This window comes from Lycium barbarum, chromosome 8 (assembly GCF_019175385.1).
Source record: "Lycium barbarum isolate Lr01 chromosome 8, ASM1917538v2, whole genome shotgun sequence".
Lineage (NCBI taxonomy): Eukaryota > Viridiplantae > Streptophyta > Magnoliopsida > Solanales > Solanaceae > Lycium > Lycium barbarum.
Window position 1 is genome coordinate 119,364,519 of NC_083344.1, and position 122,501 is coordinate 119,487,019.

The following is a 122,501-nucleotide window of genomic DNA, read 5'->3' on the forward strand; positions in this document are numbered from 1 at the left end:
AAGATGTTTAACATACTTAGATTCAGCACAAATTTGACATTTTGATTGATTGCATTCAAGCTTAGGCAATACTTCCAAACTAATCATTTTACGCAAGGTTTTATAATTGACCTGTCTTAAACATGAATGCCATAAATCATTTGACTCAAGTAAGTAAGATGAAGATGAAATCCAATTATTATCAACGCCCATTACATTCATATTGAAAAGGCCCCCTGTAAGGTAGCCTTTTCCTATGTACATCTCGTTCTTACTTACTACAACTTTATCTGAAACATAAATACACTTAAAACTGTTCTTCAGTAGAAGTTCGGTAGAGACTAAGTTTTTTCCTAATTTGAAGAACATGACAGAAGTTATTGAGAGTCACCACCTTGTCAGAGGTCATCTTCAGAAATATCTTTCCATAACCTTCAAGCTTGGCCGTTGCAGAATTTTCCATAAAAATGGTCTTGTCGGGTCCCGCGGGAGCATATGAAGTAAATGCTTCTCTAACAGCACAAATATGGCGAGTGGCGATAGAACCATAAAAATAGCCGTCTTTGTTGTTGCCTTGTTTTCTTCGTCAATTCCCAATCGAACGATGTGATTTTCCAGCGTCATCTCCTTTCGTTTTGTTTCAAATAATTTTTGAAGTCCTTCCCTAAAGGAAGTAGCTTCTCTATTACTGCCGCAACTTGAAATGCGCCACTATTCACCAAACCTTCAGCAAGGGGATAGTGGATGATAACCTGCAACTCTTGAACTTGAGTAACAACAGACTTGCCATCTACCATTTTGTAGTCCAGGAACTTGGCAGCTATGAACTTCTTCAATCCGGCATCCTCATTTTTACATTTCTTTTTCAACCAATCCCATAGTTCTTTCGAAGTTCCCACATTACTATAGACGTTGTAAAGATCATCTTCCAGTCCGCTAAGTATTTAGTTCTTACACAAAAAGTCTGAGTGCTTCCAAGCCTTGATCATAATGAAACATTCATTTTCAGGAGTTGATTTAGGTAGAACCAGAGCGTCCTCCTTAATTAATAAACTTTTGCAAGCTTAAATTAGCTAAATAAAAGAACATCTTTTGTTGCCATCATTTGAAATCAATCCTGGTGAACTTTTCTGGTTTCTTTGCCGGTGCAACACGACTGGAGGAAGCAACATTGCTTGTAGAGCCAACCTCGGGGGTTGGTGTGGCAGTAGCATTCAGATTTGGAGTTTGGTCTCCCATTTCTTTCTATTGACAAACACAAACAGATTTAACAAAATCGGTGAAGGTTTTATATCATCAAACCGAAAGCCAAACGTTAATAAATCAGTGAAATTTTTATATCTTCGAACTGAAAGCTAAACGTTAATTACTCGATGAAGTTTTTATATATTCAAATCGAGTGGACAAATGAGTAGAAAGTTACGAAAATTTTAATCTCAAAAGCGGAGTAGAAAATCTAAAGATTTTAGTCTCCAACGCGGGGAGTAGAAAACCACAAAGGTTTTAATCTCCAAAATAGAACAAAGATGAACACAACAATATTTATAAATTAAATTCCTTAAGCTTGTTAGTAAACTGTGTTCAAAGTAGTAATTTACTAAAACCAGTTTCTGTTTTGAAGAAATAAAAAAAGTTAAAGACAGAAATTAGAAAATATTTGAGACCACAGAATTCACTATGTGTCCTTAAGAAATTTAATCCACTCACTGTACCTAAGGTTATGAATTACTTCCTTCCTGGATAAAACAGACATATCTATCGCAGAAGTAGTGGTACCTCAAACATCTACGACTTCGTCGAACTCAAACTGGGCAAGAAATCACCCAAGGACTCAATATAATTTTGTTTGTAGAATGCGAAAAAAATTCAATGTAGAAAATGAGGCATTGCCTCTGTTTATATAGCCACTGTTCTGGGTGGAGATACCTTTTTAGAACAGGTATGGTGCCTGTTCGTAAAGGCCTTGCCTTTTCAGAAAAAATAAAAATGACCGTTGGGAATTCTTTATTCCGCGAAATTAATATTTTTAGCGGAAATTAATATCAGAAATGGAAAAAAAAATTGGTCTAAAAAATTTGTCAATCAAACCATTTGACCAAATTCGAAGCTGAAGTTGAAGCCGAGCCGAGCGACGACGGCGTGAGGGGAGACCCTCTTCTCAACTTTTTAAGAGCTAGAAGGAGTGTTTCTCTATATAAGCACATAACAAATGCTTTCCCTCACCTATGCGAGACAAAGTGTATTTACAAAAAGTGCATTTGCACTCATTTCCATTCATTTCTCATTCACACCACTTTAATTTAAAGCTCAACCACTTAATGGGGGTCTTTAATCCCAACACTACTGCCAAAGCTCTTGCTAGCAGAATTGCGAGTAAGTGAAGAATATTTTAGAGTTGATTACTTATAATTATACATGATGGACCAAAATGTTTTTACTAAATTAAATACATTTGAACAATTCAAAATGTATGAAATTGTTTTTACATTCGACTTAGCAGTTAAAAAGTTGAATAATGAGACAATCAGAATTTAAAAAGAAAAAACGGGGTGAAGCTATTTTTCACTTAAAAATAGATTTAATTATTCAAAATATGTGAAATTACTTCAGCCATGCATTCTACTTAGTGATAGAAATTGAGATGGAAAGATGACAAGAATCAGGAAAAAAAATAAAGACATTACGTTAACCTTTGAATACACGTTCCTTGATGTTGTTGATTAAGAATGTACTATTGAGTTTGTTTTCTTCCTTGGAAATTCAACATTTGCATGGAATTTCAAGAAACAACTAACTGTTATTTTATCAGCTTGCGAAGCGAATCGTGTAGCAGTTGCTTCTTGTATTTGTCGTATAATTTTTCTTAGGTTTGTTGAATTAATTTCATCAAAGAAGATGTAACAAAGATTTATGTTAATAACAAAATACAATTGCATTATATTAGCCAAGAACTCATCATTTCATGAAAGGAGAAATCACATTGATACAAATAAAATTTCATTAGAGATTGCATATTTAAGAATTGGAGGTTGAGTTCGTACATAAAATTACAAGACCAAATTGTGGATTATTTTCACCAATTGTTGAAGAATAGTACTAATTTTTAGAAGCTCCGAATGTATGTTTCTTGGTGTGACAAATCAAATTTGGGAGCCGGGTGTTAAGACATTAACCTTTTTTTTCTTTTTTTTCTTTTTAAATTCACGAACTAGATAATTAAAGGGAATTTTACATAAATGACTAACATTTAGGGGTTTTAAATTGGATATAGCTACATTTTAGCTAATTACATTTCGTATCTACAGTGCGCGCTATAGTAGTTTGCTACAGTAGATTGTATTAAAAAATCGGAGTGTATTCAAAATTCGGTTGAGTCATATTTCGCTGTATTCAATTTAAATTTCGTTGTATTCAACTAAGTTGTATTTAAGTCAGATGTATTCAATTAAGTTGTATTCAACTCAACTTTATTCATTTGTAGCTATTTTTACACTATATTCACTTTATTATATTTATAACCGATTGTATACAAAAAAAGTATCCTTCAAAATACACCCCAAAACACAGAATTTTGCACTAAAAAAAATTAACGAATACACTAAAAAATTGAATACAAGAAATAAATTTCACTCTATTCATTTGTATACACTTCAAAATTCACTATATTCATTTGTATACAAGAAATAAAATTAACGAATACACTCAAAACTGAATACAAGAAATAAAATTCTGGCCAGATCTGATTGTTTCCATCCAGATATGACCGCTGCGGAGTTTTAAGTCGTCGTCGTCAGAAGAGAGAGAGACGACGAACAACAACAACAACCACGGCCAACAGCAACAACATAGAACTCAACAACAACAAAGTTAGCGTAGATTGATCATCTGTTGAAGATACAAAAATCAACACAGATCCATACAAATCCGAGAATAAGATCTTCAAATCAAACTGTAAATACAACTTAACAGTAGCAGCGGTGGATGCGTGAGTTTAGAATTTTAGAGAGAGAAATAGAGGGAGATGAGAGAAGGAAGAGAGAGAGAGAGAGAGAGAGAGAGAGTCATTTGATTGAGCTCCGGTAGAGCTCCGCCGGAAAAGATGACCAGTGGCGGCTCAAAACGTTAGAGAGAGAGAAGACGACGTGAGAGAGAGAGAGTGGAGGAGAACGTTAGAGAAAGGAGGAGAAGGAGGAAGTAGCTAATAAGTGTCATTAACATACAACTTTTAGCTATGAGGAGTAATTAATGTAAACTATAGCTACTAAATATAATTACCTACACTAGTTTGCCACACCATGTAGATTTCCCATTATTAAATGTATTATTTGGTTCGGCGGATGTATTATTGTTGTATTATCTTGTTCATGTACTTGTAAAAGGAGAAAGTCTGAAAGCAAATTGAGGCTAGTCTTTTATTTATTTATTTATTTAATTCATGAACTAGTCTTCTTTTTCGTCTGTATAGAAGTGAATTATTGTTAATTAAGATGAAATGGACGGCGGTTTGCGGTGGTGGTGGTTATGAAAGCTTGTGGTGGTGCTTTGAAGGTGGAATAAATGTATAGCTGGTGTATGTTTAGTGTGTATATCTGGTATATGGTTATCACTATATATCCTATGTATCACACTGTATATACAATTGACATTCACACAACATACAAGTACGTACGACGACATGCAACTGTGTATACCACAATATATTGTGTGTATGTTAATGTATATCACCATATTCCTGTGTATGTCACATGTATACATTGTCATGCAATGATATACAATGAAGAGAAGAAGTTATGGAAGCCATAGGAGAGAACTCCGACGAAAAAGAGAACTCCGGTGAGAAGAAAAAAAAGTAACAAAACAAAGTCACAAACATGAGGCTATGATAAAAGGAATCATTATGAAGAAGTCTCAAATATTAATTCAAACACAATACTCATATTTGGGCCAGAGGCCTAATAGTACACTGACTTGATCACAAACTAACAAACACACAACAATATTTAATTTATTACAAAACTCAGTAACTAAGAACTAATTAAGTACAGATAGGATTAACATAATCTGCCTTGCCCCTGAGATTCCTCTTCTTTTTAACATCATTTCGTCGAGCTAGCCCGATAAGTGACTCTAAAGGGAATTGAAAATGCCAAAGGATAGAAGTTGCCCTTTCCAACCAGAAAACTAAACCACCACACCAAGAGAATTACTCAATGGCCATTTCCTTACTGTGAATTGTAATAATTCCAAGAAGGCACCATCTCCGGTGAATTAACGACTAGAACCACCTTTCCGCAGCCACCCTTTTGCCCTCAAAGTTGGTGGCAAAAGGGTGGCTTGCCCACTAGGAAAATCATGCAAAGGAAGCCTCACGTGAAAGGGGAGAGAGAGTTTGTTTGAGAAGGCTTGGCTTAGTGTTTATAAGGGTGGCCTCTTGGTTCCTTTGTCCTTGATCATGATGGCAATAAAAGAATAGTTTATGTCTTGCACTTGCAAATAAGAGATATACTCAGAATTTTGAATTTAAATGTTCTAAATTCTAAAAAAAAAAAAAGTATATTGCTTTCTAGATAAACTAATGCCGTAGTATAAGATTTTAGCTAAAGTTATTGAATTATGCCTAATCCGTAGTTAGAACTTTAGTTTTGTCTCTACTGACATGGTGATAAATTTTCTAAACGAACAAATTAAGTTAGTCTATAGCATCAAATGGTTCTTCATATTAAGTCTTGTACAATCTGTATATAACTAATTGAGGTGTACCTATAATTATTTACATTAATAGTGTGTGAATTCATCATGAAGTGATAAGTATTCCTTCACCTTTAATTAGATGCCTCAAATTCAAACCTAAAAATGAATTCACCTTTAATAGGAAAACGTTTTACCTCGCAAAATGAGGTTTTTCAGCGTGAATAATCGAGGCCCAAAGAGACATTGAGAAACCAAATGAAAGAGTGAGGTGACTTGGGCACGTAGTGTATTGTCACTTTTGGGTAAAGTATGACCAAAAAAGTAAGTAGGAAAAGAGAGTGAAATGGAATATTGGGATTGGAGGGGATCTTCCAAGGGATATGCCATTGGCGCCTCCACTGTTCCACATCACATTCTCATTTCTATTATACTTTCATTATTCTTTTAGCCCTTATTATTTAAATTGTCGTCACACTTAACTTTTTATAGCTAGTTTATTTATTTATTTTTTATTTAATACTTTCTCCATTTTTACTTGTCCTCTATAATAAAAATAGATGTTCATTTTTATTTGTCCAGTTTAGAAATCATGACATGATTTAGCATTTAGTACTATTTGCTATAATCACTTCTAATCAATGCATTTTCCAAAATATTGCACTTATTATATTCAAAAGGTAATGTAGTAAAATTATTATTCAATTTTTAGCTCCTTAATAGGCGTGTCAAATTAACACATCACAAGTAAAAATGGACGGAGGGAGTACACTAGTAAGAGCCTTATTTTATAGTACTAATTAATTTTAGAGGGCGAAACCATCATTCACGTGGCATAATTTAGAAGAATAATAACAAATAAAAACCAATATGTGCTTTTTTCTTGCAAATATTTTTTGAAATATTTTCCAAAACCATGTTTATGAGGTGGCAACTTAGAATAATCAATTATAACCCGAAGTTTAAGGTATTAGATCATGGGTTTTTTATGCATATTTAATTAAATCTTGCCACATTTAGCCTTAATGGAAAAGTAGGATGTACATAGAATTTAGATAAAAACAAATTAAGTGGCACGTCTTGAATTTAACTTGTAGTGCTTTTTCATTTCTTTGTTGATTTTCTAATTAGCAAGCAACTCAGCCTAACCTAACATGTTGTGTTGCATTAATTTTTCGGTTTAATTATTCTATTTTCATAAAGGCAAAGTAAGATGGGGAAATATGCTGCATGCACTGCCGACCTCCCCAGAATATATTTCTAATTCAAATTGTGTTTGAGAAAATCTTTGTATCAAAGCTTTTTGAGCATATAGTATATTACCTGATCCTGATGCCAAACAAAAAGCACTTTCTCATATATATATATATATATATATATATATATATATATATATATACACTTTGTTTTGTACTTGCGCCTAAATCATGGCATAAACAAACAGCAAACATATATTCAGCAATCAGCACCTTCAAAGGCATATTTAGTCATTTCTGTTATCTTTTTCTCGAATAATTTTCATGATCTCCTTTTTGCTCTCCCTTATTCTTGTGGGGCCAATAATGTTTTAACGCATATGATGCGATTTTTGTAAATGTTAAAAAGAAAAAGAAAAAGATTTTTATAAAAAAATTGAAAATGGAAAACTTATATGAAACTCTAAAGGAAATATAAAATAAATAAAAATCAGATTTTTAATAAAAGCCATTTTTAACAGATTTCTTTTTAGAAAAATCAAATTTTCAAATTGTATTTAAAAAATTTGCCACGTAGGCACCACATAGAATAAGTTAAATGTCATGTGGCGTCCATGTTACCCAATTCCAACGACTAGACTTGTTTATGTGGAAATATGTTAGAAATGAGGGGTATTTTTGAAACTTTACTAACGGTAGGGGTATATTTGGCCCCAACTTGTAACTGAAGGGGTATATTTGGCCCCAACTTGTAACGGAAGGGGTATATTTGGCCCCAACTTGTAACGGAAGGGGTATATTTGGCCCCAACTTGTAACGGAAGGGGTATATTTGACTACTTTGGCTAACAGAGGGCAAAGTTAGTTAATAAACTAAAGTAGAGGGGTATATTTGACCCTCTTCCCATAAAAGTATCTAGTCATTACTATAGGTGTGCATGACAAAATCAGGAAATCACCAAATTTAAATTATAGAGCAAGAACTTATTAAATAAAGCTGGTAAAATAGTCCGCGCTCCGCGCAGTCATAAAAAAAAATGTACATTCACTTCATTTTTAAAAAATATTGCGATTTATCTCGCATCTAAAATTTACTAATTCTCACAAGTAAAAAATACAAAAATAACTATTTGAAACTCCATATTTAAAAATAATAATAAAAAAAAGTATGTTGTTTCTCTCACAATTAATTCTTTGGCGCTAAAAAAAAAATTAGGTCTGTAACTTTCTCTTATTTTAAGATGTCACAAAAACATTTTAAAAAAGAAAGTTGCTACAACTTCATTCGCAAAATACTGTTTCAAACTCGTAAGATATTTAACATTTATGACACTACTAATTTTTTGGGAGTATCACCGAGAAGCCGTAAATGATTGCCTAAAATTGTAGTACTTACAAAAAAAATCATCCGTGGTCGGAGACTTGTATGTCTCAATTAGAAGATTGAAATTTGATATATCTAAATGCTTGATTTGACTTAATCTGTTTCTCAAAAGTTTGTTTCTTCTAATTAATGTTGTCAGGAACTATGAAAAATAAATATATTTCATTTTTTATATTGACTATACTGATTATTGTTAGTAGCAGATTTTTTTCTTTTTCTTTATCTTCCCCCCCCCCCCCCCCCCCGGGGGCCCAAACCACCCTTTTTTTTCTTTTTTGGTTCTCTGTTCTTACCTTGTTTTTCTTACTCCCTTTTCTGTTCTCTCTCACCCTAACTCCAAAAAGAATTGAGCCATCATTGCCCAAATTTTAGCAGGAAGAGAAACATAGTATATTATCATAGCATAAAAAATAAAAATAAAAATAAAAGATAAGTTTTCGAGAATTCAATTAATTTTGGTGTTTCTATTATTACATGTAACAATTCCAAGTGCGAACCCAAATATTTGTGCAGAATCTAATGTTACTGCATTGCCACTGCTTCTGCCTCCACTGCAATCTCTTCCGCCCATTTCGTGACCACACCATCATTTCATCTTTATTAAAGACTTAAAGTCATTGTTAATCAATTACATGTTTTCCTCAATCCTCCTCGGATGACGAAGACCTTTTTGTAGTTTAGCCTGATCACGACAAAAATCTCTATCAATAATTTCAAATGAAAAATATGAGAGAAAGTTCTTTAACTCTTATTTATTGCATTCAATACAATTCTCATAATTGAAGTTGAGAAATGGAATAAAAACGTTACTCTTCCATTATCTGTTATTCTTATCGGTGAAGAGAGGCTGAATCTTCATTCCTTAATTTAATACTCCTTCTTTGCCTTATTTAGTACTGGTTTATTACATTCAATTCAGTGTTGAAACTGAAATTGAGAATTGGAAAGGCAGAATTCAACTTGTGGGGTAGATGGATCCATAGGGTTGCAAATGAGTCATAAAAATATCTAATAATTGAATATAAAAAAAATTAATGTCATTGGTGATCAATAAGAGGTGTAATCTCAATTATCCACCATAATTATATCATATTAATAGTATATAGTCCATCTTAAACAAACTCTCTACCTTTCATGGTAGGGTTAAAGTCTGCGTACATTTTACCCTTCTCGTAGCCCACTTGTGAGATTATACTGAGTTTGTTATTGTTATTATAGTAGAAGATTAATGAATTTCTATGCTCTTAGTGCATTGACAAAATATTCCAAAAGATCGTATAAAATATCTTAATTTTGCTTATAAATATGATTAAAAATTCCCTCGCCACCACAAAACCAAAAAGAAGGTAAAAACTTGTCTGACATGATAAGCTTGTTTATCAAGATTTCATTAATCTTCTCCTAATTCTCATGATAATTCAATAAAACTTAATTGCTTATATCAGATATTTCAACAAAAACTTAATTAAAATGGATGTCACAAAAAGTTGACGAACAAAAAAAACAGAGGAAAATTAGCCATCACTCGAAACCAAAGAGAAATACATATGCAACTCATTAACCATGTTATTCAAGCTCAACTTAACTTCTGCAAACTTCTTGCACGACTTTTTCTATATAGATTCTTAGCTAGCACTGCACATTATATGGAATTGTTCGTCTCAGAGACCAATTTATTTTTGTGAAAGTTGCATCTTTATATACTCCATTAAAGAACGATGCTACATTATAATATATTAAGCAAAATAGTATTACGGCATAGAAAGAATGAATGATCATACGTTCATGAATGAGAGATGTCACAAAATATTCTGCCTCCACTGCAGAGACTAAATCAGAAACTCAATTAATATTCAGTACAATTCAAGTCATTCCAAAATCAGTTTAAACTCGAGAAATAAAAAGGGTAAAAAATAAAAGGCAAAAAACATAGAGTGAACTACACAAAACAAAAACTTTGAAAACTTACAACTTTAGATTTCCTCTTTTCCTTCCAACTATGACTGCAAAAACTCACGTTTAGAGTTCCTCTATAAAAAGGATTGTTTGAAGGGATTCTTCAGTGCCATATTCTTTTTAACTGAAATGATAATGGTGGTCTTAAAGGTTGTTAAAGATAGGAAAACACAATCAAATGGTAGTTAATATTGAGCAATTATTTTAAGAAGAGACTTTTCAATATTTTTTAATAGCACATAGGTGAAGAAAAATAGGAAAAATGTCAAAAAATTGAGAAAAAAAAAGACAAAATACCATTGGAGGCCAAGAGAAGGGTCACATCACCTTTTCTATGTAATATATATTGATGATTGATAGATTTAGTAACATAAGATGAAATGAAAAGGAACATATATTTGAGTACTTATAAAAATGAGTACTGAGTGTATTTTAATTTGGATTTTATTACAAACAAACTTAATTTAGCATTAAGGGGATGTTAGTGGGCTGGTTTGGTGTTAATTGGGGTTGCTACGTGGTCTGGCAGGTTCAGAATTAATTGATTCCATTTGATTTTTACATTTAATTGGACTGTTATTGATAATACATTAATTAGTAGTAGAAATTAACCCCTAAAAATCCAAAAGAAATGAGGAAAATGTCAAAAAAAGGAGAAAAAAGATAAATACCAATGGAGGCCATAGAGAGGTGCCACATCACCTTGTCTACGTCTACCTTTATATTATATTAGTTTTCGTACCCGCGCGATGCACGAATAAAATTAAAGAATATTAATTACTCTATTAAATTGTGATTTGACTTGTTTAACATATTTGATCATATTGCTTTAACAAACCTCTAACATATTAATTTCAATGTGATGTATCTACCAACTTGAACACTGAATTGACAACCTTAGCTAATAGAAAATGGCTTTAATCGAACTCCTCATCTATGTGGAGAACAATTCACGCCATTACGATGAACATCGTCTAAGCTGCAACATGTTTTAGCGTTTCATTGGTAAAATAGGCAATGAATGTTTATGAGGTAACGAATTCAGTGTTCAAGTTATTCTTTATAAATAAACCTATCATGTAAAATCAAACGAACCACATCATTCTCTGAACCAATTTGCTTCTTAATGTAAGTGAGAACCAATTTTCACATACAAATAAAGGTATCTTTTATTAAGAACAAATATATTACCTTCCTAGGTTCACCATTTGTAACTTTCACATTCAAGCCAAAAAAAAAAAAAAAAAGGATCTGAAAGGTTCCGAAATTAGATAAGAGATAAAAATTATGTCAGAAAAATTTAATTTTTTTAAAAAACAAACAAATCCTAATAAACTTAAGCAAGATCCATCTTGTATTTCTTAATATCCATTCCCATACTCTCTAAAATAATCATATTCTCTATTCCATTAGCACTCCTTCCATTTTGTTATTAATTCTGTACATTGACCTCGTGTGGTACTATTTTTCTGAAAATTTACAACCTAACAATGATGAAAACTTTAATTTATCAACTTACCCGTTATTAAATCTCTTAGTGCTTTGCACATCAATTATATTTTTGTCTATATAAATAAATTAACCAAACTTACCAACTTTAAACACTATGAATAATTCAAACCATTTCTGACAAATAATTTTAATCCGCCAAACAAAAATTGTGAATTCAACGTTCAACCGCCATTAGCTCTTACTTTGAATTAGCGATGTCCTTGAGAAAACGTCTCATCAATATGTGTGGTCGCGTACTCTATCAAAACCTGATGTTAAAAGGATAAAAATGAAAAAGATCAAGAAAGTCAATCATCTTTATATAATTCTTATGCAAAAGAACATATAATCAAGAAACTACACATGTGACACAAATTCAACACTGAAAATTTTAAGCAATGTATGTTTGGAGAATTTGTTGATGGCAGAAAGATAAGGATTCCGGACATTTATCACTCTTTGCTTAATAATTGCACAAATATAAATATACCATAATTATGTATCATTATTTATTGATATCTATTATTTCATACCTTATTTATGTGCTCATCTTCCTCGTAACTTCCTCTCAAATCTCTGAGTCCAAATCTCTGTTAATTAACTTCCCCTTATATCTCTTTTAGTTTTACGATTTGATTATTACTAACTGATTACTTAATTACTTTCACAAATGTCGGGAACATTTTCTGGACTCATATAAAGCACTGGTTGATTTTTCCTGATAGTGAATATTGGTTTCCTAATATAGATTGCTTGAAATTATTATATTATTTTCGGAAAAGGGTCAAATATACCCCTGAACTTTGGGAAATAGTTCATCAATAGCCTTCGTTATACTATTGGGTCAATTATACCCTTATCATTATACTTTGGGTTCAAATATACCCTTCTTTTATATTTTAAGTCCAAATATACTTGTTCTCCGTTAAAATTATCCAAGGTGGACATTAGATATGACGTGACACTAACAACTCGGTGAGGTGGACATCACATGGCATGCCACCTCTCCAGTGAGAGTCATTACTCTCTGGTAACTCCATGACCCTGCAAAGAAAAACATCTTTATACCACCTAAATGAGGTTAGGGTCTTACATCTAAGATTTTGAAGCATGGTACGAATAGATTCATTATTATCCGTCCATCGTCCTGAAAAATGTTCAACAATATTAATAACTAGTGTATAAACTATATTAGCAACAGGTGCGTTATTATTCCCTTCTTGCTTAACTGCGATTAAAATAGAATTACGCTGTGTTGGGGTCAAATAATTATCCCACCAACCTTTTAATTGGCCAGTGAAACCAGCTATAATCATATTTGCAATAACTCTTTCATCATTTTTATGAATTTTGCAGATAGTGTTGTACATCAACATCCTATGAATAGTACAATAAATCTAACGTTCACTATAACCGTCAATATTCAATTCATATATTTCCCTACCACTATAACTGTTGGAAATAACATGTTCATGCTCCTCTAATAAAACATCTTGAGGAGTTGGGCGAGGGTAATAATACATCCTCTGAGTAGGCTTAACAGCATAATATTCATCAATTTTATTAATATTTGATGCTATGCAAGCCTTATAATCAATATCAGATAAATATCCATCATCCTCTGCTATTAAAGGACTGAGTTTTGAACCTTTAAACTTTTCATCTAAAAGTTTCTAAATCTGATAAAGGTTTTAATTTAAAATCATGAATCTCAGGAGGAGGCTGTATACTTGGAGTAGCAACAACTTCCTTTTGTTTTTCTTTATCAGAAGTAGAAGTCTTATTAAGACAAGTTAAAATCTTATCAACTTTTTCATGAAGTGAAAATATTTGTTCACCCAAAATATTCATATAAATATTAGAATAGTTTTGCTATCTAACTATATTATTAATATATTTAGTTATGACAAGTAAATTATCACTTTCAATTAATTTTGAAAAAGCTGCAAAATGCAAAATTTTATCATCTTTGCCTATTTGAAAAGATTGTTGTGGAGGAAATACAGTATGAACGACTTCTCCACTAAATAATTTATAATCTCTTTCTAGAACAGAAATATAATTAGCAAGATATTTTGCCATAAACCAAGGCACAAAATATATAATCTTATTTGCTTTGGAGAGATCTTTATAAAATTCTTCTTGGAAAATTATTGTTTCCTCAGGTTTAAAATTGTCAAAAAAAACATTTTCTAAATGATATCCATTTAGGAGTATAAAACTCTTTGCTGATCTTTAATCTTGCGGGTGATCCCCGACTAAAATCAATTTTTTAGACTTGATACATTAAACATCTGGAAAATCCATATCCGACTCAGTCAATTCTGGGTCTTTAATACCAGTTACAATATTATCCTGGTTAATTTTAAATTACAAATTCTATTAGAATTAGTATCTCTTATTTGAGAAGTAGACGCTCTAGATGGAGACTGCACAATATAATTAACAGGGGATATATAAGATCGACAGGAAGACATAGATCTGGGTAAACTAGAACGAACACTATTATGGTCATTATCTTCTAATGCAGGTGTAGGTTCATGAAATCTCAATTTTATTGTCCCATCTGGGATCTGTTCAATTTCAGTAAAAACATTTGGAGGAGGTGTTGCTCCTTCAATGACCCACTCCTTAGGGAAATCTATTTTATCCCACTTGATAGGTCTTCGAGCCATAATTTTGGATTTACCAAAATTAGTTTCTATAAAAATAGTTTCATTTTTGAAATCCATGATTTTACACATAGGATTCATATTATAAAATGGTTTATAATATATTCTATAACAGATGCATATTACCTCTATACCTGACATATTATCATAACTATGCAATTTGATACTTAATATTAAAGCATCTAAAGAATTGTCATCTTGCAAGAATACCTGCAAGTCAGGATAAGCATTAAAATAAACTGGACCATAAGCTAAACTTGTTTGGACCGTCCCTATGAGGGATTTCTTCCAATTTCTATTTCTTCCATCCCTTAAAGCCGCTATAAAGCTTTCTGGTAAACCTCTTAAGGTTAAAGGTTTGAATGCAACCTGTACTAACCCAATATGTATAAATCTATGGGTTACCCTATAAGGGGCAAGATCACTGTCATATAATAGTCTAAAAGTAGCATTATCATTATCTACAGTCATGGTTTCTTCAGTAGTTTTAACTACTTGTTTGAGACCTAATTTCTCAAAAGTACCCATCTGATATATTAATCTAGGTTATATTTTAGGAATCGTCCATTTATTAAGGAGATCAAGTTCTTGAGGAGTATCATATTCCTCTTTCTTACTATTTTTAACAGTTCTTTTTCTATTTATAAAATTCATGATATGAAATCGTTGAATTACATCACCTATCACTACTAAAATAACCATGGCTCTGATACCATTTCGACAGCAGGATCGCGCCGCCGCATGATGCAATCTAGGTAACAACAGTTTTACTAGGTTACTAACCCTGGCGTTGGGGTTATTTCTACCAAAACAAGTCCAACAAACGCCCTAAACTCCATCCCTCGGCTAAGCGGTCTAACAACAGGACCACCGCCTGGTCATGAATAGTCCGTCCGGGTCAGTCTCTACCTAACCTTGAACATCATGTTTTAGCTTCGACCATGATGCATTAAAGATTTATTACCATGATCTCAGTAGTCTAGTTTGACGTAATTCAACGGAGTATTTAGCCTCTAAAGCTAAACATTGACTGAATTAAAATAAAATTAACAAAAATAAAAATAAAAATTTATACCTTAAGGATGAAGGTTGTGCTCAGCACAGAGGATTTATACAAACAAACTTTTATTTAAGAGAGAAGATTTTTTTCAAGGGAGAGTGGTAGAAGACTTGTGCTTGGGGGATCCAAGACTTGCCTCTAAACTTAGAAGAATGATCCTTATATAACAGATCAATTTTACTAAACAACAAAATAAAAAGTAATGGCCGACAACATTATGACCAGATAAAAAGAAAAAGCGAAAAGTAAAAAGCAAAAGTGGCCGAAAGTGACCAAAGTGGAAAACATAATTATTACAATACAAATAATTAAAGTTGTTTTATAAAAGCAGATTCCTTCTTTATTAAAGTAGCTGCCTAGTGGCGGGTCCCACCAATCATGTCATTGGTGACTTGCCCTTATTTTATGCAGAGCTGGAAGATTCTTCCGTCTGGTCCATGAATTGGGCCAAGTATTGATCCAAATCCTTGGTATTATCTGGATTTTGAGATTCTCCTGTTAAGACTTGAATATTATGATCTTCTTCTTCTTCTTCATTATCAGTGGTATGTGATGTGCCGTGAAATTACGAGATATTCGATGTTAATTTCTTAAGCTTTTGTAACTCTTCAAGCACTTTTGGGGTTACTTTTCGTGTATTTATGTCGTTTTGTAAGATAAGATGTCCGGAGAGCATAACAGAGCAAAATAGAGCAAAATAAGCCAAAATAGAATAAGCGTGACCTGCGAGTCGTAGGTCACACATGCGAGCCGCATGTTCTGCAACAAGTTTCTACAGAGATTTTGAAAATTTGAAGAAATTGGATGCAGCATCTGCGAGCATCACTTGTGAGATACAGGTACCACCTACGAGACGCATCCATGACCGCATGTGCTACAAGTCATCTCTGTACATTGCAAGACCTGCGAGAGTTTTGTACAACCTGCAAATCGCAGGTTGAACATGCGATACAACCTGCGAGATGCATGTTGTGCACGTAGGGTATTTTTGTCCAGATTTTGTTCCCGTTTTGGCACTTCTATAAATAGAATGCTAGGGTTTTTAAAACTCATCTTTGGCCATTTCATACAAGTTTTGGAGACTAGGTTCCTACACCACACTTTGGGTTGAAGATTTGAAGATTTGGTTGAGCATTTCTTAAACCTTGAATTCATTTCTTCAATTCCTTGCTTTGTATTGTATATCTAAGTGTGTAGTATTTATTTTCTTCACTTGAATCTTATTTATGAAAATATTCTATGATTAAAGCGTTGGATGAAACTCTTGTTTTGTTTATGTATTGCATGATTTTATTGCTATTGAAGTGGGTCTTTGTTGATTTAATTAATTTTGTTCTTTAATGTTTCTTAAGGGATTAGCTAACCCTAAGACTCGCCCATTTACTTTGATTGAGCTCAAAAGAGAAAATCTAGGTTGGCAAAGATTAATTAACAAGAATTTGGGTCATTACCCATCTAATAACTTGAGCTAGGAATAAGAAATTTACTTGAGATTCAATTGGTTGTGCTTGATATCACACTCTAAGGCTTGGAAAAAGCTTAGAGTGAAATTCATTGATTTGGTTGGAAGACTTTCAATAAGATTTTAGAAACCATTATCTATTAACATAAACCCGCTCTTAGTTGTAAAATCATAAACTACATTGGGTCGTTACTTGAGAGTTCCTTGCATCCATGTTTGTGGCCATTAATCATTTTATTCGCTTTCTAGGTTAGTTTACATTTCCGCATTAGTTATAATTTTCTCAAAAAACCAAAATATTATCTATCGTTTGGCTTAGCTTGGTAAGTGAAAATTCCTTACTTTCTTAATCGCCTAGTATATTGTTCCCTGTGAGATCGACCCCGACTCATAGTTGGATAAATTATATTACATACGACCGTGTACACTTTCTCTTTGAGGAGTGGATTTGGACGTTATCAATTTTGGCACCATTGTTGGAGAACAATTTGGCGTATTTGGGTTAGTTTGGGATTTTAGCTTACTTTCTTTGGTCCAAACTTGTGAATATTTGTGAAAATGTGTTTGTGATTTTTTTTTGTGTATTTTATGTTTAGTTTTTATTTTATTTTTACTTTTGTCTCTATGGCATCTTGGAATGAAAATGGGTTTGATGGTTGCAATCCATATTTTGATGACCCATGTCCATATTGTGGAGGACCCCACTTTTTGTAAGATTGTGAAAATGCTCCCGGGAGAGAGATGTGTGTACCGTCTCAATCCTATGATGGGAATATTAATAATATATGTGGTGGATATTGGGGTGATTGTCTCAATTATTTTGCTTCCCCTCCCCCAAGTTGTTCTAACGAAAATGCTAGTTGTGCTTTTGAACAATGACATGTCAAGTGAAGGACAAAGTGCCGGATTTGAAGGCATCATGGAAATGCTCCAAACATACTTAGATCAAGAAGCTAAAATAGAGGAAGAGCGAAAGCTCGTCCAATAATCCATTTTAGAAAATGGAGAAGCTATGAAAAGAATGAATGATTCATTTGAGGATGTCAATTCCTCAATTGTCATCGAAGTGTCTACTCCTCAAAATGAATTGATTGAAGAAGAGATTTCAAATTTGAAAGAGGAGCCCGATAATTCTTGTGACCACAACGAAAGTTGTGAAAGTGAGGAAGTGGTTCAACTTGAAGAAGAGCAAAATATTGATGAAGAAATCTCCAATTCTCAAAAAGAAGAAGTTGAGGAAATTTTGAAAAGCATAATGGGGAGGAATAAAAATTATCGGCAAGTCTTGACCAAATTGTGGGAAGAAGTTCAACATGGAGATGATGAAACTATCCAAAAGGTATATCTCACCATGGATGGATTCTTACAAGAGTTGAACGACTCTCACAATGAAGAAAAACTTGACATGATGGAAATTTTCAGCCAATATTGGGTAATGAATCAAGCTCAACAACTTGAAGCCTATGGGGATCACCGTGAAGGCATTTCACGGATGATGGAAGAATTTCTAAAAATGCATGTTGAGCAAAGTCAAGAAGTGGAGCTACTTGAAATTGCTATCCAAAAATTGGAGGCTGAATTGAATGCAAAGATTGAGGCATGTGATGCTCAATATCAAACGGCCATGGATTGTAGTTTTGAGTTGGTTTCCAATGAAGAAGAGGTCAAGATTGATTTTCATGAGCTAATGGTAAATTGTCAGTCTACCAACCCAAAAATAGTGAATGATGCCGAAGTTAAAGAAATGATACTAGAGTTGCATAAAAAAGTTCATAAAATAATTTTTGAAGACTCTAGTTCATTTTTGGGTGAGGATGTCAAAATTCATGAAAATTTAGAATTTGAGCGCGTTGGACCTCATTCTAGCCATTTTTCAACGTTGTGCTTGGTGAATGAAATGGAAGTTGAACCAACCAAGCCCATGGAGAATTTTGAAGATGAAGATCAAAACGTTTTCATTTTGAAGCTTGCTATGCTAAGAAGACAAAATGGCATGCCTCACTTATAGGCCAAGAAGTGCAAAATACGACACCCGAGAGTTGGCCTCTTTGCTTTTCTACCACCGCCCCAGGAGCGTCATCATAATCTTGATTCAAAGTTGGGGCAAAAATTCATATCCTCCAAGTAGAGGGAAAAATGGTAAAGGTAACCTTCATGCCGCGACGTTAACTTAAGCGCTTGGTGGGGGGCAACCCATTGTTTTCAAAATTTTAACTCATTTTTGAAATTTTTTTTGAATAGTTTATTTTTTTGTTTTTGACTAATCTGCAAATTTTTAGAATTTTTTGAATTGTTTTGAGCAGGTCGGGTTTTCAAAGCAGCCATAAACTAATAGCTGCTGCTAAAATATAGTTCCAGTTGCCCCAAAAAAATATATCAGGTGACATCACCTGCGATTCGCAGGTCATCCCTGCGAGTCGCAGGTGCTGACAGTAAAAAAAAATCAGGTGACATCACCTGCGAATCCCAGGTCATGCCTGCGAGTCGCAAGTACTATTCGCAGGTCCTTTCAGTAAAAACAAATTATTGCCCTCAAACTATTTTATGTCTTGTTTTGATTATGTGCAACGAGGACACTGCAATGTTTGTAGTTGGGGGTGGCATGTGGTAGCACATTATATTTTGGAACTTGCTCAAATTTTTGAAAATTTCGTTCTTTTGGCATGTTGTCGATTAGTCACTCTTATTATTTTATTTTCTTTCTTAGCTTCTTTCATTAGTCTTTGTAGTTTAGGTGTAGGTGCTCCTTTGAGGAAAAAAATGGAAACTCTTGACTTGTTTGGTACTAGTAGAGTTAGTCTCTTGCATGTGAAATGTTGAAATGCGAATACCCTCCAAATTTTTTGTGAAAGTTAAAAAGCAAGGTGCATAGGAAAGAATGACCTTTGTGACAATTTTTTGCTCATTTGGTGACTCTTTACCTACTAGGTAGGTTTACTTTGGAGTGTGAGATATTGCTCTAGTTGTTCTTGCTTAGGAAGTGAAATTGCTCCATCTTGACTAGTTCATATGCCATGTGTGGTGAGTGTTTGTTGAACAATTCTTATGCTTACTTTTATAATCTAGAACTTGTCCGGTTAGTCTTTCAATGCTAATTTTGATTATGTTGTTTGGAGAGATAACCTTGGGCTATCTTTGTGATTTTTGAAAAGCCTCTATAGCCTTTCTAGCCTGTCATTGCATAAATAATATCACTAGTAACCCCATTTGAGCCTATGACATTTTCTTTGATTATCACATTACAAGCCTTTAATCTTCTTGATGAAACACTCTCTTTTGAACCTTTCCCTCCTTGAACGTTAAATTGTGAATTTGAGGCCAAAAGCCTAAGTTGGGGGTGTTAGTATTGCTTGAGAAGTGGTGAAGATTGATGTTGTGGAAAAGTCAAAAGAAATGAAGAAAATTTGAAAAATACAAAAAGGTTGCAAACTTTTGGTGCAAAAAAATGTATCTTTGTAAAAAAAAAAATAGAAATCAAGAAAATGGTTGCACAAAAAAAGTGGAATAATTGGGGAAACTGGTATGCAAAGAAAGGAGTGATGCTTTGAAATGAAGAGGAAACTAGGCGAAAGGTTTTGTGTAGTGTTTAAGGAGGGCGTAGTCACTTGTATCCCAAATACCTATCCTACCCTTCCCTAAGCCTACATTACAAGCTTAAAAAGTCTCTATGTGAGCTCCAACCGAATGTTCTTGAGTTAGTGATGATTGAAAATAAGGGCAAGCTTATGGTGTGATATTTGTTAGCACTAGAATTTCTTTGTTGAGTGTTAGTGACTTTGTGTATATGTCCCTTGTGTTGTTGTTGTGAATATAGTGATTTTGGGACTTTCTTTCTTGTGAGGGCATATGGATTACGATAGATTGGCGATGTTGAAAAATTCCATGTTGAGTCAAATGAGCATATCTAGTAAGCTAGTGGTTTTGAGTCACTTATTGAGGCTTGGGTGTTGTCGCTTGATTGTTTTGAAACTCCATTGCATTCTTGAAATTGTATTTTGAAATGAGGCAGTTATTTGGTTGAAGTTTCACATGCTTGTAGTCTAATTATTTGTACCAATCAAAGTCGTATTTTTGTGCTTAAAGTGGATCCTCATTGAGATTTTGGTTTTGATTTGCTTGAGGACAAGCAAAGACTTTAAGTTGGGGGTGTTGACGTGCTGTGAACTTACGGGATATTCGATGCTAATTTCTCAAGCTTTTGTAACTCTTCAAGCACTTTTGGTGTTACTTTTCGTGTATTTATGTTTTTTTGTAGGATAAGATGTCCGGAGAGCATAACAGAGCAAAATGGATCAAAATGGAGCAAAATAGAGCAAAACAAGCCAAAATAGAATAAGCGTGACCTGCGAGCCGCAGGTCACACATGCGAGCCGCATGTTCTGCAGCAAGTTTGTATAGAGATTTTGGAAATTTGAAGAAATTGGATGCAGCATCTGCGAGCATCACCTGCGAGACGCATCCATGACCGCATGTGCTGCAAGTCATCTCTGTACATTGCAAGACCTGCGAGAGTTTTGTACAACCTGCGAATTGCATGTTGAACATGCGATACAACCTGCGAGACGCATATTGTGCACGCGGGGTATTTTTGTCCAGATTTTGTTCCCGTTTTGGCACTTCTATAAATAGAATGCTAGGGTTTTAAAAACTCATCTTTGGCCATTTCATACAAGTTTTGGAGACTAGGTTCCTACACCACACTTGAAGATTTGAAGATTTGGTTGATCATTTCTTAAACCTTTAATTCATTTCTTCAATTCCTTGCTTTGTATTGTATATCTAAGTGTGTAATATTTATTTTCTTCGCTTGAATCTTGTTTATGGAAATATTCTATGATTAAAGTGTTGGATGAAACTCTTGTTTTGCTTATGTATTGCATAATTTTATTGCTATTGAAGTGGGTCTTTGTTGATTTAATTAATCTTGTTCTTTAATGTTTCTTAAGGGATTAGCTAACTCTAAGACTCGCACATTTACTTTGATTGAGCTCGGAAGAGGAAATCTAGGTTCGGAAAGATTAATTAACAAGAATTTGGGTCGTCGTCGTCGTCGTCATCATCATCATCATCATCATCATCATCATCATCATCACCATCATCACCATCTTCACCATCAGCATCATCACCATCTTCACCATCAGCATCATCACCATCACTATCATCATCATCATTATTAGGGTCTAATGCAAGGTTGCCCTAGTTGGCATGGTTGACACTCATTATCCGAGCTAGTCAAGATATAACTCTCTTCACCTAATACCCGAATATCTTCATCTGAAGAGGGGTTGGACAAACTATCATTCTCTTTACCAGAATCATCCTCTGGTTCTAGGTCTGAGTTTAATAAAATCTTATATAACGATTCTCTAAGGTCATTATTTATGTTAAGGGCTTTAATCTTTTCCTTAACCTTACAATTTTTATAAAAAATGACCTACTCTGCCACATTTATAACAGGCTTTTGGATTTTTGGATTTAATAAAATCCATTCTCTCCTTGAAGGTCCTTTTGCGCCTAGCTTTTTTCTGCAAGCGCTTTTCCTTCCATTGTTGGAAGTCTCTATATTTTTTCTTATGCCTATGAGGCTTTTTAGAAGACTATGGAATGTCCAATCCAAACAGACCACAAAACTCTCCTAATTGTTGTCTTTCATTAAGACCGTGGCGCTTGATCTGCTGATTGAGCCTAATTTCATTACATAAGGCTAATCCTTCCTGCATACAAGTACCAATTAAATTTCCATAAGTATAAGTATCATAATTAATACTTCTATCCCCTTTCCTAAGAGCTTTTCTAACCCTTTCTGCAAAAAGAGGAGGGAGTCCATCTATAAATTTGGAATTCCAATGAGAGTCATTACTCTCTGGTAATTCCATGACCCTCCAAAGAAAAACATCTTTATACCACCTAAATGAGGTTAGGGTCTTACATCTAAGGTTTTGAAGCATGGTACGAATAGACTCACTATTATCGGACCATCTTCTTGAAAAATGTTCAACAATACTTAAAACCAGTGTATAAACTGCATTAGCTACAGGTGCATCATTACCAGGCTCCTGTTTAACAGCGCTTAGAATTGAATAACGCTGTGTAGCTGTAAGATAATTATCCCACCAACCTTTTAATTGGCTAGTGAAACCAGCTATAATCATATCTGCAATAACTCTTTCAGTGTTTTTATGAACCTTGCAGATAGTGTTGTACATTAACATTCTATAAATAGTATAATAAATTTGACGTTCAGTATAGCTGTCAATATTCCATTCATATATTTCCTTACCACTATAACTGTTGGAAATAACATGTTCATGTTCCTCTAATAAAACATCTTGATGGTCGAGGATAATAGTACATCCTCTAGGTAGGCTTAACAGCATAATATTCATCAATATTTTTAATATCTGATGCTATGCGAGCCTTATAATTAACATCAGACAAATATTCATCATCCTCTGCTATTAAAGGACAGAGTTTTAAACCTTTAACTTTTCATCTAAAAGTTTTTCTAAATCTGATAAAGGTTTTAATTTAAAATTATGGATCTCAGGAGGAGGTTGTATACTTGGAGTAACAACAACTTCCTTCTGTTTCTCCTTATCAGAAGTAGATGCCTTATTAAGACAAGCTAAAATATTCGTTCACCCAAAATATTCATATAAATATTGGAATAATTCTGCTGTCTAACCATATTATTAATATATTTGGTCATGACAGGAAAATTATCGCTTTCAATCAATTTTGAAAAAGCTGCAAAGTGTAAATATTTCCCTATTTGAAAAGATTGTTATGGTGGAAATACAGTATGAACAGTTTCCCCACTAGCTAATTTATAATCTCTTTCTAGCACAGAAATATAATTAGCTAGATACTTTGTTGTAAACCAAGGCACAAAAGATATAATCTTATTTGCTTTGGAAAGATCTTTATAAAATTCTTCTTGGAAAACTATAGTTTCCTCTGGTTTCCAAAAGACATCGCACCGCCGCATGATGTCATCTAGGTAACATTTTAAACCAGAGGAAACTATAGTTTTCCAAGAAGAATTTTATAAAGATCTTTCCAAATCAAATATGATTATATCTTTTGTGCCTTGGTTTACGGCAAAGTATCTAGCTAATTATATTTCTGTGCTAGAAAGAGATTATAAATTAGCTAGTGGGGAAACTGTTCATACTGTATTTCCACCACAGCAATCTTTTCAAATAGGGAAATATTTACACTTTGCAGCTTTTTCAAAATTGATTGAAAGTGATAATTTGCCTATCATGACCATATATATTAATAATATGGTTAGACAGAAGAATTATTCCAATATTTATATGAATATTTTGGGTGAACAAATATTTTCACTCCATGAAAAGTTAATAAACTTTCAACTTGCATTAATAAGTCATGGAATTATATATATATATATACCAGAGAGTAATGACTCTCATTGGAAGTCTAAATTTATAAATGGACTCCCAACCCTTTTGGCAGAAAGAGTTAGAAAAGCTCTTCGGAAAGGGGATAGAAGTATTAATTATGATTCTTATACTTATGAAAATTTAATTGTTACTTGTATGCAGGAAGGATTAGCCTTATGTAATGAAATTAGGCTCAATCAACAAATCAAGCGCCACGGTCTTAATGAAAGACAACAATTAGGAGAATTTTGTGGACAGTTTGGATTAGATGTTCCACAATCTTCTAAAAAGCCTCATAGGCATAATAAAAAAGTATAGGGACTTCCAATAATGGAAGAAAAAGCGCTTACAGAAAAATGCTAGGCGCAAAAAGACTTTCAAGGAAAGAAAGGATTTTATAAAATCCAAAAATCCAAAAGCCTGTTATAAGTGTGGCAGAGTAGGTCATTTTTATAAGAATTGTAAGGTTAAGAAGACGATAAAAGCCCTTAACATAGATGATGACCTTAAAGAATCTTTATACAAGATTTTGTTAAATTGAGACCCAGAACCAGAGGATGATTCTGGCAAAGAGAATGATAGTTCCTCCAACCCTTCTTCAGAAGAAGATATTAGGGTATTAGATGAATAGAGTTATATCGCCACCAGATCGGATGACGAGTGTCAACCGTGCCAGCTAGGGTAACCTTGTGTTAAACCCAAGGAAGACGATGAGTTTTATAAACTTGTTTCCCAATTTAGCGAAAATAGTCTTCATGTTTTGGATGGTAAAAACCTCTTTGACCTCCTTAAGCATATTAAGGATCCCAATCTTAGGTCCCCAATTAAAGACCAAATAGGTTCAAAACAGCAGCCCCAAGAAGAACCAACTGTTGTAGAAATTAGAGAACCTACAGGACCTTATACTATGGCTGGAGTCAAAAAGCTCCTCCAAGAACGCCGGAACATTATAAGCGCACCGGCAACTAGAGAGGTTCATAACCGTAAGCAAGAAATTTTCACTCTTAGGAGACACCAGACCACTTTAGATCATAAGGTCTCACAACTTGAGGAAAAAGGAAAACAAATAATAGAAACTCCAGTCTATAATACTGTAGAAGATCTACCAGTTAATAACGCTGTAGAAACTGTTACTACGGAGGAAGGAGAAAGTAGTGGTAATCCCAGTTCCAGTTTTTTGACAAAATTGGACATTGTTACTTATTTCAAATTTTTTATAAAAATTACTCTTCTAATTGATTACAATTTCAAAAAAGAGTTTACTGCTCTAGTTGATAGTGGAACTGATTTAAGTTGTATTCAAGAAGGATTAATTCCTTCAAAATATTTTCATAAAACTACTCATAGTTTACGGTCTGCTAGTGGCCAAAAAATGAGTATTAATTATAAATTACCCAAAGCTTATATTTGCCAAGACAAAGTTTGCATTCCTGAAAGCTTTGTATCGGTGAAAAATATTTCAAACCAAGTTATTTTGAGAACTTCATTCATCCATAAATTATTTCATATTCAATGGATAGATGATAAAGGTTTTATAGGAACCTATGAAGAGAAACCGATTAAGTTCCAGTTTATAACTGAATCTTTTTCAAGGATTTTAAATGAAATCAAAGGCAGATTGATGAATAAACATCAACAAATTAATCTTCTTAAACAAGAAATTTATACTCTTCAAATTGAAGATATTTTACAAAATCTTAAATTACGGGAAAAAATTGAATTCATAAAAAATCAATTATATCTACAGATTTGTAATGATCATCCTAATGCTTTTTGGGACAGGAAAAGACATATTGTCACTCTTCCATATGAAGAATCTTTTTCTGAAGATAATATTCCTACTAAAGCAAGATCATGTTAAATGAATTCCGAATATTTGGAATTACGCAAAAATGAGATTTCTACTCTTTTACAAAGGGGTCTTATAAGATCTTCGAAATCTCCATGGTCATGCACAACTTTTTATGTTAATAAACATGCTGAACAGGAACGAGGTGTTCCAAGATTAGTGATAAATTATAAACCTCTTAATAAAGTTTTTAAATGGATTAGATATCTTATTCCTAATAAAAAAAAGATTTAATAGATCGCCTTCATAATGCGATTATATTTTCTAAATTTGATTTAAAATCAGGTTATTGGCAAATCCAAATAGCCGAAGCAGATAAATATAAAATTGCTTTTAATGTCCCAATTGGACAATTTGAATAGAATGTCATGCCTTTTGGACTGAAGAATGTCCCTTGAGAATTTCAAAAAATTATGAATGATATTTTTATGGCTTATAGCAATTTTATCATTGCTTATATCGACGGTATTTTAGTATTTTCAAATACTATTGAAATGCATTTTAAACATCTTGATATATTCAAGAAAATTATTATTCAAAATGGTTTAGTTATATCTAAGCCAAAAATGTCACTTTTTCAAACAAAAGTCAGATTTTTAGGTCATAATATCAAAAAGGGAAAAATTATTCCTATTAATAGAAGTATAGAATTTGCTGCTAAATTCCCTGATATTATTACTGATAAAACTCATCTTCAAAGATTTCTTGGAAGTTTAAATTGTATTTCACCATTTTATAAAGGTTTGGCCCAAGATACATCTATTTTATATGATAGATTAAAAAAGATTTCAAAACTTTGGACTGATGCTCATACGCAAGCAGTTCAAAAAATAAAGGGAAAAGTTAATAATCTTCCTTGTCTTACTTTAGCCAATCCTAACTGGCAAAAAATTGTAGAAATTGATGCCTCTGATATTGGCTATGGAGGAATACTTAAACAACTTTCTCCAAATGATAAACAAGAATATTTAGTCCAGTTTTATTCTGGAAAATGGAATAATAGTCACAAGAATTATGCTACTGTAGCAAAAGAAATTCTTGCTATAGTAAAATGTGTTCTTAAATTCCAAGGTGATTTATACAATCAAAAGTTTTTAATAAAAACTGACTGTCAAGCAGCTAAATTTATGTTTAATAAAGATTGCAAACATAATGTTTCTAAACAAATGTTTGCCAGATGGCTAGCTCTTTTAGCACCATTTGATTTTGAAATTCATTATAAAAAGGGAACGGATAATAGTCTCCCTTATTTTCTCACTAGAGAATATTTAAGTTTATAACTGTCATTTTCTCATTTGCAGGATGAGACCCACATTGACACTCCCTCTAATAGAGGAAGGGGAAGAGGACAAAAAGGAACAAGCAGAGACACTGTTCTTGCCCGAATGAGTAACAAAAGGCTAATAGCCGATAATATTGCAGAAACTTCTGGTAATACCCAGAAGCAAATCACATATGTTGAGTATCTTGCTTTTATAGAAGCACATAAAAAAGGGGATAATATGCCTCTATCATACTCCAGTGCTCTCGTACTTGATGATAATGGAGACACTGATTCATATGAAGAGTTAATAATTCTCCTTGAGAATGATAATCTCCAATGGAAAGATGAACCTTGGAAAATAATGCAAAGGTATTTTGATACAGTGTCATACGCTATTCCGACTTATAAATATCGGATGAATTATGAAATGATCCTTTCATATACAGGATCAGCTGAATTCCAGCATTTCTATCCAGCTAATACCAAAAAAATTTATAACTTTTCAAAGATCGTTATAAAAAAGATCTTTTCTCCAAATGAATGAGGAATAAGTCCATTAAAGGATAGGGATTATATCCACCCAGAACAAAAAGTCTCAGTTAAATTTAATTATTGGGATTATGTTGAGAGCTTTAATAAATCTTTTTTATATGAGAATGATAATAAGAAACATTCATGGTTTATAAAAATTTGTGCCAATGTTTATAAATAGGGCATTCAGAATTGGTTTTGTCAATGGTGGATCCATTATGGTCCAACCATAAAAAAATATCCAGAACCCTTCAAAATTTTATATACTGAATGGGTTGATGTTTCTCCAAAGATAATAGATTTGGAAAATAATATTACATTCTCTGAAGAAATTTCTAATATGTATTTCTTCATTGAATTCTCTATCCCTTGGATCATGAAATGGTCAGTTGAAGTGAGTTATGTTATACCCCGTATATTTATACGCCGAATTAGTCGCTAGCAAATCGACTCAAGTTAAAGACAGGATCATTTTCGGACATGAAATAGAAATCTTTAATTTTCAATTTTAATTAGTACATAAATTGTATATAAATTTTATTTAGTGTAAAAATATTATTGGAGATTGGGGACCTATTAATTGTGATTATATTATTAAGTAAGGATTAATGATTTATTAAAAATTAATTTAATTTAATTGTGGGCCCCACCCGTGTTATTTAAAAAAAAAAAAAAAAAAGCAAATCAGCAAATTTGGTGAGTCATGGTGGTGGACAAGGACATGTTTCCTAAGGGCAAAGAGCATATGACTATTTATTAGACATGACTCAAATCAGCCAAATCAATTCCATTGAATTAAGAAAAGAAGAGCAATATATTGCCATGGCATTCACGGCCACGGAAACTCATGGAAGGCTCTCGGCCAGCTTGGTTTTGAAGGAAAAATATTCGTGTGGCAAATTTTGGTTAGGTTTCAAGTGATTTACAAGTTCGAGGAGGTGATAGCAACGTTGGATATTGAATCGGGGAAGGAGAAATTGCGAAATTGGAGCAATTAAGAGTAGAAATTCCTCCGAGAAAATTAAGGTAAGATTTTCCTATTTTATGGTGTGGTTGTGTTAATAGTATTGCAATGGAATTATTAGAATTGGATTGGACGAAATTGGAATTAAGAAAATGCATGAAATCGGTGTTATAGGAAATTCTGGGTTGAAATGGATTAAGAGAAGTTGTTGGATTGTTAGAATTGTTATTGGCTGAATTGTGAGAATTTTATGTATATATCGTTGTTGTTGGTATTTCGGTGTTGACAGGAGGATAATTGAAAATTCGGATTAGGCGAATATATAGGGGAAATGCTGTCTGATTATCGTTAAACCCTTAAATAATGAAAAACCCTTATCGAGAAAGTATAAGTTAAAGAATAAGTGCTAAAAGCGATGGGCTACGGATTTATGAACTAGAAAGTATAGTTACTAACGATTACGTTACTCTTATATTAAATAGGCTAAAAGAGCGACAAGGCGAACAGATTGCGAATAGTCGTTAACAGGTATGTAAGGTTAACCCTTCTTTATCTTGGCATGTCTTAGATGTAAGTGATGAATGATATGAACTTTGGGGTAACTCTATTCATAGGTTCCGAATGTGATTCATGATTCTTGTGCTATTCATTCTATATGTTCTCCATATAATTCCATTCTTAGACGAGTAAGGTCTAAATGTTTCTTGTGATGGTTTATTGATATTGTACTCCTATTCTGTTCCGAAGGGAACACCCATAAGGTGCCAGTTGAGTTGTGTATATGGTTTTACTAATGATTTCGAGGAAATTAGTTTTATACTAAAGGAAACATAAAGTTAGACTTTCAAAACCACTCCGAAAGGGGTGCGAGATTTTACTGTTTAGATTTTCAAAACCACTCCGAAGGGGGTGCGAGATTTTACTATTTAGATTTTTAGAAACCACTCCGAAGGGGGTGCGAGATTTTACTATTTAAATTTTCAAAACCACTCCGAAGGGGGTGCGAGGTTTTACTCTTTCATTTCATTTATGACTTGTGTTTACATTCCATAGCATTATTATTATTGAGCCGGAAGCGGCTGCCCGAAGGGGCCATCATTATTATTGAGCCGGAAGCGGCTGCCCGAAGGGGCCATCATCATTATTAAGCCGGAAGCGGCTGCCCGAAGGGGCTATCATTATTAAGCCGGAAGCGGCTGCCCGAACGGGCCATCATTATTATTAAGCCGGAAGCGGCTGCCCGAAGGAGCCATCATTATTATGCCGGAAGCGGCCGTCCGAAGGGACTATTATGATACTAGCCGGAAGCGGCTGTCCGAAGGGACTATTGTGATACTAGCCGGAAGCGGCTGTCCGAAGGGACCATTTTGTTAAAATGTCGGAAGCAGCATGTGTGTTAGATTGCATTATTTACTTAAAGACTGTTTTGAGACTTCATGAGACTGTTTTGAGACTTCATGTGCACATTTATGTTTCTTCCAGCGAATGCTGTAGGTATTGAGTTAGATTATGATTTCTTCTCTCCTAAATCAAATTATGATTATGATTTGTTACCACCTTACATACTCAGTACATTGTCCGTACTGACGTCCTTTTGCTTGGGGATGCTGCGTTCATGCCCGCAGCCCCAGATTGTTTGGCAGGTTAAGTGTATAGCTAGAATGCTTGGACGCCAGCTGGGATTGGCAAGTTCCACCTCATTCTGGAGCTGTGCTGAGTCATGTCTAGATATGCGTGATTATGGGTATGTCAGGGCCCTGTCTTGACTCATAATGTTCAGTTCACTTCTTAGAGACTTCTGCAGACAGTGTCATGTGGTATGTTTGTCGAGATGTCGACAAAATGATGTCAGTTGAATCATTTGTAGATTTTAAAAGAGAATGTATTTTAGATGATTTTAATTAGTTTAAAGTACTTAATTGATTGAAAGTTTTCATAATCATTATAAAGATAATGATTTCTATTTGGAAAAGTTCCATGTTTTTAAAAGTTTTTGAAATGACAGGTTTTGATAGAGCGAATGTCTAAGGGTTCGCTCGACTCTGATGAGAGTCGGGTGCCCGTCATGCCCTACCATTGCTAGGGTGTGACAAAGTGGTATCAGAGCAGTTCGTCCTAGGGGTTGTCTGCAAAAAATTAATTAATTAATTTTTTGAAAAAAAAATAACCAAAAAAATGGGGTAGTGGACAGTCACATTTGTGCAAAAAAAAAAAAAAAAAGTGTGTAATATTTTTTTTCCGAAATCCGCTACCATTACAAAACAATGATGGATAGAATAATAATATATTTAACAATATAATAAAAAATTCGTAGTGAAATACCTAGATTGAAGGTTGTTTTTAGTTTTTGAAGTCGAGTTTTACACCGCTTTATTCCGAACAAAGCTTTGAAACTTGTTCCTTGCCTTGAATATACCAAGAGTGTTGAATTTTGGGTTAAAAAAATTGGGTTAAAAAAATAACACGAAAATGTTTTTTTAATGTGGGGACCACTGGAAAGTCGTTGTTGATCGTGTTGTTTTTTAAAAATGGTGGGGGGATCGATCAGTGGGGAAGAAGGGGACCCCTTTTTTTATTCTCCTATTGCGCACTAATTTAGTGCGCGAAAGGTATTTCTGTAACTTCTTTTTAAGGAGTTATTTTGATACCTCCTGTCACTTTTTGGGTCATTTAAGTTGCGGACTCGTAAAACATTATGGACAAATCTATATATTGCGGTATATCGAAAGAATTACAAATTTTCGATCTTTACTTAGTGAGGAACGAAAACGGGCTCATGCTACCTATGGATCGGAGTCAATAAATCGAACAAAGGATGGATTGTGCATGCAATGATCATAGATGATTCACCTAATTTTCTTTTTATTATTGTGATATGCCATTCACCTATTCTGGAACTTACAAACCAACCGAAGAATATAGATTCATAAATGGATTCACACACACACACATATATAGCCAATTAGCAATTTCAGTTATGCTCGTGATTCTTCATACCGATAGATAAAATGCTCCAGTTATCCATTCTCATATGAGACTGAAACTGGCGTTTGGTCTGTTTTACAATTGCAAATTCAAATATTTATCAAACATCTTAATCGTAGAAGGACGTTTGTCCTAGCTACTCGAAATTATCGTGATGTGACCATTCATTACTTTTGAAATTCAAGAATGGCAAAGAAGTGATCAGTGTAAAAACCCCGGCAGTCGGCGAAACCGGCTAGTTGGCCGAGCTGCCGGTATTCCTCCTCAGTCCGGTGCCTACCTTTGGCACGGTAAATTGTCATGACAAATATGTCACCTTCAAGAAGAGCTCGAGTTCTCTTGCTATCATTAGTATGGTGAGGCAATACTGGTTCACAAGCAATCAATTTCCCCTTTTCTGGGAGAGCATTGTAGCAACTCTTCATTATTTGCACGCATTCATCATCGGTCCACGTTGTTATCACCCACTGCATATCACAATTTTTTAAGGGGTGTTACGTATGGGTGTGTTTAGTACGAACAATTTATGTAAGTGACATTTTACGTTTATTGTCTCCTCCTTATCCCCAACGCTCCCATCCACATAGTATTTGCTTAAATTATATATAAATGCGTTTGTGATAATATATTTTATTTACTTACCGAATACCAGAAAATAAATAAGATATCATTTTTTTTTTTAGAACAACATTTTCTAAAAGAATACTTTTTTGTGAAAAACATTATCGTTTGAACCAAACAAACCCCATATGAAAAATCTGACAGGATGGTGATTAGACAGGCGTGGTCTACAATTCGAAAACCCAATGCCAAAATTGTACGTCCATCATCAGTGTTCAAAATGATGAAGCAACGAATTTAGGTGGACCCTAACAAAATACATTATGATCATGTACGTACTATTTGAAAGCAACAACTCATTTACCTCTTTCACGTGGTTGATCGATATCTAGGTCAATAATATAGTAGTACAGTAATTACTAGAACAGGAAAACAAACATTCTAAGTATGCTTTTGGCCCCAGATTTCAAATATTTTTCATTTTCTTTAGAATTTGTGGAGTTGAAATTGAAGATGAATTAGTTGTGTTTGGTTATACTTGTTGCAAAGTATATTTGGAACGATGCACAAGTTTAAATGTACTGATACAACTTCAAAAATGAAAATGAGTTGAAAACAGTTAGGAGTATAAGTTATTTTCCAAAATTGGAAGTATAACTTCAAGTTGGATTTGAAATTTTTACGGTCAAACACTGATTTTCAAATATAGTGAAATATTATTCCGGAAGAACGTGATTAATTTTTATGGCTAAACAGGTCCTAAATATTTCAAAGCAAGACAAGCCGAAGGAGTAGAAAAAACACCATGATAAATAGTATTGTACATGTGCATGGATAACGAGTGAACACTGAGCAGGAATAAGTGATTTTTTTCAAGAAATAACTAGCAAATCAGCAGAGCACTAGAGCTTGAAATTTCTATTAAGAACTTATCTTTCCTAGTGCATTTAATTAGTACTACTATATTTGGGAAATAAAATTCGGTAGGGGAAACAATTTTATTTCCTGAACCATATATTTCAATATCTCTATCTTCTGTTAAGAGTTCTTTCCTTTGTCTTACCAACTCTGATAACCTAACCTAATGGTCAATACTCAATTTTAAGTTGAAACAAACTATAGTTCACAATTACTCAGATTTTTAAAGAAAAAGAAAAGCACCTTCATGAAAATAGCATCGCCCTTTGGTATGTATTTGAACATGTCACCACCAATGTGCTTTATACCTGCACGCCAAAACTTATCATATTTAGGATTTAGCCTCATATTATGATTCAAGACATGAAAAAGATTCAAAGGTAACCAAAAAGTCGTAGTCACACACTCACACTCGTCCCAATTTTCCTGTTTGTCAATTAAAGGTGACAAAAAAAATCTGGAGTACGATTCCACAAAAATAAAATCATATTGATGGAAAAGAAAGATGAATGGTAAAGACCTATCTACATTTGGTGACCCCACTTAATCATTTTCGCTTAACCTCGTGATATTTTTTGGCTAGAGATTTATCCGTTTTCTCTCAGGTACATTTCTGACTTAATTAAGCAAAATTATCATAACCTATTGTGTTAAAACATCAAACATTTTGAAACAATCCGATTTGCCAAAACGACTAATATTTGTGACTTGAGGAAGTACATTTTAGATGACACTTTTTTCATTCTATTTTAAAAGAATTGACATCTATTTTTTTTTATATTAAGAAACTCCCCAATTTTAACATTCCTATTTTTAGTCTTGACATGTTCTTCCAAGAATTAAATGGTATGTTCATAACTTTGTTTTTAACTCTTCTTTCTTATCTTCCTATTTCCTCAGGTAAGCTTCATGCGATTAAGATAAGAGGGAAAGACCTCATTTTTAGATTCATATCCAGTTATTTTATTCCTGCTTCGATGATTCAATTCGATAATAATTCAATTTTCATACTCGATCTCAATATATAAATAAAACCATATTACTTACGAGGAATTTGGGGGGCTTTTTCAACAACCTCAGGCAAATCAAAGTTGATTCCTAGTTGAATACTGGAGTGTTTCTCTAAAATCATCTTCAAGCAATCTCCACCACTTCCCCCAACGTCAACAAGCGTTTTCACCCCTTGAAATCCATCATATCCCTCTAAAATAGCTTTCATGAATGGCACGGAAACCCCAGACATTGCATTTAACATAAGGCTATTCATCTCCGAGTTTTTTCCGTAGTAATCGTAAGCTGGCTCGCCATTTGCCTTCACAAATGGCTCGGTCGATGAATCATTGACGGCCTCATGAACCATCGTCCACGCCCTCATTAACGCGTCCTGGTGGTGCTGGAGCACGTACGAGCCATAGGATAGGCCATTCTCGTCCGTTACTAGGGTTTTGCCCACCTCAGTCAACGAATATCTGTAAACAATATTAATAACTACGCCTGATCAGTTTCAAATAAGTTGGAATCGGCTACATGAATTCTCACTGAACAGTTTCCTGACTGAGATACTCATTGCAACATAAGATCAATTATATTGCTGAAGCACATTGGATTTTAGAAGTACGGAGAGTTCTAAGATCTTGACTATTTGCTATAGAATTAAGCTGAACACTAACTATGGAGCACCTTTTTAGATTTTTTTTTTTTTTTTTTTTTTTTTTGTGTGTGTGTGAAAACTGACTTCTATTATACCAAATACGTTTCTACTTTTGGATTTCGTTAGCAAGTGCCCAACACATATAAATACCTAGCGTGTGGACCAGAAGCACCACATGTATTAAGGCAAAAATTGAACCTCATACTAGAAATTCGGCTTGAATTTCCTCGATTAATTACCTAAGAAGAAGAAGATCGATAGGCTCTGACTAGTTAAACCAAAGTCGCCTAGAGCGGAAATGTTGTTTTGGTAGCTTAATTAGATGTGAGTTTAACGTTAACGGTGTATTTTATACAATTAAATCACTTAAAATTGATCGTGTATAAAAATATTCTTAGGTTCTTGGTTAATACTCCCGACACACATCTTGTGAATTTGACCTGTCCTTAGCGATATCTGCCTTTAACACTCATATTTGCTCCATCATTTAAGATATTAGGAATTTTCCCAAGCAATTGGAAGAGAAGAGAGTAGAATCAACCGTGGCGGATCTAGAACAGACACAAGAAGTTCGATCAAAAAATAAAAATTGACATATGTGAAAAGCAAAACCATCCCTACTCATTTTAAATCTTAAATTTGCCTCTCATAAAACGTCATCCAAAACAAAATGCTTAATTCTATGATAAATTAGTGTTAGCCTGCAAAAAAGGTTAAAAATACCTTCTTTGAGAGCCATCATCAACTACGTGCTCCTCGAACACACCATAGCTCGTGAGCATGCGTAGAATTCGCTGAAGGTTGTCAGCGTCTCTGCCCCCTTCAGGGGGGCGGATTTTCGCGAGAATTTCAGCGGGAGAGAGTGGGATGTTTGATGCACCTTGCCAAATAGCATCAGCAACCTTGAGTTTAACAACGGCATTAAGGGACATAGGTACGCTTATCATGTTAGCTAATTCCATTATAGCTAACCTTGCATTATTGTTGTTGTTGTTGCTAGTTTCCCCATTTGCATTCTCCATGGTTTCTACACTTTGCTGCTTTGTTTTGGAAACTATAGGTTCTATCTTTCAATTTGCGGATATCATGTGTTTACGGTTGGAAGCTATTGGCTAGTGTTGGCCACTTTTATTGGGGTTAGTTGGGGCTTGTAAGTGTAACTTTGATGGCAACCTGTCCTTCAAATGTTCAATTTCCATTACTATTTTTTTTACTTGTTATGGTAAAGTCAGTTGCGTGTGTCTTGACTAATTCAACCCTAATTCCATAGTATTTCAACGTCTCATAAAAAATAAAATTGACTAGTACTTTTGGTGGAATTTGAACCCGAGACGTCATGATTCACAACCCACTTTATTCATCACTATATCACATCCTTGAGCTTTGAGTACTTTACTAATTATTACTCCCTCCGTTTCACTTGATGTGACATAATTCGACATAGGAGGATCAAATTATTTAATTCTCGGTGTAAATTCGAACATAAAATGTTTAAGTCTTTTTAAATAAAATTTACATATATAAAAGTACTACTTATAAGTTACAAATTTAATTCATAATAGTTAAAAAGTATTTTAGAAAATTGTGGCAAAAAAAAAAATCTTTCGACATAGTAATTAATTGTGTGACGTAAAGTGCAATGTAGTAGCCTTCACTTGTACATTTTACGTATACGTTATAACTTTTGTGTTCTTCTTTTTGTGATGACAACTTTAGGATGACTGATTGAGAGAGACGTTAGGCTAGGCCAAGGCGAAGAAGTAAATAAGACAGTCAAAATCTTTCGTCTTTGGCTTTGAAAAATTTTCCACCAATGGAAGGAGAAAATAAGTGGTGTCCAACCATAAAAGATAAAGCTCCAACTCTACTTTCCTATAACATTAGTTTGGTTAAGCAAAGATTCTTTTATTTTGTTCTCGTATTATTAGTAAAAATGGATAGAATAAGGAACACAACTGTGCTCAACAGTTTCATTTTTACTCGAGCTGAAACTATTTTTTTTTTTTTAAATTAGTCATGCACCTTGAGAAAGCTCACACGATGAAAGAGAACATCATATTGGGCGAAGCTTCAGGTGTTTTCTTCTGATCAATCACAACTGGTGAACAAAGCTCCACTCCTTTTATCTCTATTAGTTCAACATGAATTCACCAAGTCACACATGACACGTGTACCAAAAAAGAAAGAAGAACAGAAAGAAAAAGCATAATACATTGATAACCCCTAAACTTGTCACCAAGTTTCATTTAGACATTCGAACTAAAGGTTGTTTCAATTGAGCACCTGAACACATAGTAAAGTGTTTCTATTAGCACTTTCGATTCAAATTTAGAAAAAACTTTTGTGCGTATTCACAAGCGTCCATTATGCATATAAGTTAAACACCTAAAATATGTCACCTCCTTTGATTATGTGCATTTGCCTGAATAAGTCGTAAAACCTCAGGCCTATTTCAGTTAAGGCTAATGTGAGATAATATATTTTATGTGGTTAACTTAACTATCTAATAGATGTTTGAGAATATTTATAAAAGTTTTTAAAATATTTGAATCGAAAATGTGTAATTGAAATGTTTTTTTATGTGTTAATGTGTTCAATTGAAACAAGTCTTAGTTCAAGTATTTAATTGAAATATGTTGGAAAGTTTAAGGGCCATCTATGAATTCAGCCAAAAGAAAAATAACTTAGCTTTATAGGGTGTTACGTAGATATATTGCAAGGCATCATTACAAGTGTTTTTGCATTTTAGCAGGCAAAAATTGGATCAGGAAGAGGTCCAATTAAAACTGAGCTTCAGTAATGATCCACAGTAGGCCACGTATAACAAAAGAAACAACTTTGAGTCGGCGGCATAGAACCCAAATAAGATTGTCAAAAACAATCTAAGATCAGATTTCGCGAAAGTTTTACCTTACAAGTCAAAATTTAATTATACCTTAAGTCAAATTATGCCTTATAAGATAAAATTTAATTATGCTTCTGCCTTATATGCCTTATAAGGCATAAACTTTGTCTAAATTATGCCTTAAAGATATAACTTTTGCGAAAATCCAGAATCTCAAAATATTCCCGGCTACTTTTTTAGGCGAAGTACAAAAAGTAAATACCAAATTAAACACCACCCCAAAATGGGGACAATCGTGCGCATTGGCCAAAATCAAGAGGACCCGTTAAGCCCAAGCCCAATAGAGGCCACACAATCCCCCCTCTCACAGCCATGGCAGCTCGCTTTACGAGGTCGATCGGACCTTTATCGTCGTCCGCCACACATAAATGGACGGCCTGGATTGAAACTATCAGCCATGGCGTATTCAAGCGACGATGGGCTTCTTCTACTACTCCTCCAGAGAGTCAGTTTCCTAAGAGTAATAATAAGAAAATGAGTGATCGTCTCTCTGGTGTTATTGACGCCGTCAATGACCGTAACCTTCCTCCTGAACTTCGTGGTCAACGTGACGCCGTTAGGTCATTTCTCACATCCTCACATATTCTTTCTACCTAGAAATATATTGGAGACGGTAAAATTTGGCTAGTTCTGCAATCGTCAGTTATACAATTAGTGGTCAGTTTTGTAATAGAGATGTTACACACAGTAAGCATGTTAGTTAGAAAAGTTAGTGAGGTCGGTGGAAGATGTGTGTGTGTGTGTGTATCTAACTTAGATAATCTAAGGTAGCTCAAGCTGAAGATTGTTGTACAGTACAACTCGTTTGTGTCGTAATTAAAATCCTCTTCCACCTATTATTTGAGAATAATGATATAATGTGTTATTGTTTACAAATCAATTGCTCAAACTAGTACAAAAATTTACTATTGCTATGATTAAGTACTTGGCTCGATAGATCACATATTCCTAGCAATGCTTAGTTCATAATGTATTCAGAATGTTCATGTTCCTAATTCATCTCAACATGATGAAACTGTAATGCCAATATTTTTTTGTTAGTAATTTACGATATGGAAAATTTCGGTTTATACATGACTTGAGAAATTTTTATATTTTTCGTTTGATAGACGGTACGGTTAGGAGGCCTATCTCTAGCAAACTGCGTTCTTTATTGGATAATGAGTTGTGAACTTGTTCCAGTAAAGTAATCTATGTTTAAAGTGAGATTGCTAAGACTCTTTGAGTGTAATACTAATATCTTGAGTGTCCTAGAAAATTTATTGCATATCTTCCATAACCAAAGGGACCAACTTTTGGAGTTGGTGTTTGAATAAATACATAATGCATCGAATTGTTATTGCTGCGCTGATATGCATTGCTGCTACAGGGCTCCTAGCTTGGTGTTTCCGAATCACAAAAGACCTAGGTTGTGACATGAATCCAGATTGTCATAAATCTGAAGAAGTGTTTACCATATGCAGCTTGGTGTCAGAAGAATGGGTATCTTACTCTGGTTTTGCAATGAGCTATAGTTTAGGGCAGGCTGCATTATGTCAGAAAAATGTTCTTTGAATTCATGAAATGTGTTGCATAATTCTATAGCTTTCACTTAGTTACTATTGCTGGGTTTGGCTGGACCAATGATGAATAGTAGGATTCTGATTTATCCTGGATATTAAGAAAACAATCTTAGTGTTTTTGCAAATTTCGTAATGGAATGCTGGCTTTTAATCTTGTATGGAATATGATCAGGTCAGAAACTGACATTATCAATGTTGTTGAACAACGAATATGGCATTCCATGGAAGAAGGGCAATTTGAGAACTTGCCAGGGAAGGGAAAACCCTTGGACCTCAGTACTAATCCTCATGCTGATCCAGCTGAAGATACCTTGTATCGGATTCTCTCCAGAAATAGATGTGCACCTGAGTGGGTTGAATTGAACAAAGAGATAAGAAACAAAGTAGCTGAGTGGAGGTCAGCACTTAAAAAGGCATGGACACGCAGTGGCTCTGTCGGTGATTCTGAATGGATCGAGGCATCCGAGTCTTTAAAGCTGCAGATCCGGGATATCAATAACAAGGTGAGCAGAGTGAGGAACTGATTTACTTTCCAATTACCTATTAGGTTGTCTTTTTCCCGCTGTTCCGTGTATGGTGAACTGCTACTGCTTTACGCCATAGTTATTATTGTTAAAGTAATATTCTTTATTTTCTGCGTGCACATACATGGACCTGGATTTTCCGTATTTGATGCTATTTCAGGTTTTATGCTCTGCTATGTGAGATGGTTGAACTAGGCGACTAGTATGAAAACTTTGAAAGCTTTGAATGACTAAGCTCTTAAAAGATTCACAACAGCCATGCTTTTAGAAAAAGAACTCTCTGCAGCTATTTCTTTATAAATTTTTGGTTGGGAACAATATGGTTTTGATTTTGGTTGAGGGATTTCTAAATATTTTGGGTTTGATTTTTGGAGAACAATGTACTAATTTGGATTTAGCTTGGGAATAATTGGGTTTGCAAATCAGTCGTACACTAAAGCCTAAAACTTTATTAGTCACTTTGATATAGGTGAAACTGAATAGATCAGTACTGTCTAGACATCTTTATTTGTTTCTAAACTTTTTCATTCGAATAGGAAAAAGGAGAAAGGATTTTGAAGGCAAAAACAATTGTTTGGTAACTACTGACAGTGCCCCTTTGTTTTTAGCCAATAGCTGGTCCTTTGGCTGTTCTTTGTCATGGTTTTGTTTCTGAAAACCAACTTGTGTTGGTTTTTGGAGGAAATGTTTGGTAACTACTGACAGTGGCCCTTTGTTTTTAGCCAATAGCTGGTCCTTTGGCTGTTCTTTGTCATGGTTTTGTTTCTGAAAACCAACTTGTGTTGGTTTTTGGAGGAAATGTTTTTCAAATTGGTCTGGAAATATGTTCAGCTGGCACACGTTAGAATTATTGAGATCGAGCACAGTATTGAGATTTAGCATTGTAAATTAGATCCATGATACATGAAGAACTAAAATATGGGCTTTGACTACAGGTTTTCCGGTATAACCTTATCGTGCCCTTTGGCCGCCAAATGTTAGGACTCAATTGGGAGAAGGAAATGAATAGATTGAAAGAAGAAAGTACAGGGAGCTGAACGTTCTCCGGGTCTCGTTGCTGGTATAGTTTATCACGTGAAAGTGGAAATTTCTATATACGAGGGTGGTCTCTTGTGTTCTTGCTTCTTGTTTTCTTCTTTGTAGTTCCTAGTCCAGTGTTTTGGGAATTTGCGTTTCTCAGTTTTTTGGCTTTCTGGTGTAGCCACTGCAGTGTCTTTGGCTTAATATAAGTTTGTTCAAGGTTTAATAACATTTCTGTTGTATCTCCACTCCAACACACCCGCAAGTTCGAAAATAGCAAAGGTATATCTGTTATGTCTCATTGCTGCTGTGCAGTGCCGCGTTGTTTGAGATCCTTGTCCTGCTATTCGAACTCTTCTTTAACACTGAGCTTTGTAATGGGATAATCATTCTTTTTTTATACTACTACAATGAGAAACCCCGTAATGTATCTCAACAATCACAAAATTAAAGGATGAATACGTGAAAGATAAAAAGCTTTTTATACCAGCTTTCATAGATTGATCAATAAATTTCCAAACTGAGCTTGTTGAGACTGTCAGCATGTTTTCTCCTTTTCATCAATTTATTAAGTGCTATATTTTTGGAGTAGTGTTGGGTCAGAGATGAACTTTTGGTTGTTGATCAGTGATAGAAGGAAGTATGGGGAGGGAGTAGCAGGATTTTTCTGTGAAGATAAAAAGTCATATTGTTTGGTTAAGAATTTTATAAAGAGAAGCACATATAGTGATTAGTATCTTATTTGGTTTTGCAAACTTGATGTGTGAGGTGAGATATGCTAAGAGGAATGTTCTCAAGCCTGAAGTGGATAATGAAACACGAGTTCTAATAAAATAGCTGTGATTGCAACAGCATTATATGAGGGCAAAGTTGCGTTTTAAAGGTCCCAACAAATCCACAAAATTGACTGTAAACAATAATGTAGATGTTAAGATAGATTCACTGCAGAAATATGCATGTTAAAATAGATTAGGTGAGTAGAAGTGATCACTATCAGGCAATATAGTTGTGTAGCCATGGCAAAGCTATGTAAAGACCCTATCACAACTTTATATGTGCACCATGATTATATAAGGTGGTGGAAAAAGATCAGATAGACTTAAAATCAAATGAATCACACGTAAATAAGATAAGACTTAAAATCAAATGAAATCAGTATCTTGAACGACCTGTAATCTTTCAAGATCTATTTAAGGTTTTCCAAAAACTACAGAAAATGAAAATAAAGTATATGGGCAATGCGAACCAGTTGGGATAAAAGTAGTAATGATGGTACGCTTATATGTGTCTGTTAGCAAATTTTCTAAATGAGTTTAGAGGTGTGTAATCAACAGAATTGTTTGAACATCTACTGTCAGAGCACTTGAACTTACTGGGAATAAAAATGGATTCAAATAAAGGGAAATAGCTAATGAGAATTCCTAGGATTTCTCAATAATGCACATATTATCCACTGGTAGAGCTGGTAAAATGAAAAGGCTTTGCACCTTCAGTAGTTACCTCCATAAGAATCAAAACGTGTAATTAACTATGATTGAAAGGCTATGGTTAAAATGCAATTGTAAGACAGAATGTCACGCCTCTAAACTGAGTAGCAAACACTAAACCATATATTTTCCTTTTTCTAGTACATGAATTATAACACCAAATGAGGCATGAGTAAACATCGGGCATATGAAAGCATGACTATACTGTAGTGGAAGGATTGCAAGTGTGACTGATATTTCTACAACATTTAATTCGATACGTCCCTCACAAAGAGTTGCAGTCAGTCTGAAATTGATCCCGAAATCACACCTGAAGAATATTTACACGAACGGTCTCGGCAACAAGCAGCCAAAATTATAATGTTTGTACATCAATCAAGCACCATTCAAGCAGCTAAAGATGCCTTAGCAGCAAGATGTGTGAGGGAACGTTTGTGGTAACTGGATGTCAGTTTTTTGGACTTCTGCACAAATGTTGTAAGATCAATTTCTCGATCAAGGAGCTGGCCAAGAAGGGCTTCAGATTCCTCCTCCGTTTTCTTCATGGCATCTGTATCAATAGCAACATCATGTCAATAAACTGTTATTCTTTTTCCGGCAAGTCTGATTATTTCAGTTATCTAATCCATAAGCTAGAAGAAATCAATGCTTTAACCGTCCGTTCAATATTCTAGGGCAACTTCAATTTGGTATCTCAAAAATGGTAAATAATCACAACTTTTACAAAACTAAAAATGTCGTTACCAAAGTTCCTTAATTAGTACAATTCATAGTTATCACATAATCATTTAGGTTCTGTTGTACAAAGCCGCATATGGTAAACACTTCAAATTCCGCCCCCCCCCCCCCCCCCCCCCCCCCAATCCCAACATAACAATGGGAAACTAAATTGAGCACAAATCGTTAAGTTGAAATTTCCTAATTACATATAATTGCCTCATTGCATGGAATTTCTGCACTGAGCTCCTTGATTAAGGGTGGATAGAGTTGAGGTTCACTCTTAACATAGCAAGAAGAACACTTGTACACAGTCTGATGAAAGCATTCATACGGATGGAACTTTTTCATTGGGACATAATGAAACTGGTGTAGAGCATACTAATCCAAAACAGAAATTGAATAGTCGAGCATGGTGGAAAGTGCTTGAAAGAAACTAATGTTTTTCAAGAACTTCTGAGGAAAATACGCATATTTGTCAAGTAGATCAAGAGGAAACCAATGTAGATTGCACTATAAAAGGCAAGCATTATGAAAAGCTGTAATTATGCATTCATGACAGAGTAAGAGCTTGGCATAGACACTGCACTAACATCAGATCCATTATGCACCATGACCAAGACAACGAAGCAATCTCTATGGCAAGCTCTTACTATGTCTAGACCTGAAAAGTTTCTTTTGACATAAATAATTTAAGTGGTGACTCGACTCCTACTGGGCCCTTAGTTCAACTTGTTCAAGTTAGAGCGTCTTGATGCAAGTACGCTTAGAAGTATCTTATTTTCATAGTAATCTCTAATTGTACTTCAATTATTTTACCCATGTAAAAAGAATTAAAAAATGAATCAAAAGAAAGGAAAAACTATACGAGTTTTTGTGCTTCCATTATTTACCTTGTAGCTGATGGAGAAGTGATACAGGAGAGTACAACTTTAGAAGCTGTTCTTTTCTCCTTTCCAGCTCATGCACTTTTTCTTGAGCAGCGGCCAGTTCAGATGTGCGGATGATTCTGCACTGTGAATAACAATAAAGGAGGGTACACAGAAATTGATCCTAAGTCAGTGCTTTGATGCTGAAATGCTAAAGAGTACTTTTTAAAAAAAGTCAATGCCCTAGAAGCAATGTGAAGTATCTGACCTGATTCCTAAGCTCCCTTATCTGGGGTTCTTTTTCTAAATTCTTCCCTGCGTAAGTAGTTCATTCAAAATCTATCTGCAGATACTAGTTGATAAATCATTACCTATAATAAGGCAATAAGCAAACCATAACTTACTAGCAAGCTGCAGAGTTTCATTCCGAAGTTCATCCCTGACCTGATCAAATATGGGGAAAACAGCAAGAGTAAGATGCTTTCACAGAATTTAACATGTTACAACAAAACATTACATCAAGGTGACTATAACTGACAAAAGTTGTATTCCCACGTTGAAAATACCTTGCGTTATGCATAAGAATAAGGATACACAATTTGTCACATACATTGCCCAAGAAGAAGAGAAGAGCATACAGGAGTTAGAAAGTTTATCCAAGTTCATTTTGTAAGGAAGAAAGGAAGCAAGAAAAAGGTCATCCAACTCCAAAAATGCAAGTATTATGATGTTTGATTTGCCTGAGGCGAGATTATCAAAAAGCAACGATGTGCATTGTTATGCATAAGTCTCATGAGATTATAAGCCGCTTGAATAGATTCAATACATTAAGCCATCATGAAAGCATAATCTCACACAAACAGAACAGCTAAATTCAGTTATACGCCATCTGTAAATTGATTCCTTACTACCAGAAACTGAACCTCACTTGGTCATTGATTCAAGTTGCTACATGCATAATTTGGTGGAGCACAATATCATATTTGAAGAAAATGAGAATAAATCAGATCCATGGTGTATGCTTGACTATAAAAGGAAACAAGGAATAGCAAGATGGACCGAGCACAACGAAATAAGTAAATTATTACTTACATTATTCTGAGTCTTGACAGCCTCAAGTGAAAGTAAGAAGTTGCGATAAGCATCCTTGTCAGAAAGAAGCTTCTTTAGCTCATCAACACTGAATAAATAACAGGAATGCATATTTGAAAATCAGAAACATAAAACTGCAAAAAGAAGAATGAAGAAAACAGCTAAGCTCTTCACTTAATTGTTTAATCACCAGAAGAAGTACCTATACTTCTATTTCTTTTTTCCAATCCGAAGCACAAAAAAACAGATAATCAAGTCATGAAGCATTTGCTGGCAGAAGATACTTCATAGAGTCCAAACCATATTTACAGATATAACTTATTTGTCTTTCTCAAGACATGCGCAAACGGTACCTTAAAGGGTGCCTTTAAATGCTTTGTTGGATACCAACGATCAAAAAGAAAATATATATGCTCTTTCATGTACCAGAAAGATACTTCTGACTATGAACCGAACCACAAGGATCTATTTCAGATATAAAACTTATATCTTGATTATAATTCATTGGTAGTTTCCTACCAGCCATTATATAGATTATAGACTTTTCAGGAGATTTATGTACATTAATGTATCAAAAACATAAAACTATATTGAATCTCATCGTAGATGGTGACATGAAACCACTCATGATAACCGGATAGGAAAAAGTAGAGGGAATCCAGCAAGTTCAGAATCTAATTCTGGTCGAAACAAAGACTACAATAACTGCAATGTAACTAATAATACATTTCTTTAGAGGTGTAAGTTCTGGCATATATCAACTAAAATTTACCTCTTATTTTTTAAAGCAGCAATGATACCAGCAGCCTCTGCAGGAGAAACATGGGACAAAGAGCTCGGCCTGTTTGTCGGACTCTGAACATTCAAGCTGTTAGAAGAGCTTGAACTAGGGGTTGCAGGTCGGGAAGAGCTGGGTGAACTGACTACAGAAGACGAATACCATGAAGCATTATTAGCTTCTTGAGGATTTGGCTGAGCCTGTTGCTCTTCGGCACCCCTGCACGAAAGAAAATTTTAACGATATATGTAGTGTTAAAGCATAAAGTGGAATAGGTACAACTCATATATTTGACACCAACTAATTTGGGATTGAGGGGCATAAGTGATTGATTGATTGATTGAGATATGTGTGCCAAAGTCTTAAAGATAGCTCAGATTAGAAGTTAGTTTTGTATATTCTACTTAACGGTACAACATGCCACAATAGCATTCTATACATATAAACAAGCTATGCTATAATCACACTGCCAAATGAAATTACATGTATATCAATGGTGAATCTAACAAAGGGTTAGGGTCCAACTATTTGTGTGTATGAAAAAAAAGTACCGATAGAGTTAGATATACATCTCAGAATCTACTCTCTCTACTCAAACAACCTAATCTAAATCCTGGATCCAGAGGTGGATGCAGCCTTCTAACATCGCGTTCATCTGAACCCAATAATTTCGACACGAAACACAAATTGCAACAAATAGTATATAATAACTCATAATTTTTTGAAAAAAACACAATCAGTTCAATGCTAAAAAACTTTAAAAAATGTGGAACCTACAGAATTTAAATCCTGGATTCGGCTCTGCCTGGACCCACCTATGGTGGATAGTGATAGTACAACACAAAATGGAATAGCATAAGGGAATTCCAAACATAGAGTATTTAATAGTCACTAAAATATTAATTGCAGATTCTTCAAAATTAACTAAGAATTAGCACAAATAACAATAATAATAAAAAATAAAAAGGAAAAACTGCAGATATCTATTAGCGAAAATTAAAAGAGGACATAGCTTATATTACATGTATAACTTAGAATAAGATGAAAAATTCAACAAGGAAACGCGATCATTCGATTTAGAAGTGAACAAGTGAATGAAAAATGGATAAATCTGAAAGCAGTATTACCAAAATTTGAACATAAGTTGCGTATGAGACGTATGAAGCAAGCTATGCGTTTTATGATCGAATTAAACACGGTATTGCCTTTCAATTAACTGATTTCCTTTCAGACTTCAAAGAAAGAGCTACTCATTTTCCTTTCTATTTTCTAATATTGTTTTTTTTATATATAGTTATATTTCGTTAGTTTGATTATAATATAACTTACTAATATTTTTTATTTATAATAGTGCTCCGATCCCCCGTCTCTAAAGAGTTTAGCATGCGTTCGGCCACGAAAATCAAATATTTTTCACTTTATTTGGTATTTTAGAGTTGGAGTTGAAGAGATGGAGTTGTGTTTGCTTAGTAGGCGTTTGGCCATAGAAATAAGAAAAAAACTATTATTATTTTTGGAATTTTGGAGTTGGAGTTGGAGTTATGTTTGGCTATAGTTTTTGCACATAGTGTTTTTTTATTGAAATGTACTTGTTTTAATTGTGAAAAAGAAGTTTTTATTGTTTTTCAAATTTGAAATACAACTTCAAGTTGTATTTGAAATTTTCATAGCCAAATACTAATATTTGAAAAAAGTGAAAAAAAACTCCCGAAAAAAATGAATAATTCATATGGCCAAACAGGTCCTTAATATAGTTTTTGTAAATAATAATTGGTTGTCTGAATATATTGAAAGTAAAAAAAAAAAATGAAAACAAACTTTTTTGGTATTTTTCAAATTCCAATTACAACTTCAAGTTTTATATGGAATTTTCATAGCCAAACATTGATTTTCAAATAACGTGAAAACATTTTCCAAAAAACAATTGATAAAATTTCATGGCCAAATGAGCCATTAGTTTTGACTGGACACTGAGTTTAAGAAATAAAGGGAGATTTTTGAAATTTGTGATCTTAAAGACTTAAATAAAAGATGCATGTAGTCTTTTAAATCTTGAGGTCCTAAACTTACCTTGTGATTGGAAAACTTACTAAATATAAAAAAAAAATGAAAAGAAAAGTAAGACACTTAAATTGAGACGGAGAGATTAATATTATTAAGAATAAAGTAAAAATTAAATTTAGAAGAATTTCAAATTCAAAAGTGTGTCATTTGTTTTCAGAGTTTAAGTTTAATATATTAACAGTATAAAATGTGTGTACATAATTATGTTACTTAAAATATAATTATATATAAATTTATTTAATAACATTTAATGATAATTTATGATAAATAATATGTTATAACATATTAAACTAGGGATAAAGCATAGAAACAATCAAAATTTTGATGAAATCGTCACTTACACACCTAAATTATACATGATCCTATTATTAGATCTCTAAATTTATATCTTTTGTATTGTCTACCCTTGACTAGTTATTTGATAAAAAAACATAAGGTAAAACAACTTAATGCATATGTGGCCTCCTAAATTTGTCTTTTTTTTTTCTATTTTGACACCTTAACTAAATGTTGTTCCTATTGAACCCCTGAACTCGTCCTCAAATGTGTCTATCAAACAGAATTATTATTTTACCTTTTATCAAAAGACCACTGGCTCAAACTGTTCTCATCGAGACTTCAAACAACATGGCTCTTTTTGGAACCAAAAAAAGAAGAAAAAGGAAGCACATGCGATTAAAATTTTATAAAAGTGGTGACAATTCCTCAAAATTTGTGATGATGTCTCGCTAACTTCGTGGGGTATAAAAAACCATCTTTAATCGTGTATATATTTTTTTCTGGAAGCATTACAGTTGGTAAAAATTTGGTGAACCGATTTGTCAATTTTTTTCATATAACTGATTTACTGTACATCATCAATGTTCTTTCGAATATATATCACGTGTGAGAAATAACTTTTAATGAGTGAAATGCCTTCTGTTGTGTATCTTTTCATGAACTATCTTTTTAATTGAGCCATGAATGAAACATTATCTATATCTATATCTATAATTCTATATATCTATTTTAAAAGCATAAATATAAATATTAGTTGACCAAAATATCCTTTAAATATTGAACGATTTTTATCCTTTTAAATTAAATTTTTTTCTAGAAAATAATATCAAATTGGATAAAATTGTAATATTAACTTTTGTCCATACTATTTAGGACTTCGAACCCAGCTGAAAAACTATCATATTAGTTTTTACTAAATATCATGGACTTTAATTTTCAGTAAAGAATTGTTATTTCACTATAATTGTGAAACTATAATCCTAAATATCTACACTAAATAAACAACAGATAACATTCCTATGCTATATAGGATGTTCCAAAAGCAACAGAAATTTAAATCTTTCATTAAATTAATAGTTAACATACTTTGGTGCCTAATAATTACAAAGTATAAAATAAATTGGATGTTCTTTATATTTAATCTTTGGATAACCATGTTTTTGATGACACTATATCGAAGAAAATAACTAATAAACACCTGATTTAGAGCGCTATGTTATTTTGTTTAATCACATAGAATTGTATGAATTTTTTGATTCAATAAAATAGATCAAAGTTTATAATATTTGTCAAATAACTAGGCATAAATCACTGTTTACTTTTATTTAGTTATTTGTGTTAGGGGGAGGGATAATTACAAAATCGACTCTCACTAATCACCACATCCTGAAGAATGAACTACCCTCCAACACCTATACTTTAATTTTATTTTATATTCTTGGTAAATTTACTTAGTAAATTGTATAATAACATGCAAAACATACATGATTTTAAGATTCTTTCACTTCTAGATGTCAAGAAACTACTAAATCAGCTTTCACGTCAACCTCAGAAGATACTTTTTTGGGTAAAACGTAAAACTAATAGAATTATGAGAACATGAAATATCTACACTATCAAGAACAGAGATAACGTTGTTATCATCTTGAAATCTAAACAAAAGATGGACAAATTAATAGGAATCAGTAGTGGGTTGATTTTATATATTAACGGAAGTTGTAATGTAATTAAAAGTAATATTATCCAAAAAAAAATTGTGATAATGACAGGGAATAACATGCAAGCGCACGTTCGTAGATAAAGCATCTAATATATCTCTTTTTTCTTGTTATTCGACTTTTGTATTCACAGAATGGGCATCATACACTACTTCTCATTGAGAAATTTCTCTCCCTAAAAAGTTTATGATAGATAATGTGGAACAATGACTTCTTTTATAGAAATACATAGGCATATTTTTTCCTACATGAATTAACAAAAAAATTGAATCCCCATAATCGAGGAACCGAATATCGTGCGGACAGCAAAAAACCAACTAAAACATGTGTTTTTAAGAAAGGATTAGGGTAGCAGTGAACCTAAATTTGAGGAATGATTTTGATTCTATTTTTCCAATTATTAGACTATATTTTAATAGGTAAGTGGTTCTAGATTACCTCATATGCTTGATGCTAAAAAATATAACAAGAATAGTATACTAAAGTAAAATATTTATTTCAAGACGACGAGTATAGTAAATATTGGATAAAAGTATAATCTCGAAGATTTAATCAATATTTAGGTTATGATTTCTATTAACTAATAATTAATAGATATTACTAAATTAGAATACATTAATATTTGATAAAACAGTTGTTTCCATTTACATTTATAGATAACAAATGAATTTCTTATTTGTTGTTCTATTCAAGTACTTAGCTTAATATAAAAATAATACAATTTACAGGCACTTCAGTCATAGATGACAGATGCGTAAATTTCATTAGTAGACATTTAATTTCGGGTTTATCACATAAAAGCCCAAATATATATGATTGTTGACTCAAATATCTTTCAAATATTAAACAACTTTTATGCCTAAAGCTATATATTCCATTCATGAAGTAATTTAAAGTTGGATATAACTAGATTATTGGACATAAAATTCTTTTAGGATATAATTCTAAATGGTTTTGGAAGACAAGACTAATAACATAATTCCAATTCTTCTTGGACAGAAATAAGTAAATACAACAAGAACGGTATGAAATGTCTACTACTTTATATATTACAGTAAGAGTTTCATCGTTATTTTTTCATCAATACTATACAAGAAAGTCAAGACTGATTAACGGGTCCTTTTAGGGTAATTTGCATATTTTCCTATCATTTTTTTTAAATAGGACTATCTAACAGCTAAAAGAAATTAAAGATACAGTCATTTTTTATACATGTTGTGGGATTCCTCCAAATATTCATTGATTGTTGCAGAGTAGGTGACATCTTTTTGCAGTGAAAGCTGAGGCGATTAATCTTATTTTGTTATGTGTTTTGCATGAAATTGATGATTTAATGAAAATCGGATATAATAAAAGTGTGAATATAAATGTTGGTTGACCAAAATATCCTTCAAATATTAAACGACTTTTATGCCCTTTAAGATTAGATTAATTCTTTTAAACTTTTTTATCTAAAGATAAAATTGTAATATTTATTTTCTATGTCATACTAATTCCAGCTAGATTATACCAGTGGATGAAGGGTCCGCGTACACTTCTAATTCGACGGTAACCATGCCCATGAAGGCATCAACATTACCAAGTCTATGATAATATTCGATGACCTGCTGATTTCCCAACTTTCTAGCAAGAACACTTGGAAGACTATATAAAAGAGTTTTCCAAGATCTCGTAAACTTGATGGCAATACGATGTCAGTTTGTTTGAAACTAGCAACAAATTATCCCACGGTTATAATAGGCTTCACATTTTTCAAAGATTAGAGGCTAACAATTGAAACATTTAAGTTGATATACTATGTAGCCCCCAATATCTTCAAGTCTTTTCTAACCCAAACAATAGTAAGCTGTAAATTAATTCTCTCAAGTTTTCTCAAGGCATGTTTGTACATTACTTTTTGTATTTTGTATTCTCTCCGCTTCAATTTGTTTGTTTTAGTTTCGTTTTTAGTCATTTAAAAAAAAAAAAGTCTTTTTTCCCTTTTTGGCAACCCTTCAAAACCAACTTTTTACGTGACATGTTTAAGACCATAAAATTAAAGGGCATTTTGGTACATTCAACATATCTTTAATTTAAGACCATAAGATTTAAAAGTTTTCTTTACTTTCTTAAACTTCGTGTCAAGTCTAAACTAGACAAACAAATTAAATCAGATAGAGTATAATATTTGTTGAATATTTACACAAGATGAGCCTAAGATAAGCCAAACAGTCAATAAGGATTGTTATAGTTAATTCCAATTTGCTTAATATTGGTTGAATATTAACACAAGATGAGCCTAAGATAAGCCAAACAGTCAATAAGGGTTGTTATCGTTAATTTCAATTTGCTTAAAATTGAAGAACAGCTATTATCTTTTCTCACCAGTGTAAATCTAAATTCATTTATTTTCATAAAGTTTTGGGGTTCTTGTAAATTAATAGGAGCAAATTGTAATATGTCCAGTGTGTATTCAACATAGGGGGTGTTTTCTTCTAAGGTTGCTATTGCTACAAGTGTTACTCCAGTAGCTATTCGATAAAACTATAAAACATTAAAAACTTTGCCAATTAGCAGGATGAGTTTGCATCGGATTCCGATTCTAATCCCAATCACGTTGATGTCAAATCAAAGTCTAATCACTGCATAAACTTTAACATGCACAAATCGTAAGTATGAAGTTCTCTAATTGGTCGTTTTGTACATGGACAGAATTATCCCCGTATTGTAATTTCCGGATTATAATTTTGAGATAAATTTATCCCATATAAAAGGTGATAGAAAATAATCCCAAAGTTAATGGGATTGAGTGGGATATCCCATCTTTAAGTATGGGCTTCATTTTATACATTATTTGGTAAAAGGTTCAAATTTATCTTAATACCAAACATGATATAAAATTAATTTCAAAATTAATACTGGGATATCTCACCTTATACCGTGTACCAAACAACCCCTAACAAATTAGATGTCGGACAAGTACATTACTTAATCGTAGATCCACGTACTGTAAGAATTCGTAAGCCAAAAATCAAGTCACTTATTTTGAGAGTCAATTAGAATGTAATATCAAAAATTGAAGAGACCTATAATATTTACAAATCTTTCAAATAATAGGCTCCAATTAATAAAGGCTTTGATAGCAAAAAAATACGTTAGTTACATTCAGAGTTCAAATTAGAATCTAATATGAAAATTTAAGAGACCTAAACTACTTACAAACTTTCCTAATACTATTATTTTAGGAATTGGATTATTCAGAAAAAATGGGAACATCAATTTCAGAACTCTATTAAGTAGATAAAATTCAATACTATAGTAATAATATTTTTGTAACTCATAAAAAAAAATCTACATTATAGTATTTTTTTAACTATGATTGAGATTGATTGGGAATAACGTGCAGCTGCACGTTTATAGAGACTAGTAAAATCGTCAATATTTCTTTGAAAAACAAGGTATGTTGGTTTATTTTTGTTTAGTAATAACTGTATTAATCATGGATATATATTATGTAATTCAGAATAGCAACAATCGTTACTTCATCTCAATTTTAACCAAGCTGGAGTCTGGCTATCCGAATTTTCATTATCCATGTGACCACTTTAACTTAAGTTCATCATATAAAACAAAAGTAAAAATAAAGATAACTAAAAAAATTCGATATCTTCTACTAATTTAAAAATTTGTAGCAACAATAAAAGATTTCTAGAACATATTCGACCTAAACATATACTCCTCTATCTCAATTTGTGGCACACTTTTTTTTAACATGTCCTAATTTTATGAGATGATTTACAACCACACAAATATTTAAGGTTTATTTTGGATCACAAATTTTAAAAGTCTTCTTTTATTTCTTAAACTCCGTGACTAATTAAATAGTGTCACATAAATTGAGAGGGAGGGAGTAATAAACTAAAATTTGATCTCGACTAATTAGCATCGCTTATTAGTAATTTAAATTAAAAGTATCTTACTTTTGGAAGGAAAGAAGAGTATTTTAATATTCATGATAAAGCTACTTTGCAATTCAGGAGCGTAATTGTCGCTTTGGATAACAATTTTCTTTTAGTTTATAGTCTTTTCATGAAGTACGTCGTCCCAATTTTGTGCAAGTTTCCTCTTTATTTCCCCAATGCAAATTCATTTTTTCTTTTTTTGTTTAACAGCGACTAGTGAAAGAAGAAAGATTACCTAACCAATAAATTATTCATTTGTTGCTCATGATGAAAACAAGAAAGAAGTAATTAGATACGTTTTTGTTTTCACTTATAAGACAGCAAGGTCTCTTTTCATTTTCTTTTTTCTCTTTTGTGAAAGGAATTTGCATGGTGATGCGGTGGAGATAGATAACGAGTGATGGTTCCTTGTGATTGCTCTTTCAAAAAAAAAAAAAAAAAAAAAAAAGAGAGAGAGAGAGAGAGAGAGTTTTTATTTATATTTTTGGGAGAATTGACCGGATGATAATCACATTTTGCAGACTCAAAATAAAAAGGGATTTTAAGTACGTGTTGAATGAGTGATAGTACATAAAAGACAGGCAAAGTTACAATTTCGAATCAATTGGTCTTGCACTTCTACATTATTTACCTTTTAGTTTTATGTTTTCTATAATAGATTTTTATTTTTACATATAAGACATCTGAACATAATACACAAAAGATTTTTGAAGTATAATTTTCTTTCGATTGAAATTATAAAGAACTGTTTCACTCATTTCCTCAGCAATTTCCCATTAGACGTATACAATTGAGACATTAGAATTTGTTAAAAAAATTAATATATTCGTTGTATGCAATATCGTACTATAATTAAGTGACAAACAAAAATGCATTCCCACATTTTCCTCAAATTTCCTACTTTTTCTCAGTCTTGACCTCCAACTTAGGCATTGATTGAAGTTTGAACTATGAAATCAATAATGTAAGAAACTAAAAAGAAACTGTCAAGTGTCAAATCATGTTGACTTAAAAAAAGAAATCCCCAACATAAATTTAGGTGCCGTTTGGCCATAAATATCAAAAATAAATTCTTTTTGTTTTTGAAATTTTTGAAGTTGGAGTTGTGTTTGGCCATAATTTTTAAAATTATAATTTTTGGTGAATGTAGTTATAAAAAAGTGAAAAAAGTGAATTTTTTTTTTGACCTAAAATAAAAAAAATTTCGAAAAAAAGTGGATAATTTTTATGGTCAAACGGCACCTTAGTTGAAGTGGCTCATAATTTACTGGTTTAGTACATTCACAATCTCTCACACTTATCAAGTTATCATTAAATTTTATTTATTTAAAGGAAAAAGACCTAAAGTACCCTTGAACTATTAGAATTGATATAAAAATATCCTTCATACACTTTTGAGCCCGTAATACCCTTATTGGCTTTACTTTGCCCTTATTTTAATGGACCATTTCATTTATTACGTGGCAGCCTCTCGTTGAATAGTCATATGATTAACTAAAACTAATTAATTCTCAACTCATTTAACCCGATCCACCAACTAAACCCTGACCCACCCCAAATAAATCCCTAACAAACCAAATTGGAAAACCCTCTAACTCATTTCATTACAAATCAAAATAAGGAAAAATTAACTGGCATTAAGTGTTTAAATGGAAAAAAAAATCTAATCTTAAGTTTTTATTGAGCATATTTGTGTTGAAATTTAGTTGAATACTGCAAAAAAAAAAAAAAAATTGTTTAATCTCATGAAACCTTCATAAAACTTAGACATTCATTGATGACATTGACCTCAATTTGAAAATTTAATTTTGAGATTTGTTTGCAATTTGAACTTGGTATGTTGGAATTTGGTTCTTAAGCTCAAGTGTGATTGAGTATACTTGAAAAAAAAATCATTAAGGAAGTGAAATAAAGCCGCCATTGAAGGAGCTTTTGGATTAAATTTCTAAATTTGTAAATTTTGGTGTTTAAATCAATTGGGTGATACTATTTTTAAAGTTGGTAGCATGAATAACCATCGAATTAGGACTTAGAACCTGAAGAAAGAAGCAGAAAACTCCATGGAAGTCATTAATGAAGCTTGAAGCTTCAAGTTAGAAGATGACATGGTGGTGGTAGAGATTTTCTCACACGGGCAGGGTCAAAATACGGGTCATGGATGGATTTTTTTTTTAATTTGGGAAGGGTTTAAATTCGGACCAATCAGATCTGGCCATGTAATAAAAAATATTTAATTATTTTATTTAACGTGACCTTTAAAAATAAGGGCAAAGTAGACCCAATAGGTTTACGACAGGGATATTTGGGGTTCAAAGGTGGATTGAGGGCATTTTTGTACCAATTCTAATAGTTCAAGGGCATTTTATGCCCTTTTTCGTTTATTTAAACGCTTGAACTATAGCTTGTTCCAATTGAACATCTGAATGCATGACAAAGTGTTTCTGCTAGACACTTTCAACTGAAATTTTAGAAAAACATTTGTACATGTTTCCAAATGTCCATTAGGTAGTTAAATTAATCATATAAATAATATATTTTTTTTAAATTATACACATCAGCTCAATTGGCATGTATGAAGTTCTGCGACTCATTAATGTTAATGCATACAATTCAAGTACGTGACATATTTTAAGTGGTTAACTTATCTACATAATGAGTACTTGAGAACACACACAAAAGTTTTTCTAAAATATAAAGTGAAAGTTTCTAAAAATATTTTATCACATGTTCAAATACTCAATTGAAATAGTAATTTGAATGTCTAAACAAAATTTGTTGGCAAGTTAAAAGAAAATTTTTGCTACTGAAAAAGGTAAATATATAAATTATAGGCTGTAAGAAAAGATTTTATGTTTTTAATTATCTCGTCAACCTCCGAATGGTAACTTCCAAATTAAATTATGAGAGTAATAATTAATCTATTTTTTTCTTTTTAAAATGTTGTCAGGTATCCTCATTATAATCCGATTATATTCGGATTCGCATCGCGTAAGGCTCCATTCGGGGGGAAAGACTTCCTATCAAGGATTTTTCATACCCAGAGTCGAACCCGAAAACTTTGATTAAAGAAGGAACAGTCCATTCGCTGCACTGCATCCTTGGTGGTTTAATATGTATTTAATTATGTAGCCTACGCGCGTGCTTATATATACTGAATTAAAATATGTGCATATCATAATCTTTTTTTATTCTTCTTTATTCTAAGGATCCATATTAAATAAATATTACATAATTGTGTCGGAGAATTATCTCTAGCAACGAAGTTCCATAAGCTGCTCAAAGACGGCAGCTCTGTGCAGCTGTTCTTTTTTGTTTTGTATTTTATTTTTATATTACTCTCTTTCTAATCCCTGAAATTTCAATTTTTTTTCCTAAAAAGAACTTTGAAAAAGTATACTTTTATTTAATTTATGGTTAGTTAAGTAATTAAGTAGTTAAGTAATTAAGTACGGTTGAAAGTGATAGGTGAAATAATAAAAACAAACCTAAAATGCTTCTATACATTTCTATTTCAATTTATAACTTAATCTTGAAAAAATAATATGAGCTCTTTCTCATATTTTATTAGCTTATTTCCTAGGAATCTTAATTAACAAAGTAATAGATTTGAAGATGGGCAAAGAAATATGTATTTTTTGGTTCAATTTGAATTGACTATGTAGGTTCAGAGTTTTGTGCTTCAATCGGTTGTTACCTTTTAAATAATCATATTACACCCGTTGAAGCATCCTTCAACCATTGAGATATTCGCGAGAATTTCCAATAATTCTAATAGTTGTCACTTAATAACCATACACTTATTAAACTGGTAATGTGTTTCTAGAATCAATAGACTATATTTATTTGAAAGAGGTTTTGATTTGGGGATAGCCGATTATATTCGAGAAAAGTAATCAACATTTCTATTCAAGAATATATATTAAGTCAAGGATGGAAATTTAATCATTCATAGAAACTTGTACTTTATTTTTCATGTATAACTATTTAATCAAAACCGTACATTGCTTGATTTAGACATGCAAATACATGTGCCGAAAAATTAAATTTATATAAATACTAAATACAAATAATGTTTTTATCGAATTTCAACCTTCCCCCTACATTCATCTTTAATTTTAATATTCATGCTGCCAAAACTTATGAATTAAAGTAGCCATACTCAAGACACTACAAATCTTAAGGACAAAAAATGCTACTTCCACAGTCGCATTTTATACGACACTCTTTTTTTTTAGTCAGTTAAAAAAAAAAAGAATGATACATTTTTATATTTACATTTAATGAAATGATTTACAATCATACAAATACTCAAAACTTGTTTTAGATCACAAGTTCTATTGAGCTTTACATATTCATTAAACTCAGTGCTCAATCAAACACCCTCGTATAAAATGAGACGGAAGGAGTAATAACTGAGAAAATAAAGGGCATTCTAGGAACTTCAAAGGTCACATTAACACTCATTCTCATCTCGACGTAATTTGCAACAAGAAACCATACCATAGGACCCACATCAACCACCACTAAAAACTCGACGCCTGTAAATCTGTATAAAAACAAAATCCAAACGACGTCGTTTAGTGACCAGCTGTTTTGCTTAGACGTAGCCTAATGGCCGACCTTTCTGCCTACATAGAGACGCAAAGAACATCCAAAGTTAGCGTAAGCGCCTAACTCACACATACCCTTTCTCTCTTCCCCTTTTTTTTTTCCCCATCATCCAACGGTTGAAAATCAATCTCAGCCACCTCATCTTTTGTCAACCGTCAGATCTACTTTCATTAATAAAATCGTTCCCCTTTGTTTTTATTGTTGAAATTTAAGTTGCTGTTAGTTCAGGTTAGGCCTTCCCTTCTTCCCTTTCCAACCCCACTTCCTAACAATCCTCTCTTTGTCTCTGAAAATTTTCTCTCTCTAGTTCTTGATTCTTCAACCATCATTACAAGAATCCAAGAACTTTTTGACAACTTATTCACATTGGGTTATTATTCGCGCTGCGTGAATAAGGTCTTAGTCTGTATAGACATTTTAAGTCGATAGTCGAAGATTTGATGACAATGCTGGTTCCACCGTGGCTAGAGCCTCTATTAAACACGGCTTTTTTCTCAATATGCCGGACGCACGGTGATGCGGCACGTAGTGAATGTAATATGTACTGCTTGGACTGCAATGACAATGCTTTTTGCTTCTATTGCCGCTCATCCAAACATAAAGACCATCAAGTCATTCAGGTAATGATCCGACTAATCTGAATTCGTACAAAAGAAAGTTCACTACATAGTAATTTTTGGTATCTAAAACCTTCGCATTATGAGTATCATCATGAGCCAGGGTCGGAGCCGCAATGATAGTTACAGGCTCGGTAAAACTCGATAACTGTGACTCAAACTATGTGTCTATTCAAAATTCAGTAAATAAAAAAAAATTATGATCCAGAATTCATAAACTAAAAAATCTAATTCCACCTATGTAATAATCTTGTCTTTATTATTGGAATGTATCTTTTCTTACATAGTAAGTAACTATCCTTGGGTTTCACTTTTACCTAGAAAAAAGAAAGTAGGTATGTGGTTTTGACATTTTCTTTTTCACCACATGTGGTTGAAATTTGTAATGTGTGTGTATCTTTTTTTCTTTTTTTCTTTTTTTCTTGCATTGGATGAAATAGATAAGGAGATCTTCATATCATGATGTGGTAAGAGTCTCAGAGATTCAGAAGGTATTGGATATAAGTGGAGTGCAGACATATGTGATCAATAGTGCAAGAGTTTTGTTTCTAAATGAAAGGCCACAACCAAAGAGTAGTGGCAAAGCAAGTTCTCACGTTTGTGAAATATGTGGAAGAAGCCTTTTGGACACTTTTCGTTTCTGTTCTCTCGGATGTAAGGTAAATTACTACTTATTTAGTTAAAATTAATCTCTTAATTTTGTTAATATTCTCGATTACTTCATTTTATCTAGCTATTTTGGCAATGGCATTGCATTGCATTATTCATACATCATGATTTATGATTCATGTCCCACATATTTCACATCCTGATTACCATCCTTGATTGTAACTCCCTACCAAAGAATATATCACTCCACCGTCATCACATCATAAGTTCACAACTCAAAAACATGTAGCCTTGGATTGTTATAAAACATATTGAAAAGATGAAGCTACGTTTATTGAGGGGTTCAATTGAATCTGGTTCGTCTTGTTTATATATAAAATATTGAATTTACTTATAAGGAAATTTGTAGTATAGTAGTAAAATTGGTTTAAGAATATTGTTTTAAGTCGTATGTTCGAATTCCAGTTTACCAGCCAATTCTTTCATCGTTTTATATCTCTTGATCAAAATCTCTTATTCCGCTACTGATTACCAGAGTAGCCACATGGAGAGCTAGGGAGGTATAAATAGATACCCATCCCATCCTTTTCAAGAATAACCAATTAACCAATTTTTTTAATGCTATTATTACATTTTCTTTTTCGGGCACACAAGGCATACATTGTATATAGTGGTTCATCAATCATCACCATTATAGGCCAATTTAATTTTCCCATTGAAGTTATGATGAAGTAATCTTGAAAGATGAGTTGTATACATTTTGGGACTATATATCATTTGTTTTTAATGACTTAGCTTGTAGGAATAAAGAGGAATGGAGATGCAAGCTTTATCTTAGATGCCAAGAATGAAGTAGCATTGCAAAGAGGTGAAGGCATATCATCAAGAGGAGGAAATCAATTGCGTGAAGGCTTAGAACATGACATATACCCACCCACCCCACCTCCACCCCCTTCAAATGCTAGAAGAAGAAAGGGCATTCCTCATAGAGCACCCCTTGGTTCTTAACATAATAATTAACCAAAATAATAATTTAACTACCCTTTAAAAAATATCTTTATACAACTCATTATTGTAGAGATCACATAAGGGGGGTTGTAAAGGTTGATGAAGTTTCCTTTTGAGGATGGTGTGGTCTTTGAAAAGAAGAAGAAAAAAAATTCTCTTGTAGGAGAAAGCAATAATGCACAATTTGTTATATTAGAAAGTTGGAAGATTGTACATTGTAATCAATTAATTAATTAAGAAATTAAAAGGCAAAGTGTTTGTTGGAGTTCGTTTTATAGTTTTCATTGGTCCACCAGCCCACATGGGCCGTTTACATAAAGGAAGAACCTTTTTCTTTGTTTAATGCATGTAAATCAACTTTCTTATCATTCTACCTAGTTTGGTTTCTTGATACTTGATAGTAATATTTTGTGGAAATAGCATCCACCGATTACATTTCGGTCTTGTTTTCAAAAACTAATTATTGTCCTAGAGTTTTATATTCCACAGGTAATTCAATTAAAAATTTAAAACTGCGGGATAGTGACTATTTTTTAATTACAGGAATTGAAAAATGAATATTTATGAATCTTTTCCTAATATTCTACTTAATTAATATTTGGGCTTCTTTCTTTTGGTCATTTACCTTGTGATTGTTATCTTTGAAAGCTATGTTTTGAACATACAGATTTTCCTAATATAATACGTGGAGCCAAATTATTAGGCAAACTGCTACAAATTAAAGGGTGATGGATTTACAATGTGATGTGATGATCCCATCCAATAATGTCGAATCAGTCGGTTTGGTTGGTATTGAATTTGCTAATTATTTCTCCTTCTTTCTTTTGGTAATCATAATGAATTAATTTTGAGTTTGACATTTAATCCACAATATATGGAAAAGATTCAAATTCATGTGCAAGTAGGGTAGAGAAGCATCTTGTATCCTTTGCTTGATTAAGCAAAAAGAAAAGAAAAAAAAATTAAAGATTGGACTACATAACGTAAAAGGCCATTGTGATTCATGTACTAAAGTACATATCATATAGACTAGGGTAAAATCTTAGCCGCAGATGATGTTTATATCACATAAAAAAAAAATATGGGTCTTTTATTAACAAATTTCTTACTTAGTCATGATCAAGTAATATATATTTCTCAATTTAATTTTATTTGCTAATTAAGGTTAATTTTTTTAATTTAGCGTAAACATCAAGATTAAATACTTACAAGTTATAATCACAACGCACTTCCTTTTAGTTTAGGATAGTTTTGTTTAGGGTCTGTTTATATGAAGGAAAAAGTAAGTTAATTCCGTGGCAACCGAATACCAAAAACATGTTTCCATTGAAAAGGGAAATGACTTTCTTCGATTATGTTTTTCTCTTATAATCCATTTTAAGTAGTTTCTAAATTTTAGAGAGTATGTATTGGATATTTCTTCTGAAAAATATTCTCTGTCATAACAAACACGCCCTTTAGTGCAATTAATTTTTGTACTTTTGACGTGGAAAATGGGGTAAGGATTGAGCCTTTGAGCTTAGGGAGAAACTAGTAGTACCTTTTTTTTTTCCTCCGGAGCTTTGGGACCTATCACTAAAATAGTATCTTTATTGTATATCCTCCTTCATATTACTTGGAGGATCCCGCCATGAAAATGGGGAGAAAGTGGACAACTAAGACTAGGGATATAGCCTTTGTTAGAAATATTATATTTACGCCAACGATGCATTTTATTATTTATATATATATATATATATATATATATATATATATATATATATATATATATAGCAACATTTCTTTCCTTTTTTGTTTGGATGATCGACTTGATTAATTAATAAATGAAATTATTCGCCGATAAAATGTAATCTAATAAAATGATGTTTATTTTTTAAGCTATATAAAATTTCTACAAGTAATTTTTTGTGGTTTCAAAATGCTGGCCGGAAATTTTAGTGAAACCGACCAACAAATAATTACTAATCGCATATCAAGATGATTGGATCAGGCTCCACTTCATTTCATTTTTGATTTCACTCCATTTTTTCCAAGTTCTAGCTTAGATTAGGGAAATATCATATGTGTTAAAATTAATAGTTATAATTTAATTGACTAAAACAAAGCTCTAACTATGGTTTAGATAATTAATAACTTGTCCATAAATAAATTTATTAGAACTTTTCTCTCTTCCTATATTTTTCCCACAGTTTTACCCCATCATTTTTTGTTTTGTTTTCCTTAAATCTCAATGTGCTCACGGACTTAATCAATCTCCTGTAGAATTATCTTTAGGAAAAATGGCTCATGGTCCCAATTAATCACTTTTTAAATCGCTCACTAGTAATCAGAACAGACTTGTCTTTTTCTTTCAATTTTTTTTTTTTAAGTATTTTCTTGCTAAAACAAATTATTATAAGACACAGGGATTTAAGGAAAACAAAGAAAAAATGCAAATAGAAGTTGTAACTGCAAGGGTTTATATTAAGTACAGGGTAAGAGAAAGAAAAGAAAACGATGGTTAGAGCTTTATTTTAATCAATTAAATCATAATCATTATTTTTAATCTCTGTTATGTGTCCCTAATCTAAGCTAGAACTGGAGAAAAATGGAGAGAATGAAAATGAAGGGGAGGTGGATCCAAGATGATTAATATTGAGGAGGATTAAAGTCTCTAACAACAACCATTATAAGGCCACAACACCTAAAATGCTGATTCAATTTATTCTCTAGTGTGCCTCAAAATGGCACTTCGTTTCATTTTACACAAGGGACGAAGTCTACAAATGTCGTGCCATGGATCCTCTTGATCTGGACCTCTCCTTTGCTACATTTGATGTCAAACCAAATACCCAACACAGCTAATGTAATTAAGTGAAAAATAGCTACTATTGGTTAGAAGCCTAGAAACGATAACTATTTATGTAAGTTATCCTTTACCTGTCAGTGACTCTGTTTCACTTTACACACAGAACATATTGTGGAGGCCAAAATCGGTAGGGGCCTAGCCCATACATAAGATTTGTTCGTAAAAGTTAGATGGAATGACCAGTTTCTGGACGTGGTGCAGTATGAATTTGTAGCCACAATTCGAAAAAGAAATAGGGGAATAGTCACACTTTAATGCGAAAATAAAATTCGGGAAAAATTACTTTACTTAAAACACAGAAGAATTTATAAAAAACACGGAAGAATTTATAAATTTTTGAACCCCATGCAGAGCTCCTTGGTCTTGAATTTATAAGGGAAAAGTATTTAAAACACACTCAAACTATGGCCAAAATTGCCATAACACACCTCAACTTTGCGGGGGTCCTATAACCCCCCTGGACTTATTTTTTGTGTATTATTTACGCTTTCAACCGGACAAAGTCACTCAAACGAGTTTGAGTGTATGCACGCACTCATAAAGTTAAAACCAGACAGGTCATTTTCATTATTTTGCTTTCCAAAATTTGAAATCCAAAATTCTATCTCACCTTCCACTCGATTTCTACCATTTTAATCACTCAAATACCATTTTATTCTGCAAATCAGTGTGAATCATAGTTAAACTAAGTTTAGGTGGTAACATCGCGGTTGATTTTGACCCGAAATCATCGATTTATCTTCAAGGTAGTGTCAAGCTTTTAGTGTACTGAAAAAATACCAAGTTAGTCGTGTTCTTTATCAGTATTGTACGCGTGAAGTTTATTTTTTTCTATATTATATAGGATTTGTGACATTGTTGTATGAATTTCTAGGGTTTGTTAAAAAATTATGGGTTTTTCCTAGTTTAAATTGGGGTTATTTGGGGTTAAGAGATGTGTAATCTTATGTTGTGTAGTATTACTGTTGTAAGTGCGTCCAATTTTTTTTCACCCCAAAATGTGATTTTATACACTGTTTGGCCTTGTATTGTCAGAAGTCATAATTGTTGTTATTTGATGTGTGTGTGGGGTTGTGATTTTTGTTGACCATCTATTGTTATTGTATATGTGTGGTACTGATTGTTTGTACTATTATTGTTACACCTCGGAAAAATTTTCCGTTGGTACGTAAGTGAACGAACTAGTGATAAGTATGAGTGCATGATGTCCATGAGCAAGAAACGACGTTTGATGACCTTAGGCGAGATTTCGAAGGTATCCGATGTGAGATGAGAAAGTTGGCTAAGTTAAGATGAGATATAAGGTGAGCAATGCATGTGCATGGACGTGGGTGATTAAAATGAGAAGTCTAAGAAATATGGGAAGTTGCAGAATTGCAACTGCCCAGTGGTCGTAAAGTGCTAGGACTGACCGTAAACTGGTATAGTCCGTAAACTAGCAGGTCGTAAACTGCCATGCAGAACTTCAACTTTCTGCCAGTGGAGGAAATGGTAAAATACGACTAGGTTTACGGACCGTAAAGTGATTTATGGCCCGTAAACCATGGTCGTAAATCACCATGGTTGCAGCCTAAGCTTCTGATTTTTGAAAAGGTTAAAGACGACCGCGATGGACGAGCCGTAAAGTGGAATACGTGGTCGTAAACTCAGTTTACGACCATTGTTCACCTCAGCACAGATTTTGCAAGTCATTAAGTAAAGGGACCAACACTTGTTTTATTTCATTACAACATTACACCACTTCTCTCTAAAACCTTTCTCTACATTTATTATACAAGTTTTCAAGGATATTTGAGGATCAACAACATAAAACGATGTGAATCAAGAGTAAGAACATCATCAAAGATCATCTAGGTCAAGAAATCCAAATGGAGAAAAACTAGGGTTTTGCTCAAAGTGGAGTATTATCAACCAAAGCTTGTTCCTACAACTTCTAAGGTAAGATTCATGATTTTTATATGATGTTTAAGGTATTGAAGAGTTGAAATACATGGATTGTAGAAAATATGGTCAAGTAGGTCATGAATGATGAATAGTGACATTTTGAGGAATAGTTTGAATTGAATCATGAATGTTGTTGTGTTGTGATATGAATGTATTATAAATGGTACTAAGATCATGAACTAGACACTTTAGACGAATGGACGAAGTTGGATGTTATGACCATAAATATGGGTGAATTAGAGGCAAATTAAGGAATCTAGATAATGTGGATAATGTGAATGACTAATGGCCATTGTTATGATATTAATGAAGGTATAGACGCTAGCATTGGAAGGAAACGTGCAAGTGTAGAATAGTCCGACGAAAAGGTATGTAAGGCTAACCCTTCTTTCATAAGGCATGGTTCCTTAGCCAAACTCTTAAATCCTCTATATGAGTATGTTGTATTCAAATGATTGACATTCCGAGCTCATAAGCTCACGATCCTCGATATGTACTACGATTGTACTACGCACCCCATATGACGAGTAAGCATAAGATATAGATGTAGCGAAAATGATGATGATAGTGATGATGATGATAATAATAATGATGCTAAAGGTGCCTACGGGCTATTATACTTATATGTGCCTATGAAGGGCTATAATGACACCCCGAGCTTATAACGCTGGGTAGGATATATGTATATGAATATGTATAAAGTATGTATACGATTACGAAACGCGCGCACACCTCTGCAGATGGTACGAATAACCCTGAAGCCTTGGTAGGGCCAGGTATGAGTAACCTTGAGCCTTGGTTGGCCAAGTATGTATGAAACACCGATCCTATGAGGTCGGGTATGCTATGTAAATGCTATGTATATGAAATGACTATGTATATAATAAGAATATGAATGTGATAAGACTATGTATAAGAATACGAATAAGGACATATATACGAATATGAGCACAAGTATGGTACGAGTACTATTATGGAATAGGGATGATGACGTAGGTGTACAAATACGTATGAAAAATGGAAAGTCCTACGAAAGGCAGGTAAGTGCTATGACGATGATATTATTGTCTCCCCTCCTATGCTATTTCATATGTTGTTCATTATGCTTATATATATCGATGTTGATCATGCTTTACATACTCAGTACATTCTTCGTACTGACGTCCTTTTGTTTGTGGACGCTGCGTCATGCCCGCAGGTGCACATGGAGACAAACTTGATCCATAGCTGCTTATTCAGAGATTGCATAGCAGAGCTCCATTTCTTTCGGAGCCGTAGCTTTTGGGTACTTATTCTTTTGTGTATATAATTATGGGCATAGCGGGGTCCTGTCCCGCTCATGTGATATGTTATACTCTTAGAGGCTCGTAGTCACGTGTATATGGTTAGATATGTCCGGCCTTGTCGGCCTATATTTTGTATGTCATTTTGTTGGCCTCGTCGGCCCATGTACATTGTTGTGGCACAGATGCCTATGATGATTAAAGATGTTGTCGTCCAATGGGACTAGTATGATTGATGCTTAGAGATGTATGATTAATGATGTGGCTCACCTAGATGCAAGCATAAGTGTAAGCTAAGGGGTGCCCGGGTGGGCTAGCACCGGGTGCTCGTCGCTGCCCCCTTGTCGGGTCGTGACAATTATTGAATTGTAATTTCAGGTATGAGTGGGTTTGTATTAGTAACATTGAGATGGTATCATGGTGGGGTTTTGGATGTCAGTAGTGGGCAACCAAAGCATAAGGGTGGACAAATAACAGAGTTTTTGGATATTGAAGTGGATAAGATGTCCTTTTTTGAACTAAGGGATTATATTAAAGAACTAGGGTATACTACAAGTTGTTCATTTTGTGTTAGGAGACCTAATAGTGACAGTGTTGTAGAAATCCAAACTGATAGGGACATTTTGGAAATTTCACAAAGTTTTGAAAATGGGGATAATATTGAAATCTATGTCTATCACATGGTTGATAATTTAGATAATGTAGATGGTCCCATTGCTTTTTTGGAATACACTAGCCCCAATGAGGAATCTTTGGCTGCTTTTAATGAAGAAAGGGATGGGGGTATCCAAGAAGGGGATGGGTTTGCTTTTAATAAAGAACCAGCAGCTACTGAAACTGCAGCACCTGCTGAACCAGTAGTTGCTGAAACTGCTGCTTCTGAAGACCCATTAAGTAGTGAATTTCCTATTCTTGAATCTGACCAGTCCATTGATGATAGTTCTGAGTCTGACTAAGCTGAACTATTTAATGAACATGATGCTGAACATGAAAGTGATGATGTTTATCAAGAGTGCATAAATTTGAGGGCTGAAAGGAGGTCATATTAGAGGAGGAAAAGAAGAGAAAGGATACGAAATGACCCTAGAGAAATTCCTGTTGGTGAAGTTGGTCCAGATCTGGGCTTTGATGAAACTGCTACTCCTGATACAAGCTTGAAAGGTAAGGTTGCTGGGGATGAGCCAGTGTATATCAGTTCTGATGCGTATAGTGTTGAATCATATACAGATGATGAGTCAGGGTCTAGGAGGGCTAGGAGAAGAATAATTTTTGACAAAACTGTTGAAAAAGTGATGTGGGAGTTGGGGATGGTTTTTGAGGATGTAAATGAGTTTAGGGATGCTGTTACAAAATATGCACTTCAAAGGGGTGTGCAGTTAGAGAAATTTGTCAATGAACCCAAAAAGGTTAGGGTGAGGTGTAGGGATAGATGCCCATGGCTGCTATATGCAAGTCTTGACAAGAAGACTAATGATTTCATGATCAAAACCTACAATCCTAAACATAGGTGTGTCAAGACTACTGGAAATTACATGTGCAATGCTAAGTTTTTGTCTAAGCATTACAAGAATAGAATTACAGAACAGCCAAACATTAGGATTATCAAGTTTCAGCAGTTGATTAGGGAAGAACTTAACATACATGTTGGAAAAACCACTGCCAGGAGAGCTAGAGCTAAAGTACTCCAAGAAATCATGGGTGATCATGTGTTAGAGTTTGGAAAAATATTTGACTATAGGGATGAAATGTTGAGGACTAATCCTGGGAGTACTTGTGTTGTTAAGGTTGATGACTCTGGTGAAAGTGGTAGGTTGGTATTTGGAATTTTTTTAATCTTTGCTTTGATGCTTTGAAAAAATGCTTTTTAGGTGGCTGTAGGAAATGTATTGGTTTGGATGGTTGTTTCTTAAAGGGAATAACCAAAGGACAGCTATTGGCTGCTGTTGCTAAAGATGCTAATAATCAAATGTTTCCTATTGCTTGGGCTATAGTGGAATATGAGAATAAGAACACTTGGACATGGTTTTTGAAATTGTTGATAGCTGATTTTGGAATGGGAGATGGCAGCAACTACACAGTGATATCAGACATGCAAAAGGTATGACAATCACTTTTTTTTTCTTCATTTAGTTTCTGTCCATTCATATATAATTGTTTCTTAAAATTGTAGGGGCTTCAATCAGCTATGAAAGAATTGTTACCACTGGTGGAGCACAGGATGTGTGCAAGACACATCCTAGCCAACTGGGCAAAAGGATGGAGAGGTCTTCAACAAAGGAACCAATTCTGGAAGTGTGCAAAAAACACCTTTGAATGAGAGATGAAGATAAATCTGGACAAAATGAAACAGCTTGGTACTGCCAAGGATGGTAAGGATATTGTTACAGATTTACTGTACTACCCACCTGAAACTTGGTGTAAACTGTACTTTAGAAGTGACATTAAGTGTGATAGTATGGACAATAATATGTCTAAGAGCTTCAATGCCTGGATTTTAGGACCAAGGCATAAAACCATTATCACTATGCTTGAAGAGATTAGAGTGAAGGTAATGACTAGAATAGGTCAGTTGAGTCAATTTCCAAAAACATGGTTAACCAATATATCTCCAATGACACTGAGGGTACTAGAAATCAACATAAAGAAGTCAATGGAATGTAATATTGATTTCAATGGTAAGAGAGGGTTTGAAATTAGTGATGGGCCATATCAACATACTGTTGATTTGAGAAATAGAACTTGCAGTTGCAGGGCTCGGATGCTCAAGGGAATACCATGTCAACATGCCCTTGCTTCCATATTAAATAAGAAGTATGAACCCATTGAGTTTGTTGATAGCTGCTACAGTAAGGAGACCTACTTGAGGACTTATTGTCATTTTCTTCAACCAGTCACTAATATGAAAATGTGGCCTGAGTCCAATAACCCCTATGTTGCACCACCAGTTGTAAAACCTATGCCAGGCAGACCAAAGAAGGCCAGGAGAAGAGAAGCCACTGAGTCAAAAAGATACGGTAAGTTGTCAAGAAAAGGAGTTGACATGACTTGCAGCATTTGTCATGGTAAAAACCATAATAAAAGAGGCTGTCCTTTGAAGGTATGAGCTTTTAAAGTAAACTCTATTTTTTATACTCTTTGTAGTAATGGTTTTGATTTGACACTACTGTTTTTGGTAGGATTCTGGTAGAACAAGCTATTGTAATGGACCAGATATTGTTGCAGCATCTCAGCCAAGCTTTGCTGAATCAAGTGCTGCACCTGCAAGAGCTAGGGGAAGGCTAAGAAAGACAACTCCAATTTCTGAAGCACCAGCAAAAGATTGGGGAAGGCCAAGGAAAAATCCATTAACCTCTGATGCACCAGCAAGAGCAAGTGCAAGGCCAAAGAGTACTTCTGAAGCACCACCAACAACAAGTGCAAGGCCAAGGAGTACTTTTGAAGCACCACCACCAACAAGTGAAAGGCCTAGAAGTACTTCTCAAGCACCAACAAGAGGTATGGGAACAAGGAGGACAACCATTATTGCTAAATAGTTTGAAAATGCAACAAGTTATGTTGCACCTATTGCAGCCAATGCACCTGTCCAACCTGTCCAACCTGTTGCTTCTCAGTCTAATGTGAGTAGGGGAAGACCAAGAAAAACCTCTCAAGCTTCTAGTGCTGCACCTGTTGAAGTCAATGCACCTGATCAACCTGCTGCTTCTCAATCTAATGTGAGGAGGGGAAGACTAAGAAAAACCTCTCAAGCTTCTAGTGTAACAGCTGTTGACAATAAAAGAAGAAGAACTGCCCCTTACAAAAGGCCTAGGACTGTTGGAATAGGTATATTTGTCGCAGAAAATGGATTTACAACATACAATGTAAGAGCTGAAATATTTGTTGGAATGGGTATATTTGTTGCAAGTGAGTTTACTAACTATAAACAATTATTTTGCTTTGTCTACAACATAGCTTGCCAAGTAGTAGGATAATTGATGCTGCTCCAAGAAAGCATATAAGGTCAGCTGATGTTACTGGGGACCTTGGTCACAAAACAAGGGCTGGAGTGAGGTGGAAGGGCAAAACAACAATGATATCAAGCCAGCTTGAAGAGATGAGGGTAAAGAAAAGGAAAAAAGTGACAGCAACCCAGAACTCGCAGACAAAAGATCCATGGAAGTAGTGTTAATATATTGGTAGTTGGTAGGACAAGTTAATGCAGTTGGTAGTTTTTGCAGTTCATAAACAAACTAAAGTAGCTATGGTTTAGATGCTTGTTTTGTGACACTATGCTACTGCACTTGAATGTTGCATCATCATGAATGTGATGCACTACTGTTGTACAAACTTATATTGGTGCAATTGTTTATATATACCAAGGTCTGTTTCTATTAGTAAGTTCTGTCTCTTTCAGCAGTTAATTGGTGCACATGTTTAATGTCCAGAATGTCTGTTTCTTTTTGAAATTGTTGGTGCACATTTTTAATGTCCAGAATGTGCAACCTATGTTGGTGCAGCTGTTTCTTTTTTAAAGTGCAGTTTATGGACCAAGTGAAATCTGGTCAGGCATTTGAACTACATTAATGTTGCTCACCAAATCTGGTCAAGCATTTTGAACGAAATTAATGTTGCTCACTAAATGTGGTCAAACTTTTGACCGGATTTAAAGGTGGTCAACAACAACTAAGGTGGTTGCGGGTTAAGTAGTGGGGAATTTATTGCAAAACACATTATAAATATAGGCTTTCACTCACACTCTAATACTATGAAATAGCATTCTACGCAGCCTCTAACATGAGCCTTAATTCGAAAATGGTAGCTTATTTTGAGAAAAAATTGACCAAGTCATACGTCAAAAAGGATGATTTCGTAAGTGTTCATCTAATTTATTTGTTATTTTCAATTGTTATTTTAGTTTTAGTAATCACATGTTTTTTCCGCAGATCCTTCCAAGTAGCATTCTTGAATTTCTCCCAGACGATGACCGTGAAGCTGTTGTAATTTCTGAAAGAGGTGCGTACAAAATGAAATACAAACTTTGTGCTCATACGCGGCTCTATCAAGGATGGAAAGAATTTATAGATGCTAACGGATTCAGGACAGGGGATGTATTGTGTTTCAATGCCTGTGACGCTGCTAGGGACCGGATACACTTCCTTGTTGAAAAAAAACAGGAGATCATAGAAATAGATTAGACTGGTCTCCGTGTTTTCAATTTAAGCAAGGTTTATGTTGGAGCACATGTAACACATTTGCTTTCTAAATTAAAGGGATTTCATTCATCAATTTCGAACTTACATAAAACACAAAACAAAAGAAAACTAGAAAGGATTTCCTAACATACATTAACCACAAGACAAAAGAAAAGGGAAAAGTAGTTCCTAACTAACATTAACCACAACACAAAAGACATTTTTCCAAGCACTTCTTACCTAACATCAAGCACAAAGCTAAACCATTCAACTTCAAAAATACAAGAAACACTAAGGCAATTGGTCATGACAAGTTGAAGCATTTCCTCGCATTAACCAACTGATCCAACTAGCAAAACAAAACAATATACAAAATGTGAAAATCAAATTAGAGCTAAAGTTGTTGATCCCCTTCTTTTTCGATTTTATCTCTTTTGCATTTTCAATTTCGCCCAGATTAATCACACTTGATTGTTCTTCCATCTCCTTCATTTTCATATCACTTGAGGCAGATTGTTCTTCCATTTCAATCTCTTTCAACATCTCGGCAATTTCGGAACTTCCACATCCTTCTTCCATCTCCTTAATTTTCTTCTCTTTTGAAGCTAATTCTCCGTACATCTCCTTCATTTTGTTCACCAACTTTGGAATAATGTATTTCGATCTTTCATCGACTTTGGAAAGATCCCTCCATCGAAAAAATTTACACTTTTCGAACCATAGTAGGGGGCAAGATCAATATCTTCTTCCGGGATTGTTGTCGGACTAGGAAGTCTTCAATGGGAGCAACACACCATGACTGCATCGCACCTCCGCATTCAACATTGGATCGTCATTGTCCATACAAAGCTTATTCAAATCCAATCTTGTTTCTTCCATAGCTAACCCGAATTTTTAATCAGAAATTTGGGGAAAGAAATTGTAAGAATCCAATCTTGGGTAAGAATTGAAACATAAAGAGAAGAAATTTACCACAAAATTTGGGGAAGAACTCAATGTGGAAGAAGAGAACAAGATCTAGCTGTTTGTGGGGATTTGATATTGGATTTGGGGAATTAAAAACGTTATTTGGACGGCCATGTGGAAAATATACACTAGTCCATATAGTTTTTATCATCTCTTATGCGCTGAAGGAGAGTAGCTTCACTTGCTAGTCCAGGTCACCGGTTGAAAGCGTAAATAATACACAAAAAATAAGTCCAGGGGGGTCATAGGACCCCCGCAAAGTTGAGGTGTGTTATGGCAATTTTGCCATAGTTTGAGTGTGTTTTGAATACTTTTCCCAATTTATAAAGGTTTGAATCCGTACTTAGTTTTGAAGCTCAAATTTTTGAACGTATAAATCCTTCTTTGGTTTTAAACCTCCAATAGATATTTGAACCCCATGAATCATTACTTGAGTTTCAACTTACTATGCTATTTTCAAATTCCTCAATGTTCGTGATTTTGCCAGCCAGTATTACTACGAAATTATAAACTTGCTACATTACCTTTCATTCTAAGCATGTTTCCGAGCTACAATGATCATTCATACATGAATTCACTATATTAAAAAAAGAAGCTAATATCAACACGTCATAATGATATTCCTAAATCTACCCATGCTATCAACTCGTAGGAATTGGAAAATTGCTTATTGGCAAGTTCTAAACTGAACCAACGTGGAGCAGCAACGATTTGGCGAAATCTGGTGCCAAATTAGAACTCTTTCGAATGGTGCTAGAGTTTCACTTGTAAAAGTTCTAAACCCCACTGTGCTGGAATTTCACCAATAGGGACTTTTTGAATTCCAACACGTTTTGCTCGAGTTCTCCTTGCCAAAGCTTCTAACTGCAGCACTATTGGCTGGAGTTGTTCCGTATTTTAGTTGGAAGTATTTTTATCCAAAAAAAAGTTTAAATCAAAAGAACTAAATGTTAGTAATTTTTTTTTAAAATGGTGGCTTATATTAATTAATAGATGGCACTATTAAAAATGCTATTTGCCAATATTTCCCGATATGGCAAGTATCAGCGTCCAATGTCTTAGCCCTTATGGAATCTTACCTCAAACATAATATGACTGGTTGTTATATATAATGACCTCAACAATTTCAAATGTTAAAGTGTGTATACGAGACAATGAGCCAATATTCATTAACAAAGAAATATTATACATGAAGAATTAATCCACTTAGGGAAGCCTACTGATTCAGAGGTCATGCAATTTTTACACAACGAAGTTTGTAGATGGACATGTTAAAATTCATTAAGTTTGGTTTGTGACAGCCTAGAAAATCCTAGGGCAAGGGGGGAAGGAGTAAATATCTAAAACTAATTCAGTTCCTAGTCTATCATCAATTTATTGAACATATTTCTAGCACCAGAAAGCTACTATTTGATAAAGAACTGAGAGAGAATGAATAATTTTTTATATATAATTATGGTGTCCGGATCAACTTGCCCGCACCTTGACTAATTTCACAGGATGTTACCTCCATCAGCATAGATACCGAGTAACTTTATTCACCATGACTTAAACAAATCAGGAAAAACTCACTTAATTAGTATATTTGCCTCCGATGAGATTTGAACCAGGTCAGTAGGGAATAATTTGACTTCCTTTTCCCCTACCAAGTCGTGACAAAGATCTCAATAATTTGGTTGATTTGCTCCATAATGATGAATCACCTTCGTGATTATTGTAATAATTGTGATCCATAGACAATGATCTCCTCAACCCTGCAACTAATAATCTTCTTTGTGATGATGATATTGTTCTCCTCTCTTTAGACACTACCAACGATACACAATGTCGAAGCATTCCATGAGATTGTACTTGTGATGAAGAAGAAGAACAATTTTCACGATCGATGACTCCATTTTCTCCATTTAAATTAATTTCCGACAGTAGATCTAATAAATACATAACATGTGTTTCTGCATCTGTTATTGGAGCACGGCAAACGGGACAACTAGCGTGCTCCACGAACCACTTATCGACACATGGCACGTGAAAAACGTGCCGGCAATTAGGCAACAAACGGACCAATTCTTGATCCTCCAATTCGCCTAAACAAACAGCACACTCGTTTTGATCTACACGAAATAGACTCTTTTTATGGATTGAATTATAAGCTATGATAGGGATTTTTTCCAAAATTCTTTTGTCTACTCCTTTGGGTAATTGAGGCTCGGGGATGGCCCTTAGAAGATTAGTGTCTATGGTTTGTTGTGTATTTCTCCTAATAGGGCAATATTTGGTTAAGATCAAGTGGTATATTACTAATGCTAAAGCTGAGACTAATATGCCTATCATGGAGATAAGTAGAGGAGCATAAAAAGATGTTGAAGCAGTTGACACTGGAGGTTCTTTTGTGGTTTCCATGATGATTTAATTTGTGATGAAAGACTATAATTTGGTTGTGATATTGTAAGGGGTGTCTGTATTTAAGGAGAAGGTGAGAAGATCTACATAAGAATGAAAGTTGAACTAGTTTATAGTAATGTTAGTTGAGGATACCTTAATTTCTTGTAGATAACAATTGATATAGTAACTAGTAAACTAGTAAAAATAAGGGCGTGTTTGGTAGGCAAAAATGTTATGAATGTTCTCCGATTTTTTCATATTTGTGGTAAAAAAGATTTGGAATAAATAGAAAAGAAAAATAAATCGGTTTCTTAAAAATTTAGAAATATCGATACGCTAATGGAAGTAGGGAATTAACTAAGTTTCATAAGTGACATTATATATCTTGCGTTCCTCCAATCCTGTAACACACCCCATCCCACCCCCACCCCCCATAGCCCTATCTCTACTATACCCCCCCCCCCCCCCCACCCCACAATGTGTTTCGCGATTATATATAAATGCTTTTGAAATAATATTTCTTGCTTACTTAAGTACATACCAAACATCTGAAAATAAATAAGAAAATCACTTATTTCTAAGGAAATATTTTCCGCGATTAAACATTTTCCTTCCTACCAAACACACTTTTAAGTTTGTCTTTTTTGGTTTTGCCACCTCCGTTGGAGAATGTTGTCACTAACAAAGCTGAACGCGTTCTCGAACAAGAAAACCCAAAAAAATGGATAAACTAAACTATACATGTTGAATAGTTCAACTTAAATGTAAGGATTTATTTAATTTGCATGTAGTGTTAGTAATGTCCTCTGAGTATTTAGAATATATTTTGTATGCAACAATATTCAATAGTAGCAATTTTTTTGTGTGGTTATCTTTTAGTAGTCCACTCTAACAATTTCTATATTTTAAATAATATGCAGAGTAGGGCAACATAATCGAGATACGGATGTTTGAAAAAAAGAATATCATCCTCTATTATTGAAATATGAACCTTTATAAGTTTAAAAATGAAGCCACGCGTTATCATTTATTTATCAAAATAAATAGATAGTGCCAGAACTGCAGATGTGAAGCTACAATGTATCATCTAACAATTAATTTGTTGATCACTCCTACCATTCCTCACGAGAAGTGATCAAGATAGGAAGAGGGAAATCCTAGCCATAAATTTTAGGTCATTTTTAGGCGGGGGATAGTTGGAAAATATTTCCAATAAAGTGGGATTACTTTTAATTATATATTCTTGGCCATGACGTTTCAGTAGGTCCATGGAAGATGTGAAGGATCCAAAGATGTGGTGGATTTGCAACGAGTGGAATTTAAATGTACTACTCCCCTATCCCAATTTATGTGATACACATTTTTTTTTAGTCTGTTAAAAAAATGATTCATTTACTTATTTGGTAATAATTTAACGTTAAATTTTACCTTTTACGCTTAACAAGGTGATTTATAACCATACAAATATTTTTGGCTTGTTTTAGATCACAAAATTTAAAAGTCTTCCTTTATTTTTAAATTTCGTGCCCAGTCAAACTATATCACATAAATTAGGACGGAGGGACTAATAAAATCGGGGAAAGAAAATAGAGATGCGGCTATAGTGGAGATGGATGTCTGTATGAGAACAAAAAGGAAGAGTTTGTTGTAAGAATTATTATGCATATAAATATTAGAGTATTATATCTGATGTAACAAGAATTTCAGTGGGTGCTATCGCCCCTTTGATTTGTCCTTTCTGGATGTTTCCTACTTGTTGGTCGGTTGATACTGATGTATTGTGGTTGTACGTTTTATAGAGACTGGATTAGCATTAAAAAAACTTTACTGTTAGACATCTACATCTCAAATTGTAGCTCGTACATGACACACTCAAACTGAACGTTAGATTATAAATTCTTAAAGTTGGATGACCTACTTAAAACCCTTTCTGGATTGAATCTTAGGTGAGAATCCACACTTCTTACTTCGCTAGCCTCTATCATTCTCCTTGCAATAATGTTAAAAAAAGAAAAGTTAATTTACATAAATTACTACTCCCTCCGTTCAATTTATGTGACACATTTCGCTTTTCGAGAGTCAATTTGAGTAAATTTTGAAGTTAAATTGAATTAGATTAACTCAAAATTTTAAGATTAAAACTTATATATTTAAAAACTACATGAAAAGTACTATAGGTTGCAATTTTTCTCATATCAATTTCGTGAAAAAATACATCTCAAAATGTTAATCAAAGTTCGCATTGTTTAAATCTCGAAAAATAAAAAGTATCACTTTGAGTGAGGATAGTATATATTATTTTTATCGGGTGCACTCGTTTATTCTTCATTTCTCTCATTTATTTGTTCTTTAAAGATATTGGATCTGACTGAAAAGATAAGAGATCCTGCTAAGCTTGTTACATATCTGGCCGGAAAAAAAAAATGAACCCTAAGACAAGTGCGAGTTTAAATAGAAAAAGAGAAAAAGGTGACATTTTAAAATAAAATATCTACTTAAGATTCAGAACCTTAGCCACGCTATCATATCATATGCTTTGCTTTTATATTGTTTTCGCTATCATTTAAGTACTTATACTAACACATGGGTACAAAAGTTTGTGATTTAGTTTTTAACGCAGCAAGTAGGGAAAAACAAATCTTAATTGTTGATACCAAAAATAAAGTAGTTGTGCAGAGGTTGTTCCTATCATTGAAGTCAGAAGTTAAGGTGTGAGACCGAGCAATGAGAAAGAAGAAAAGTACTTAGTTTCGTTGGAAAAACCATTTCACTGGCTAGGAATTTAATAAAAATAAAATAAAAAAATCTAGTAGTAACTGATTCTAGATCAATATCAATAAAAAGTAGGTTCTAGGGTAAGTGAATTTTATTTGACTAGAGCTAAAGCAATGTGCTAAGAATCTAGAAAAGAAGGTTGGAACAAATGTATAACAAGAATTCTAAACTAGTCCCCTTCCTCTCTTTCTTCAAAGACAGGTACACATCACAGGAAACCTCCTCCCCACCTCCCAAAAAAAAAATACAAAAAGTGTGAGACGCAAGACTTCTATCTAGAAGCAAACTAACCTCTTTGCTACTTTCAAATGAATAATAACAATATCATCAATATTCCAATCTGAAAAGCATCCGCTGCTATAACACTAAAAATGGTAACTGAACCTGAGAGCAATCAATTAGAACGATGATAATAGCAACTTCTGCTTTTCAGGAGCATCCTAGTCCTCTTCTGTGTCAACAGTACAAAACCATTGTCCTCTGTTTTACATGCATAAATTCGTAGAGGAGAAAAATAGAAAGAAATTTACCAAGACAAGGAAGAAAAACCAGACGCAGACAAGACCAAATCACTATAAACAAGCCATCATTTACAGTCTATTGCTGATGCCGCTTTAATGAAATGTACACTGTCAAAAAAGGGAGTTCTTGAAAGTCGGGCTAATGAGGCAACTCCTCAATAAAATACGATCAATGGAGTGCATCCACCTTGTGAGACCCGCTAACTAACAAAGGCAGCGGATTCTACTCAGCTTACAGCAAGCCAGCTTTCTTCAGAGCATTCTCAAAATCCTCATCGCTCTTATATGAGGTAATCTGCATAATGAACATGAAACAATTAACTTGAGTCTAATGTTACCCATGGATAATACCAATTTGAACTAAAACAACCATATAATTTAAGTAGAATGCACCAATTCCCCGCCACTAAAAGCTCAATTATGTTGGCATTCTACTGTAAAGAAAAATCATCTCTGAAGTCTATCATATCTCATAAGTAATCTATATATTTTCTCAGAAAGCTCTTCTATAACTCTGAACTCGATGCCATAAGAATGTTGTTGTGACACAATGGCTCATTACAAGTCATGAGAAGCCATGGTCGTTATAAAATGCGACCCAGCTTATATGATTGAATGATCCTAAAATCCAAATCCTAAATTACCAAATAATCAGGCAAGACTAATACAGAATGGCATTTTTGTAATACACAACAAAGAGCATAGTGATTGACCACTATTTTGACCAGAGTACTAATTATACTGTCTTGTTTATATGCAGATAACAACGATGTTATATCATATATACAATTCTATTTAAAAAGAAAATAGGGCCACCAGCCCCCCACCCCAACCCGGATCAACAAAGATACTCTTTTAACTCCTTACAGAAAGGAACTATGCCTTCTTTTATCTGAAATAGTTTCTCTTTTCTTTTGTGAGAAATTGCCAGGTTATTTTTCTGTGAATAGCATACACTACAAATGTTGCACTCGACCAATAATGCTGAATGCTTTGTTCATCTGATCCTTATCTTGAATTGCATCTGTATTAACATTTCACTTGGAATTGTATCATACTGGTATAACAATAGTTTTTACTATAGTGAGAATTTGCACCCCACCAATCCCCACAAACCCACACAGAGTGAAGAAATTCTAAAGAGGTGGGTTTTTCCTATCTCTTGAATTAACTGGTGGTAATAAACTTTAAACTAATTCAGTCCACAAATTGCCAACCCTGTTTATAGTTAATCATGCTACTATGTTTCCAGCCATAGTATAGAAGACCATACACATGAACATACGCAACGATATGCTAAGTCACCCTGTATGCACGTATGACCTAATCCTAAAAAGAATGTAGGTACAATCCTAAACCTCCGAAACAAAAGCAAAGCACAAAATGCAGCAATGTAAACAGCAGATACATGCCTCAGTCACTTGATGGTTGAAATGGTTCTCAATCTTTGACATTATCATGTTGTCTCGGTCACCGCACAGCAAGTTGAATACGGCACCTGTTCCACACAAGAGGGAAGTCATATTACACCACATTGCATAAACTACATAACATTTATATATAGCTCATTTCAGGCATACTACATCATGAAAGGAATTAGCACAAATTTGTCACTTATTTCATAAGCCTCCATCTTATCTGTTCTCTCTTGATTTATTTTCCTACAGGCAACAAATACATATCAAGTCATACGGATAACAATTAGGCAGGGTTTGCGCATTGCATCATCCATTTTGTTCCTCATCCCCTAATGAAACAAGAAAACTACTGTACTAGGTTGCTATCTTGTCAAGTGGTCTCTCTATTTAAATAAGTTACTGACGCTCCCTTTCAGATGCTAAAGCTTAGTCTTTCAGTGCCAGGAGACACCATAGCCATTGGCTACTGTGGGAGAAAGCATTTGTTTTGCAATGTCGATCTATTGCAGTTCATCACGTTAAGAAGTTTATTAATTTCATGGATAGCCGATAATCTTCAATTACAGGGAACCAATGCTGCTTCCATGTCACCTGGCAAACACCTTACTTTTGCACCAATTTATACACTTGCAAGTCCAGCATTTATTTTGCTTGTCACTAAGAGTGCAGATCTTGTCAGTTATGGTCTATTCACTGTACTTCGAAGGGTGTCACTCATTTGTCTCATCTCTCCGATCCTACTGATGTTAAGCACTAGAATTTTGAATGGAAAATTCTAGAGCTATTAGCAAACATACTTTTATTCTCAAACAGAAAAGACAAAAAGAAGTATATATTGTTAGAGACTAAATACTTGTCTTCACGTCGCCATGGGTTTTCTTCGCAAGTACATACAAAATGAGTCTTTTTAATTTGAAAGCTAGAAAATTTTCATACTAACAAAAGCAGTCTAGAAATTTTCAGAATACATATTTTGAAGTGCTTTTGCCCTACATATCTTTGTGTTCTTAAGGGGATCTCATCGCGATGAGCTCCTAAAATATTACAACCTTTCAATTGATTCTTAAGACTAAAGTCCCTTTTCAAGATGAAAGTTCTCAGAACTTTCAGGCTAAATATACATCCATTGGTAATTTATTGATATGTTATTGTGTTCAAGTTTATTTCGTTCATTTCTTCATCTTCTTATATATCACATATAGAATTTAATGCTCGAGAAATGCACCAAACACTTTACACTTTTATGACGGACGCTATGCAACTCTCTTTTGCTAATAATAAATACTACTTTGTAATATCATTTTATCATGGTAACAAAACATATATGAATAATGCAAGTGATATACAGAGTGATAAATAAGCAGAGTGAGACTTGACACTAGCAGGGAAGTATGCAAAAAGAAGGTGGCAACATATTACCTTTGCGGCCAAAACGCCCTGCTCTACCAATCCGATGCAAGTAGACCTCATGATCTGGCTCGGATGGACTCTCATGTCTCACAGGGAGATCATAATTAACCACCAAATTAACCTACAGACCGATTGTAAAACAAATTTGTAAAGCATATATGACTGGCAACTGGAAAGCCTCAAATCTAAAGTTACCTGTGATTGGTCAAACCCACGAGCAAGAAGATCAGTTGATATAAGAACTAGTGTCAATCCTTCTTTGAACTCCTTGATTATTTTGTCTCTGTCTTCTTGCTTAAGAGCACCTTGAATTGTTGTCACTTCATAGCCATAGTCAACCAATGATTTATGCAACATACTTGCACTGTTTCTTGAACGAACGAATATGATTGTCTGCCCCACCTTCTGTCCCAGTTCGAGTATTTTGTCTTTAATCACCACGACTTTTGAAAGTTCATCCGGACACTGCACTTTATATTGCTTCACTGATTCCAGTGAAAGTTCTTCTTTCTTCACAAACATTTGGTTGTAATCTTTAACGAAAAGATCTCTAACAATTTTTGTCACAAATGCTTTGACAATTTCCCCAAACGTTGCAGAAAACAGAAGCACCTGCAAATTGAGAGGATGAAAAAGAAAAGTTCATCATCAATTTTTTTCCTGAAAAATCGTCCAATGGGGGGAGCTTATCAGGAAGAATGTATAAACAATAATTCAGCACCGACCCATTCGCAGCCCTCATCCCCATCCTTTCTTGCCTAAAATAAACTCAGGTGTTAGCCAGCTCCATGAATTGCACCTTAATTTAAGCATCAGACTATACGCAGTACTCACTAAATGAAAACGGTGAAGATTTAGATATTTCTTGATATTCTACCCCTACTCCCTATACCATATGCATAAATATAGAGGAAACATGCAGCAGCCGCTATGCCTTTTTTTAAACTGGTACTATTAAAGCCACTTGCTTCTCTTTATTGTTTTGCAGCTGCTAGTGCTATGTGTGTTGTCAGTTGTACTTCAAAGCAAACTTAATTGGTCAGTTTTGAACACTGAACCTGGCAAACGCTCCATGAAGGACAAACCTATTAGCTGGGGAAATATTCTATTCATGTTAGCACTTATACTTTGCGTCCTACACTTTTCTAGGAGTTTATCCTTCCAGAGACTACAGAAAATATAAATAACTTTTACTACTTGTTATATTTGTTTTTATTTTATATAGTACCTGAGATGAGTATTTTATATTTACAATGTGATTTTTGATTCTGCAATATGCCGCTCTAAGGCTCAACCATCTGCGAGAATCGTCTTTGCATGTGATCTCTGAAGTTTTTCAGACTATTATTACAAACTAAGCAATTCATAGCAGCAAAGTACCTCAAATTTAAAAAGCACAAAGGCCAAGCTTTAACCAACCTGGCAGTCAGCGCTGGCTTTAACGATTGCCTTCATTATTCTTACGGAATCATCCTGAAAACCACTCTGCACACACACACACACCCAAAAAAAAAAAAAAAAACAACAACAACCGTCAACAAGCAATCAGATGCTGAACATTGATAAAAGGACAAAGCACAAATTCTTAACATTTAGAGCAAAATTCCTAAAGATGAAGATTGTAAACTAGATAATTAACTCATTACGCTCAACGCTACCGTCCACTAAGAAACCGAAGGCAAGACCAACAAACACAACGTGAGAAGTGATTTAAATAATTTAAAAAATACATGCCTAACAATAAACATCAACAAAAGGGGAAAAACCAACGGGAAGTGAGGATAGAGAATCAATTACCTCTGACAACATATGGTCCGCTTCATCAAATACAAGAATTTTCATGCAACTCATCCCCAGTTTCCTTGCCGTTACCCACTTGTTTATGGTTCCAGGTGTGCCAATTACCACTTGGGCAGTAATAGGTGGGCGTTTTGAAATGGGCATATAGTTGGCAGCATCTGGTGGGATACCTAACTCTGATGTTATCCCAGTGTACTTCCCCATCTTCAATAGCACTTCCATATTCTGCAGCATTTTCCACCATTAACCAAACCTTCTCAAGTTTTTTTTGTTTCTTGAATGATGAGGAAACTTCTTAAGTTTTTCTTTGAAATGTAAAAACATTAAAAAGGCAATGTAGGTAAAGTATATAAACAAAGATACGTAGTGAACCGCGTACCTTTCTTTTAAAAAATAGATATCTAGTGAAGCAGATAGTGAACTAAAACACATGCATAATCTGACACACACAATGTTGCAAAACACTTTCTATTCAACTAAAAATTTGATGCATTAAAAATTGAAGTAATTGATCCTGCAATAAAGATTAATTCTCCAATGCCAACATTATTATTGCACCCAAAGATGTGCCTAGGTCAATGAAGTTAGGCTAGGGAGATTGCCAACAAAAAGGGCAACTTGATTTCTTTCCATTTGCCTAAGCCTTAGTGGGCAGGTAATTCTTTACCAGTAAAAAGATCTAGGTGTGCGCGCAATATGGAAACCATTACACCACCATTATTCAGAACACCAAAATTAAGAACAACAAAAAAGGTACTACTCTAGCATTTATATCAGACCTGAATAGCCAATTCTCTGGTTGGACAAATACAGAGAGCTTGAGGGGCAGCAAGTTTTGGATCAATTCGACTCAACATCCCAAGCACAAAGCAAGTAGTTTTACCAGAACCATTATGAGCCTGAGCAATTAGATTCTTGTATGGCGGCGTAAGAATCATAGGCAAACTAATCTCTTGAATTTTGCTAGGACGCTCAAACTGCATCTCTACATATAATCCCTTCAACAGCTCCGGAGATAAGTTCAAATCCTCAAATCTCTTCGCTGATTTGTACCGAGTGTCGCCAGATGTAACCTACATAACAAAATCAGCTTAGCGATTTTTACAAAAATATACAACCCAGCATAATATATTACACCTACAACAGTGCATAACACGCGATATACAACGTTACACAAACATTATACAAGAAGCACCATATTTCTAGAATCAAGAACTTGTGTCTTCAAAATCTGTTTTTCTGGTGTGAGAGGAATCTGCTAGACAATATGGATCAGTAAATGGATTTTTTGGATTCACTTGGGAACTCCATAACTAGATCTTATTGTAGGGATAGGTGTTTTTGTACTTTTGTGTATCTTCTCGGTACTTTTTATTAATAAAACTCTTGTAATTTTCCCTTTGATTAAACCCTAATTGAACTACAAGTATATAACAAAATCAGCTTATTAAAAAAAAAAAAAAACAGGGCTCAAATCTCTTGGCTGATTTGTACAAGATGTAACCTATAAATTCATTGATTAAAAATCCTAATTTAGCTAAAAGGTGTTTACACGCAAATATGGACTAAATCAGGTGTTTATACACAGTATGGGCTACCTGGAGCAAATATTTTCAATAATAGACATAGAGCATAATTTTCCCTTGATTTTAAACCCTAATTTAGCTACAAGTATAACAAAATCAGCTTATAAATCCCTAATTTTAGCTACAAGTATATAACAACATCAGCTTATTAAACCCTAACTTAGCTACAAGTACAACCAAATCAGCTTATTGAACCCTAATTTACCTACAAGTATAACAAAATCAGTTCATTAAACCCTAACTTAGCTACAAGTACAACCAAATCAGCTTATTGAACCCTAATTTACCTACAAGTATAACAAAATCAGTTCATTAAACCCTAACTTATCTATAAGTACAACAAAATCAGCTTATTAAAAAAAAAAAATTAGGGCTCAAATCTCTTGGCTGATTTGTACAAGACGTAACCTATAATTCATTGATTAAAAACCCTAATTTAGCTACAAACAACAACAACATCATATTCAGTGTAGTCCCTAATTTAGCTACAAACAACAATAACACATACAGTGTAGTCCCCAATTTAGCTACAAGTATATAACAAAATCAGCTAATTAGGCAAAAAGATTAGAGTGAGGGAAAAAGCGTTACGGCTTCTATGGCTAAATCTTCAGGTTCAGTGAGAGTTGAATTGACTGTTTTGGACTCATCTATTTGTAGAGATCCAATTTTGACTTCTTCTTCCTCTTCATTAGATTGCTCCTCGGCTTGATCGATCTCATCAGCTTGGTCTGCCCAACTTTTGGTTTCCTTTGGTGGGTTTGGTGAAGCGGCGGTGGTGCTAGAAGAACTGTCAGCCATTATTGGAATTGACAAAGAAAGAATGAATGAGTTGGAAAGTGAAGGCAAAACCGGCAGATGTAAATATATATATATAGAGAGAGAAGAAAGAAGTTTAGCTGTTTAAACGGTGCTTATGAAATAAGCGATTATGAAAATGAATATTTTATGGCGGTTGATGTTTATTAGTTCTCCACCTAGTATAAATGGTCCTTAATTTATGAAAATGAATATTGTAATCCTTATTAATATCACGTAATCTGGAATAGTCTTTAATGTAATATATGATGGTTGGATTATTTTAGTCCTACATGTGGTTTAAATGGTCTTTAATATATGAAAAAAGTAATTATTTTAGTCTTTTATTAATATTACGTAATTAAAAAGTCTTTAATTTACGAGGGTTGAACTATTTTAGTCCATCGTGTAGTCTAAATAGTCCTTCATTTATTAAAAAATTGATTATTTAGTCCTTTGTAAATATTTAGTAATTAAAATAGTCTTTAATGTATGAATAAAATGATCATATTGATCCTTCATATATATATATATATATATTCCTTTGTAAATATTTAGTAACTGAAATAGTATTTAATGTATGAAAAAAAAATGATAATTTTAGTTTTAAACTTTAAGAGTAACTAAAAGGATATGTTAAGTTTAATCAACAACTCATGTAAGGGAAGCAAAAGTTATCCTCTCCGTCCCGCCACCACCGTCCCGCCACCACCGTGTGCATTTGCAATAATGAAGCATAAATTTTCTTGCTTTCTTTATAACATAGTTTTCGTTACAGTAGCAGACACAATTGAATTATGGTTCCAAAGACAAAACATACGTTGATTATTGATACAATGATTTTCATTAAAAGTAGCAAAAGTAAATCTTTCTTCTCGTCTTATAAGATTTAATTTAATTTGGTTATGGTTGAAAGGTTTCACTTCCATTTTTTATGTTTTTATACAACAAATTTGAGTTGCTAGTTAAACTTAACATGTTTTTTGCTTGCACCATTACTTTTAATATGATTATATTTTTCATATGTTAATGACTATTTCGGTTATGTGGTATATATGAAGGACCACAATGATCATTTTTTCATACATTAAGGATTATTTCGATCATGTAATATATATGGAGCAGTGTTTTAAAAGGCGAAGGCGTAAGGCGGGGCGTTTTACGTCTGCCTCAGTGAGGCGTAAGCCCCGAGGCACGGGGCGTAAGCCTCATGGGGTTTTAATTTTTAGTATTTTATAAAATGATATAATTATAATCAATACTTTTAAATAGGTGAAATAGCGTAAAAAATGAAGAAAACTATAAATAAGTGATATATATAGCAATATGAACAAAGTATTAGGCATTCTAGCAATAAAAAAAAGCCTTGACTTTTAAATTTAATGTTTCAGTTCCTTTTTAAAACATTTGAGTAATTACATGTTGACTTTTGAGAATTTGGGCATTATACTAAGGACTTATTTAACAAATTTCGTTTTACTTTGAAAAAATTTATGGGCGTACGCCCCAAACGCCCAGGCGTACGCCCCGAATTGCTGGGCGTACGCCTTTCGATACTTTCGCCCCCCACCATAGCCTCGGGGCAATTTAGGTACGCCTCGCATCGAGGCTCGCCCCGAAAACGCCTTTTAAAACACTGATATGGAGGACTAAAATGATCACTTTTTCATACATTAAAGATCATTTCGACTACGTGATATATATGAAGGACTAAAATAGTCCAACTCACATAGATTAATGATCAATTTGATCATTTTCTGGGTAAATATATACTAGTGACAATTCAGCATAGGCCCAAACCTACACTAGAATTGCATAAATTTTGCTATCTTAATTTGTAACGTCATGTATATCATAATTGAAACGGTCTCCATAATTTTCTAACAAGAAAGGCTTCTTTTAGAAAGATCAAATTTACCGGGCTATGTACGTAATGATTCTTAATTTTTTTGTTTAATGAATTAAATATCGTCATTACCACAAAGAAAAAAAAATAGGCTATGAAAGCAGAAGATATAGTGTTTTTCTTATTATAGACTTTCATTTTTTACTTTCAACTGAGGCAAATGTAGTTGATAATTTATAAGTCCAGAAATTATGGGTAGAATTCTTTTTTTTTTCTTTCTTCTTCTAGTTTTGTTCACATCTTAGATCTATAAATTAACTTATCCATACAGGAGCCGAATGAAACAAAAATTTCATGTTCGGTTTTGAATTGGAGACGTTGAAAATAATGAATCGATATCGACTATAACCCCTAGCCTTCCAAGCTAACGATGCGGGTTCACTATTTGAATTCGATAGAACTATCACATATCATCTAAATAAGTTTTTTTCTTACGCATTTTTTAATATTCCCTTTAAACATTTTGAATTGTCAATTATTGTGACTTATAGTACTTTTTATGTAGTTTCCAAATATATGAATTTTATTTAAAATTTTAAAGATGCCATATATGAATCTACGGTAAAGACTAAAAGATTTGATTCTTGAATTCAAACGATATCACATAAATGTAACGGAAGAAGAAATTCTTTTTAGCAATCTCTTTCCTCTATGGTAGCGCTGGACATCTCGTGGAAGAAAATGACCTACATACTGATCTCTTATGGGAGAATTTATTTATTTGATGTATAATTGTCGGTATAGTTATCATATGCTTTAACCTCGTACGAAATCAAACATTCTCAAAATTCACCGAAGTTACTATTTAAAATAATTAAATTTGATGGTTGAAAAAAAAAACGAAGATAATGATAACACAATGAGCTAGTTAATCTTTTCAATTCATCATAGTAAGGTAGATATTTTTTTAAAATATATGTGATTTTAATTTTTTGTTTTGTTTTGTTTTTACTAATGTACATGGAATGCACAAACCGAGCACGAGATATATGTGCGGCACACTAGATGCATTTGATATATACTGTAAATATTATTGACTATCGTCTTTCTCCAAAACATGAAGAAGTAAGAGATAATTAGTATATTTCAAATTTTTGTTAATCAAGATTTTGAATAGCAAAGCATTTTTCACCTAAACATCAAGCTGAATCATTTGTAACTAGGCATCATAATTCACTCTAATCGATGGTAATGTGATGATTCAATGGTGATCGGATGTGCTTACTCCGGATGCTTTCCTGGGTAAGTTTGGGAACCCACAGAGGAGAACTAGATTCTCCTCCTTTGCGCTAATCGTATGATTACAAATAAAATCAGTAATTGTGTAAAAGGGTCGGACAGCCTCAAAATCTGGTCAAATTTATTTATTCACAACAATTTTAATTTTATCTAGTGGGCAAGTAAAAACGAGTCCTCAAAGGTATACTTGCGTTGGACATGTTTGCTTAAGTTACAATCTGACAAGAATTTTCATATCATGAATCCTTAAAAAGAATACAAGGTTAAGTTCACAATCACCCCACAAGTATGTATAATCCTACAAAAGGTTTAACTTAAGACTACATCCACTCCACTAACTGATGCTTCTATATACATCATGAGCTCCTCTGGTTAAGGGCTTTTCTTGTTGTAACATATGGTGCATAAGTTTTCTGCTGATCAGCTCCAATGTAAGTAAAAGAAGAGCATTGGCTCTAGAATATAACTGATCCAAGGGCGCACTGCTCCAGCCTTGCCAGAGTTTACTGACACATTTACCAGTGATGAACCTACAATAAACGTATTTAGTAAGTGAATAACATTAGAATTTTCTGTTGATAGAGAATTGCTAGTGTGTATATATTCTCTAAGCAACAAGATAGTATGGTGATAATAGCAATGTCAAGAATCAAATCTAAAATATGTTACAATCATGATCTGCCAATTCAATTCTTTGCTGAGCCAAGTCGTAGACAATAATCTATCTTTAAGAACAAGACTTGAGCAATAAGAGAAAGTTATGTGAGTGCCAACAATAAACTATCAGAAAATATATAAGACATTTTCAACCCATAAATAATTAAGTTTCACAGAGGAGGACACTCGTTTCATTATTTACAGCTATAAGAAAGACCATCACAAAACTAGGATTATACAAAAGGCTGCTAGAAAATGCTTGAACTGCAAAATGCTGTTCTGATTTGTCAGTATCTCCAAGGATGTACATTTTAGGAATAACTTAGGTATATTAGGACATTACCTGCACTTGAATTTTTTTTTCTTTCTATAAATTAAATTATCAAGAATAAGGGATTGCTTGGTCTCAATCGTGATTTTGTTGTATGATTACCTCTCTTGTTTCAGTTTTTTCACCAGGCTAGCGGTGCAACTGTAAGATGTTAGGCAGAAAGCCTAGAGTTCTTACCTTTAGATACAGTTTACATTTATCTGGGCCCATTTGTTGAACTTGATTGCCCCATAATGTGTTGTGAATACTAATGTGCACCCAGGTGTTAATAGTATTCTTGAAATAACTGAATAGTTTTGTTACTACTCTTTTTCACAGATTTTCTGCAACATACTCATCTGTCAATGAACAATTTCAATAGGCATTTCTTATTTTTACTGGGCAACATTTGCATTGTATAAATCTTGAAAGACTACGAAACAAAAATGAGGTTAGGATGGGGCACCATTTTTCAAAGTCAGTTTGTCTTTCAATATAGAATATCGACAACTAACTTGGTAATTATCTTGTATAGTGTGGTTCCATAGCTATGTGTTGAGAGAGTGCTTTTTAAGATATATATTATTAAAATATACATGTGATTTAAAAATATTTTTACTAATTGGCATGAGATGCACGTGTGACGCACGGTATGCACGTGAAGCACACGAGATGCACAAACAACGCATGAGATGCACTTGGTATATGATGTAGAGGTTATTGACCATTATCGTTCTCTAAAACATAAAGAAGTAAGGGATAATCAGTATATTTCAAGTTTTTACTAATCAAGATTTTGATTTAGTCAGCAACCATTCTTGACCTAAACATCAAGTTGAATCATTTGTAACTAGGCATTATGATCCACTCAGTCAAAGGGTAATGTGATGCTTCAACGGTGAGTTGATATGCAAAAACACTTCATTAATTTTTTTTGTTTGTTTGTTTGTTTGTAGGGAAAGTGAGTAAAGTTGAGTTGTCTCATACACGCTTTAGTATTTCTACTTGAAGATATCATTTGACAAAATATTTTTGCCTGTGTGGAAAAATTAGTTGACATAATGCTTCAGACATTTTGTATTCTAAAGTACGTTTAGTTCTTTCACAGTTCTATGTCTACGTGACTTATTCTTTTATTTTCTGTTTTTTCCTATGCTGATATCTTTTAACCCCAGTGCATGTATTTGCTTCTCAAAAAAAGCTAATATCTTGATTCGAAATCTCAACTTTCAGTTGGACGGAGGAATTTTATGGAATTTTCAGATTTGGTCAATTGAGTCTTTCAGCAATATCTCAACTTTCTTCATATGGAGTTTCTCCGAAAGTGTTTTCACATTGTTTGGAATGAGAGAGCAATGGTGGAGATATACTAGGTCTTGGTGAGATTTTGAATCCGAACATGATCTATATTCCCCTTTTTCCATCAAAGTATGTATTATTTTTAATTACCATATGATAAACTTTTTTGTTCTAGATTAAGATGTTATTAAGATGTTTCTTTTCTCCACTTTTGCAGGAGTCATTAGACTGTGTAACTGTAGAGCATAATCATCAAAGGGTAAATTTTGCCTATTGATCCAACAGCTTTTGCGACCTCTGGTGATCGAGGAAATATTGTTGATCCTGGTATAACTTTAATTTATTTTCTCGTAGATGATGGATAACAACCATATATGCAGCGGAAGTAAACAACTAAGATCAAACTCAGATAAACATAATCAAACACGAGATGGAATACTAACCTTTTGAAGCTATTAGACAAGTCTTCAACAACAGCCGTGCTCTCTAGGTCTGCGATCTTCTGCTGTGTATCCTGAATTTCTGTGAACGAAATACTTAAGCGGCAAGTATTACAACTAGAGAATGAATATCACTTAGGGCTAAATGGCCTTGTTTATATATACACACTTTTAGGGTAAAACCCTAGCCAAAAATATGTGGCACTTTCCTTGCCCATCAAGGATATAGTCAAACCTTTCTATAATTGTAATTAGTTATAACAACATTTCACTATAACGACCTGATTTTCTTCAAAATTGATTTTTCATGTTATATTTTACTTCTCTATAATAGCATTCTGCCTATAACAGTAATGACATCCGTTATAGCGGTACACTCTTTGTAAAATTAACAGTCATACTTAAATAGCATGTAATAATATTTTGTAAGAAATATATTATGTGACAACAAAAGTGTCGATGAAGAGCCTTAACCTACTGCTACTTGGAGATAGAAGAGTCAAATGTTAAGCACTTAGACGACCTTCAAGGGAAAGCCATTGAATTTCCTTTTGCTGAAAGTTTGGACAAAATTTTTTATCAGTTGAAGCGTTATATTATCACTAAGAGACTAGAGTTTACGAAACATCCTACAATTATAGAGTTCTTATGTCAAACTTAAAATATTTAAATTCTCAATTAATAAAATGCGTATTTTGTATATATTTTAATTCCTTATCTGTGTGGTACAACTAGTTATGAATTTAGTAGTAATTTATTTGTATTTTCAATTTTTAATTTATGAGATATGAAAATCAATTGAGAGTTTAAAATTTACTAGTATATTGTTTTCGTTTATAACATAAAAAGTACAAAAGTTAATTGTTTGCGTACTTTTATTTATAACAGCTAAATGAGATCTAAATATCGAATGCCAGTATAAATGCACAACAACACCTCACTATAGCAGCCATGAAATTTCTGGACAAACGTTGTCCTTATAGAAAGGCTTGATTGTATTATTTTTCCTTTTATTTTCCTTGTTCTAGAAATATTCAAGCACAGCAGGGACCACAAATTTAATAATGTGGCTTCCAATTATGGTATTAATTCGGAATACGAATGAATTAATTCTACCACAATAAATTACAATTTATTCCACTAAAAACTGCAATTGCACTCCTCTGTTCAATTTCAAAATCTTTTATTAAAACTTATTTAACTCTCTATGTTAAGATTACAACTACAAATCAAATAAATTAAATTACTGACAATTTAATTCATTGACTAATTTAATCCTTTGTACTTTTACTTAACTTATTTCATGTGACGGATATAAAATCTATCTGCAGGATTTTCACATGAAAACTTATAAGCATCATAAAAGAGTATCATCAATCTCAAGGTTGAGACATGGATTCTATCAACTAATTGTCATTTCACAAATGCATTTTCCCGTTATCCAATTTACCAGGAACACATTGACTCTCAATTAAGTCGTACCTTTTAATAAATCAAAATGATGAACAAAAACCTAGGCATTAGTATTTATAGAGGGAAAACAAAACAAAAATACAAAAATGGCCTAAATGACAACATGCAACGAGAGTACCCGGTCGCAATAGGAGTTTGCAATCGCATCGTCAGCCTTGGTTGTGCTCGGGATGCGACTGCATGTTGAATTTGCGGTGTCGCAAGTACACCGCATACTTGTGTATTTTTCTTGACTCACTGGTTGCTCAGAGTTGGAATATGCAATCGCATAACAAAGTTTGCGGTGCCGCATTTTCTTCGCATCTTGCTATATTTTGGTAACCTCTCTGTAAATTTTTTTTACAATATGCGACCGCAAGTCCAACTTGCGGTGCCACATCTCGAGTGCAAATTTTGATTGTTTTTTCTCCTTTTTTGCCATTTTGTTCCTTTTATGCCCTCGACTCAGAAAACTTGACAACATACTAAAACATAATAAAAATAGAGAAAAATACTTGAAATGACTCCTAAAAAACATATATAGCGGATGTAGAAAGCATAAAAAAATCCACGATGTATCACAGGCTGAGAGAGGTCGTGCAAGGATTCAGGGGGAATTGAAAAATGGGCAAGAAAGGGGCGATTTGAATGAGAGACCTGGTTTCTCTACCACCAAGAGTCTAAGTTCTCTATCCTCAGGACTTCTCCTATCCAGGATGAGACACCAGGGTCCTCAAGGGCACATTTGGATGATGAAGTAAACCCCTTAGCTATGTCTACAATTGTAGTGCCCCTGAGAGATCATTTTCCTATCCCGGAACCTGGTTCCACTAGTCATCCCCAGGAAGTTGTTTCTGATGATGATTTTGTCATAAGTTCAGTGTTTGAAACTTCTGGTGCTGTGATACAGGGTGTTGTCACCAAAAGGAAACACATTGCTTTTAACCCCCTGTTTGGATGGTGGTTTCCCGTGCTTCATTAATGTATAGTTTTCTAGGAAACCATGTTTGTTTTCATTATTCTTAAAATTATGTGGTATGGTGTTGTAAACCCGTGGTTCATTCCATGGTTAAATAACCATGAAAAGTCCCAATGTTTGAAACCACGGATTTGGTGATTTTTTCGTGGTTACGTATTTCATTTCTCCATTATACCCTCCACTCTCCACTATCCACCCTACCCCCACCCCACCACTCACCCCTACCCCCACCCCTGCCCCATGCTACCACTCACCCCCACCCACCCATGCACTCACCCCAATCCCACCCCCGCCCTACCATTCACCCCCTGCCACTTACCCCAACCCCACTCCCGCCCTACCACCCACCCCCACCCCCAACTACCCCACTCCTCTGCCACCCACGCCCACCACCCACTACCCCTCACCACCGCCCAACCCCACCCCACAATAACTCACCCCCACCCTCATCCCACACTACCCACCCCTCCACCACCCCTACCTACTACCCCTCACCACCACCTAATCCCATCCCCACAACCACTCACCCCCACTATCCCCACTCTTATCTCACAATCATCCACCTCACACCACCCACCCCTCCCCCGCCCACTACCTACTTATTTTTTAAAGTTCATATTTTATTCTTTACCTGAGTTTTATTAATATATATAAATTATTTCTAATTAAGAGTTAAGGGTATTTTAGTAAACTTACAAGTTATTATATAATATCATATAGTCAAACCAAATAATACAAATGTTATTAAACCACAACAAACGATACAGTCTATCCAAACATTGTATTCATTATTACCGTACAATACAATACAACACCATACTGTATATTAATGAACCACGGGAAACAACCATCCAAACAGAGGGTAAGAAACCAATTACAAGGTAAAAGAAAGAGGGTCAATTCAACTCTGCTCTAAAAGCTAGTAAAGAAAAGAGTTTTGTGAAGAAAAGGAGGACGGTGGTCACAAGCAGGCTCATCAATGAAGATGAGAAAGCAGATTCATGTGCTGAAAAGAACTCCATAAAGAATATAAAAGGGAAAGGCAAAGATAACTATTGACAAGGCTATAGCGGTTGCTAACAAGGAACAGGGTAAAGTGAAGAAGAATGTGTATCGACCTCCTCAGAAAAGAAAGGGCATTATGAGTAAGGAACCTGGTTCCTCCAAGAGACAAAGAGTCAAATCCTATGAGTTGGCGAGGCAGGAAAATCTAAGGGCTCAAAAGGTGTTGCTAGGCAAGGTTTTGACTCTGCCATTGGTGAGCAACATGAAATGAAGGAACTTTTTGAAATTGTTGAATTTCAACAATGGAATTATCTCTTTTTTCAACCTACCCCTAGTGTGTTTGAAGCAGAAGTAGCAGGGTTCTATGCAAATTTGTGCAACACTGATGATAATACCTTAGCTATGTCAGTGAATGACACATGTTTTAAAATGGATGAAGACAAGCTGGGTGAGATTCTTGATGTCCCAATGGCTCAGATAAAAATAGTAGAAGGAGAGGCTTTACATGCCTTCGAGGAAATGATTGTCAAAAGGGAAAGAACTACTTATGGAGCAAGGCTCTTTAAGAAGGAACTCAAGTCCAAGTATAAACTCCTATTTGAGCTGGTCAATAAAGTGTTGTTCCCACGGGCTGAGAGAAGATCAACTGCCTTAGTTGTGGACCTGGTTCTTGAGGCATTAGCAACCTTCGATTGCCTCAGCTTGCCAGCTATCATGATAGAGCATATCATAAAGGTTGTCAATGCAAGAGAAGGCAAGGATGGTCTTCCATATGGGTTGAGTACTTTAAAGTCCAAATTGGAAAAGCCACCATTGTATCTCATAAACAGATGATTACCATGGACACCTTAGAAGAATGTGAATGTGTGCCAAAGAAGGGTAGCATTGGCAGCAGCTCCACCATCTTTAGTTTGATTGAAGTAGAAGAAAAAGCCACTGAACAGATTCAAAGGCTTCAGGCCGAACATGCTCTCCTGTGAGCCTAAATGGTTACGAAGACACACGTAGTTGGTCTCATTAAGGAGGCGATAGCTACCAATGCTAAATTAAGGTTTGAAAATGAAAAGTTACGGCGAAGATTAAGGAACTGCTAATGAACGGGTTGATTGCCTCCTCAAGGCTCTTGCTCCTTAGTCTTCTTCCTATCCTATTCTCCACTCCCATCTCCTTATCCTCCACAAGTTGTTACATTGTTATGATATTTTGCTAATGGCATTGGTACTTTTGGTTATTTAATTATCATACTTTTGTGTTGCTAAGACTACTGTTTTATTATGATTAATCTTTTTTGGGTAAATTACTCTATTTTATGCAACCCTTCCTTTTATTTGTTCCTCCTGACTCTACTGATGTGTTGCCTGAGTGGCCCCGAGATAATGTTACTAAACTTATTTTTGCTTGTACCACTTGCTTATTCTTTTCAATGATGCTAAAAGGGGAAAAATAGGTCAAAGGGGCCCTATTTATTGTTTATTGCTGCTATTATTACTATCATGTTGTTTTGCTTGGAAGATGGGCCTAATTCGCAGGAGGAACAAGTGGGAATCAGGTTCTTAGAGGGAACATCAATTCTGGGTTTGTCATTATAAAAGAGGAGGTATCACGCCCCGAACCATGGCCTGGACGTAACATATCACTCAATGCCTGACTGCATGTGACCAAGCAAACCAACCGGCTTGTTGAATCAGCATGTGATATCTAAACATACTAAATGCGAAAATAATGAATAGGTCTGTAAGTCTGAATAAGTAGCCAACAAGGCTAACAGAAAAGACTGTTAAACATCTGGCTGACTGTACTTTAAAGTCCAAACTGGAAAATCCACCATTAGATCTCATAAACAGATGATCACCATGGACACCTTAGAAGAATGTGAGTGTGTACCAAAGAAGGGTAGCGTTGGCAGCAGTTCCACCATCTCTAGTTTGATTGAAGTAGAAGAAAAAGCCACTGAACAGATTCAAAGGCTTCAGGCCGAACATGCTCTCCTGTGAGCCTAAATGGTTACGAAGACACACGGACTTGGTCTCATTAAGGAGGCGATAGCTACCAATGCTAAATTAAGGTTTGAAAATGAAAAGTTGCGGCGAAGATTAAGGAACTGCTAATGAACGGGTTGATCGCCTCCTCAAGGCTCTTGCTCCTTAGTCTTCTTCCTATCCTATTCTCCACTCCCATCTCCTTATCCTCCACAAGTTGTTACATTGTTATGATCTTTTACTAATGGCATTGGTACTTTTGGTTGTTTAATTATCACACTTTTGTGTTGCTAAGACCACTGTTTTATTATGATTAATCTTTTTTGGGTAAATTACTCTATTTTATGCAACCCTTCCTTTTATTTGTTCCTCCTAACTCTACCGATGTGTTGCCTGAGTGGCCCCGAGATAATGTTACTAAACTTATTTTTGCTTGTACCGCTTGCTTATTCTTTTCAATGATGCTAAAAGGGGGAAAATAGGTCAAAGGGGCCCTATTTATTGTTTATTGCTGCTATTATTACTATCATGTTGTTTTGCTTGGAAAATGGGCCTAATTCGCAGGAGGAACAAGTGGGAATCAGGTTCTGGGGGGGAACATCAATTCTGGGTTTGTTATTATAAAAGAGGAGGTATTACGCCCCGAACCATGGCCTGGACGTAACATATCACTCAATGCCTGACTGCATGTGACCAAGCGAACCAACCGGCTTGTTGAATCAGCATGTGATATCAAAACATACTAAATGCGAAAATAATGAATAGGTCTGTAAGTCTGAATAAGTAGCCAACAAGGCTAACAGAAAAGCCTGTTAAACATCTGGCTGACTGCATTATAGTTTGTGAAGCCTCTAAAGAATACAAAAAATCCTAGTTGTTTGCCGGGACGAGGCCCCCGGCATACCTGACTAACTGAACTACTAAAAAGACTGCAAAAGGGATAATGCCCTGAAAGACTGGGGCCCACCAATAACTGATATGAGATGTCTTAGCAAACAGAGTTGTCAACTTGTAAATCGTTACTTGCATTGCGAGATGCAAGCCTCGGGCAAAAAAATACGTTAGCACATTTGAATTGACTGGTATGTAAAATTAACTGAAAGAAAGAACTATAAGTACTGATAACTAATAACTTAAGTGAACAAGAAAAGTAACGATAGGAATAGTTCCTATTCTAAATGGAGAATCACCTGTTTAACTGAAAAACATAGTTTGCGGCCTCAGGCACGATATATGTGCACAAATCTATGGCCTCGGGCCCAAGTATGCGTATACATAACTGTGTCCTTAGACCCAAAATACAGGTGCTCAACATCAAACAATTTACCTTAAAAAAACTGAGAATCATGCTGAAAGGTACCACACTGACATACTGAGCAATGATTTACTAAGACATATATTCATCAACTGATTATGAGAACTGAAGTTTAACTGTTCATAACATGCTGGATATTCTAGATTGGGACTCATGGGTATCAAATACAAATTTGGATTGATTACGTACTGAGCTCACGACGTTCGAAATAAAAATCATGAATGAATTATGAAACTAGAGAATAAAAGTTCTGTAACTATTCAAAGAACTAAGCCTAACTATATTATTGAGGCAATTAGTAACATTGTAAAGAACGTTGCATAGGGAGAATCATTAACTTTCCCAAACGTAGAGAGTTAGCCTCACATACATTAACTTCCTGCTTTTGAGCATAAAACAACATTTGTCAACCCTTTCAACTTTACTCTATAACAATACAAGTTAAAGGGATTCCATATTAGCAATAATATCCATGTTTTGGTCATGTAAGCATTTTATCAAACACTTGATGGGCATAAAGCTCCACAATCTCCATTAATTGTGTTTTTTCACCCAATTACTCAAGCTTTTACTTCTAGGTGATTCTACAATCTCAAATAAATATAATTAATATCATTCTTCCTCACCCATACGATTACAACAACCCTCGGTTAATAATCCAAACCATGTAATATTTTATACATTTCTTACTATCTAACCCATTAGCTTATCTATCAAGAACATAGAGTCCATAATCACCAATTCAAAGCTATAATATATTGGAATAAGAAAGTCTTACATACCTTAATCTCTCCAAAACACTCAGAGAAGAATCCGTAAATTATGAACTTGAATCCTTGAGAAGGGTTTTCTTGAGAACATTAGGATTGTAGAGTGGAATCTTGTTAACAATCCATAAATGGGTGTTAATCCTTGCTAATATGATGGAATGATACTTGGATTTGAGGAAGGACTCACCTTAGGAGGTTTGGAGAAGTTTTTGGGTCTTTTCTCCTCAAAAAGTTGGCCAAAGATTAAATAGAATGAAGTTTTAAGAAAATTTCATGTTTTGGGTCTTTATAGTCATGCACGACCTGCAAGACACAGATGTGACCTGATGGAGGCAGCCCAAATGCAGATGGTGATAGTAAGATGTGATTTTTGCTGCTCAATATATGAAACGCAGGTTGAGCCGCAGGTTGGACTTGCATTTCACAGATTAGTAAAACTGTCATAACTTTTTCTTCGAATGTCAGTTTGAGCTCCACCATATATCGTTCGAAAGGTATTTCAAAGGGCTACAACTTTCATGCTTTGAGTTTTCTCAAATTCTCAATGAATTATCCCTAAATCGGTCTGGAATGCAGACCTTCTGTAAACTTAGCCGATTCTATCGAATCTTAAGCACCTCACTATTTTCCATCTTGTGATGATCATATCTCTTTGGTCCAATCTCGGATTGGACTGGTCCTTATATGGTTGGAAAGGTATTTCTACGTACTACAACTTTTGTTGAGGGCACTTGCCTAAATTCTCAACTAATAAATGGGTTATGGCTGCCCGAAGTAGGCCACTCATCCACTTTCATAAAAAGGTGAAACCTTCTAATTTTTGTTTTTCTCTCTTAAACCGAGTCAAGCCTAAGTTTGAAAACTCGAGATGTTACAGGGGGAGTTGATAAGATATGCTATTTTGTGTTTTGATAATGTGACAAACTTTAGAGGAACTAGATAGGGACCAAGTACTTGATCAGGTCCCCTGGAAGTCAACAAGTCAACTCTATAGCTGTAAAGCTGCAATACTGTACCATTGGCAGAATCGCAGCAGCACAGCTGCAGTTTGCTACAGGCCAAACCAATGGTTGAATTGTCCCTATCCATTATCACATGATCCTCACATGCTCCCCAATGGAAATACAACATGTTACATTGCTAAACCTAACACTTAAAAATCTGAAAAACACAATTCTCTCAAGTGCTAACCGCCACTACACTCCAGGTCTTGTCAAGAACAAAACTGTTACAAACAAAAGGACCGGATCTCAAAACTGAAGATGTCTTGAGTCCTTAGGTTTTTTTAGATTTGTCTCTTTGTCCTTTACTTGTACTCCTACTCTACTTTCAAGTAGTGTTGTTGTACGATAGATTTCAACTTTTGTTGTGTTGTTTTTCTTGGCTAGAGTTAGTTAAGATTTGTAGCTTTGCAATAGAGTTATTGTAAAGGACTTACAATAGGGCTATTGTAAAGGGTGAGGGATTAAGAGTTTAATTCCTAGGTTTTAAGAGTTGTAATCTAAAGTTACTTTGTTAGTGAAGTTGAAATCCTATTCTGGTGGGTGGTGATTTTTAATCCCTTGAGCAAGGTATTTTCACGTAAACATCTTGTGCAAATTTACTTTCTGTCCTTTATCTGAGGGAACTGATGGAGAACCTGGTTCTCTATATTGGTTGGTGGACTCATAATTTACATCACATAGCAAGTTGAATACAACACCCTGTTCAACACAAGAGGGAAGTCATATTACACCACATTGCATAAAAAGCAAAACATTTATATATGGCTCATTTCAGTCAATACTTAAGCCACCATCTTATCTGTCCTCTCTTGATTTATTTTCCTATAGGGAACAAATATATATCAAGTGATACGGTTAACAATTAGGCAGGGTTTGGGCATTGCATCATCCATTTTGCTCCTCATCCCCTGATGAAACAAGAAAAATACTAGGTTGCTGTCTTGTCAAATAGTCTCTCTATTTTTAAATAATAAGTGACTGAGACTCCCTTACAGATGCTAAAGTTTAGTCTTTCAGTTCTAGGAGACACCATAACCATTAATTTTGCAATGTCGATCTATTGCAGTTCATCCCATTAAGAAGGTTCTTTATTTCATGGATAGCCGATAATCTTCAATTACAAGGAATCAGTGCTGCACTCGTGTCACCTGGCAAACACCATACTGTACTCTTGCACCAATTTATACACCTGCAAGTCCAGCATTTATTTTGCTTGTTACTAAGACTTTTGCAGTTCTTGTCAGTTATGGAGGGTGTCATTGATTTGTCTTATTCTACAATCCTACTAATGTTAAGCACTAGAATTTTAAACGAAAAATTCTAGAACTATTAGCGAACATACTTTTATTCTCAAACAGAAAAGATAAAAAGAAGAATATGTTGTTAGAGATTAAATACTTGTCTTCACGTCGCCATTGGTTTTCTTCGCGAGTACATACAAGATGAGTCTTTTTAATTTGAAACCCAGAGAATTTTCATACTAACAAAAGCAGCCTAAAAAATTTCAGAATAATATTTTGAAGTGCTTTTTTCCCCACGTATCTTTGTGTTCTCAAGGGGATCTCACCGTGTCAGCTCCTAAAATGATTACAACGGTTCAATTAATTCTTAAGACTAAATTCCCTTTTTCAAGACCAAAGTTCTCATAACTTTCAGGCTAAATATACATCCAAAGGTAATTATTGATAGGGTAATTATGTTCAAGTCTATTTCGTTCATTTCTTCATCTTCTTATATATCATATGTAGTTTTTAATGCTCGAGAAATGCACCAAACACTTTACATGCACTCTTTTATGACGGACGCTATGCAACTCTCTTTTGCTGAGATAAATACTTTGTAATAGCATTTTATCATAATAACAAAACATATGTGAGAGATAAGCAGAGTGAGACTGAAACCAGCAGGGAAGTATGCATAAAAGGGGGGCCACATATTATCTTTGCGGCCAAAACGCCCTGCTCTACAAATCCGATGCAAGTATACCTCATGATCTGGCTCTGATGGACTCTCATGTCTCACAGGGAGATCATAATTAACCACCAAATTAACATGTAGACAGATTGCAATAGCTTTTAGGATTGTCTAAATGTTAGCTAGGGGTAGGCGTTCGATTCTTCGGTTATCTTCGGTTTGGTTATTTGGTTTTCGATTTTTTAGAAATGTATACCGAACACCAAACTGAATTAGTTCGGTTCAGTTGGGTTTTTTGGGTAGGGGCCTCATTGAGAATTACTGCTGCTGCAATGCAGAGTCCATGGTTTCCCTTACCATTTGCAAGGGCCATAGAGACTAGAGTACTGCTGCTGCCTGCTAACATATTTAGGATTTTTGATAAGATGTTTTAAAATGCCTCCACCATATAACCACTAGAGTGCAAACTTCATCCAAATAAGGCCAGCAAGCAGCCTCTAACGAGCAAACAAACAACAGCCTGTAACAAGCAAACAAACAGCAGCCAACAATAGCTGTTGGAATTTCATCATCTTCCACAAACTCAAATTTACAGAGAAGATTGAAAGAAAATAGAAAAGAAAGAGAAGATTGAAAGAAAAGAAAGAAATGGTCTTGCACAGTGTTTTCAAAGACCCAGACACGCGACAAGATGAAGTGGGAAAAAGGGACACCTGTCAACATACAAAAATAGGGATTAGAAATTAGACATAAATTAATTTCAGTTTTGCATTTATTTTAGTCACATTGTATAGGGAATAATATTGTACAGGTGGCAAAGTTTAATAAGTTAGCTTATACAAGTTTGTTAGAGTAGATTCCTTTTGCTATGTTTATATATGTACACTGTGCACAATGAAAAACAGAGAGAAAATTTCCAAATCTGCTTTAATTTATTGTTTCATTTTCAGCATGGTATCATAGCAGGGATAAACATCCTGCTAATTTCCAGATCTTCTCTTCACTGTTTTAATTCACATTTCATTATTTATTTATTTTTTCTTGAATTTTAAATTTCTGCTAAGACTCCTTTGATTCTTATTCCATCATGAGTAATGAATCAACTGAGGTAGCTAAGGTGGCTGAATCCAAGTTAATGGATTCCGGTCACCTCTATTATCTTCATTCATTAGATTTCCCTGGTATGAATCTGGTGAACTTCACTTTTGATGGCAAAGGGTATGGAGGCTGGCGTAGGTCAGTTCTCATTGCTTTATCAGCCAAAAATAAAATAGCTTTTATAGATGGCACATGTAAAGAACCTGCTATTGATTTCATAGATCACAAATTGTGGAGCAGGTGTAATGACATGGTGTTGTCTTGGCTCTTAAATTCACTTTCAAAAGAAATTTCTGATAGTGTGATATACTCAAAAACTGCTAAAGCTTTATGGACAGACCTTGAAGAAAGGTTTGGTCAATCAAATGGGGCTAAATTATACAATCTCCAAAAGGAACTGAGTGATTTAGTTCAGGGATCTAATGATATAGCAACATATTTTACCAAATTGAAGAAACTTTGGGATGAATTAGACACTCTTAATGCTGACATAAACTGTGGGTGTAACTGCAGCTGTGGAGGAAAGGACAAACTCACCAAATCTATACAAGATGAGAGACTTATGCATTTTCTGATGGGTCTAAATGATTCATATGCATCAGTTAGAGGAAATATGTTGATTATCTCACCTCTCCCTAATGTGAATGTGGCCTATTCTATCTTAATTCAAGATGAAAAACAAAGGGAGGTCTATGTAAATCAACAGCACCCTGGTGAATCATCTTCTTTTTTGGCAATAAACCAACACAAATATACACCCTATGATCAGCCCATTCAAAAAATTTCTAATTATGATCAGTATAACCAGAAACATGGAAACTATGAGCAAAGAGGGAAAGGGAAGTTTGATGCAAGAAAGAACAACCTGATTTGCTCACATTGCAAGAAACCTGGTCATAGTATAGACAAGTGTTATAGGATTGTGGGCTTCCCTGCAGATTTTAAATTCACAAAGACAAGAAGAAATCAGACTTTGGCACATGGTAATGCAGTGATTGCTGAAGAGAAACACAATGACTATGCAGGGAACAATCAACAATTTTCACAGGAGCAGTTCAGTCAATTGGTTCATCTTTTGCAACAAGTTAAAGTTAGCCAATCAGGTCCTACAAATTCAGATGCAGAAGTTGTTGCCAACAGTGTAATATGCTGTGGTATAACTAATCTTTTACACCATATCCTATCTTGTTTTGCTCATATTAAATTCAATTCCTGGATCATTGACTCAGGGGAAACCCAACATATGGCTTTTGACACCTCAATCTTCTTTAATCTGACTCCTTTTCTTACACCTTTAAGTGTTAATATACCAAATTCACAAAAGGTTATAGTCACTCACAAAGGGAGTATCAAAGTTTTACCAGATCTTATTCTAGAAAATGTGCTCTTAGTTCCTGATTTTAATTATAATCTTCTCTCTGTTAACAGACTTTGTCAGCAATATAAATGTCATCTAATGTTCTCTTCCACAAATTGTGTCTTTCAGGCCCCTTCCATGAAGAGGCCTCAGGTTCTTGGTGAATGTCATGGAGGTCTCTATCTACTCAAATCTGCCAGCACTAAGTCCAGCCATCAACAACATAGTCTTCTTAATTTTCCAAGTTTTAAGAAAAATGATGTTGTTCCTACTTTTAATTCTGTTATTTCAGTTCCTAAGAAAGATGTTAGTTTACCTTTTTCCAATTCAGTAGTAGCTAAGCAAGTTGCTGTAACTCTATGGCACAAGAGATTGGGCCACTTACCCTATTCATCAATGAAAAATATCAAGTCAGTTTCTGCTTCTATTCATTGTCATTCTGAACTTCCTTGTGATATTTGTCCTTTAGCAAGACAAGCAAGATTACCTTATAAATCAAGTTCTATTAAAACCAAATCCATTTTTGAACTCATTCACATTGACACATGGGGACCCTATAAAACAGCTACTTATGATGGATTTAAGTACTTCTTGACCATTGTAGATGATTATAGTAGAGGAACTTGGACCTACTTATTGACTACCAAAAGCAATGCTTTCTTCATTCTTAAAGCCTTCCTCAAAATGGTAGAAAGACAATTCAATACTCAAGTTAAAATCATTAGGTCTGATAATGCCTTAGAATTAGGAAGCAGTCATAGCACCTCTGAATTTTTTAAAACTCAAGGGATTTTACATCAAACTTCATGTGTAGGAACACCTCAACAAAACGGAATTGTAGAAAGAAAGCATCGACATCTTCTTGAAACTTGTAGAGCTTTAATGTATCAATCAAAAGTTCTTGTTTCTTTTTGGGGAGATTATCTCCTCACTGCTACTAGTTTAATAAATAGATTCCCTTCTAGTGTCCTACAGTTCAAAACTCCATATGAAATCTTATATAATCAGCCACCATCCTATGAGTTTCTAAGAACTTTTGGTTGTTTATGCTATGTTTCAACTTTTCCAAGTCATAGATCAAAATTAGAACCTAGAGCTATTAAAGGGATTTTTCTTGGTTATCCCACTGGAAAGAAAGGCTACAAAATCATGGACCTCAGCACTAAGAAAATCTTATTTTCCAGAAATGTAGTCTTTCATGAACATTCATTCCCTTTCTCTACTCATTCTAGTCCTCCACCTATTTTTCCTCATATTTTTAACCCCACTCAATAATCATATCAACCCTCAGAATCTTCTTCAGACTTTGATGTCTCACATCCTGATCTCTTCCCTGATTCTCCCTCTTTTTCTCCTACTATTTCACCATCTATCGTAGAATCCCCTATTTCTGACCAATCCTCTCCTTCATCTGTCCTCCCTCTTAACAACACTCCTTCACCTATTCCTCCTCCCGCTATAGAATCAACTCCTCACCCTTCTCCTATTCCTCCACCTCCACAAAATATTTTATCTACAATATCTACTACTAAATCAGGCAGACCAACTCACACCCCATCTTATCTGAAAGATTATTATTACAATGCTGTCTTCCTTACCAACTTCACTTCTTATTTTATCCCAGCTGTTCATCCTCAAACTCTACCCTTCTCAGCCCTTTCTATGACTAATCAGCACCTACTCAATTCTATTTCAAACATCACAGAACCCACAAGTTATAAACAAGCAGTATTACACCCTGGTTGGCAACAGGCAAGGTCCACTGAATTTAAAGCTTTAATTGCCAACAAGACTTGGGATGTTATGGAACTACCTATGGGACATAAGGCTTTAGCATGCAAGTGGGTCTACAAGGTCAAAAACAGGTCAGATGGGAGTTTATAAAGACTCAAGGCTAGGTTTGTGATAAGAAGGGATTCGCAAATAGAGGGAATTGACTATACTGAGACCTTTTCTCCAGTGGTTAAAATGATAACTATCAGATGCTTGTTTACTGTAACAGTCAAGAGAGACTGGCCATCTATCAACTAGATGTAAACAACGCTTTTCTTCATGATGAATTAAATGAAGAATTTTACATGAGGTTTCCCCCTGGAATGCAGCCTCCTAATCCTAATTTGGTTTGTCGATTAAGGAAATCTCTCTATGGTCTCAAACAGGCATCAAGGCAGTGGTATTCAAGATTAATTGTAGCCTTAAACTTCAAAGGATATGTTTCTTCCTTAAATGATTACTCTTTTTTTTTATAAAAAGGACAGGGATTTCATCTCTTTGGTTGCAGTTTACGTTGATGACATATTAATGACAGGCAACAATCCTACTGAACTATCTTCCCTTAAGCAATTTTTGGACTCTGAATTCAAAGTAAAGGGCTTGGGGAAAGTTCATTTCTTTTGGGCATGGAAGTCATTCGTGAACCACAAGGCATTATTTTGTGTCAAAAGAAATACACCTTGGAGTTATTGGCTGAATTTGAAACTCAAGCCTCTGCTGCTGTCAACTCTCCTCTAGATCCCACTCACAAGCTCAAATCTGATGAGGGTGACCTTCTTCTTGATCCCACTGTTTACAGACGTCTGTTAGGAAAATTAAATTTCCTAACTCACACACGCCCAGATCTGTCTTTTGCCGTTCATCATCTCAGTCAATTCATGTCCAAGCCTCGTATTCCTCATTTCTTAGCTGCATTACGGGTCATTCGATATCTTACACTTGCTCCTAGCCAAGGACTTTTCTTCTCCAGTTCACCTTCACTCGATCTCTTGGCTTTTTGTGACTCGGACTGAGGTTCATACCCTGACTCTCGTCGATCTGTGAGTGGGTTTTACATCACTCTTGGGGGTTCTCCTATTAGTTGGAAATCGAAAAAACAACCATCAATTTCTTTATCCTCCGCTGAAGCGGAGTATAGATCTATGCGACGAGTTGTTGGGGAACTAACCTGGTTGGTCCGTCTACTTGATGATTTCTCCGTTTCACCGTCGTTGCCAGTTCCACTACATTCCGACAGTCAATCGGCGATCCACATCGTGAAAAACCCAGTTTTTCACGAACGAACCAAGCATGTCGAATTAGATTGCCATTTCGTTCGCCAACAGTACCTCTCTGGCTTGATCTCTTTATCTTTTGTTCTCTCTTCATCTCAACTCGCCGATATCTTCACCAAGCCGTTGACCAGACCTTCGCACTTCTGTGTTCTTCGCAAGTTGGGTGTCGCACAGCTCCCCTCCACCTTGAGGGGGGTGTTGGAATTTCATCATCTTCCACAAACTCAAATTTACAGAGAAGATTGAAAGAAAAGAGAAAAGAAAGAGAAAATTGAAAGAAAAGAAAGAAATGGTCTTGCACAGTGTTTTCAAAGACCCAGATACGCGGCAAGATGAAGTGGGAAAAAGGGACACCTGTCAACATACAAAAATAAGGATTAGAAATTAGACATAAATTAATTTCAGTTTTGCATTTATTTTAGTCACATTGTATAGGGAATAATATTGTACAGGTGGCAAAGTTTAATAGGTTAGCTTATACAAGTTTGTTAGAGTAGATTCCTTTTGCTATGTATATATACGTACACTGTGCACAATGAAAAACAGAGAGAAAATTTCCAAATCTGCTTTAATTTATTGTTTCATTTTCAGCAATAGCTGTAAGAAATCAACAATAGAGTTTATCAATGAAAATCATCTTTTAGCTCTCTTAGTATAGCTTAGCTTAGGTAAGTTTTCAGCTAGATGTTAGCTTAAATTCCACACAGCAACACAATATGGACACCATTACACCACCATTATTCAGAAACCAAAAATTAAGAACAAAACAAAGGTAGTACTAGTATTTATATCGGACCTGAATAGCCAATTCTCTGGTTGGACAAATACAGAAGTGGCTTCTACTCCCATACGAGCGCACATTAATCTAATTGAAATCAGGAAATAAGGAGGAAGGATGCCACAATGTTTAGCTATTGCCGATCCCCAAGATGCCTTTGGTTGTTGTTCACACCTGATCCACCGTCTGCACTTACTGCATTCACTCCAGGAAATTGAAACAGGAATTGTAACCTCCCGATCTACTATAGAGTAGTCAGCCTCACGCTGTGCCTGACTGGCGAGTCTGCCGTCTCTACGGCTTTCCCTTTTTCGGGCTGCTTCGAGTGCCGATCTTCGCTTGGGACGGCTCCGATCCGAGGCTCTACCATGGCTTTTCATTGCTTTTTCCCAGGGTCTTTTATCGTATCACGCGCCTATCATCAAGCAATCGGGAGAGGCGCCGAATACATAGACTTGAGAGGTAGCTAGCTTTGGATCAATCCGACTCAACATCCCAAGCACAAAGCAAGTAGTTTTACCAGAACCAATTAGATTCTTGAACGGTGGCATACAAAATCATTTTTTTGATTTTTTCCTGATCAAAGAGTTATAGGCAAACTAATTCAGGAAAATTCAGGAACCGTGGCGTTCAAATCATTTTTCTTGAATTTTGCTGGGACGCTCAAACTTATCTCTACATATAATCCCTTCAACAGCTCCGGAGATAAGTTCAAATCTCAAATCTCTTTGCTGATTTGTACAAAGTGTCACCAGACGTAACCTATATCATTGATTAAATGAGATTTTTACAAAAATATACAAACCAACATAATGTATTACACCTACATAGCCATATTTTCAGTTCACATTTGCATAACCAACTTATTTTTCTTGCAACTGTGCTTATACACACGGTATACAACATTATACACTTACGGTAAATAAAGTGTGCACCTTGTTTAAAAGTGTATAATAGTGTATAAGAAGTGTTTAAGAAAAAACTGGACTAAATCAGGTAATTAAAGGAAAACTGGGCCAAACGGGGTAAATATTATTTACCTGACCTTTTATATACATAAGTGTATGATACTGTATAAGAGAGGTTAAAGAGAACACTTAGCTAAACTGGGTAATTAAGGAAAAAACTGAGCTAAGTCAGGTAAATATTCTTTCCAAGTAGACACAGAGCTTAATTCTCCCTTGATTAAACCCTAATTTAGCAACAAGTATATATATAAGGAGATCAGTTTACTGAAGCTTCGAAAGAGTAGATAAATTAGAAAAAAGGAAAACTGGTGTATAGAGAAAAAAAGTTTTGAGGGCGTTTGGATCAGATGAGTTTGGAATAGGGAAAATTTCAGTTATAAATAATTTATGGGTCAAAATTACATAATCATAGTCCATTTTCAAATTACAAACCTACAACCCAATATTTCATGACACAACTTGAATATTCACCTTTATACAATAATATATAACTTTATACACCTACTGTAGACAATGTATACACCTTGTATAAAAATTTATATACAAATATATAATTTTATACATCTAAGATAAATAATGTATAAACCTTGTATAAAAGTGTATAATAATGTATAAGACTAGTAAAAATCTGAAGAGGAAAAAAATGGCTATAGCGGGTAATTGAAAAAAGATGAGCTAAAATGGGTAAATATTTTGCCATAATTAGCATACAGTGTAAAATTCCCTTTGGAATATTCAGATTTTTGACTTTTGGTTTTTTTAATATTTTTTGATCTAAAAGTAAGTGTTTAAAAATATAATATTTTTATCTTATCGAAACATCACAAAAAATGAAAAGAGCTTAAAACCCAATAACCAGTTGAAATAAATCAATCCAAGCCCCCCCCCCCCCCCTCCCGGCTTAGCCCTTTACACTTTGTTTACACGGTGCTTATGAAAAAAAAATTACTTTACTTATTTGTAAATATTACGCAATCTATTTCCTCTCTTTTAATTTATGTGAACCTATTTAACTGGGCATAAAACTTTAAAAAGAAGAGAACTTTAAAATTTATGCGGTTGAATGAGTCACATATATTGTGTGGTTATAAATCATTACATAAAGGCCAATTGTTCCAAATATAGAAAAAGACCATTCTTTTCTACACGAATTAATAAAAAAAAAATAGGTTTACATAAATTGAAACGGAAAAAGTATATATCATCATGTAATCGAGATAGTCCTTAATTTATTAATAAAATGATCATTTTAGTCTTACTGAATTTTAAGAGTAACAGGTGAAAATAGAAAATATTACGGAGCTGTCTTTAATTTTTACCCCATAGAAACACAGAGCGCATGTTTGGAAATCCACCCAGGTAATTGGAATCATTATTTTAAAAGGTAGTGTCAGGACTTGCCCCGAGGCTCGCCTAGGGGCAGGGCAGTGGCAAAATGCCCTGGGGCTAACGTGCGGGGCTTAGTTCCTATGAGGCTTACGCCCTAAGCGCCCAACCGTACGCCCTAAATACGCCTAACGCCCAACGCCCAGGGCTCGCCTAACAGTTCTTACACAAATTATATTTTAAATTCCTTAATTAAAATCATTCTCCCTCATAATTGTTTAACAAAATAATGATACTTAATAGTTTTTCATCTATAGAAATAGAAGATTGGGTGTAACTCATATAACAAGTCGTAGTATTGGATATTTACTATTTGAGAACGTCGTGAGGATGAATATCACTTATTTAAAAAAAAAAAAAACACATAGTGGAATTGTACATTTTCACTTGTCATTGGTCGTAAGTCCTATGTATCAGAATTATCATATAATTTTATTTTTTGTTCATGAAGAAGTTATGTTTTAATTGTAATATTGATAAATTTTATTGATTATTTGCTTATAGGAAGATAAAATGAATAGTATGATAGTAATAGTGTTTTAAGAAATTATGTTTTTTTCCATGTTTGAAAGTTAAAATGTTAGAATTGATTTGCATTTCATAATAGCTTTTATTTCATTGTATTGTTTATACTTGTAAAATTATGTTATATATAATTACAAGTTATAAGCGGTGTATAATGGATTGCTTTGATCATTTTTTTGTGAGGATGTGCGCCCCCCCCCCCCCCCCCCCCCCACACACATATATATATATATATATATATATATCATTTATTTACATTTTTTTTTATTTTTTTATTTAATTTTACCTATTTAAAAATATTTATTGTAATTATATTATTTTAAGAAATATTAAAAATTAAATACCCATGGGACTTACGCCCCGTGCCTCGAGGCGTATGTAAAGCGCCCCCGCCTTTTAAAACATTGATTGGAATTGAATGTAATTACACAGTTTGAGCAGGTAATTATATAGTCATGTGGGCACTGGGTGTAATTCCACTCTTCAGCTCTCCGGGGGGGAGAGGGGGGGGGGGGGGGGGGAGCTAAAAATTAAGTGTAATTACATCCTGTAATTATAGGGTTACTTTTTAGTTTTTTTTTTAATTTTATTTCTTTCCCTTTTTAATTTATTTTTTATTTCTATTATTTAATTTCTTTTTTATTTTATTTTAATTCCTTTTCTTTTCTATTTCTTATTTCTATTGTTTAATTTTATTTTTATTTTTACTTTTTAATTATTTTATTTTTGAAAATATTTTTTAAAGTATTCATATTTCATTAATTTCCTTTCTCATTCCGAACTTTTACTTCTTGTGTTTTCATGTAATTGCTCGTATCTTTTTAGTTTTTTATTTTATTCATTTAGCATAACCATGTTAGTATTCTAATTTTTGAAACTACATCTCTTAATATTAGAAAGAATGAGTCATTAACAAACTTGGCATATAATGAGTGACGTTATTAAAGTAGAATTTCATTGTGAATGAGGTTATAGACTTATATTTTCCCTTTCTTTTGAATTAAAGGAGTATTTACTTATATAACGTTGGAATTTGACATAAGAGTATTATGTTAAAAAAAAAAATCTTTTGGATTTTGAATTTAGGTTATATTTTTGATTTTAAAAATATTTGTTTTAGTACTATTGACTTGTTATTTCACATTACATGATGTATATTTTTCTTTTACAGTTGATAGAACTATTGTCAAAATTTTGAATAATGCTATGGCATTATATTTATAAATATTCTTTTTTTGTCAAACATTCATGATTTTCTCACAGAAAAAGGTATGCCTTTTTAAGTTTTATAATCAAATAAAATTAAAATATTATTAATTTTAAATTATATATCAATTATTTTTTACATTATTAGTTACAAATATATGATTATTAATTAACATATTTTCAAGAAACAATGTATTATTAAATAACTAGTTTAATATCATTTGTATATGCACATATTTTTTAAATATTAATTTTAATTTTTTATAATTAAATTTATTTTTAAATTAAACTAAATGTGTAATTACACATGTGCAACTAAACAACATGCTTGTAATTACACTGTAATTACATTCTGATAAATAAACAGATCGTTATAATTACAATACTGTGTAATTACTAGGCTGTGTAATTACTAGAGTAGTAATTATGCTAATTCCAATTATGAGGTGGCTTTCCAAACAGGCTCATAGGAAATTTCGCAAATAAATAAAGAAAGAAAGAGTATCTACATGGAAAGTAAATAAAACAACGGCATGTGTGAAAACAAATTAATAAAGAATAAAATAAAAGAGAAGAAGATATACATGGAAAGTAACGAAAATAAAGTTAGGCATGCAAAGTAAATAAATGAAGGAAATAAATGGGAGAAGAATCTGTTACAAGATTCACAAATATTATTTTTCTTAATTTGTTGGCTAAATTAGGCTATAAATAGGACACAAAGCAAATAAACATCATCATCAAACACCTACACAAATTACTTTCAAGTAGCTTATTGAGCGTTACACCAGATATTAAGATATGACTTCCAAAGTGTTGGCTTTTCTTCTCATCTTTATGATGATAGGACTCTGTAAGTCTTTTACTTGATTTGAAATTTCAGTAATTTTTTCGAAGTTCATTTTATAAAGTTTCTTGTGCTTGGATATGAAATTTATTTAGCTATTTGTATACTAAGGTAAAAGCCGCTGCTAAAAGAAGTAACAAATCGACCGAAAAATAGGTTAGAAAAAATAGATTTTAACAAAATCGATCACCACAGATTAATTTTTTTTGCTATAAAAATCGGAAAAGTTAAAAGATGACCGATGACCTTCGGAGGTTGGTTTTCTTTAAACCGGATCTTTTTTCATATTTTGGGAAATGCTGACCTCCCGAGGTCGATTTAAATATTTTTAAAAAATTATTTTGAAAAATCCACCTCCGGAGCGCTGTTTTATTTTTATTATTAATTTTTTTTTGCAAAATAGGTCGGTTTTTTAAGAAATAAAAAACTAAACAAACCAATCTTTGGAGGTCGGTCTTTTTCGTGAATGTTTTCTTGAAGACAATAAATTAAAGTGAAAATGTGGAAATATACCCCTCAACTTTGCGATTTAGAACAGATATACTCTTTGTTAAAAAGTGGTGCATATATAGGCCTGTTGTTACACAAATTGTGCATATAGCCTTTTCGCTGACAAAATTTTTGTAAAAAAATATTTAGCTTGTTTTTAATTAAACAAAATGGCACATGGCTTTAAAAAATGGGTAAACTTATTTTTTTTAAAGTCATGCAGACATTTTTTTAAATAAATCAGACCCGATCCACTGGAAAAAAAATTATCATGTGGATTTTAAAAGATAAGTCTACTAAAAATAAATGGGCAGACTTATTTTCCTTTTAAGCCAGGTGACGTTTTTTTAATTAAAAAATAAGCTAATTTTTTTTTTTAAAATTCTACAATGACAAGGGTATATTTGCACTATTTGTGTAACTACAGGGGTATGTATGCACCAACTTCTTTACAAGGGGTATATTTATTTTAAATCGCAAAGTTGAAAGGTATATTTGAATATTTGCGCTAAATTTTAAAAAACGGAAGTCTTACACCAACAAGGTTGATCTAGTGGTAGAAATGTATCCTACCATGGTCAAGACGGTAATCCATTTCCAGGATGGTGCATTTATAATTGGGTGATTTTAGAACCAACCTCTTGATGTTGGTTTTTTCATTTTTTTTTTTAAAGAAAAACCTACTTCACGAGGTCAGTATTTTGCGACCTCCTGAGGCCGCTTTCAAAAAGCAACCAAGGTTTTACCGACCTGCCTGTGAGGTCGATTTTTGGGTTGGTTTGGTTTTGACACTTTTTTTAGTAGTGAGCGTGTGTATTGTTAATAATAAATTATGACGTTTAATATTACAGGTGTTTCCCCAAAGGCCGAAGCAGTTGACATTCCCGAGTGTTGTTGCTCTTCAGACGCAGATTGTGCAGATTTATGTAAAGTCCCTGTCTATTACTGCAGTGCTCCATTGTGTCTTTGTGGGCATCAGCGGCCTCCTCAAGGTCAAATTGCAGAAACTACTGAAAGCATAAATTGAAGAATTAAAATTTCATGGACCGAAAATATAAAGGAACAATAAAAGTTGAGGTACTTTGATTTTCCTTTCAAAATATATAATTGGAATTCACTTCCAGTTTCTATGGAACTTGCAACAAGGCATTAGCCAAATAAGAAAAGCTTTTACTGTTTTATTCTTCTTGTCCTATGCGTTTCTTTTGATAGATATAATCCAGTTAGAAGCATATTTGCATGCTACAACCATATGTGCTTTGCAAAACATAGCCTTCTTTTTTCCTGTCTTAATTAACCAGTCATCTCAATTTAGCATATTCACATCCAAACTGTTATAGAGAGGTTTAGCCATAAAACGAATGAAATACTGAGCAGAATCGCTTATTATTTGCAACGAATAGCTACTACAGTACATTTTTCTTCTTCTTATGTAAGATTAATTAAGATGTAATTGTTTGCTGGAATAATTTGAAAAAAAAAAACAATGATTCCTGGCGTTGTGGATAGCTTAGATTAGCCGAACATAGAAAATACTAGATTTAACTCCTCTCCATTTTCCGCAACCTCTTATTTGGATGAGAGACACATATTATAATTTTAAATCAATGGTTGACATATAGTAAATTAAAGTTAAGCTTTAATCATGATTAGGATAATAGATACTTTATATATTTGCTCCCAAGATATGTGGCAATCCCACAATTCTAGCTACTTATTTTTTTTTAAAATTATATTACCATTTAAATTGTTCGAATATTCATGTATCTGATTGCTACATTAGATATGCCGTATATGCACGACTGCAGAAAAAAATAAATACAAACTCTAGTAAAAAAAATTTAACCAGGAGGATCCAAATTTATTTATTTATTTTGGAGGTTGGATCCAATTTTATTCTACCTGTCTTTAAACATGGGGATTCTTTTCCAAAGCATCCAAATTAGGCTAAAAACAATTTTTTATAGAGGTGAAATACTCCGCCCAGAGGCGAATCTAGGATTTGAAGGTGGCGGGTGCCACAATTTTCTTCAATGTACATCTTGGTAGGAACGTGTATTCGGGTCGGGTTCATCTCTTTTTAATTTATTCGGGTTAAATCAAGAAACAAACATAATTAGCATCTTAAACACGGAATCACACTCATTAACAACAAAAGTAAAATCAATATTTTCACCAAGGGACTTGCATCTCTTATATATATTAAAAAATGAATTTGCACAAGTAAAACAACATCTTCAATAAAGGAATTATGCCAATCAAAATAAGAAAAATAATAGAAAAACTCTTCAATAGTTAAATACATCCCATAAGTAAATATAGAATTAGGTAAACTACAAGTTCTAAAGAATAAATCATAAATTTCACGTTTTCCTAAGCAGTGCTTACAAAATTTTCATCACAATTTAACTAGTAAAGTGATTTAAATTGAATTTAACAATTATACAATAGCATAAATTTTTATAATACACTCCCTCCGTTCATTTTTATTTGTCCATTATACTAAAAATATATGTCTACATTTACTTGTAAGTTATATAGTTTGAAAAACCAAGACATAATTTATCATTTTATACCTATTCTACCCTTATTATTAAGCACTCCAATTCATTTCTCATTTTTTTGTTGTTTTTGCTTATTAAGTGTGTCCAAGTCAAATATAGACAGGTAAACATGGACGGAAGGAGAATAAACAAAAGAAATTATAAAAAAAAATGAATTTTGATCTCAATCCAAAATTTCCATTGAGACCCAAGTTTTTCAATTTAAATACTCACATATTTGAGATTAAGAGAAATACTTAATTTAAGGGATTTTGAAGTTTCTATTTGTATGTTCTCGCTAGAGATCACAAATAAAATAATAGAAAAGAGGAAAGGAAATATAAATGATTAAAAAAATAGAAAATTGGGAGAGCCGAAAAGGGAATTACTAGTACAAAGTAAGTAAAAAGCACAAAGAAAAACGGGAGTAAAAAAATGTTCAAGATAGATTCAAACTTGTGTATACCAGCCGTGACACCTTTCTCTAATTTAAGACCAGGGGTGGCAGAATCAAATATTTAACCTAATTTAAGCAAATTTCAACATAAGTATATAAAAAAATTTATTAATCTAGGGGGTGCCATGCCACCCCCACCCTTTAGGGTGGATCCGCCCCTAACTCCACCTGCTTGCGGATGAAATTTTACTCCTAGAAGAATTGACGCGACCGTCAAAGATTAAGAGTGTGTTTGGTACGGAGGAATTTTTTTTTTAATTTTCTTATGTTTGGTTGGTCAAAACGTCTTGAAAAATATATATATTTTTTTTTTTTAAAAAAACAAGTTCCTTGCAAATGAGGAAAATGATTTCCCTAATGGAAGTAGGGAAACAAGTTCCACAAATAACCTTACAAGTTTATAGACTCCTCCCTACCCACCCAACAGCCCAACCCCCTACCCATCGACCTTCCCACACCCTGCTACCCCTGACCCCACTCCCCACCCCATTCACCACCCCCTTAAACCACCACTACACCACCCAAACTACTTTTGAAAAGTGATAAAAGGGTAGCTATTTTTGCAAATTTGCATTTTCGCTCATTCTGCAAAAAATACATTTTTGCAAAATCGTCATTTTATGTCACTTATCAAAAAATGGTCAATTTACGAAAATAACCATTTTATGTGTCATTTTTAAAAAATTAATTAGTTTACAAACTTAGTCACTTTTTGGGTTATCTTTCAAAGTGCAAAGTATTTATTTTTTTGTTGTCTTAGAAAAAGGTCACTTGCAAAGGTATGCACACATTGGTTATCTTATAAAAATAACCACTTTGTGAAAGTAGTATCTGTTTCAAAATGCAGGGTGGAGGTGGGGGGGGGGGGGGGGGGAGGAATAGGAGGTGAGAGGTTATGAGTTGGGGGGTTGAAGGTGCGTGTGGTTAGGGGGTTGAATTGATATTTCCATCAAATCAAGCACTAAAAGAATATGTTCCACATCCAATCAAACACAACTAACTAAATAAGGAGGAAAATCACTTATTTTCCGAGGAATCATTTTCTAAAAAAACACACCCTAAAAGAAATGTTTACTTGAGGCAAGTAAGAAGAGAACCCCCCTCCCCCGCGCCCCCCAAAAAAGAGGATGATACACGACAAAAATTTACTCATGGCAAGTAAGAACATTTTTTCGAATATATACAGGGAGAATATAATGTACAACTAAAGTTGTAGGATTGTAAAAAATATTTTAGGAGCAAATATATGAAAGTAATTAATTATTCTAATCATGATTAGAGTTTATTTTAGTTAATTAAATTTTAGCCAATAAATTTAGAATATAACATGCGTCTCTAATCGAAGTAAATATCTCAAAAGGTAACTCAACTTAATGAATTTATCTAGTAAAATCATTTTTTTTTAAATTTTGTATCGACAAAATCACTTAACTACGTATTAATTTATTTTTTAAAACGTCATATATGCCAAAAAAAGTCACCAGAAAATCCACTTTAAATATTAACTATTTTCTTATATAAAATTTTGGGACCGTCCTTAGGTTTGAGGCCTATTTCTCCTGTACCCTTCCTAGAAGGTGGTAGGAGAGGTGGGTACTCTTTTAGTTTTGATATTTGTTCGGCTTTGTTTGTATTGGAACGGTTTTGTAGGTGGTAATAATATTTTACAGTTTACTGCCAAAAAAAAAAAAAAATGTGGCACCAAGACCATATTGAGATATATAAAACACCCATTTGTGTCAACCCAAATGGCTCAACGTGCTTTTTTCCCTATACCCAGAGTAAAACGGATTTAATATAAATGGGTCAACCATACTTCGTTTATTCCGAGTTATTTTTCAATATGGGATGCGTTGACGATTACGATACGATCAATTAAAATGGGTGTTTAATATAAAAGGACCACCACAATTCAAATATTCATCTTTCAGAATTTAGTTGGGATTTCTACACTCTATGATAATTAGGAAAAATTAAGTACCTGTTTTAGCCCAGTTTTAATATTTTACCCGACTTAGCCATCATTATGTCGGCAATGATCTCTAGAGATATGCTTGTATCCAGATGCCTATCTCGTTGGCCATTGCAAGGAAGTAAAAGCTGGACAAGTCCGACCCATTTCTGGCTCAATCATGAGCAATCCATTCCCATCATCTATAGAGCTTGGTGGGAGAATCAGTTGGGCATGGAGCTCCTCTGTTTTTATGTTTTTCTTTATGGAGTTTTCATGGCGGAGAAAGATGGCTATGTGTATCCATGATAGGTTTCTTAGCTATTTTTCACGGTGGTCTTGGGTGTATTTGTTAAATTACTAAAGAGATTGTCATCAAAAGTTGATGAAGGATTTGAGGAAGAAGACTTTATAACCAAAAGTGGAATGTCAAGTAATAATCATATGGACTTGTCTTCGTTGGGCTCACAACAACAACTAGAAAGTTTGGGCTTACCAAAACAATGCAAAGATTGGGCCCAACGAAATAAGAGGGGCGGCAGAAGCAAGATTCAGCCCAGAAAACCCAACAGAGGAGAAATGGAATTAAATCAATAAGAGCCATTGAAAGTTGACAAAATAAATCTGGCCATTGATTTAGTACAACTGTACATATAGGAAATTTCCTAGCAATGAGTAGAGTGAAATCTGTTATAGTACTAGCCAATAGGAGATAGACAAAATGTATAGGAATAATTAGTTTTCTATTTTTTTTAATACACTTGTATATATACATGTTCCTATTTCAATGAATACACTAGAAGAAAATTCTCTACACAGTATCCTTTTATGGTATCAGAGCAAGGTTCGACAATTCTTCTGCTAAATCCCTGATACTGTGATCAATTCATCACAATGGCAAATACCCAAAACATTGAAACAACTGATTCTTCTAATCACACTGGAAACACAGGAAATGCCCAGATCAATACCAGCAGAAGCACCATAGATGCTTATCACCCCTATTTTCTTCACTCTTCTGACTCTCCAGGAATGGCCCTTATCAATAACCCTTTTGATGGCAAGGGTTACCAAGATTGGAAGAGAACAATTCTCATAGCCTTGTCTGCTAAAAACAAGCTGGGTTTCATCTCAGGATCAAATGTTGCTCCTTCAACAGATTTTGCAGACCATCAACTTTGGAGCAGGTGTAATGATATGGTAACCTCCTGGTTGCTCAACTCTCTGTCAAAGGAAATAGGAGACAGTGTCATTTATTCAAGAACTGCCAAAGAGTTATGGGTCAGTTTGGAGCACAGATTTGGCCAGTCTAATGGGGCCAAACTTTATCATGTACAAAAGCAACTAAGTGGTTTAGTACAAGGAACATCTAATGTTGCTGGATACTTTACTAAATTAAAAAGGCTATGGGATGAAATTGAGTCATAGAATGAAAATGTCAAGTGTAGTTGTTTGTGCATTTGTGAAGGGAGACATAAACTACAGAAATCACTTAAAGATGAGAGACTCATTCAATTCCTTATGGGATTGAATAATGTCTACTCACAAGCAAGAGGAAATATACATATGTTAAACCTTCTTACTAACATCAACCATGCCTACTCACTTCTTTTACAGGATGAAAATCAAAGGGAAGTGTATGTGAATCCCCAAGTTTCAAGTGACTCTTTAACTTTTATGGTCAATAGGCAAGCACAAGTACCACAGAGAAACTTCAGGCCACAACAAAAGAATGTTCGAAACTATCAAAGGCAAGGAGGAAACAATCAGAGAAGTGGAAACACCTTCCAAAGGGCAGGTAATCCTAATGGACCAGTCTTCAAAGTCAAGAAATCAAAATACAATCCCAATGCTACTTGCACTTACTGCAAAAAGACAGGACATTATGTGGAAGATTGCTAGAGGCTTATTGGTTTTCCTGAGGACTTTCAGGTCACTAAGGTCAGAGGAAATGGTGTAAAAGCGGAGGAAGGTTTTGAGGAGACAAACAAGATGCACACCCCTGCAAATACCCAGTATCTTGGAGGCTATGCCAAGCAGTTTAGTGATGATCAATACAGTCAAATCAAGCAGATGATTCAGCAAGCAAAGCTAGGAGATGTGGCAGGAACATCAGGAACATCTGAGTTTAATGCTAATGCCATAGCTGGTACTGTTCCTAAATACTTTAGCACAAGTTTCTCAGCTTTCAACACTAACTCCTGGATCATTGACTCAGGAGCATCTGAGCACATGTGTTTTGATGCTAATGTTTTCCTATCTCTAATGCCTCTTGATAAGCCTCTAAGTATAAATTTGCCCAATTTTCATAAGATAACAGTCACTCATATAGGTCAGGTTAATATTCTTCTCAACATTGTTTTAAAAAATGTTCTTCATGTGCCTAGCTTTAGGTACAGTCTATTCTCAGTTCATAAGTTCTGTCACCAACTTACTTGTACGCTCTTCTTTACAACTATTGGTTGTTACTTGCAGGCCCCTTTGATGAAGAGGGGACAAGTTTTTGGTGAATCTTCAGAGGGACTCTACCTCATTAAGCCTAAGAGTGTCAAGCCAAGTCTGCTGCCTAGTTCAAATGTTTCTTTACCTTTCTTAGAGAATAAGAGTTTTGTAGTCTCTAGTTCAGTTTCAAATTTTGTCCCTGTTTGTACTAGTGCAATATCTAATGTAAGACTGTGGCATAACAGACTAGGGCATTTGCCCATTTCATCAATGAAAAGTTTAAGTTTCATTTCTACACTTTCCAGTTTTGATTGGTTCTGTGAAATTTGTCCTTTGGCTAAGCAATCAAGATTATCCTTCTCTTTGAGTCAAATCTCTACTAAATCTATTTTTAGTTTGATTCATATTGATACTTGGGGACCCTATATGGTTCCCACATATAATAACTACAGATATTTTATCACCATAGTGGATGATTTTAGTAGAGCAACCTGGACATGTTTACTCAGTAACAAGGGAAATGCTTTTATAGTGGTGCAAAATTTCTTAAAAATGGTGGAGAGACAATTCAAAACAAAGGTACAGACAATAAGATCCGACAATGCTATGGAACTAGGGAAGAGCAATATGCTTCAAGTTTTCTTAAATCTGAAGGAGTCATACATCAAACATCATATATTGCCACACCTCAACAAAACGGAGTTGTTGAGAGGAAGCATAGGCATCTTCTTGAGATTGCAAGAGCCTTGCTTTTTCAATATAAGGTACCTATCATCTATTGGGGAGAATGCATCATGACTGCAGCTTATTTGATAAACAGGATGCCAACAAAAGTCTTGAAAGATAAGACACCTTATGAGGTTCTGTTTGGCAAGTTACCGGCCTATGATTACCTAAAATGCTTTGGATGCCTTGCATATGCCTCAACTTTGGCAAGTAACAGAGGCAAGTTTGAACGAAGGGAAGTGCCATGTGTGTTTATGGGATATCCTAATGGCCAAAAGGGATATAAACTATTAAATTTGAATGACAAAAAGATGTTGGTGTCCAGAGATGTGCAGTTTTTTTGAACATAGTTATCCATTTGCCACACATCTTAGTAAAGATCCTTCAACAACACTCTCTTATCCTAACATCATAAATATACCTTCAATGGATATTTCTGTTTTTTCTGATGGTACTCTTGAGATCCCTTATCCAACTCCATCTAGTTCTTCTATTCCTACTTCACCTATCAGTAATCCAGTCACAGATCATATTGACTTTTCTAATGTATTCTGTCCTAAGAAATCTCGCGAATAAGATATAAGACTCAAACTTATCGTATACAACTCTTTTCAAGCGGATAGGCTTGACGAAGTTTAGGAAAAATACAAGAATCATTTTTGCCGTTCTGTCTTTCGCACGGAAGTCTGTCTG

General features: G+C 34.1%; 8 protein-coding genes and 1 long non-coding RNA gene across 10 annotated transcripts; 6 read left to right on the forward strand and 3 right to left on the reverse strand.

The window, feature by feature from the left end:
* Positions 1–31,854: 31,854 nt before the first annotated feature.
* Positions 31,855–36,142, reverse strand: LOC132606924 (nicotinate N-methyltransferase 1). The gene is made up of 4 exons (XM_060320603.1): positions 35,740–36,142; positions 34,413–34,834; positions 33,609–33,673; positions 31,855–32,353 (listed from the first exon to the last, which is right to left on the reverse strand). The coding sequence occupies exons 1-4, from the start codon at positions 36,036–36,038 to the stop codon at positions 32,054–32,056; spliced, it is 1,086 nt and encodes a 361-aa protein (XP_060176586.1). The 5' UTR covers positions 36,039–36,142; the 3' UTR covers positions 31,855–32,053.
* Positions 36,143–38,134: 1,992 nt separating this feature from the next.
* On the forward strand, positions 38,135–41,328 carry LOC132606926 (uncharacterized). The gene is made up of 3 exons (XM_060320607.1): positions 38,135–38,481; positions 39,656–39,986; positions 40,943–41,328. The coding sequence occupies exons 1-3, from the start codon at positions 38,234–38,236 to the stop codon at positions 41,042–41,044; spliced, it is 681 nt and encodes a 226-aa protein (XP_060176590.1). The 5' UTR covers positions 38,135–38,233; the 3' UTR covers positions 41,045–41,328.
* Positions 41,329–42,523: 1,195 nt separating this feature from the next.
* LOC132606925 (vacuolar protein-sorting-associated protein 37 homolog 1-like) lies at positions 42,524–47,270 on the reverse strand. 2 transcript variants are annotated; one of them, XM_060320604.1, is made up of 7 exons: positions 47,098–47,270; positions 45,965–46,189; positions 45,193–45,280; positions 44,505–44,544; positions 44,369–44,415; positions 44,125–44,245; positions 42,524–43,064 (listed from the first exon to the last, which is right to left on the reverse strand). In XM_060320604.1, exons 1-7 carry the CDS (start codon positions 47,109–47,111, stop codon positions 42,901–42,903), a joined length of 699 nt encoding a protein of 232 aa, XP_060176587.1. In that variant the 5' UTR covers positions 47,112–47,270; the 3' UTR covers positions 42,524–42,900. The 2 variants fall into 2 exon arrangements, with proteins under 2 accessions (XP_060176587.1, XP_060176588.1); XM_060320605.1 differs by having other exon boundaries at positions 46,993–47,122.
* Positions 47,271–58,619: 11,349 nt separating this feature from the next.
* Positions 58,620–61,082, forward strand: LOC132606927 (protein RGF1 INDUCIBLE TRANSCRIPTION FACTOR 1-like). Its single transcript, XM_060320608.1, has 3 exons — positions 58,620–59,203; positions 59,641–59,859; positions 60,605–61,082. Exons 1-3 carry the CDS (start codon positions 59,024–59,026, stop codon positions 60,815–60,817), a joined length of 612 nt encoding a protein of 203 aa, XP_060176591.1. The 5' UTR covers positions 58,620–59,023; the 3' UTR covers positions 60,818–61,082.
* Positions 61,083–67,272: 6,190 nt separating this feature from the next.
* Positions 67,273–69,231, forward strand: LOC132608224 (uncharacterized). The gene is made up of 4 exons (XM_060322285.1): positions 67,273–67,838; positions 67,947–68,571; positions 68,703–68,990; positions 69,063–69,231. The coding sequence occupies exons 1-4, from the start codon at positions 67,273–67,275 to the stop codon at positions 69,207–69,209; spliced, it is 1,626 nt and encodes a 541-aa protein (XP_060178268.1). The 3' UTR covers positions 69,210–69,231.
* Positions 69,232–69,871: 640 nt separating this feature from the next.
* Positions 69,872–70,935, forward strand: LOC132605354 (uncharacterized). Its single transcript, XM_060318529.1, has 2 exons — positions 69,872–69,989; positions 70,069–70,935. Exons 1-2 carry the CDS (start codon positions 69,933–69,935, stop codon positions 70,423–70,425), a joined length of 414 nt encoding a protein of 137 aa, XP_060174512.1. The 5' UTR covers positions 69,872–69,932; the 3' UTR covers positions 70,426–70,935.
* A 7,649-nt stretch (positions 70,936–78,584) lies between these two features.
* On the reverse strand, positions 78,585–85,843 carry LOC132606928 (DEAD-box ATP-dependent RNA helicase 38). Its single transcript, XM_060320609.1, has 8 exons — positions 85,513–85,843; positions 84,115–84,408; positions 83,333–83,560; positions 82,955–83,020; positions 81,731–82,147; positions 81,545–81,656; positions 80,120–80,205; positions 78,585–79,002 (listed from the first exon to the last, which is right to left on the reverse strand). Exons 1-8 carry the CDS (start codon positions 85,720–85,722, stop codon positions 78,940–78,942), a joined length of 1,476 nt encoding a protein of 491 aa, XP_060176592.1. The 5' UTR covers positions 85,723–85,843; the 3' UTR covers positions 78,585–78,939.
* A 27,137-nt stretch (positions 85,844–112,980) lies between these two features.
* LOC132605355 (uncharacterized) lies at positions 112,981–114,870 on the forward strand. Its single transcript, XR_009569155.1, has 2 exons — positions 112,981–113,206; positions 114,541–114,870. It is a non-coding gene; the product is annotated as an uncharacterized LOC132605355 (long non-coding RNA).
* A 4,664-nt stretch (positions 114,871–119,534) lies between these two features.
* Positions 119,535–121,375, forward strand: LOC132606929 (uncharacterized). The gene is made up of 2 exons (XM_060320610.1): positions 119,535–120,789; positions 121,116–121,375. Exon 1 carries the CDS (start codon positions 119,535–119,537, stop codon positions 120,066–120,068), a length of 534 nt encoding a protein of 177 aa, XP_060176593.1. The 3' UTR covers positions 120,069–120,789; positions 121,116–121,375.
* Positions 121,376–122,501: the final 1,126 nt, after the last annotated feature.

What these genes read in the sequence shown, in the direction of transcription:
- LOC132606924 (XM_060320603.1), bottom strand. Translation starts at nt 36,038, where the DNA reads ATGGAGAATGCAAATGGGGAAACTAGCAACAACAACAACAATAATGCA. An exon ending in GATGATGGCTCTCAAAGAAG is followed by an intron (nt 34,835 to 35,739) that starts GTATTTTTAACC and finishes TATTGTTTACAG; the next exon opens with ATATTCGTTGACTGAGGTGG. An exon ending in AAAAGCCCCCCAAATTCCTC is followed by an intron (nt 33,674 to 34,412) that starts GTAAGTAATATG and finishes TTTGGCGTGCAG; the next exon opens with GTATAAAGCACATTGGTGGT.
- LOC132606926 (XM_060320607.1), top strand. Translation starts at nt 38,234, where the DNA reads ATGGCAGCTCGCTTTACGAGGTCGATCGGACCTTTATCGTCGTCCGCC. An exon ending in GGTCAACGTGACGCCGTTAG is followed by an intron (nt 38,482 to 39,655) that starts GTCATTTCTCAC and finishes GAATATGATCAG; the next exon opens with GTCAGAAACTGACATTATCA. An exon ending in TCCGGGATATCAATAACAAG is followed by an intron (nt 39,987 to 40,942) that starts GTGAGCAGAGTG and finishes CTTTGACTACAG; the next exon opens with GTTTTCCGGTATAACCTTAT.
- LOC132606925 (XM_060320604.1), bottom strand. An exon ending in CTGTCAAGACTCAGAATAAT is followed by an intron (nt 44,545 to 45,192) that starts GTAAGTAATAAT and finishes ATATTTGATCAG; the next exon opens with GTCAGGGATGAACTTCGGAA. An exon ending in ACTTCTCCATCAGCTACAAG is followed by an intron (nt 43,065 to 44,124) that starts GTAAATAATGGA and finishes CTATTGATACAG; the next exon opens with ATGCCATGAAGAAAACGGAG.
- LOC132606927 (XM_060320608.1), top strand. Translation starts at nt 59,024, where the DNA reads ATGACAATGCTGGTTCCACCGTGGCTAGAGCCTCTATTAAACACGGCT. An exon ending in AAGACCATCAAGTCATTCAG is followed by an intron (nt 59,204 to 59,640) that starts GTAATGATCCGA and finishes TGGATGAAATAG; the next exon opens with ATAAGGAGATCTTCATATCA. An exon ending in TCTGTTCTCTCGGATGTAAG is followed by an intron (nt 59,860 to 60,604) that starts GTAAATTACTAC and finishes TTAATGACTTAG; the next exon opens with CTTGTAGGAATAAAGAGGAA.
- LOC132608224 (XM_060322285.1), top strand. Translation starts at nt 67,273, where the DNA reads ATGAGTGGGTTTGTATTAGTAACATTGAGATGGTATCATGGTGGGGTT. An exon ending in CCAGGAGAGCTAGAGCTAAA is followed by an intron (nt 68,572 to 68,702) that starts GTACTCCAAGAA and finishes TGAAAGTGGTAG; the next exon opens with GTTGGTATTTGGAATTTTTT. An exon ending in TGATATCAGACATGCAAAAG is followed by an intron (nt 68,991 to 69,062) that starts GTATGACAATCA and finishes TTAAAATTGTAG; the next exon opens with GGGCTTCAATCAGCTATGAA.
- LOC132605354 (XM_060318529.1), top strand. Translation starts at nt 69,933, where the DNA reads ATGACTTGCAGCATTTGTCATGGTAAAAACCATAATAAAAGAGGCTGT. An exon ending in AAAGAGGCTGTCCTTTGAAG is followed by an intron (nt 69,990 to 70,068) that starts GTATGAGCTTTT and finishes TGTTTTTGGTAG; the next exon opens with GATTCTGGTAGAACAAGCTA.
- LOC132606928 (XM_060320609.1), bottom strand. Translation starts at nt 85,722, where the DNA reads ATGGCTGACAGTTCTTCTAGCACCACCGCCGCTTCACCAAACCCACCA. An exon ending in AAGATTTAGCCATAGAAGCC is followed by an intron (nt 84,409 to 85,512) that starts GTAACGCTTTTT and finishes TTTGTTATGTAG; the next exon opens with GTTACATCTGGCGACACTCG. An exon ending in CGGACCATATGTTGTCAGAG is followed by an intron (nt 83,021 to 83,332) that starts GTAATTGATTCT and finishes GTGTGTGTGCAG; the next exon opens with AGTGGTTTTCAGGATGATTC.
- LOC132606929 (XM_060320610.1), top strand. Translation starts at nt 119,535, where the DNA reads ATGGCAAATACCCAAAACATTGAAACAACTGATTCTTCTAATCACACT.